The sequence below is a fragment of the Silurus meridionalis genome, chromosome 1 (genome assembly GCF_014805685.1).
Source record: "Silurus meridionalis isolate SWU-2019-XX chromosome 1, ASM1480568v1, whole genome shotgun sequence".
Taxonomy (NCBI): Eukaryota; Metazoa; Chordata; class Actinopteri; order Siluriformes; family Siluridae; genus Silurus; species Silurus meridionalis.
In genome coordinates this window covers 8,073,018-8,204,355 of record NC_060884.1, presented here as the reverse complement: position 1 = coordinate 8,204,355, position 131,338 = coordinate 8,073,018, and the positions used below count along the sequence as shown (strand labels likewise).

The 131,338-nt window shown below is 37.1% G+C and overlaps 5 protein-coding genes across 13 annotated transcripts in view; 3 read left to right on the top strand and 2 right to left on the bottom strand.

The window, feature by feature from the left end:
- slc32a1 (solute carrier family 32 member 1) overlaps window positions 1–4,330 on the top strand; it is a 5,916-nt gene extending 1,586 nt beyond the window's left edge. Inside the window, exons 2-3 of one of the 2 annotated variants that reach the window (XM_046846658.1) lie at window positions 530–1,313; window positions 1,915–4,330. In XM_046846658.1, the coding sequence (XP_046702614.1) occupies window positions 909–1,313; window positions 1,915–3,102 (1,593 nt within the window). In that variant the 5' untranslated portion in view covers window positions 530–908 and the 3' untranslated portion in view covers window positions 3,103–4,330. Of the gene's footprint in view, window positions 1–396; window positions 1,314–1,914 lie in introns of those variants that run through there. The other variant, XM_046846574.1, reaches the window with a different exon arrangement.
- A 10,933-nt stretch (window positions 4,331–15,263) lies between these two features.
- On the bottom strand, window positions 15,264–24,411 carry fam210b (family with sequence similarity 210 member B). The gene is made up of 3 exons (XM_046856264.1): window positions 23,681–24,411; window positions 19,994–20,166; window positions 15,264–16,985 (listed from the first exon to the last, which is right to left on the bottom strand). Exons 1-3 carry the CDS (start codon window positions 24,095–24,097, stop codon window positions 16,769–16,771), a joined length of 807 nt encoding a protein of 268 aa, XP_046712220.1. The 5' UTR covers window positions 24,098–24,411; the 3' UTR covers window positions 15,264–16,768.
- A 6,998-nt stretch (window positions 24,412–31,409) lies between these two features.
- On the top strand, window positions 31,410–43,238 carry LOC124388930 (F-box/LRR-repeat protein 3-like). The gene is made up of 5 exons (XM_046854067.1): window positions 31,410–31,680; window positions 35,001–35,394; window positions 35,505–35,627; window positions 37,357–37,528; window positions 38,079–43,238. The coding sequence occupies exons 2-5, from the start codon at window positions 35,002–35,004 to the stop codon at window positions 38,720–38,722; spliced, it is 1,332 nt and encodes a 443-aa protein (XP_046710023.1). The 5' UTR covers window positions 31,410–31,680; window position 35,001; the 3' UTR covers window positions 38,723–43,238.
- Window positions 43,239–63,082: 19,844 nt separating this feature from the next.
- On the top strand, window positions 63,083–119,827 carry caskb (calcium/calmodulin-dependent serine protein kinase b). Of its 8 annotated transcripts, none has more exons than XM_046836140.1 (28): window positions 63,083–63,951; window positions 77,735–77,847; window positions 81,605–81,710; window positions 81,824–81,901; window positions 82,013–82,085; window positions 89,124–89,226; window positions 89,382–89,557; window positions 90,671–90,793; window positions 91,151–91,234; window positions 91,793–91,892; window positions 93,375–93,392; window positions 93,890–94,011; window positions 97,019–97,177; window positions 100,377–100,565; window positions 105,011–105,089; window positions 105,248–105,333; window positions 105,484–105,552; window positions 105,752–105,820; window positions 106,787–106,822; window positions 107,161–107,199; window positions 107,608–107,804; window positions 110,707–110,822; window positions 115,600–115,665; window positions 115,743–115,823; window positions 116,165–116,367; window positions 116,450–116,533; window positions 116,854–116,880; window positions 118,247–119,827. In XM_046836140.1, exons 1-28 carry the CDS (start codon window positions 63,893–63,895, stop codon window positions 118,421–118,423), a joined length of 2,832 nt encoding a protein of 943 aa, XP_046692096.1. In that variant the 5' UTR covers window positions 63,083–63,892; the 3' UTR covers window positions 118,424–119,827. The 8 variants fall into 8 exon arrangements, with proteins under 8 accessions (XP_046692096.1, XP_046692040.1, XP_046692114.1 ...); XM_046836084.1 differs by having other exon boundaries at window positions 115,585–115,665; XM_046836158.1 differs by lacking the exon at window positions 93,375–93,392 and having other exon boundaries at window positions 115,585–115,665.
- Window positions 83,581–87,760, bottom strand: LOC124377222 (probable G-protein coupled receptor 34). Its single transcript, XM_046836643.1, is given in 3 exon segments — window positions 83,581–84,928; window positions 84,931–85,836; window positions 87,533–87,760. Coding segments are annotated over 2 exon segments (1,113 nt in total). The 5' UTR covers window positions 85,790–85,836; window positions 87,533–87,760; the 3' UTR covers window positions 83,581–84,674.
- Window positions 119,828–131,338: the final 11,511 nt, after the last annotated feature.

Here is a 131,338-nt window from a genome sequence, read left to right as displayed (position 1 = left end):
TTGTACATGCACAATGTAGAAAATGCATCAGATGCAGGAATTGCGATGTACATCTATTTTCCAGAACCTGCGCAAATCTCGTTCAGGATAGCTAAATTAAGACCTTATTTTACATTCAAATGAAAGTAATTCAAATCTTCGGAGCGTTTATAGAGAAATATTTCAGTATTTGTAAGAAAATATTTATTCAATCTGTTTTTAATTCGGCCTAATAAGCATGCATCCGTGTAAAATAGTCCGACGTGTAGATCTGATACATTCCGAATCTGTTCATATACATAAAGTTATGCAAGACTCAAAAGAGGTGATTGGATATTAGAATAAGGTATATTCTGTATTATAAGAAGAGGGTGGAGAGTTGGGATCCTGTAAGCGCCTCCTCCAGAAATGCACCAAATCTCTTTTTTTTCTGTTGCGGAGCGGCTGCGCGCGCTCGAGTCCGGAGACGTGCGCGACAATTTTTTTCGCATTGGCAAACTGGCGGTGACACGTGCCTCCTCCTCCTCCTCCTCCTCCTCTTCACCCTCAGGTTCTCCCGTGCTGCAGTGACATCATTAGCGGTCACGAAAGAACAGTGCCAGCCACCGACAACAGAAAATCCATCGAATTCGCCTTTTTACGCACGGTCCGAGCGGAAATTTGTACCTGCACGCGCGACGGTTCTTTTGCAAAAGAGGGAAGAGTGATACCACGATGCAGACATCAAACATCGACCTCTAAAGGTGACATGATCCACCGGATTATCAAACGCACCTCGCACTTTTTCATCGAAAACGGAAGCTAACGCCTCACCAGAAGAATACGAATATTTCACTGTTCCCTGGATGCGCAAAACAAATCTTTATCTATAACAAAAATATTGCATAAAAATATAGTGTCTGGAAAACTGACCTAAACTTTGCGAAAATATGGCTACAATGATTCGAAGCAAGATTTCCAACAAGCTGTCCAATGCAGCTTCTACTGTTACTAATAAATCGCAGGCGAAGGTAAGTGGTCTCTTCGCCAGGATGGGCTTCCAGGCTGCCACTGATGATGAAGCACTGGGATTCGCAGCCTGTGACGATCTGGACTATGACCACAGGCAAGGACTGCAAATGGACATTCTGAAAAATGAGGAAATAGGGCAAGAGGTCGGTGTCGACAACGGGGGAGATGGAAATATAGAAGGGGACAGCCACTATCAGAGAGATGGCACAGGTCCGCCACCCTCTGGGTCAAAAGATGGCGGTTTGTGTAGCGAAATTGGGTCTCCAGATAAACCGAGAATCACTGCTTGGGAGGCAGGATGGAACGTCACCAACGCCATCCAGGTATGGTTTAAAGATCTTACAATTTTGGCTTTTTTTTCCCGACTTTTGTTTACAATCTGTGACCTTTGGGGCTAAATGGGAAATAGTTGGTCAGTAATGATTTTATTAAATGCATGCATTGGAAACATTTATACAACATCGAGTCAAAACGTAATTGGGTTGTAATTCGGAGAGTGGAGCAGATCTGTTTTTCTTTAGCATATTTTCTTGTAAATGCGCATGAACAGTATTGCGTCGTGCGTCTGGTTATGCATGGAACATTGTATAAGTGATTATAAACATCACTTTTTTTAAACTATAGTGAGCGTAATTATTCGTTTTACGCGCTTTTCAGACTATTTGCATATTTAATTCCGTCTAAACCAAACGTCTTCTGCGTCATTCAATGTCTCTGTGGTCTCTCTTGTTGTCGATGGAATTGGCAAAGCGCAAATGCGCGCACAGCTATAGGCTGGCAGAGCAGACAGGCGCGTTCACGAGAATTCCTTCGAGCAAAAGCAAAAACGACCTCACCCAAAATTTGCGCAACATTCGACAAACCAAATATCATCTTGCTCAGTATTTTCAATGCAATGAACGCTAACCATTTGTCTTTTCACAGGGAATGTTCGTACTTGGGTTACCATACGCCATTCTCCACGGCGGATATCTCGGACTTTTTCTTATCATTTTCGCCGCAGTTGTGTGCTGTTACACAGGGAAAATCCTGATCGCTTGTCTCTATGAAGAAAATGAAGACGGACAACTCGTGAGAGTGAGAGACTCGTACGTTGACATTGCCAATGCCTGCTGCGCGCCCAGATTCCCAGCTCTGGGAGGTCACGTTGTGAATGTAGCCCAGATCATTGAGCTTGTCATGACTTGCATTTTATACGTCGTAGTGAGTGGTAACCTGATGTATAACAGCTTTCCAAACTTCCCAGTCTCCCAGAGGTCATGGGCCATTATCGCCACCGCTGCGCTTCTGCCTTGCGCCTTTCTGAAAAACTTAAAAGCCGTCTCCAAGTTCAGCCTGCTCTGCACCCTCGCCCACTTCGTGATCAACGTACTTGTGATAGCCTACTGCTTGTCGAGAGCACGAGACTGGGCCTGGGATAAGGTGAAGTTCTACATCGACGTGAAGAAATTCCCTATATCTATCGGCATTATCGTCTTCAGCTATACCTCGCAGATCTTCTTGCCGTCGTTGGAGGGGAATATGCAGAAACCCAGCGAGTTCCATTGCATGATGAACTGGACTCACATTGCCGCATGCATTCTTAAAGGCCTGTTTGCTCTGGTGGCGTATTTAACGTGGGCAGATGAAACCAAAGAAGTTATCACAGACAACCTGCCGTCCGGAATCAGGGCCGTTGTCAACCTTTTCCTGGTGTCTAAGGCCCTACTGTCATACCCGCTACCTTTTTTTGCTGCTGTCGAGGTACTGGAGAAGACATTTTTTAATGATGGACCGCGTACATTTTTCCCAGACTGCTATGGTGGCGACGGACGACTAAAATCCTGGGGTCTGTCTTTGCGATGTGGCCTTGTGGTGTTCACCATGTTAATGGCCATTTACGTGCCGCACTTTGCGCTACTCATGGGTTTAACTGGCAGCCTGACGGGCGCTGGCTTGTGTTTTCTCCTCCCTAGTCTCTTTCACCTGAAGCTGCTTTGGAGGAAGTTGCTATGGCACCAAGTCTTTTTCGATGTTGCAATATTTGTTATTGGAGGTATATGCAGTATTTCTGGGTTCATTCATTCAATGGAAGGTCTAATTGAAGCGTTCAAATACAACATACATGATTAGCTGCGAGAAACACCACGTGACGGACGTGTGGTGACGTGTTAGTGGCACCTAACATCTAAACAACTAATGGTTCTTAAATGTAATGTTCTCAGTTTTCACTATGTTCAAGCGACAACATCAAACAAAGAAACAAACAACAACAAAAGAAAAAAACAATAAACTTATTAACAGAAATATAGCCCCAAAATATATATAAAATATACACACTGACATTATACTAATATATATATATATATATATGTGTGTGTGTGTGTGTGTGTGTGTGTGTGTGTGTGTGTGTGTGTGTGTGCGTGCGTGTGCGCGTCTGTAACATATCATAATGAAGAATGCATTTACATATATTTTTTTTGTAAGTATACCATAATTGTACAGAATCTATCGAAGAAAAAATTTTATAATTTCACAACGCCCAGCATTTCGAGCAAGAAATAAAAATTATATGTTTACATAAATTGATCCATAATTTGCTCGACGTTCATTTAAATAATAATAACAATAATAAAAATACTACTACTAATAATAAAGTATTAATAATATCAATAATATACACTAATAAATAATAATATCAACATATATGAATTTTATGGTGAAGATTCTTTCTGAACATATGAATAATTATAATTTATTGAATTAGGGAACGATAAATAGGGCCGCGTGCATACAGGAGTACTACAGCTATGCATTCTGAACGTATGATGCGTAATGCAGCATTAAATACAGTTGGAGGAGTCGTAAAAGCAGCAATGTTTCTTCCAGAAAACGTACACGCTCGTTTGTGATTGATCTATGACGCACAACATGCACACTACAGAAATGCTAACATATAAAGAGAAAAAAAGAAAAGAAAGAATATTTCAATTGGCATAAAATTGCTGGTGACCGGTTGGAAAGGCGCACAATAACACAATATCTAACATCGGATAGCCTATAATTTCATTATTGCTTTCCCTGTCGATCGGGCCGTGAGGTTTTTAGGCTAATACTGACCTTTTCAATGATCTTGAATGATACTGAAAATAATTACGTGTACGAATCTATATTATAAAAAATAGACTTACGTGAGACATTTTTCATTTTGTCAGATCTGATGGTTGCTGTGAAAATGTAATAAACCCGTATGTGTACTGTTATTGTGGTTCACCTTACGAAGATGGAATGTACTTCACAAAGTCGTTATAATATATCGTGATCAATAAAAATAAAAAAATAAACACGATAACTTATTGTACAAACTGTCCCTGTCCTTCTGTAAAAGCGAGAAACACGATATACATACAATTATACACCAATCCACTGTTTACATTGTTTGTTATAAACAGGAGTGAAAGGTTTCTTTATCATGCGGATTTTTTTATTGCATTTGTACGCATCAGTTTATACTGTGTACTGCGTATTCTGCGTTCCGCAGTGTGCGCATGCTCAGTAAACTCGGAGCCGGAGCTGTAATCGAAAGGGTCAGAGGAAATCTCTGGGTGCCAGTAATATTTCTGTCTCTCTATTTTGAGATTACAATGATGCACACAGATCACAAATATTTTGATTATTATAGCTTATTTAATATATTATTATATACGTATTTATTCTATTAGTAATTATGTCAATGAAGTCTAAAAATTGACGTGTTCATTTTTTAAATAATTCCCAAATATATTATATTATAATATATGGCACTGAGCAATTTAAGTTACTGAGTTCTTTCTAAAAGACGATCAGGATGTATTTGGATTGTAATTAAAAGATACAGTCTACTACAATTGTTAGGACTACAATTTACATGAACAGTTCTGCATTTACAGCACACTGCACCTCAACAATGATGGAACTGTAATGAATGGACATTTGGTGCCACCCAGATATATATATATATATATAGTATATATAGTGCCGTGTACCCCAAATAAAACTGACAAAATGCTTCAAAACAATTTATACAAGTAATACATTTCAAACAGTTTTGGAGGTAGCAGAGCTGAAGATGTTGAGGTTTTCGTTGGGAGTGACGACGATGGACGGGATTTGAAATGAGTTTATTAGAGGGACAGCGCAGGACGTTTTAAAGACAAGGTGAGGGAGGCGAGATTGAGATGGTTTGGACATGTGCAGAGGAGGGACATGTGGTATATTGGTAGAAGAATGTTGAGGATGGAGCCATCAGGAACGAGGAAAAGAGGAAGGCCAGGTAGGAGGTTTATGGATGTGGTGAGGTACATGCAGGTAGTTGGTTTCAAAGAGGCATGCAGATGTGGAGGACAGGGGGTTATGAAGACGGATGATCCACTGTGGCGACCCCTAATGGGAGAAGCCGAAAGAAAAAGAAGAAGAAGAAGAAGAAGAAGAAGAAGATGAAGATGAAGAAGAAGAAATAAAATGACGTTTAGAGGTGTGAGTTATTCATATATACATTTAAATACCCTTGGCTTTCAATAATCGGTGTTCTGAAGAATGCTCTCCAAAAACCGTCAGAAATAGATTGCAAAAGAAAGAATTAAATATTAGCATCATTAAAAGCAAAGAAAACGAAAGAAAGAAAACAAAGAAACAAGCGTAAAAGAACAAAACCTAAGTAATGAAGGCTAAAGCGACATCTAGTGGTCATTGTGGAATCACATCTTGAAACCATATTGGAATTTATGACATAATTTCTGGTTTCAAATTAATTAATAGGAGTTTCTTGCCTGTGCTGGCATTTAAAATATACTGTTTATCTTTTTTAAAAAGAACAATTTGTTTGCAAGTGTTTCCTTTTGTTTAATTTTCCAATTTTCCCATATACTTAATTATCATTTCCTTAAAAATTTTTCATATTTAAAAAACAGAGTCCATCTTTATTATAACCTGCCTTGAGTAATTTCCCAAAGCTTTGACCAAGCTGCTATTAACTTTCAGTTTGTTTTGTGAGTTGAGTGTTTATGTTTTCATTCTTTCTCATCAATATAGTAGGTTTATTTATTTATTTAGTGCACATTAAATAGTTCTCTGACAGAGGAGATTGCAGCATTACAAATACACATCCAGAGGCTAGAGCATTGGCACATTAAAGTACGGCGAATTAGCGATGATTTGGCAGAATAATAACTAAACCAATTCTAACACTAAGGCTCCTGCATTTATGTCATACCCTCCACTGTGAAACGCCTGGTGAAAAGCCTAAAAAAGTTCAAATTATAGAAAATTCACTTACATCATTAAAAATGAGTTAGGCTTCTAGAGGCACTAGCAGAATTAAACTGGGAACCAGGCCACCTGACATAACTAGTAATAGTTTGGTTCCATCCCAATGAGACATGGTCATGTAGCAGTTTAAGGTCTTTGAAATGATGTCCAGGATGGATGTCAATGACAGGATGTCCAGGGTCTCTAAAAAATAGCTTTTATAATTGCAGTTACTTTGAGAGCAGGGCTGGCATGTTGAGGTGAGACATCATCCATCCCACTCAGGAGGGTACTTAGATAGTTTTACAAAGATATAATTTAAATTCTTTTGTCTGAGAAATATTGCTCAGAAAATAAATATACTGCTACTAAATGAAGCAGAATAACTAACTCATGTTTTTGTTACCTCTAGGTTGGATAGTTCTAGTAGCTTGTTTTATACAAGCTCAGAGTAGTCTAGAATCATTACTAGAAGCAAAATATAATATAATATATATATATATATATATATATATATATATATATATATATATATATATATATATATATATATATATATATATATAAAATAAAAAATCTCTTACCAAAACAGAATTGTTACGAGGTCCGAATTCTATGCTTTTAGTTATCCAGTAGCTAACCTTGCAATAGTCCCCTGATCGCTTTCTCTCTTTCAAACTGCATATGTTAGTACCAGTGTTCCTGACTCATTTGTGGAGCTGTCTTATCCATCCTGTTGGATTCACTTTTCATTGAAGCCTCTCACACCTATAAATTACTCATTGTTGTTGAACATGGACCTGCATGGGCAGCCTACATAAGTCACATACCAGTTAACAAATTACAGATTATAAATTAAGAAATCTAGGCAAGTTTGCATAGATTCACAGAGAACATTTACAGGAGACTGAGCAGAGGTGACCATGACATGACCTACATGACATAAATATCAATATAGAAAAGCTATAATATATTATTATTATACTATACTATCTTCTTCTACTTCTTTCGGCTTCTCTCATTAGGGGTTGCCACATCTGATCATCCGTCTTCATAGGGGGTGTCCTACAATGAAGGTATAGTCTCAACAAAGGAAATCATCGAGTCCAGATTTTGTAAAATAGGTTAACAGAGTCTGTAGAGGAGTGTTTCATTTTTTCAAAATGTAGAAAAGACAGTAGGTCCTTTAACCAAGAGAAATTAGCAGGAGGGCATGGGGATTTCCAATGAACCAGTATTCGTCTTCTGGCTACCAGTGAGTCAAAAGCAATAATATCGGCATGCCGCATATCATATAAACCATCAAAGGGAGATACTCCAAAAATTGCAATTATTGGGCAGGGTTTCACAGCGACATTAAGAGCTTTTGACAATGTGTCAAAGAAAGAAGACCAGAAAGAGTTCAGTTTAGGACAGGTGTAAAATGTATGAGTATGATCTGCCGGGGACAACGAACCTCTATTACATCGGTCATCTGTTAAAGAAAGTTAATAAACTCGTTTTTAATCCATCCGCGTTTTTAATGTCCATCTGCATCACTCCTAATGAAAATCTCAACACCGTCAGCTCTGCTAACTCCAGCTCTACCTCCTGTCTTTTAGTCAATGCCACTGTCTCTAAACCCTAAACCATACAACATCGCAGGTCTCACCACAGTCCTGTTTCTACTAGAGTAAAATACAAAAGTTTTTGCATTAAAATGTATAAAATGTAAGTATCAATAGTAAATGTGCTGATCTATTAGAACTACAATTAATTCGCGCAATTTATCAGTGCGCATATCAGTTCCTTTTAAAGGAAGAATCATCTATTGTTACAGGAATACAAATAAATTATACCCTCAAAAATGTGTTGGGAGAATCTAAATATTTTCTGAATATTATCTGAATATTCAAGTCAAGTCAAGTCAAGTCAAGTGGCTTTTATTGTCATTTTTACTATACACAGTGGTACACAGTACACAGTAAAAACGAAACAACGTTCCTCCGAACCCTGGTGCTACACTAAACAACAAAACAACATAAAGTGCATCGAGTGCAGCCTGGTGCAAACAGTGCAAACAAAAGAACAGTACAGACAGACAGAGTGCAGACAGACAACACAAGACAAGACAAAAGACAAAGACCAAGTATAGCACCGACTAGTAAACCTACTGTATACTTAAATATACAGTACTGTGTGAGGAGAAATGTAAAAACTATACCCAGGAGAAAGTACAAACAGAACAGAGCAATGTAGTGCAAAAAAACAGCAGCAAGGAGGTGCAAAGACCGCATGTAAACATTATACTGCAGTATAAAAGGTGCAAAAACAGCATGTAAACATTATACTGAATACAAGGTGCGAGTATAAATAATAATAAATATATAAATGGTGGTGGAGTGGATCGAGATGAGTGATGATTGTGTTTAGTCCAGGTTGTACAGTTCAGTAACAGTAACACACAGTGTGTGTGTGTGTGTGTGTGTGTGTGTGTGTGTGTGTGTAAGTGAGTGTGTGTGAGTTCTGTTCAGTTCTTTGTGTTGAGAAGCCTGATGGCTTGTGGAAAGAGTTAAAACGGTCAGTTAAAATGCAGGTATAAATGTACTTTAATACAGCAATAAAGAAAAATACTTTGCTGCTGGCTGCTACTGCAGAATGAAACATGAAAGTAGAACTTTGATGGAGAAAAATAAATATTAAAACAATGTTGATTTTTTCCCCATACCTAAGAAATGAGTATCTTCTCAACCATTTGATTTGATCATTTGACCACAGATGATTGACTGTCTGATGGTCTCTTTTTAGCTGCTGAAAATTGTCAGTTTATTTTTCTATTCAATACATTTGGGTAAGAAAATGTACCAAAACTATACATTCAGAAAATAGCTGACTTTTGAACACTCTTGTAAATGTGTTCACTACAAAAAAGCATGAGATGGGCATCTATGTGTGTTATCATTGTTATTATTGGTCCCTTAAAATTTGCTTAACTTGTTTGACCAATCATAGTATGACATTCCTGATCACCAACCCAGATACTAAGAGGATAAATGACTGGTATGACCTTAAAAGATCATTGCTAAGGTCATTATGGTTGCTAATCTGTAAAAGCATGCAAGCATGGTGGTTGTCTATGTGTGTGCAAATATTAAAAATGTGGATTAATATTTGTTAGGGTTCTGGAACTTATACTTTGTTATTGGGAGGATCTTTTATTTGTTGTTGTTCTTAATAACTTCAAAATTCAGATTTTGGCAGGTGCCATTATCCAGTGCACTTTAAAGCCTTGCTCAGGGGACCAGCAATGTCATCCTGGTGGTGCTGGAAATTGACCCCATGATCTTTGTTTAGCATCACCATATTAACAACAGAGGTAACCACTTCTTTAAGTTTAAAGTGTGGCCATGCATAGAGGGTGGTGCTAAGACATGTTCAGCTAACTTTTTCTCAGGACCTGTAAGTCTGATTAAGCTAAACTCAGTAGGGTGCACAATACTAGTTTGTAAATGGACATTTGTTTATTGTAAATTTGAAAGATATAGCACCAACTTAAAAGAAAATTCCAATGCATTTTAAACAATAAAACAGATGAAAACAATAGCTATGTCTATATCTGAATGAGAAATGATAATCTGAAAGAGGGTAAATCTATCTATTATATCACTTATTTGGAGAAGAAATGGACACTGGGAAAAAGGCAGACAAGCAAATGCAGTGTTGCTGGGGCAATGTTCAGCTTGAAATCTTGTTCTTAATGTAGATGTACCACCTAATCACTCAAAAATCAGACCACAAAACTGCAAACTACCATCGCTCATCTACCCTCCACTTTTGTGTCAATATATATAATTGGTGGTAGGTGAGCTATACATCCAGTCTGCTATAAAAATATATATCCCATTATTTGTTTTAACTTTCTGGCACCTGGCACTAGCTAAAATCTGTATATCCTTAGAGAACTCAGTTACACTGGGTGCTGCTTCGCTTATGCTTTTCTTCTACACTCTGTGAGAAACTGCCAGCGGTATTGGTACGGATTTGCTGTTGTTTCGGAGATGGTACTTTACTCCTCTTCCGGTCCTATTTCTGCGTATCATTCTTTGAATTCCATGCATCACTGTCATCTAGGAGAAAATGGTTAGGATCTTGGATCTTAAAAAAAATCTGTTCTGGGTTACATTTGTACAACAAAAGTTTGAGTGATCCAAAAAGGTGGGAACTATCCTTTCTCTTTTGAATGTTGGTACTTGACCAGATGTCATAAAGACACTGATTGAAGTGGTGATTAAGTGGAGGATGTCCTGTGAGATGTTCAGGATGATTGTTGGAAGGGAATGGATTAAATAATCAGGATTTTGATCTGGAGTACAAGATAATTTGCAAGATCTTTTCTGCTGCTAGATAGGAAAAAATTTGTCAATGAAAGCAAATGGAAATCCTAAGTGTATAACATAGATGTTGATGCAGGGATGAAAGTCTGGCAGATGTTTTCAATCTTCTCATCATAAATAGTGGCACAATTTTTAGAAATCTCCAGGTTTGGGAAATTTGTAGAAATCGGTTTTAGCAGTTTAGCAGTTTGCATAAAGATTTGTACTAGAGACAATAATAAGAGACCATTTTTACACACTGTATCAACTGGTTTACTGTTACTGCCTCCATATATATCAAACACTTTACTTGCCTACAATGTTGAAATGCAGAAATAACCGATATCAAAGCAACTCAAGCAACTTAACACACCCCAACCACATCATGTTTCCTCTGATCCCCTAACACTGCTTGACTGGCCTTAACATTTAGGTGGTCGAATGAACTTCCTAATAGCAGCCACGTTTTTACTTTTCCAGAAACATTTAAATATATTCCTTCCAACAAAATATTTAGACTGTTAGCATTTGTATCCTGTGACCTAATTAAGCAGTATCAAGATATATTTATTTATAGAGACTGCAAAGCACTTCTATAAGTCAGACTGGATGAGGGCGGCTGCAAAATATCACAATGTATATTGCACAAGTCACACAATTGAATAAACCATTATTTTTTACAGAAAAACTAATGTGTATTCAGAGAAAGTAACAGATTTATTTATTAATTATATTTATTCATTTTTATTATGCATTATACATAAGACAAATTTACAATATGCAAAAAAAATAGAATTGATCTGTATACCTCTGTGAACCTACAGAGACAATGGACAGCATCATGGACATATGATGCAAGAGGGTTAAATAAAGCATCTGAATAGTAAAAGCATTGCTCTGATGATAAAGAAAAAAAATTCCTTTAATTCACCTGAGACCTTTTTGAAGTGTGTCAAGACCAGAAAACAAATGGAAGAGATGCCTTCTATTTCATGGCAGGATGTACCCCCAGCTGGGTAGCTGACCCTAGGTTTAGCTTATATTGTCTCTCTGACCAGCATTCTCAAACACTTTAACCTTAAACAAATTACTGCCACAGATTTCTTCTAAATGACCGACTAAATTTAAGCCATGCATTACCAATGCACCAAAGTATCACTATGGGGTAAAGTTTGGAATTCTTTAAAAGGTTTGCCAGTAAAGGACTAATTAATCTTAAAGCAAATCTGCAAAACAGGATATGAGGCAGGATATGAGCAATGACTTTGCACACTGTGACTTATTAGGCATCTTTAGGACCATGAACTGATGTGATGCAACAATTTCATGAAAACAGTACCGACATTTATAACCATACGTTTTTACATGCAGTGAAATTTTTGTTACGACTGTTTCATAAATAAAAAGAATAAAAAGGATAAAAAATTGAATAATGAAATTACATTGCTGTGTCTAAACAAGACAAAATAAAGCAGCTCCACATTCATAACACTGATATATTGACACTGATATACTGACTGACAATACTGTAAGTTCTCATTACATTTTGCAAAGGAGTTGTTCTTACTTTTACTATCAAACATAAAACTTTTCATGTTTGTTTGTTGTATGCAGCCTTGTGGTTCCTATTGTTAATTAGTTCTTGTGTGTGGACTTTGGATATAACAGGGTGTCATGCATAGGCCTGAACACCTCTCTCTGGAACTGGATCCTGGACTTCCTAACTGGGAGACAGTCGAGAACTGGATTAGCATCTCCAGCACCACCATACTAAGCACTGGGGCCCTTCAGGGCTGTGTGCTCAGCCCACTGCTGTTCAGTTTGCTGACTCACGACTATGTAGCAACGCACACTTCCAACCACATAAAGTTTGCAGATGACACAACCGTGGTTGGTATCATTAGCAAGAACAACAAGTCAGAATATACAGAGTGGAGGTGTAACGAGTAACAGCCTGGTAAAGAGCCTACAACTGGTCTCTGAACGATGACAAAACCAAAGAGATGATTGTTGACTTTAGGAGAGAACAGAGCGACCATTTTCCACTAAACATCGATGGATCCTCCATGGAGATTGTCAAGAGCACCCAATTCCTTGTTGTTTATGCGGCAGAGATATTCACCTGGTCACTCAACACCAGATCCATCAGCATGAAAACCCAGCAGTATTTCTACTTCCTGTCCATGTTCTACAGGGACCATTGAGAGCATCCTGAGCAGCTGCATCACTGCCTGGTTTAAGAACTGCACCGTCTCAGATTGCAAGACCCTGCAGAGGGATAGTGAGAACAGCCGAAAAGATCATTGGAGTCTCTCTCCCCCTCCATCATGGACATTTACACCTCACATTGAAGCCACAAATCCAACAGCATTGTGGACGACCCCACACACCCCTCACACATTCTTCATCCCATTAGCCATCAGGCTCCTCAACACAGAACTGAACTGAAACTCACACACACTAACTCAACTGTGTGTTACTAAACTGTTACAACCTAAACTCAAACACACTTAATACTCATTTCAATTCATACACATCTATGTCTTCAGGACCACCCATATTATATTATAATCATAACTGTTTACATATTGTTTTGCAGGCCTCTCGGTTGCTTCTCTTGCTGTTTTGTACATTTGTTTATAGATTTTTTTGCGCATTGTATTGTATAACATTATACACTCGGTTTAATGGTCAGCACTATTATGTGTTTTTGTCTTTTGTCTTGCACTGTTTGCACCAGGTTGCACATGATGCACTTTATGTGGCTAGGACAACTTATTTTAGTCCTTAGGTCTGTGTTTTCTATGTTGTGTAATGTAGCTCTATGTTGTTTTATGTAGCAGCAGGGTTCTGGAGAAACATTGTCTTATTTCACTGTGTATTGTTTCAGCTTGGTTGATGGTTAAAATTACAATAAAAGCTTCTTGACTTGACTCTACTATGATTGTTATTGTTTATGCTAATCACCAGTATGCTAAGGAAATAATTTTTTTTTTCCTTTGTTTTGTTTCATATATTTGCAAGATAATAAATGAACATGACAGGTGGCACAATGCCATTTACTATTTACTATTTGAAGTACTGATACTTTCACCCATTTCCTGTAGAGGTTGTTGGTTATCACTAAATGTGGTTTTGGGGGTTTTCTTCACAGAACTCACAAAGTTTGTCATCACATGCTGATGATTTCTTTGGCAATTCTGTTTCATTTTATATATAATATTTTATATGTAATATTTAAGGCTGTACCTGATGTTTAAGTAATATCTTTATTTTCACCTCTTTTACCACCAAAACTGTGTATTTAGTTGGAACCAAGGTGTTCTGTTTTAGGCTGTAGGCTTTAAGCAAGACAATATTCATGCGCAATTCTTTTCATAAAATTACTGTAAACTTGTGTATATTTTTAGAGTCCATATTTAATTAAAACATACTGACTGTTGTTTCCTATAGATGAGACTATCACTATCACACTATCACATTACACCCACAATTATATTTATTTAAATTCTTATTTTTATTCACTTCTTTATGTCACTGTATGATACATGATAGATGTTACTTAACAATTTCATACATATCAAACCTGTTTCCTATAATCACAAGGGAGAAATCTGGAATAATAATTTCCTTTGTGTTCATAAACCCAGCTAAACAAAGTTTAACCATTTAATTTTGTATAAAAAACAGTCTGTCTATTTATTTGGATACCCATTGTGGTACAGTGCTCTATCCTTGAAGAATGAAAATGTGCAAAAGGTCCTACTTGCTTAAGCATGTTTAACTAGAAGTCACATATCAATGGTGCGGGAGGGTTTTTTTTCTTTTGTTTTTTAAATCTCAGAAACATATCCTGAGAAAAAACATGTCTTGCTGATTCACAAAGAAAAGATAATAATTAAATGGAAGCAATAGGCATAGGGTTCTTCACCTGAACATAGCCAAAAGAGTGGGTCTCACCCCTCTCCTATACAGGAGAGATGATCTGAGGTACTTGTAAGGTATTTATGTACATCTGGAAAAATTTAATTTGTGCAGTAAAGAAGAGCTATTTTGACAGATCTAGCCTGACAGCAGCAGCTATTAATAAGTTTTGTTCCCCACTGGGGTCCATATCATGAAAATTAGTCATATATACTTTTCACTGAGGAGGAAAAAAAATTCTGAACCATTTTATTTATGGTACAAAAATTATAACATAATAATAGATTATATAATTTATATATTCATTTCATAACAAAATATTTAATTTGAAACACTGGTTCTTGTTTGACATCCACACAAACATAAAAGCATACAAGCATTACAAATGTAAATAAAACAACAAAAAAAATTACTTTTAAATATACAAAAAAATTCAACATTTGTAATCAGGGCTATCCTGAAATGATTCAACATAAGTAAAATCATCATCAAAACTGTACTTGTTAATTCCTGAAAAACTGCATAGTATCACAAACCTGCGGTGGATTAATTAATAATAATAGTATTAATAATAATAAAGTTTAATTAATTATTTAATTTTTTGCAAATAGTCTATACAAATGGTTATTATATAGCTAAACCTTAAAAACACAATGTTTTTCAATGGTAACCATGTAACATCAATTTTAGACAAATTATAAATTTTAGTAAAATCACTTCATGTGCAGTATAGTTCTTATGCCATTCACATTTTTATTCATTCAAGTGATAGAAAAAAAAAAAAATGTGTGGTAAGAAATAACTTATACCATTACACCACTTCCACAAACCTGGACTGACACATTGGATGGATTTCAGAGTAACATTTTTTTTTCAATCTTCTGTTGTCTACTAGTGGTAACACTGTGCTCAATATAGCCTAAGCTTACTGGTCTTTTCTGACCCAAACAGATTCTGTTCTAGGCTATACACTAAAAATTATGGCATTAGTGCCTTCTAAAAAGCGTTTCTGCTCATCAAAATTGTACAGGGTGTTTATCCAAGTTACTCTAGCCTTTTCAGCATGAAGCAGCAGTCTGGAGATCAATTGCCCGTTCTAATCAAAAATGTATTTACCAAATGCATTCCTCTATTTTGTATCTATTTCCACACCAAGGAGCATATTGCAATGCTTTGTGTGCTGCTTTTACCACTTTGATTAATTAATTTCCACTAAGTGCTTCATTTTGTTTATTTGGTGGTTAAATTGAGGCTTAGTAAATATTTTAGAAACTACAACCAACTTAGCAGTGGTCAAATATTTAAACAGAGCAGGACTGGTAAGACTTGTTTTGTGTTGTGTGAATTTCTTAATTTTCTTACTGTCCTGTACTTTGTGACCCTATACAAAAAGGAATTCCCTGAACAGGTTGTACTTGGCATCAGATAACATCGATAATTTCCTCTGGTGTTGGAGGTTAAGAAACTCTGTTGTAACCATAGGATTGTTGTGTGTGGGTGTGAGCATCTGCTTCTCTTTATCTGAAATAATTTTTTGCTAAATATTAAAGTTTAACTCATGCGTGAAAGCTGTGTATGATGTCTCACAGCAAAACAAAGTGCGTTTAAAAATCAAACACCAGCTATTATTAACTTTTATTTTAATTTTGAAATGTATGAAGTTGAGGTGGGATATGGCTAGTCCTGTGTTGCCAAGCCGTATGAGGTGGTATCAGAAAGTTTTGAGATTAGTTTTGTAACACAACTGCATATGGCAGCACAAGGCTGAAGGCACAGCCACAGGCAGCACAGATCTTCCTAAGTCATTGTGCCAAAAATACATCATCCTGTGTAGAACGGAAGCTGTGCAATTGGAAGACTTCCAGGACACATTCCAGAAGCAGCAGGAATGCGGGGAGCACTGTATGTGATAGTGTAAAAACATAGATATATAAAGTACTTCCTTGTTAACAGAAAGTCTCAAAACTTTCTGATACCAGCTCTTATGTGCTGTACTATGCATACAACAGAGAGGAGCTATTTTAATCAGCTATTCATAAAATGATAACACCCATCAATTTTACACTTACAAGTGACTGTTCGGTCATTCCTCTATGTACCTCTCTGGAGCCATTTTAGACCTGATTCCACTGTTTATATCAAAAAATAAACATACCATCCAAACAAACTAAAATACCAAAAATATAGTTCTGTAACATGTAACATTCTGTCCGCCACAAAAAAAAACTCAGCTTTGTTCACATTCGAGGTGGTGAGGATTTGAAGAGTCCTGTTTTCCGAAGATATCGTACTATAAGTGGTACAGACACGAGAGTGATGCTGATCCGAAATGGAGCGAAGAGTTTGTGAATAGCGTAAGCTAGCACAAATGTGCTAGTGCCAGCAGCCATCTTCGACTGAACAAAAGATTCACTGAAGCCCAGCTTGCAAAGGACATCGGTCATATTAATCCCACTGAGGAGCACAAGCATTAAAGCATGTTAAAGCATTGTTTCAAAGCAATGTAAGAGAATATAATCACTTTCACACATACTAGAATCTTTTTTTTGTTTATTTGAAAAGGAGCTTATATCATGTTTGGTATTCTTATAGCATGTTTACTACTGAGTGATATGAAACTACATACAGCTAATTATAGCAGCTAATGACAATTAAAATATCAAATAAGATATTGTTTTAATCTTGATTAAACACTGTCTTCCATTAGCGGAGAAATTTGTTTACAGTTTTTTACAGACCAACCAGCCCATCCTCATTTTTACACACAGCATTTATGACCATCAGACCAGGCCACCATCTTCTATTCCGCATGTGGTTATTAAGGGGACTGTGTGTTCCGACACCTTGCAATCGTAGGCAGAATGAACCTTTTCAGCAATTTGTGCTACAACTCTTCAGAAGGATCAAACCATACAGGTAGGTCTGTAGCTATAAATTATTTTAGTCATCGAGTATTCTACCGATTACTCCAACGATTAATCGAGTAATAGGATAAGAAGTACTTTTTCTTAATTGAAGAGCAATACTAAATATACCAGAGAATATAAGATGGGTCTCTTAAAATTTTATTGCTAAAATTCCATACAAGAATATCTGTGAAAACTAAACCCATTTAGTGCAGTTAATTCCCATATTACATACAAAAATGTATAAAAAAAAAAAATTATATATATATATATATATATATATATATATATATATATATATATATATATATATATATATATATATATATAAAAATAGTTTGATACCATGCAATTTCCAATGTGTAAAGCTTTCTGGCACTACAGAGTGGGTGAGCCTGCCCAATTAGCAAAACAAAAAACAAAAAAAAAACAAAAAATCGGAATTGCGAGAATGTGGCGGAAACAGGCTTCCATATGAATCTTCTCCTGGCCCCTCACCGTTTTCTCCCCGCTCCTCCATTTTTCCATTCTGCAGCGTTTTCTGTGTTCTGTCCATAGCGCTCCAGAGTTTAGCGTTTGGTGCGTCAGTACTAATGGTCCACGGGGAAACACTGCACTCCATGTGTTGTTAAATGGACTAAACGAAGCATCAAGGCAAATAATTTGCCTTGATTTTTTGTTTTTTTAAAGTACTCAAGTTACTCAAGGACACGTTTCAGTTCTACATACAGGCTAGCCTTCACTTTCTATGTGTAAAAATAAGCCTTGGACATCCATGAACCTGATGCTGGTTCACTGGTTGTCCTTCCTTGTGCCACTCTTGGTTGGAACAAACCACTGCAAATGGGGACACCCCAAAGACCTGCCATTTTTTGTAGATGCTCTGACCTGGTCATCCAGTCATCACAATTTGGTCCTTGTCAGTGTCAAAGTCGTATTCTTGTCCATTTTTCAAGCTTCCAACACATCAACTTCAAAAACTGACTGTACATTTGCTGCTTAACATGCACTCACCGGCCACTTTATTAGGTACACCTGTCCAACTGCTCGTTAACGCAAATTTCTAATCAGCCAATCACATGGCAGCAACTCATAGCATTTAGGCATGTAGACATGGTCAAGACGATCTGCTGCAGTTCAAACCGAGCGTCAGAATGGGGAAGGAAGGTGATTTAAGTGACTTTGAACGTGGCATGGTTGTTGATGCCAGACGGGCTGCTCTGAGTATTTCAGAAACTGCTGATCTACTGGGATTTTCACGCACAACCATCTCTAGGGTTTACAGAAAACGGTCCGAAAAAGAAAAAAATATCCAGTGAGCGGCAGTTCTGTGGGCACAAATGCCTTGTTAATGCCAGAGGTCAGAGGAGAATGGCCAGACTGGTTCGAGCTAATAGAAAGGCAACAGTAACCCAAATTACCACTTGTTACAACCGAGGAAGGCAGAAGAGCATCTCTGAACGCACAACACGTCAAACCTTGAGGCGGATGGGCTACAGCAGCAGAAAATCAAACCGGGTGTCACTCCTGACAGCTAAGAACAGGAAACTGAGGCTACAATTCGCACAGGCTCACCAAAATTGGACAATAAAAGATTGGAAAAACGTTGCCTGGTCTAATGAGTCTCGATTTCTGCTGTGACATTCGGATGGTAGGGTCAGAATTTGGGGTCAACAACATGAAAGCATGGATCCATCCTGCCTTGTATCAACGGTTCAGGCTGGTGGTGGTGGTGTAATGGTGTGGGGAATATTTTCTTGGCACACTTTGGGCCCATTAGTACCAATTGAGCATCGTGTCAATGCCACAGCCTACCTGAGCATTGTTGCTGACCATGTCCATCCCTTCATGACCACAGTGTACCCATCTTCTGATGGCTACTTCCAGCAGAATAACGTGCCATTTTATAAAGCGCAAATGATCTCAGACTGGTTCTTTGAACATGACAATGAGTTCACTGTACTCAAATGGCCTCCACAGTCACCAGATCTCAACCCAATAGAGCACCTTTGGGATGTGGTGGAACGGGAGATTCGCATCCTGGATGTGCAGCCGACAAATCTGCAGCAACTGCGTGATGCTATCATGTCAATATGGACCAAACTTTTTGAGGAATGTTTCCAGTACCTTGTTGAATCTATGCCACAAAGGATTAAGGCAGTTCTGAAGGCAAAAGAGGGTCCAACCCGGTACTAGTAAGGTGTACCTAATAAAGTGGCCGGTGAGTGTATTTTCCTTCCCTTGCCAGATGCTACTATAACAACAACAAAATAAATCATACTCTGACAACACCTGATACATATTCATGCTGAACTCCCCCAAAACATTTTTTTTTTTATGTAGTTTTGGGTTCTTTATAAGTATACTGGAGGAGAAAATGTATAAATAAATAGAATATAGAACTAAAGACATAAACAAATGAATAAACTTGCAAATAATTGAAAGTATATTAAAATACATTTTCTTTTATTTCTGCTGATCATGTATTGTGCTGATCATGTATTATACTTGATATACTTGTATTATAACAAAAACACAGATGCAGTGTTAACTTACCTAGACACAACAATGTAGAAAATCCCAAGAGAAATCAGAGATATCCCAATGTGAAACAAAACGCCAACAGCACCATATTCCTTAAAAACTTTCTTCAGCTTATCTGTTTTATTTTGGTTTTTCTCAGGCTCAGGCTTTTCACATCCTCCTTGAGGTCTATTAGATAGCATTACCTAATAAGAGACAGAAAATAACAATTGAATGAAGCAAACTAGTGCAGATGTTTCCATGTGAATTTCATCAGACAGGAATAAGCCTATGCTCAAACTTACTCAGTTTTAGTTAAAAAATAAATGAATAAAATAAAATAAATTAAAATAAAACACCCAGTAAAATAGTTGTTTACAACTGATCGGCAGATGGCAGCAAAGTTCAAGTAATTGGGTCATAATCAAAATGTCCTACTTTACAACATAATGAATAAACTTATACAAATATAACATATACAACTATGTGCTACTGCTGTCAACCAAGAATTATAGGATATCATGAGTATTGATTCAACAAAATAGAAAAACAGAAGAATGGAAAACTACCCAGGGATTTTTTGTCTACTTTTCAATTAATTTTTTTTTTTCCAAAGGTTTTATTGGTACAGAGCTTTGAACAATGGATATTATCTCAAAAAAGCTGCTTTGTGGAAGGTTATTAAGTTTACATGTATATGTTTAGTGCATATATCCCTTATTAGTTTATTCCTAATAATTAAGCCCTGGGATGGTATGAAATACCTGGCCATTTACCTCTGACCTTTCATCTGTATGTTATCACCCACAGAACTGTCTCTTGTTACACGTTGTTGCATTCAAAACCATTCTGAGTCAATTTCCAAAACTTGTGTGTGAAATTCTCAGGATACTTTAACCATCCCCTCTGGTACAAACATGCATGCACCAATGTGACAAAACACATTTTCCTTATTTTGATGTTTGATGTGAGCATAAACAGAAACTCTTGACCTGTAGCTGCATGATTTCTTTTTTTTTTTTGCACTGCTACCACGTGATTGGCTGATAAGATAATGGCAGGAATGTGCAGTTGTGCACGTGTTCCTAAGCAAGTACACAGTAAGTGTATTTCTAACACCAGATCCCTGTATTCATTCATCCCTGTATACCCAGTATTTTAATTTATGTATTACAGGGGGACAAAAAAAAAAAACTATTCTAATTGCAAGTTACATTGTAGATGCAAGACAACAGGAGAATAAATATGAAGATATACAGTACAAAAAGAAGTATACAAGTATGTGTGTCTGTGTGTGTGTGGGGGAAACACAGATATGCCGAGTACAGATACAGTGAGGGTGTGATGTGATTGTGCAGTATAGTATGTGTTCACATTGCTGACTCACCAGCAGAATAAAAATAATAAAACTGACAGTGCATTGCAAACATTATCAAAGTGAACACTGTAACCAGTGTAACAGATGCTTTAAGTTGTTATCCGTTCCGTCTAGTGAGCATTTATAAAGTGTGATTCCTGGCTGACTTACACGCTTGTTGACAGGTTACTTTTTTGCACTTTGTGCTGTATAACATATACATTAGGTAGACTGGTCAGTCTTGTATTGCCTGGCACACTTCTGTCTTGCACTGTTTGCACTAGGGTGCACACGATGCACTTTGTATGGTTAGCACAACTTATTTTAGTCCTTAGCTTTGTGTTATGTTATGTAGCCCTATGTTGTGTGATGTAGCACTAAGTTGTTTTATGTAACACCAAAGTTCTAAAGAAACGTTGACTCATTTCAACATGTGCTGAGTCAGCTATATACAAAGTTAAAATGACAATAAAAGCTTCTCGACTCTTGACTTGACAAACACTTTGGCCTGTACAAAAATAATAATAATTAATAATTGTATACCATTTATAAATAATAAAAATGAATAAACATTTTCCTTTTGAAAAAAAAAATTAAACATATGTTTGCTATCTGGGGAAGCAAGTGTTCCCAATCTTTGGTAAATCTATATCAGCACAAATACAAAGTGGGTGTTGTCCTTATCTCCCACACCAACAAAGCATCCGGTAACAGTTCAACCAAACATAATTAATAAAGCTGGAAAAGAAACCAAATATAACTATCTGTGTGACTTAATGACCAGTAGCCAACTAATAATTTTCTACTTAGCGAGTCATTTTTTTTTATTGTTTAACATCTGTGACTTGTTTCTTCAGAAATTTATCAACCGTTTGTTTTTATTGTTGCATTCAGCATTGTTGGCTGAACGAATAAAACTTTTTTTGTACTAAATGTAGACAGAACAGTAATACTGATAAATGTAAGTAAAACAAAAAAGAGAGAAAAAAAGACTTGTAGCAGGCTTGGAATTCTGGACCTACAGACAATTGTCTGAGTAATTTTTGACGGACTAAACCATTATTAAAACTGCATTCTATCAAATAAAGTCTATAACAGTAAGACTCTGTATCTGATTACAAGATGGCAAGAAACTAGTCCATGTTCTTTTTGTTTCTTCTTATATAACATAAACAATCTACAAATAGATCGTACAGCCACAATGCAGGAGCAAGGAGATTAACACGTTAGACAGGTTTTAGCTTCATGCCAATGGCGTTTTTACCTTCCTGTAGAACTTTCGGATGCTGCCATTAGGGGGTCGCCAAAACAGATCATCAGTCTCCATACTTCTGTCCTCTACATCTGCCTCTTTTAAACCAACTACCTCCATGTCTTCCTTCACCACATCCACATCACACACACATGTACTCTGTCTTACTCCTACTGACTTTCATTCCTCTTCTCTCCAGCACGTACCTCCACCTCTACAGGCTCTTCTCAACCTGCTCCCTACTCTCACCACAAATCACAATATCATCCGCAAACATCATAATCCATGGAAACTCCTGTCTGACCTCGTCCGTCAACCTGTCCATCACCACTGCAAACAGGAAAGGGCTCAGAGCCGATCCCTGATGCATTTTATTTGTAGTTATAAGGTACTTAAAACTACAAATAAAATGCATCAGGGATCGGCTCTGAGCCCTTTCCTGTTTGCAGTGGTGATGGACAGGTGTGGAATATGTGGAATATGGAACAGAGATTAGTGAAACCATCATTAATTTTTCTGAAAATATATATACTTTACATAATTGTGAGGCTGATCTTGCATTGCTTTTAAAAAACTAACTAATAATTATCATTTGGGTAACTTTTACTCATCTTAATTTTGAAGATTTTCTAATATGTATTTTTTTTCCTGCGACAATTAATTATATAATTTGTATAAATTATCATTGTCTGCCTTGTCATATACTGTTTCTTTTTTTGTTTAACATTGTAAAATGCTTTGAGCTGTTGATAATGATCTTTAGTAGTAATAATACTTATAATAAAAATTATAATGTATAACATTTAGAAATGAGAAAACTGATATGGAAAAAATAATGTGTAATAAAGATAATAAACCAATTCAATATATGTTTGGGGAGAAGAAGAAGTCGTTCCCAGTATTTTGATCTCTATATCAGCATGAACACAGACTGGGTGTAGTCCTTATCTCCCATTCCAACAAAGCTTGGATTCGGTTTCACCAGCTGAAAAATGCATGCCAACGTACTAACAAAATGTATAAAGCAGGCAAAAATATCAAATGTGTCCATCTGTGTTACTTAATGCCAGGTGGGCAACAAATCATTTACACTTGGTGACAAACAACGTACCTTCTGATCATCTGTGGCTCGGTCTCTCTTCGTCCCGTCGGCTTGTTCCAGTTCCTTGGCGCTAAATAAAGCACTTAGAAGTTTGATCGTGGAGGATTGAAGGATACAGGTTTCAGTACCAATACAAAAGGGGCTTTTCGGTGAACTGAGTCTTGAAAGCGAATTGCAGGCCGGAAAAGCATGAGACACATATTCACATGTGTTGCTTATAGGAGATTGTCGCGGTCCACTGATCAAATGTAAAACCCTGACACTGTTTGTGCCTCTGGCAGGTACTTTAGAGCAGGAAATCATTCTTGACTTATGCAAGGCGCGGATGGCGTCCTGTGTCATGTATGTTGCAACCTGCACCGAACCAGCGAACTTATTATAACTAAATAATGAAGCAACCACAAACCTCGATCGGCATAGAAACATTGTGCCTTCCTGACGCCTTATGGCGACTGACCAGATCTTTGTAAGACGACTATTCCAGGCGGAGATTAAAAACTACCGACCATGTTAAAAAAAAAAAACATAAATACATAAACAGCGTATCTTCAAGCTCATTCCACGGGGTGGGGACGCGAGCGCGGCTATCAAAATAAATAGTAGAGATAATAATTTATAAGAAAACAAACCTAACCAAGAAGAGAGCAACACGACAGAAAGGACACAGCGTGACACCCGAGCAATGCTGCCGCTGCGCGCGCCCCCTGACCTGCGCGTTCTCTCAACAGTAGGAGGGTCTTAGCTGTTTGTTCGGCGGCGGTGGAGGAGGAGGGGGGGCGGGGTTCAAAGAATGGGTGATACCAATTTTACAATCCAGATTACAAACAACAATAATAAGACTCTCCTGAGTCCTCTGTGTTTAAAATAATGGCAGAATTGCGGGAGCGCAATGAAACGATTCAGGTAAAAATAAAGGGTCTACATCTATGTGACGTTTAATCGAATTAACATCTGGAAGAGGGGTTAATGGACCTGTCCGCTGTATGAATATTAGAAATATCCGAATAAATTTCGCGACGTATATATATATATATATATATATATATATATATATATATATATATATATATATATATATATATATATATATATATAATGCATAATGCATATATAATAATGCATATATAATAATGCATATATATATATATATATATATATATATATATATATATATATATATATATATATATATATATATACACACACACACACACACACACACACACACACACACACACACACACAGAAGTATTCAGAAGAATAAACATTGTATACACAGAGATCGGATTTACATTATTAATGCATGAACGTATATATATATATATATATATATATATATATATATATATATATATATATATATATATATATAATATTTGGTACAGTAGCCTTTGTTTGCAATTACAGAGGTCAAACGTTTCCTGTAGTTTTTCACCAGGTTTGCACACACTGCAGGAGGGATTTTGGCCCACTCCTCCACACAGATCTTCTCTAGATCAGTCAGGTTTCTGGCCTGTCACTGAGAAACATGGAGTTTGAGCTCCCTCCAAAGATTCTCTATTGGGTTTAGGTCTGGAGACTGGCTAGGCCATGCCAGAACCTTGATATGCTTCTTACAGAGCCACTCCTTGGTTATCCTGGCTGTGTGCTTTGGGTCATTGTCATGTTGGAAGACCCATCCTCGACCCATCTTCAATGCTCCAACTGAGGGAAGGAGGTTGTTTCCCAAAATCTCGCAATACATGGCCCCGGTCATCCTCTCCTTAATACAGTGCAGTCGCCCTGTCCCATGTGCAGAAAAACACCCCCAAAGCATGATGCTACCACCCCAATGCTTCACAGTAGGGATGGTGTTCTTGGGATGTACTCATCATTCTTCTTCCTCCAAACACTTTTAGTGGAATTATGACCCAAAAGTTCTATTTTGGTCTCATCTGACCACATGACTTTCTCCCATGACTCCTCTGAATCATCCAAATGGTCATTGGCAAACTTAAGACGTGCCTGGACATGTGCTGGTTTAAGCAGGGGAACCTTCCGTGCCATGCATGATTTCAAACCATGACGTCTTAGTGTATTACCAACAGTAACCTTGGAAACGGTGGTCCCAGCTCTTTTCAGGTCATTGACCAGCTCCTCCCGTGTAGTTCTGGGCTGATTTCTCACCTTCCTTAGGATCATTGAGACCCCACGAGGAAGATTGACAGTCATGTTTAGCTTCTTCCATTTTCTAATGATTGCTCCAACAGTGGACCTTTTTTCACCAAGCTGCTTGGCTATTTCCCCGTAGCCCTTTCCAGCCTTGTGGAGGTGTACAATTTTGTCTCTAGTGTCTTTGGACAGCTCTTTAGTCTTGGCCATGTTAGTAGTTGGATTCTTACTGATTGTATGGAGTGGACAGGTGTCTTTATGCAGCTAACGACCTCAAACAGGTGCATCTAATTTAGGATAATAAATGTAGTGGAGGTGGACATTTTAAAAGCAGACTAACAGGTCTTTGAGGGTCAGAATTCTAACTGATAACCAGGTGTTCAAATACTTATTTGCAGCTGTATCATACAAATAAATAGTTTAAAAATCATACATTGTGATTTCTGGATTTTTTTTTTAGATGATGTCTCTTACAGTGGACATGCACCTACGATGACAATTTCAGACCCCTCCATGATTTCTAAGTGGGAGAACTTGCAAAATAGCAGGGGGTTCAAATACTTATTTTCCTCACTGTATATATATATATATATATATATATATATATATATATATATATATATATATATATATATATATATATATATATGTGTGTGTGTGTGTGTGTGTGTGTGTGTGTGTGTGTGTGTGTGTGTGTGATGAAACCAATTATTTTTTTCCATAAAGCTATTTTTGTGTTAAGAACCAAGTACTTACAGTAGTCTCTCTCTCTCTCTCTCTCTCTCTCTCTCTCTCTCTCTCTCTCTCTCTCTCTCTCTCTCTCTGAAAATAGCATGACTGTTTACATACAATACCACCAATGCATCTTATGCTGTAAGACCAACAGCATGTTAGGAATAAAACTCTTGAGGGTGTGCTTTTAACAGTAATTAATCAACAATAGGGGTGTGCATTATGGCTTGGTACGAAATGGAGTTACTTACCACCCTGGAGCAGATATCATCCAAATAAGGATGGGTTCCCCTTTTAAATCTTGTTTCTCACACAGTTTCTTCCTCATAACATCTAAGGGAGATTTTCCTTGCCACAGTTGCCCCAGGCTGCTCATCAGGGATAAATTTTCTTTCATTCTCATTCTTTTATTCCTTTATTCCAAGTTCCAATGTAATTTGTTGTTCATGACATGACATGACATGGTTACTATGGTTGTGGAGTAGATGCATTGGATATTCCAGGAAAATATTGTGAAAGAACTCATTGTGAGATAGAGTCGGGTGTTTGTGGTTTTCTGTTCAGCTTCACTGTTTCCCGCTCTCTCTCTTTAAAATTCAGATACGTACAGAATTGCAGAAGCATTAGCTATGAAATAAACATGATACAAAAATTATTAAAAATAAATAAATCAACAACAAAGTCTTACAAATTATGACAAAAATGACAACGTTAAGATGGTGTAAAACATTTGTATGCCCACTCAAACACTTCAGCTTTCTCTCTCTCTTCAGCTCCAGATAAGTTCTATTTTCTTTTGTAATTTTGTGATATATTTCCAATAGGCAATTCAATTATCTATTTGTTGTTTTATAATTGAATTTGGTCAGATTGTGAGTGAAGTCCTGGTCTGGTTTGAATTTCAACACTACAGTGAGGGAAAACAATTATTTGATCCCCTGGTGATTTTGTACATTTAGCCACTGACAAATGATCAGTCTATAATTTTATTGGTAGTTTTATTTGAACACTGAGAGACAGAATAACAACAAATACATGTAGAAAAAAACATAAAAAGTTAATAGTAAAATAAGTATTTGATCCCCTATTTCAATCAGCAAGATTTCTGGATCCCAGGTGTGTTTCATACAGGCAAGAGACAGAGCTGAGATTAGGAGCTCCCTCTGTATATGAGACACCTGTTCACCGAATTTGCAGCTGTATTCTATCATCATTAAATGCATTTCTTTTTCTCATTAATCTACATTCAGTACCCCATTATGACAAAGTGGAAACATAATTCTAGAAATTTGTGTAAATTATTTTTAATAAAAACTGAAATATTGCATGTTTCTATGTATTCAGACCCTTTGCAACAACACTTAAAAATGAGCTCAGATGCCTTCCAATTCTCTTGCTAAGGTGTTTCTATAATAAAAGGCCTCACAGCTAAAAATACATATAAGAGCAAAAAATCAAGCCATAAGGTCAAATAAACTGCCTGCAGGGTTTGAGACAGGATTGTTGCAAGGCACAGATCTGGGGAAGGCTACAAATAAAAATATCTGCTGCACTGAAGATTCCCAAGAGCACAGTGGCCTCCATAATTCTCAAATGAAAGAAGTATAGCACAACCAGGACTCTTTTAAAAGCTAGTCGCATGGCCAAACTGAGTAATCGGGGTGAAGGGCCTTAGTAAGAAAGGTAACCAAGAATTCGGTGGTCACTCTGACTAAGATCTAGAGATTCTGTGTGGAGATGGAACAAAGTTCCAGAAGGACAACTGCTACTGCAGCCCTCGACTGATCCGGGCTTTATATCACAGTGGCTCGATAGAAGCCTCTCCTTGGTGCAGAACCCATGCAAGCTCGCATAGAGTTTGTCACCAGTCAACTAAAGGACTGTCAGGCTGTGGAACAAGATTCTCGGGTATGATGAAACCAAAATTAAACAGTGTGACCTCCATTTTAACCGTTATGTCTAGATGAAATCAGGCAGAGCTAATCAGCTGCCCAAAACCATCTCAACAGTGAATTTTGATGGTGGCAGCATTGTGTTGTGGTGGTGTTTTTTCACAGCAGGAACTGGGCAACTGGTCAGGGTTGAGGAAAAGCTGCACAAATTAAAATATAGAGATATCCTCATTAAAAAACCTGATCCACAACGCAACACAGCCAAGACAAAATAGTTGCTAGGGACAAATCTGTGAATGTCCTAGAGTGGCCCAGGAAGAGCCTTGACTTGAACTCTATTGAACATCTTTGGAGAAAACTGAAAGTGGCTTTATACCAATGGTCATCGTCCAACCATGAAAAACAGAAGAAGTTTCCTCAATCCAGGTGTGTAAAGCTTTTGTCATATCCCAAAAGCCTTAAGGTTGTAATTTCTGCCAAATATGCTTCAAGTACTAACTTACATGTGATGTTTAACTTTTTTTTATTATTATTTACAGCAAATAGGTATAATATATGTACATTTTGGGGAGGTTTAATCAGTAATCAGAATTATGTTAAAATCCCTTCTAGCCACAATGAATGCTGTTTTATATTTTACTACAAGAACTTTACTCAACCCTTGTTGTCAGGGAGGTGGTACAGTAGCTCAATTGCTGGGTTGCTGATCAGAAGGTCAGGTTCACTGTTAAGCAATTCTGTTAACTACGCTCTAAATCCAGTTTCGTAATTTGATGTGAAGAAATAATTCACTGTGCTGTGATGCATATGTGACATTTAAAGGCCCGTACTCTTATTCACCAATTAAAAAAATAAAGGTCTTCTACATTTGTCTTTTTTATTTTCAAGGTGTCAAAAAAACACAAAATGTGTTGTTCTATGAATAAAAATAACATATTACATCTCAAGAACTACATTATATACATTATATACTTTAAACAAAATAAATTAAAAAGGACACACAGATTTACTGAATTAAGAGCTTGAGAGTTTTCTGAAGATGAAATTGCTTGGATATATTGCTCAATATCTTTTTTTTCTCAAATATAACAAAGTTTTTGAAATGTCAAAAAAGATCCTAGGTTATCTTCTATATATGTGTATATACACTTTATATAACTTTTGTACAGTTGTACATACTCTGTACATATCTCATATAGTACATTTACATATCTTATTTCTCCACATATATTGTGCCTTACAAATCTTTCTTTAAATTAAATTTTCTCTCAATTTTCTTTTTCATCTATATATCATAGAAGGTAAATGAACAGAAGAGAAATCCAAATCAATACCCTTGCACATAGTTTTTAAATGAATTCAGCAGGAATGTTGGTCCAAATGTCTTGAAGAACTAACCACTGATCATCTGTGAATGTAGGCTGCGTCAAATCCTTGATCCCAGACAGACTCGATGACGTTGAGATCAGGGTGCTGTAGGGTCCAAAACAATTTCTTCAAAGACTCTTTGTTCTTCTCTACGCTAAATATAGTTCTTAATGACATTGGCTATATGTTTGGAGTTCTTGTTCTGCTGCAGAATAGATTTGTGGCCAATCATACACCTCCCTGAAAGTATTGCATGATAGATAAGTATCTGCCTGTATTTCTCAGAATTAAGGACACGATTTATTAAGGATAATACTGGCAAAATCTTTAACATCATTTGCAGTAATGCAGCCCCGAATATGGAGACAAATCTTACATGTGGACCGCTTCTTCCAGACTACTCTCTCTCTCTCTCTCTCTCTCTCTCTCTCTCTCTCTCTCTCTATCTATCTAGCGACCCCTTGAACTATTTGCACCATTACATTACTATTACTATTTGCGCAGAATTATTCCATTTCCTGACTTTAATAAGAATACGAACTAACTAGAAACTTGTAGTTTACAGAGCTGGACAATGTAGTGATAAACAAAAAAAAAACATGAGCGAGTCCACTAGGGAAAGGATTTATATTAATTGCAAAAATTATGATTTAGTCTCTTAAAAGCAGATAAATCTGTCATTTCCCTCACTCCTACAACGTTATCCACTACCAGCTTAAAATCTTCTCCAGAGCTTTAACAAAAACACATGAACTAAACCTGTGCCCTGGTCAAATACTCTATAAAGTATATTCCTGCTTTTTTTTTTTTTTTTGCAAATGGTGCAATCTTTGGATCTTCTTCTTCGTCTTCTTCTTTATATAATCTGTATCCCTATTTAATACTCAAACTGTCTATATTGTCTCACATTGTCTGTTTTGTCTTGTAGAGTCCAAGGTGAATGTATAGTTTTTATTTATGTCTGTACTTTGAGTGTAACTAACAGCTGGAACCAAATTCCTTGTGTGTGTCAACACACTTGGCCAATAAACCTGATTCTGATTCTGATTCTTCTTTTCCTTTCGGCTTCTCCCATTAGGGTTCGCCACAGCAGATCATCCGTCTTCATACCCCCCTGTCCTCTACATCTGCCTCTTTCAACACAACTACCTGCACCCTCACCACATCCATAAACCTCCTCCTTGGTCTTCCTCTTTTCCTTCTACCTGGCGGCTCCATCTTTAGGATTCTCCTACTGATATACCCCATGTCCCTCTTCTGCACATGTCCAAACCATCTGAATCGTGCCTCTCTCACCTTGTCTCCAAAACGTCCTACATGCGCGGTAATGTCCCAATTTCATTTTCATTCTGGTGCACATTTTGAACTAAATGATTGTCTGCAATGGGTATTTTGGTGGTTTGAAACTTGCTGAGAATAATATTTGTACAGAACAAATTCAGTAAAATTGGGACTCATTCACTAGAGTCACTAGACCATCTTGCCCGCCTGCAGAAATGCATCAAGAAAGAAAAGCGTTGGAAGCGGAGCGTCTGTCCCCTAGTGGATAAACCACTGAAGTGCATGCGCGTATTTACCCATGGTGCATTGCTTTCGCAAAGCACAACACGACGCCATTTTCAGCGTTTTGGGATCTCTGCCGAGTGGATCAACAGAGAAACTAGGTCACAAGGTAGTCGAGAGGAAAATAAAGGGACAGTCTCCAGCAAAACGAAGGATTTAATTTGCCGACTTCAGCGCTCCCGACGCACTGACTGAGAGCAAATGGTTGTGATCAGCTGGCCCAAACGAATAAAGTATTGCAGGGCAGGCCCGGGCTGATGTGAACCCTGATCACCTGTATAATCCGAGCTAAACATTAATCAGGTAGGAGGAGAGCACATTTATGGAGTCACTAGGGTTTGCTCTCAACATTAGATTTATTAGTATGATTGTTGTCATTACTGAGTGCATTACTTCTGGTTATTTGTCTTGTTCCTTTAGAAATGATTGATACGCACCGTGTATTAATTACTGTAGGTTTTGGCAAGTTTTCTATATTTTTGGACTATGACAAACAACAAAACATCTACTACTGTTCAGGGATTGGTACTCTAAAAATGTCTGTAAATTGATGGGGAAATACCGCAGATGAGTTTATTAAGTACAATCTGTACTCAGATTGGAGACAGACCTACGCAGGAAGTAGTTTGTTTACTCCACTGCATACACAAAATGCAACAAATCTTTATTTGTATGTATTTTTAATAAAAATACCACGTTAATAAACCAGATAATAAATAGATAATGGATAATTGTGCCAATGTGAAGTTAGTTTGATTAATAAGGCGTTGATAAAGAAAGGGGGCGTGGTCGCGTGTTAGATGGCCATAATAGAAGTTGCTGATACACTATATTTCCAAAAGTATTGAGTCACCTGAGCTTTCCTGCTATATGTGGTTCTTTTCCAAACTGTTACCACAAAACTGGAGGCACTCAATTGTATAGAACGTCTTAAGATGTGCTTTAATAACATTTTGCATTCACTTGAACTTGGAAACCCAAAACTGTTCCAGCATGGCAATGCCCCTGTGCACAAAGTGAGCTCCTTAATGATCTGGTTTACATGCTTTGAAGAGGAAGATCTTGAGTGGTCTGCTATAGAGCTCTGATCTCATACCTCAACACCTTTGAGATTAATTGGAACGCTGACTGCACCCCAGGTCTCCTCACCTACATCAGCACCTGCCTTTCGTAACACCCTTGTGGCTGATGAACACAAATATCCATAAACACACTCCAAAATCTAAACATCTTTCCAGAAGAGTTTTGGGAATTATAAGAGCAAATTGGGACTAACTGTCGAATGCAATGCTTAAAAATCAAATACCGTACTTATGACCAGGTGACCCAATACTTTTGGCAATATAGTGTATTTGCTTGCTGCGATCATTTTACTGCAACTGAGATTTTGTATCACTTTTAATATTTATTAGTTTTCTCAGTGGCATTCGGAATGGACTTTTGGATATTTTGAGATCTTAGTCTGGTTTAGTTGAACTGTTCTGGGTTTTGTTTTAACTGCTTACTGTGTATTACTACAAAATCACAAAAAAGCAACTCATCCGTCTGAGTGTTTGTGAAGTGTATAGTTAGCTGGTAATACTGCTGCTATGCTCTATAAGAGAGACAGAGAGACAGAGAGAGAGAGATAGATAGATAGATAGATAGATAGATAGATAGATAGATAGATAGATAGATAGATAGATAGATAGATAGATGACGACATTATTTTTTCCAAAGTGAAATTGTATTGTTACTGTAGCCAATTAACAGGCATACATCAAGGTACAAGCAACAAGGTGTCGAAGAATATTGATGTTACATTAAAATATCACAATAAAATTTTTTTAATTATGATGTTTATTATTTATATGATACACTTCACAAAAGTGCAGTCGGGTGAGAATCTGAGAACTGCACATTAAGGTACATTAACAAGGTAAAAATGTTACAAACTAATAATATACTCTTTCTATGTATATGATAATTGTATATACAGGTGGGAGGTGGGTAACAGTGCATGTGGTGCATCAGCAAGTTGTAATATTAAACTTGAACCCAAAGTGGTGGAATTTTTTAGATAGATTTTTTTATTTGTTAAAAACAGAAGCCTAACAAGGAGTTAAACAAGTGTTCTGGGTCATTAAGTTTTTTATTGTTATTTACTTTACAATGAACAATAATCCTGTTTTATTAGGTAGAAAAAAGCCCAAATGTCAATTGATTCCATGTGTTGAATTTGCATTTGGTAGCTGTTTGGAAACTCAATAATTGTCAATATGTGATTCAAAGAGGTGACCATGCCAGTGAAGGCTAGCATCATCATGTTGGATAAACAAAACAGACTTGTCAGGGAGACCGCAAAAATTGTAGAAGTGACCATATGAACAATTTGGTGCATTTATAGAAAGAAGGAATGTACTGGCAAGTTCAGTAACCCCAAAAGGCCTGGAGGACCCAGAAAACAATTGCTTGATAGCAGAATTCTTGCCTTGGTGGAGAAAATCCCTTTCATAAGATCAAATCAGGTCAAGAACACCTTCGAGGAGGAAATCATATCATTGTCAAAATCTACAATCAAAAGTTGGCTTCATGTTTGTGAATGCAGAGGTTTTATCTCTAGATTAACACTACAGGTAGCACACGAACAATAAAAGCCAGATTGGACTTGGCTGGACAACATCTCAGTAAAACCCTGCTTGGTTCTGGAACAAGATTCTTTGGGCAGATTACACAAAGAAATAAGGGGTCAAGATTCAAATCATACCACATAATCTGTCAAACATTGAGACACTGTTATGTCATGGGCATGGAACTGGGCCTCTGAATTTTACTGATAATGTGACTAGATAACAGCAGGAAGCTGTGTATTAAAGTGTATTAAGCTATACTTTCTGCTTATATTCAGTCATTTACTACAAAGATGTAGGACTGCTATATGTACTGCAAAACATATAAGAACAGCTGAACAATGACCCAAAACATACTGTAAAGGCAACCAGAGTGATTTTAAATTCAAATCATTCTTTTTAAAATAGGAAAAAACAAAACAATTTGAGCATTTTTTCCTTTCTAAAGACAGTACTGAGGGCAGACTTACAAACAATCAGCAACTGATGGTGATTGCAGTGAAGGCCTATCAAAGCATTTCATGGTGTAGAATTTGGGGTTCGGTGACATCAGTGTGTTCTAGACATCACGCAGTCATTAAAATACGATTTCTAAAGTTATTCTTTTATCATTTTTAGTTTGTCCTTTTACGTTTGAGCCTGTGAAAATGGAGGGATCTTGAAAATGTCTGTAATGCAATATTTTTGTTAAACCCCATTTGGTCCCAGAACCTTTGTAGCTAATGTCTTTGCAGATTTCAAATAACTTAAATACACTTTTATACAATGGAACTTTGAGCAAGAAATAATATAGAACAGCTGAAATTTCAGACAAAATATAATCCAATAATTTTTTTCTTATTCTTTTTCTGTCAACAAAATATTTTCCAATAAAACAATACACTGACATGATACAAACAGTTTAATGTACCAGTGTTATGCAGAATGTCAAATAATATGTTTAAATATAATGTTTGGAAATATTTTTGCCTAATACTATCGGCTTTGTTTAAAATCTACTTGCCTTTTTCCTAGAATGAAAAGAGGACAGAAGAGAGGAGAGCAGTCAGAGGATGGAGGAGACCCAAGCTCTGTTTTCCCTGAAACCTGCAAAAAGCTTTGTAGAGTGGTTTTAGAGGAGCCTTTGCAGAAGCAGGGGACCTACAACCCAGAGAGCACAGTAGACTGGGGCTGCCTGCCTCAGGAGATCCTGCTGCAAATTTTCCAGTATCTGCCCTTGATCGATCGAGCGTTTGCATCACAGGTGTGCAGGGGCTGGAACCAAGCTTTCCACATGCCTGAGCTCTGGAGGTGCTTCGAGTTTGAGCTTAACCAACCTGCCAGCTCTTACTTGAAGGCCACACACCCAGACCTCATCAAGCAAATCATAAAGAGACACTCCAACCACCTTCAGTATGTCAGCTTTAAGGTACGGGCATGTGTTAAGTAGTTCCCTTCATATTAGATATTTGTGTAGGATGTAGTTACTTTCAAGGAAATGCTCACACTTTTAGATTTTTATGTTTTCAAATCTCTTAGGTGGACAGTAGCACTGAATCTGCAGAAGCAGCCTGTGATATCCTATCTCAACTGGTGAACTGCTCGCTCAAAACCTTGGGGCTTATATCCACAGCTCGACCCAGCTTCATGGAGTTGCCTAAGGTAAACACAACCGCCTGCGCATCTCTCAAGATGATGATAAAAACCTTCAGTTGTTGATAAAACTAGAGTGAGTATAAACACTGCAGAGGTGCCAACATTCCAATTTAGCTGTATGATTACTGACCACTATGCTATGGCAATACAGGGGACATCTGCATTCTTTTAAATGTTTTGCCAACAGAACAAATTTCACTCAACAATAAAAGACAGTTCAATGAAGAAAAAAGTATAGGACATATAGGATAAGGTGTTATTTTTTTTACACCAACTCTGTTATTACCTTGAACTTTGACCTGTGAATTCACTGACCTGTGTCTCATGAGTCAATATAACACACGATAGTGGGTGTATTGTGTCTTTAAACGTTCAAAAAAGGAGGGGCTGCTAATAATAAGTAAATAATAAACATAGTAAGTAGTAGTCACTTGTCTTATTTATTTACTAACTGTTGCTTGGTGTTCACTAAACTCACACATCATCATGACTTTGTCATCTAGTTTTGAATCACATACTTATATTAGGCACCTTTATGTTTTAAATACAGGTATTTTTGTTAGATGTGTTTGCACAATACGTTACATTCTGCACCACGTTTCACACAAAAAAAACGTGATTAAGGCTGTTGAGTTTTTCCCAATGTACAGCAACAGCAACTGTCATACCGTTTCCTTATATAGCTACAAACATGCATACTAATGCATATTAAAAAGCATAAAAAATTCATAAACTCATCAAAAATTTTATTTTGACTTTTTTTGGTTTATTACCGTGTGCTGCTCTTTATAGTTTATTTTTATGTAGAAATTAAACTTGATATCGAATGTGGATTTCATTCGAAGTGTGTGTTTTATCTATACTTTTGCTTCTTCTTTCGGCTGCTCCCATTAGGGGTCGTCACAGCGGATCATCCGTCTCCATACTACTCTGTCCTCTACATCTGCCTCCTTCAAACCAACTACCTGCATGTTTTCCCTCACCACATCCATAAACCTCCCCCTTGGTCTTCCTCTTTTCCTCCTTCCTGGTGGCTCCATCCTCAGCATTCTCCTACTGATATACTCCATGTCCCTCCTCTGCACATGTCCAAACCATCTCAATCAGGCTTCTCTCACCATGTCTCCAAAACGTCCTACATGCGCTGTCTCTCTAATAAACTAATTTGTAATCTTGTCCATCCTCGTCACTCCCAATGAAAATCTCAGCATCTTCAGCTTTGCTTCCTCCAGCTCCTTTTTTTTTTCTCAATACCACTGTCTCTAAACCATACAACATCGCAGGTCTCACCACAGTCCTATAATCTTTCCCTTTCACTCTTGCAGATACCCTTCTATCACAAATCACTCCTGCCACTCTTCTCCACCCACTCCACCCTGCCTGCACTCTTTTTTTCACTTCTCTAACACACTCTCCATTACATTGCACTGTTGACCCCAATAACCTAAACTCATTCACCTTCACCACCTCTTCTCCCTGCAACCGCATCACTCCACTGCCCTCCCTCTCATTTACCCACATGTACTCTGTCTTACTCCTTCATTCCCTTCTCTCCAGCGTGTACCTTCACCTGTTTTACTTTACACTAGAGGAAAAACCTGGTACTGGAATCTGCAGCACACTTAGATTTTCCCGAGAGTTGTCACTAGCTGTTTCTCGTTGCTGTACTAGCAGTGTTCACTGAAAGTTAAACTACAATTCAGAAGTCATACTCTCTGTCTCTCTTTGTGGTTAGTCGCATTTCATCTCAGCCCTGACTGTGGTATTCGTAAACTCCAAGTCCCTGTCTTCACTGAAGATCGATGACACTCCAGTAGATGACCCGTCACTCAAAGTTCTTGTAGCCAATAATAGCGATACACTCAAGCTACTCAAGATGAGCAGCTGCCCTCATGTCTCGCCTGCAGGTGAGAGTAAGGTAGACACACAGCATGAGCTGAGAGTCTGTATTCATTTATTTTTGCTTCACGCTTAGAATTTGCATGCACTTAATGTTGGCTAAATAATCTATACATCTTATATACATACATGAGTTATGTCCTTTTTGTGTCTTATAATGAATGATAAAATTATTATTTTGAGAGATCAGAGCCAGTTTGGCACACTATACCTGGCAACAGATGACTGCAGCAAACGTGAGATCTACAGTAGATAGGTTAAATGCTATTTAACATTCTGAGATTAGTCCATACAAATAAGGCTTTAATCATTAAGATTTCATGAGAAGACTTCAAAACATTAGTGGTTTAAGTTTCTAACTTTCAAATGCATAACACCTGACTATGATTTAGGCTATTTTAGGGGAACGGTGGTAGATGACTAGAAGATTGTGTGTTTAAATCAAAAACCTTTGTGGTGTCTAAGGGTTTTAACCCTCTTGGAAATACTACTGTTGTTATCTTTGAGTACATAACATTATTTGGAGTATGTCTAAAGTGTGTGGGTATCTTTTTGTAGGCATTCTGTGTGTTGCTGACCAGTGCCATGGCCTACGTGAGCTAGCACTTAACTACCATCTATTGAGTGATGAGCTGCTGTTGGCATTGTCATCTGAGCGTCACGTGCACCTTGAGCATCTCCGGATTGATGTGGTGAGTGAGAACCCTGGGCAGATGCAGTTCCATACCATCAAGCGCAGCAGCTGGGAGGCCATGGTTCGTCACTCGCCCAAGTTCAGCCTTGTCATGTACTTCTTCCTATATGAGGATGAGTTTGGGCCGTTCTTCTGTGATGAGGTGCCTGTAACACATCTCTACTTTGGCCGCTCTGTGAGCAGGGAGGTGCTCGGCCGTGTGGGGATGACATGCCCTCGCTTGATTGAGCTAGTAGTGTGTGCCAACGGCCTACACCCTCTCGACGAGGAGCTGATCCGCATCGCTGAGCGCTGTCAGCATCTGTCAGCTATCGGTCTAGGGGAGTGTGAGGTCTCCTGCAGTGCATTTGTGGAGTTTGTGAAGATGTGCGGCCGGCGCCTCTCTCAGCTCTCCATCATGGAGGAGGTGCTGGTGCCTGATGACAAGTATGGCCTTGACGACATCCACTGGGAGGTCTCGAAGCATCTGGGCCGTGTCTGGTTTCCCGATATGATGCCCACCTGGTAGAGTACAGGTATATTACTGTGCATGAGTTTTACACACTTCTGCACACTGAGCAGTGTCCAACCCAACTTACATCACAGGAGTGAATATTCACATTTCACTGAATTTTCAGTATTACTAGAAGGATAAAAAAATGAAACGCCACAGCTTTATTCATCTTTCACTACAAGTAACATTCTTCTAATTGATACAGAACTCAAATACCTTTTAGCCATGTGTTAAATATTTTCATTTAAATGTCTAAAAGCTGTTTTAGTTTGTGTAATTTATCGACCCTCTGCCATTCTAAATATTTAATAGTAGTATCATTGATTACATGACACTTTTTTTTCCCCCCAATCATGAATACATTTTGCCATTAAATCCCCACCATTTAAACACTATAGTTCATATATATTTAGTGCAAAAAAAAAAAAAAGGATGGTAGGGGTGGTATTTATTATATAGCTAATGGGCAGGTAAAAAGACATCACCCCTTCTCATCAGAGATGGTTCATTTAGTCTGACATTCTTGATCCCTATTTTTTTGTTCCAGAAATTGTAAATCCTCAAAGAGTGTCCTGTAGGTCTTTGTGTTTTGGCATGGAGAGTTCAGTTTTCTGGGCTTAATCAAGAGTTTGGGCTACTGGGTTTTGAGATTTACCTGGTTTCCTCATGTTCATATGTGTTCTCTCCAGGTTCTCTGGGTTTCTCCCACTTTCTATAAACATGCAGCTAGGTGGATTGACTATGCAAAATTGCCCCATAGGCCTAAATAATGTATGAATTTGTGTTAGAACAGTGCCTTGGTATGAACCTGTGTTCCGTATCTCAATACATTCCAGCTTTCCTGATGGTTATCCAATTGAACAAAATGTAAATGTTTGTTAGGAAATAGACTTTCTGCAAAGTGAAGATTGAAATGTCTTAAGTGTTTCCTTTGTCTATTTTATAAATATAAAACACTTTATTTTTGATGCTTTTTAGCTTTCCCTGAATGTTTAACGAGATAAAAGCTGTCTTTGCAAAACGTGAAAGAAGAATTACATAAGAAAACAGAAAATAGTTTATCAAAAGTATTTCTCTATACAGGAAAGCAAGCACATGCCAGTGAAGATTTATTTGAATTTTATAGTTAGCTAAATTGAAACTTGTTAGGTTTATTTACTGTCCTGACAGTTTTGTAAGCATTTCTGCCCTTGTTAACAATTAATAAAAAAAACACAACTGACTGAACATTAATAATAATTGCAGCTACAGTCAGTAACAATCAACTTCTAGTATTTTCTTTGTTATAGTTATAGTGTCAGGATGATGGCATATTACACACAATCTCACAAGGGTACGTTGAGGCCATATTTACTTGGATGGGCTGCGAATCCAACATGACCACAATCAGGATAAAGGGTTTACTGTAAGCGAGCGAGATTGCACATGAACTTGTACTTATGAAATGGATTTGTGTGTTTCTAGTATCAGTTTGTATTACATAGAATCTTTATCTTGTAGCTATTTTTGACTAAAGCCCAATTTGTACATGCTTTAAGGTTTAAAGAAATTTGCACTATTCCACACTACCCTGAAGTAGCACATTTACCTTTTTGTTGTCATTTTTTGCAGTCATGTAAGTCAAATATCAAATACTGACTAATGTAAGTTGGTAACTGAAAACCTTTATTCTTGAAAGTACCATTCTCCTTTCTACATACTAACGAGCCCTGGGTCCTGTGCATATTCTTTTTGTTAAAGGAGGTGACTGTATTTTTGTCAGAGGCATAAAAGTGATTAAGTAGTGGGGATTTTTCCAATTGATTCCACTATTGTGAAACATTCAGTACAACCTGTATGACTGAAACCTTTACAGTCCTTCCGGATAATATTGTGTTTATTTATACACTTGTAAAATGTATTCTGTTCACTTTGTGTGTACAATTGTTTTTTTTTTCCTCTTCTTTTCTTTTCTTTTTTTTTTTTTTTTTTTTTAAGATGGAACTGTAAATGATGGAACTGCTAAATATAAATTATGCTTTACATGAAAAGGAGTTTTCAGCAAGTAAAAGTGTCAAACTGCTTTCTGATTAGCTGTATGCATTGCCATTTAATTATTATTTTCTGGCTTTTTATTTGATAAATCTCTGTAAAAAATTATAATAATAATAATAAAAATTATATACAATTATATACAAATATACAATTATTGCCATAACATTACCATAACTTTCATTAATTAAGGGGACTGGTATTTAACCAAAAATACTGTTTTGAAGGATAGCAAGCTTTTCAGTTGGATCCTGTCAAGGTCTGCCACATCAGTAACGGCATTTACTATGATGACTTGATAAGCACAATTTTTTGATCAATTGGCTGCTTAATAATTGTATGTAGAACAGTTGTGGCATTCCTTTACTTTATGTAAGTTCAATTAATGACATTAAATGAAGACTAAGTGTGAGACTGGGCATTTAAAAATAAATTGTCTTAATGACAACATTAGATATGTAAGCTTTGATGCGTCAATTAGTGCCATTGTGAATTATGAAAGCATATAGCAATATGAGCTCAAATATGATTTATGACCAAATGCAAACAGTAGGTACAAAAATAAGGTTCAGCTGGAAGCTGGATCTAAATCCTGTAAAGTTCAGTGACAATTTCTTATTTACAACTACATTTCCAATATTCCAATGTCAGTGTAAGTAAAGGAGTCCAGCAGTGGATTCATGGTAGATTCCTGCCTCATACCCAGTGTTCCTTGAATAGGCTCAAGATTCACTGCATTCCTGACCAGGGTAAAACAGTTACTTAGGATTAATAAAATATAAATAAATGAGAGAACTAAATGATCTCAATGAACAGCATTACCAGCTCATCTCTGAAAAGTGATTGCATGTGCATGCATAACTGCCAGTGGAACTTGTCACAGGGTGTGACTCCAGGATGACTTGAAATAATCCAATCAAATAGCTCAGAATAGAAGGCACATCAGCTGGACAATTTGGAATAACAGTTGTCGGAATAGATGAATGAATGAATAAATGGAATGTGTCTGAATAGGTCAATCACACAATGTGATTTATTTTGTTTCTAAAAAAAGGAGAAAAAGCTTTTGACCCGATCGTGAAACCTTCACTACATGGCGGCGCATCACCAGTAATTATATGCAACTGGTGGTATCTGGGGATCATGGATTTATGCCAGTCACCAACTGAAAGGATTCTGTTAATTAAGTCTTTAAAATGAATTAATTATAAAAATTAATGTATGCTCTTGTATGTTCAGTATCAGTATAGTTCACACTATAGATTAGCATGTATGGGAATGCCCTCTGTCATTCTGCTTTTAAAGGAGCTCTCCAGGATAAAACTAAAAACGAATTTATTTTGTTGCTTGGAATATTGCTTACTATCAGAATTCCTGGCTTTCCTGCATTGTACTGAATCAGACACCTTTTTAGCAGAAGACCACTGAAGGCAGGATAGCATGTTAGCGTGTTTTTTGGCGAATTGGATTATTTTGTTTTTTCAAGCGCTAGTTAAAATTCCTAATCCTGGTGTTATTTGTCACTCTAGTAATCTATTAGCTCCATTGAAATAATCTGTGAATAAATGATATGGTAACCTTTGTGATAACACCCTTTATTTCACTCTTCTTTCTTCATTACAAATGCTGTAGTTTGTTTTGCATCCACCTCCCCAGAAATTAAACTCCCAATCTTACTTTGGAGCCGCTGTGTAAATACTGTATGTAACATATTAATAGGCTTTTTTTCTTTCTTTTTTTTCTGGCTGAAGGATTCCTAAACAATGATAATTCTAGACTTTCAAATGCACAGGATTACATAGTCAGAACAAGAAAAGAAAAGTTCAGTCTAGAATAATTTTCAACACAGAATGACAATGTTTTGCAGCTGTACTGTATTATCTGGCTCAGCAATTATGTGGCAGGAACAACTAGACATGATCACAATGTAGTCCACAATGACCAGATGACAAGAGCCATCAATTCAGTCCACAATAAATATTACCCATGTTTTATTTCCTCTTGTGTGAAGTCTTTGCTCAAAGTTTATAAAAAGAGACTCGGGTCTGGTGTGTGAAACTAAACAACTATTCACTTCTAAGCTTTGAACACTGATTTTCTGTCTCATTTTACAAACAGCTTTAGCGTTTTTAGCGTAAACACCAACAGATTCATACCAAATATAGTTTTACTATAGTTCTTAAAAGTTCCTTATATCATTTGGAAAAAGGACTGTATTTTTTGTATAGAAACATGGTCATGTGTTTTACTCTATGTAAGAAAAGCAAACACTTATTTTTATACCATGCAGAAATATTTTGCAGTTTTTAGGAGGGATATTCCTTTTTGAGTAATTTTTTATATACAAAATAACCAGATTTTACTTTTGCTTCTGCATTTTCTTGTCTAGTAATCAGATGCACATTACGTAAATTATATGGATTGCATTTGTATTAAGTGGTGATTTGTTCACAATGTTGCTGCTTGTATTTGTGAAAATATATAATCTTTTGACATTGATTTCTCCTCTCTCTTTCTCTTGTTTTTTCTATTTATTTAATGAAATAATGCACTTTCATAGGCAGCCTGATCATCATAAAAGTGCATCCACTTTCGGTGCATTTGCGTGTCTTCTCACAAATGTTTCTCGCAACCTTTACTTTCATTGGTTTGTGCAATTAAAGACCTATAAACACTTAATGCACACGTCTCCAATTTTGTTTAGCGTGATTGTAAGTATAATTAGATATCTGTCTCTTTTCAAGTCATTCTGCCCTTAACTTTAGCTGGAGTTTTATAACTTACATGCACTTAATAATGGGCTGGCTTTAATTCCAAGGCCAGGGAGCGGACAAACAGGCTAAACTGACTGTCTGCTCGATCTCTTCTCTCAAAAGCACTGATTATAAATAAGATTATAGGAGTACTTGAACCTGTTCTAAAAATAATAAACACTTTCATTAGCACTGATTATGTACCTAAATCGTTCAAACTGGCAGTTATCAACCCCCTAATTAAGAAACCTGTCCTTGACCCTTGTCAGCTGTCCAACTATAGGCCAATATCAAACCTCTCCTTTATCTCCAAGATTTTAGAGAAGGTTGTAGCACAGCAGTTATGCTCACAACTACTTGGAAATAATATTTTCGAAATGTATCAGTCAGGATTTAGGCCTAATAGTAGCACAGAGACAGCACTGGCTAAAGTGGTAAATGACTTTTTATTGGCCTCTGATCAGGGTTTTGTCTGTTTACTTGTTTTGCTCGACCTTAGAGCAGCTTTTGAGCCCATTGATCATAGTATTTCCTCCTTTCTAGACTAGAAAATGTTGTTGGAATAAAGGGAACAGCTCTGTCCTGGCGTTTGTTGATGTAAATGGTGAGTTCGCCACACACTCTGAGGTAAAGTTTGGTGTTCTGCAATGATCCGTCTTAGGCCCACCACTTTTCTCTTTATATTTGCTGGCTCTGGGTAAAATTATATGTAAACATGGTATTTGCTTCCATTGCTATGCTGATGAAACACAGTTGTATATTTCAGCAAAGCCAGATTAGAGAGATCAGCTTAACAATGTTGAGCAATGTGTAAAGGACATTAGACAGTAGATGCTTGATAACTTCCTTCTCAACTCAGATAAGATGTAAGTACTTTTACTATTACCACATGCAGGTAAAAGTTAACTTTCTAATTACGTAGCATCTCTGGATGATCTTTCCATCTCAGTGTGTACAGCAGTCAAACACCTTGGTGTAATTATTGACTTTAGTTTTTCATTTGAAGCTCATGTGAATAACATTACCAGGATCGCCTTCTTTCACCTTAGAAATATTGCTAAAATTAGAAATATGTCGTCATTACAGGATGCAGAAAAAACTAGTTCATGATTTTGTTGCATCTAGATTAGACTACTGTAACGCTTTGAGTACGTGCATAAATAAACTTCAGTTCATCCAGAATGCAGCGGCAAGAGTCAAGTCAAGTCAAGAGGCTTTTATTATCATTTCTACTATACACAGTGGTAAACACAGTACAGCTAAAACACAACACAAGCTACATAAAGTGTATCGAGTGCAACCTAGTGAAAACAGTGCAGACGAAAAACAGTGCAGACAGACAACACAAGATAAGACACAAAACCCAAGATAGCTCTGACCAGTAAACCTACTGTATACTTTGATTATACAGTACTGTGCGAGGAGAACTGTAAAAACTATAACTGGGAGTAAATATAAACAGACACAATGCAGTGCAAAAAACAGCAGCAGTCCAGAGGTGCAAAAGACAGCATTTTGGACTCTTACAAATACCTGGGTGTTCACCTAAACTACAAACTGGACTGGACAAACAACACTGAGGCAATCTACAAGAAAGGGCAGAGCAGACTCTTTCTGCTGAGGAGAGTAAGGTCTTTTGGAGTACAGGGAGAGCTACTAAAGACCTTTTTTGACTCTGTGGTGGCCTCAGCCATATTCTATGGAGTGGTCTGCTGGGGCAGCAGCATATCTACTGCAGACAGGAAGAGACTAGACAAGCTGATCAGGAAGGCCAGCTCAGTCCTGGGGATTCCCCTGGACACTGTACAGGAGGTGGGAGAAAGGAGGATGGTAGCAAAACTATCATCATTGCTGCAGAATGCCTCCCACCCCCTGTATGAAACCGTTACATCGCTGAGCAGCTCTTTTAGTGACAGACTGATACATCCTAAGTGTCTGAAGAAGCGATACAGAAGGTCTTTTCTCCCTGCTGCTATTAGACTGTACAACCAAAGCTGTTCCCAGTAAAACCAGTCACCACCATACAACACTGCTATTACTTTTTAAGCTGTGCAATAACATTATCTGTGTGAAATATTATTACACGAATCAGGTACAATATTATGTGCAATATTACCCGCAATTTACGTGCAATACTACCTTAAAATATGACTTGAAAAGCGTACTTTAGTTTTTCCTATTTGTATTATTACATTGTACTGTATATATACTGGTATTGTAGTATATGTATATTATCTTTCAGATATTTGCATTTATTTTTATTTCTTTGTTGTTATTATTATTATTATTATTTATTTTTATTTCTGTTTTTATTTTTGTAGTATATTCTTTTTTTTTTTTTTTTTATATATATATATATTTGCATCTATTTTTATTTCTTTGTCTTGCTGCTGTAACATAGAAATTTCCCCACTGTGGGACGAATAAAGGTTTATCTTATCTTATCTTATCTCTCTTATGTAAACAGTATAGTATAATACAGTCAAAGGTGAAAAAAAACAGCAGGTAAACAGTGTAATGCGGTCAAGTATAAATAATAACAAATAAATGATGGTGGAATGGGTTAAGATTGAGATGAGTAATGAGTGTGTGTGTTAAGTTCAGGTTGTACAGTTCAGTAACACACATTTGAGTGAGTGTAAATGAGTGAGAGTGAGTGAGTGCGTTCGTTCGTTCGTTTGTTCATTCGTTCGTTCCATTTCAGTTCTGTGTGTTAAGAAGCCTGATGGCTTGCGGGAAAAAACTGTTGCACAGTCTGGATCTGATGGCCCGAATGCTTCGGAACCGTTTTCCTGATGGCAGGTAAGTAAAAAGTGTGTGTGACGGGTGTGTGGGGTCGTCCACAATGCTGTTGGCTTTGCGGATGCAGCGTGTTATGTAAATATGCATAATAGAGGGGAGAGAGACCCCGATGATCTTCTCAGCTGTCCTCACTATCCTCTGTAGGGTCTTGCGATCCGAGATGGTGCAGTTCCCAAACCAGGCAGTGATGCAGCTGCACAGGATGCTCTCAATGGTCCTTCTGTAGAACATGGTCAGGATTGGGGGAGGGAGATGGGCTTTCCTCAGGCTTCTCAGGAAGTAGAGATGCTGCTGGGCTTTCTTGGATGATGGAGCTGGTGTTGAGTGACCAGGTGAAGTTGTCCACCAGATGAACACCAAGGAATTGGTGCTCTTGATAATCAGTGGGGAATGGTCGCTCTTTGCTCTCCTGAAGTCCACAACCATCTCTTTGGTTTTGTCAATGTTTTTTGCTTCACACCAGGCTGTTAACTGTTTCACCTCCCCTCCGTATGCTGATTCGTCGTTCTTGCTGATTAGACCCACCACGCTCATGTCATTGGCAAACTTAACGATGTGGTTTGAGCTGTGCATTGCTACACAGTCGTGAGTCAGCAGAGTGAACAGTAGTGGGCTGAGCACACAGCCCTGAGGGGCCCCAGTGCTCTGTGTGGTGGTGCTGGAGATGCTGTTCCCGAACCGGACTGACTGAGGTCTCCGAGTCAGGAAGTCCAGGATCCAGGTACAGAGGAAGGCGTTCAGGCCCAGTAGGCTCAACTTCTCAATCAGGTGGTGAGGGATGATGTGTTGAATGCTAAGCTGAAGTCAATGAACAGCATTCCTACATATGAGTCCTTGTTGTAGAGGTGGGTGAGGGCCAAATGGAGGGTTGTGGAGATGGCATCGTCAGTGGAACGGTATGGATGATACGCAAACTGCATGGGGTCCAGGGAGAGTGGAAGCTGGGTCTTAATGTGCCTCATGTTCGTGATCACCTGGATGCCCTGCCACATGCGCCGGGTGTCTCCATTGTCCTGGAAGTTGTTGTGGATTTTCTTTGCGTGTGCGCGCTTCGCCTCTCTGATGGCATGGGGCAGTTTGACCCTTGCTGTTGTTAAGGCCGTCTTGTCCCCTGTTCTGAAGGCAGAGTCACTTTGTTTCAGCAGCACACGCACATTTGCAGTCATCCACAGCTTCTGGTTGGGGACGGGGCTCCGCACGATACACGCCGGGGATGTTTGTGTAAACAAGATCCAGCGCATTCGCTCCTCTCGTTGCAAAGTCCACATGCTGAGGGAGTTTAGAGAACACAGTTCTGAGATTCACGTGGTTGAAATCTCCAGCGATAATAAACAATCCATCAGGGTGAGCATTCTGCAGGTCGTTAATAGCACCGTAGAGTTCACACAGTGCCTCCTTAGCATTAGCGCTGGGGGAATGTCTATTTAGAGTCCTTAATAGATTTAGAAAATATAATCAAACTACACTGGCTCCCAATTAAATCTCGTATTGACATATAAAGCAACTGTCTCGCGCCGCAGTATCCGAGTGAACTTCTATACTAGTATGATTCCCCCATGCCTCAAATAATGAGGACTACATCAGGGTGCAGATCTTTCTCCTACAAAACCCCACAGTTATGGAAAAGCCTTCCAATTAGTGTCCGGGACTCAGACAAAGTCTCAGTGTTCAAGTCGAGGCTGAAAACATATTTATTTAGTCAAGCCATTTATCAGTAGATTTTTCTTAGGTTCTTAGGTAAAAGAGCAGATCTGGAGGGATCATGGATATAGAGTGTTTGGTAAACTGGGATATTTTTATGTTGTCATCCCCTCACTCTCATGCGTTCACTCAGGTTTGCTGACTGTGTCTATGGCAGCATACCTAAAAGTGAGAGCCAGAGGGTAACACAGATATAAGGGATCTCTGGGATAAGAGATGGAATACTATGCCACAGTCAGCAAATCTGAGTGAACGCGAGAGTTCTGCACAGTGTCTTTAACTTTTATACAACAATAAGGATACTTAATAATCCATATCTTTCCGTCACCCAACTTCTCTCTCTCTCTCAGTTGAGTTAAACATTCTCCTGAGGTATCAGTGACCACTGTTCCTGCCCCTCTCCTCTCCTCAGATCTGCTTGCTTCATCTTGGCCTGCCTCTGGATGGTGTTCTTTTTGATTGGAGGCCATTTTTTGCAGCTAGGGATGGTTTCAAATTAACAGCGTGAGGATCCATGAAATTACGGAACACAGGAAATTTGAGGATGAATTTGGACTGTACTTAATGTCAAAAGGCTTGCATTTATTCACCATTACTGAACACCTCAACATCATTTAGCTGTAATAAATGGACATTCGGGGCCACCAGATGAGGATGGGTTCCCTCTTGAGTCGGTACCTCTCAAGGTTTCTTCCTTATGCCATTTCAGGGAATTTTTCTTTACCACAGTTGCCACCTGCTCGCTCATTAATGTCAAACTTACACTTATAATGAACAATCTTGTTAATTCTTTCTAACCACATTATCTGTGTAAAACTGCACTGAGACAAAGACCATTGTTAAATGCGCTTTACAAATAAAAATGAATTGAATTAGTTCATATAATGTAAAATATTAATCTTTTATGCTTACAGATGAACTTTTTTAAACAAAATATTAAGATTATTTATTTAAACACATTTATTTAATCTCATATTGATATTTCTTTATATATTTATGTTTCTATAAACCTTAATGTAAGTTTTAGCCAATATCTATGTATATTTATTTATTTATTTTTAATTTGTTATTATTTGCCTTTTCCATTAATTAGAAATGATGGGTGTTTTAGGCAACTTAAGCAAGTGAAGAAGACCACACTCAAGCAGCTAGACCAATTAATGAAACATAACAAGAACTGCCAAGTGATACAGAGAAGTAACACAATTTCAACCAGGCTACTGTAAATAGGATGGCTATCTACCCAAGATCTGATAAACACTGATGGCTGTAAAAAGCTTAGCATAATATATTAACCCCCCTACAAGCCCTCAAGCCTGTCACCCCTAGAACTCTGGAACCTCACATAATGAGCATAATTTGTTCCAGAATCTTACTCGTAATGCGAAACACTAGTTCCGTAAATCATTTTCATATTTTCTTCTATCGTGGAACAAACCAACCTGGAATGCGATTTCGATTTGCAGAAAACAAAAAAAAATTATAATTACTTTATTATTTATGAATTTATGACTGATTACCAAATTATTTTTTACTAGAAAGCTGCCTGGAGACATTTGTTTTTGCCGACGCTTCAAAATTTGGTGAAAATGTGACAGCATTATCAGTGAATAAATTATTATTATTATTATTATTATTATTATTATTATTATTATTATTATTATTATTAGGTGCTGCTTCTCTATGTACGATGCTTTTTGTCTTTTGTCTTTTGTTTTGTCTTTTGTCTTGTCTTGTCTGTCTGCACTCTGTCTGTCTGTACTGTTCTTTTGTTTGCACTGTTTGCACCAGGCTGCACTCGATGCACTTTATGTTGTTTTGTTGTTTTTGTGTAGCACCAGGGTTCCGGAGGAACGTTGTTTCGTTTTTTACTGTGTACTGTGTACCACTGTGTATAGTAAAAATGACAATAAAAGCCACTTGAACAGTTTCCCATGCTTTCAGCATTTCTCTTCTTGTGGCTTTTTCTTTGGGGACATTTTTGCAAGGGTTATTATACTTTGCACAAAAAAAAAATCACAAATAATGTCTGAACATAAGTTTGGAATAATGTGTGATCACAAGCGACACTAACATGTTAGCGGAAAGAGTGCTAAACACAGACTGATGTAGGACTGTCGCGAAATTCCCGTCACACAATCGAAATCTCGCTCGTTAAGGAAACCATTTTTTCACAATTTATTTTGCTCATTATGCAAATTACTCGTTAAGCAAGGTTCCACTGTATATGATTTTTAATTATAATTACATTATTTCAGGAACGTTATGTGTTTAGAGGCTATAGTCACTGTACTTCATGGTACTACACTGACCTACTCACTCAAAAACACTTGTTGTGGCAAGGTATTCAGCACATAACCAACTACAAGACTAGATATTACATGACGAAAGGGCACATTTCATTAGCAGTAACTTAATTGTTTCTATGCACGCCATGAGGTAATAGCAGCAGAGACTGTTATGACATCTTCATCAGTTTTCAGCAACCACATTCTAATAGTGCAGGAGCATGAAGTGGGGCATGTGCTCAAAGCAGTAAAGCTAGTCTCCCGCCATCTTTTGACCCTCATCAGTTCACCTACAGAGCAAACAGATTTATTTTATTATTTATTTGTTTATTTATTTTTAAACACAATCTATATAAAAACCTGTGCAATACCTTCATATTTAAACGGATGACTAATGTTAAAATATTTTATTATTATTATTTTATTTTATTTATTATTTGTAATTAATTTTTTTTATTTCATTTCATTGTACCCTGTACCCTGTGACGATAAAGTATTCTATTCTATTCTATTCTATTCTATTCTATTCTATTCTATTCTATTCTATTAAACTGATCATTTCCTTATGCTCTGGTGGTAGTGACACAGGGACAGCTTCTGAACATTTATTGTGAATCTTTCTTAAAAAAAAGTGTATGTGGTTTTCACAAAATGTGATGGAAACAGATGCAAATGTAAATGCAATTAATTTAACTTTATTGAACAAGAGGCAGAAAAAGCCAAAAATAGTCAGGCAGGATCAAGGAAGAAAAAGAACTAACAAGGGTCAGGCAATAATCGACAAACAAGACGGTGTAGCAATATCAGATTTTGAACAGGCAGTGCTGGGTTCAATATATACATAACACCATTTTTGTTTAAGATTTTTCAAAGACTGGGGCTAAGGTTCTTAAAGGCTTGGGGATAACACAAAATTTCTGGTCGTCAACCAGACTCTGCCCCTGTGTTGGCAGTAAGGGTTTTCTTCTTGTTGTTAGTTTTAATCAGTTTGCCACACTTGTTATAGGTGCTGATGGGTACATTTCAACACCTATTTACTTCTTTGAAACAGATGTTCACCAACAGGGAATCCTTCAGGTAAATCTTTTAGGGGAGTGGTGGGGCGTACACACTGGAAGCAAGTGAGTTGAGTGTTTGGGTATACTAGACAATGTCAAGTGTGCCCAATCCTCCTGGCACAGAAAGTTTGTTAACAGCGGCCAATTTTCTGGTTGACCACTGGTTTTAGACTTTGTCTGTTTGTCTAAAGGTGCTATCCAGAGTCACTCCCAGTCACACCCAAACTATTCAAAAAAACTAGTCCAAACTCAAGAGGTGACTTAAATGCCTCTGTCACTGAATTCCAAAATACCTGAGCATACCACTGTGGTTTCAATATCAACATTATTTAACAAATTTAGGCAGGTAAAATTGATCCTGAATGCCATCACAAGCCAGTCTAGTTCATTGCAGAAAAGGTCAGTAATTGGTTTCTGTATTTAATCAGCCAACATGCTCAGTAAATTACTCTTTTCCTGAGGTTTTTTTACATAAACTTGATTTAATTGTGTAACTGTTATCCTGCTTTTGCTTATACCTCTAAATATAGGCTGTAATAGATTATTACTAATATACTGTCAGTCATATTTTAAACATTGGAAGATTTGTATAGCCAGCATCATCATGCTCATCATAAACTTCATAATTATCATCAGATTCTATGTAACTCTCTGTTCATTTGCATGTACTGTAAGTATCATTATTTATTTAAATATTTATTGCATCAAACATTTTCATTTATGTGAGTTTATTTAACGAATAAGGCATTCAATAAACAGTTGCATTCACCTAGTATGACATGTAAGTATCTTGCATATAGACCTTTGTAAGCAGTTTTGCAAAACCTTTTCTCTGTCTATTACAAACAAACAAACAAACAAATGCATAAACCATTAATGAAAATTGATGCTTGTTTACGTCTTTTTATTTATTTTTTATTCTCGGCATGAAAAATGCAGCTAACGCTTCATTAGTTGTTTAAACAACACCAACAATGAAAGGAACAGAAGATGGTTCAAACTAAAACAACTGTACGGTAACACATCCAAAATCTGAAATTATGAAACTTTGGTCCTGTCATCAGGTTACACAGTTTATCAATTTAGTTAATTTTCCAGTACCTGGACCTTTATTTCAGAGCTTGTTTGCATCTAGGAAAAAAATTTATGAAAGACAAAAGTATCTCATCTTATGCCTAAGCCAACTTTATTAAGTTTATAAGCTTATAGCACATGCACATTGTTCAGGTTTTAAGCGTTTGACTGACTTAAGAATTGAAAGACTTAAGAGGTCTGAACAAGAGGGTGAGTAAATATTGATGAAATATGTAAATATTGATATAACATTGATGGGACATCACCCAAAATACAGTAGATTGCATATAACATATAACATGCACATACCTTTTTTTTTGGTCATCAACTTAAAAGCCCCCAGATATTTTCAACTCCTCTAAGAAGAAATCATTTGCTTTAAAAAATCGACCCGTACTGATGGCCATTCTTACCTGTGATTTTTTGCCCATTTTGTCCAGCAGGTCATCTTGACAAAATAGATTTTTATCAAAACTCAAGTATTGGATTGTATTGAATAGTTCTGATTCCTTGAACCGAAGAACATAGTCTTCAGGGTTTACAACTGTAGAAATCTTTTCTCTAATATTCTTTATGTTTAAATGCCGAACAGCGAACCCATTTATAAGTAAATGGAGAACCACTTCCTAACTAGAAATCTTACTAAACTAATGTGATTTGACATTTTTATAAGTTTTAAGTATAACATATTACAAAGAGTGGAATAAACAATGTGAAAACTACAATGTGTCCAACAATAATAAAATGAATTATGTTACCAGTGTGTCCAGACAATGGTAAAACTTGTACCTATTGTTGCTGTTGTGAGATTTGATTCACAAAAAAGACATTGTCTAAGGAGAGATAAAACCTGTACTTTTAATTTTGACATGTGTAAATGTGTAACGCGCAATATCTGACGCAACATAACTGTATTTTATTCATTTACCTAAATTGAGCTCTGCAAACATCTTGTCTTCTTCTAATCAGAATAATTTTCCTCCCACTCTAGCTCACAAAATGGGCTATTATCCTTAATTAATAAAAGCTAGCAAATAAAAAAAAAATAATTTCACTTGCTAATTTTATAAATACATTATTTCAAAAATGTTTTAAACTATACTTTCTAAATTAAAAAATAAAAATTTCAAATAAAATACAAATTTTACTGATCAAAAGCATAAATATGCTGCTTAATGTATGTTTTTTGACTTATTACCCTGCCTGCTAGACTTGTTAGACACTGTAAGACTCCTCATGTCTCGCACTGTCTCACAGTGTCTACACTTTGCCTATACTGTCAGGAAAGACTTCTCAGCATCCAGCTGTGCAAATGTCTTCACAGACTTCTGGTGTTTCTCCTAATGTGAAAGTGCAACAATTAAACCATATTTGCTTTACTTACTTTTGCATGCAGTAGCTGTTCTGAATTGTGATATTTTCAATACCAGACAAGGTTCTGCGAAGTTCCAATTTTTCTTAATGCTAGTGTAGCAAAGACACAAACAGATGATCATTAACATCATTGGTGCTCTGCCTGCCTTGCTTGCCTTTCCTCTCTGATGGCATTGATCAAGTAGGCTAAATCCAGATCCTGCTCCATTGCACACATGATGACCACTGCTGCCAATAATACATAAACGCTATTCAAAATAAAATTCCGCCTCAGCACATTACTAAACCATCTCTATCATGCCTCTCTCACCTTGTCTCCAAAATGTTGCCCCTGTGTGGTCCCTCTAATAAATTTAGATTAGAATATAATTTCTAATCTTGTCCATCACATACAGGCCTAAAACATCCATGGGGCAAAATAGCTAGCTTATTGATCATCTCCATTTGTCTTTTGTGCAAATCTGTATTGCAAACAGATCCTAATTACTACACTGTCCATATCACACTTAAGATTAAAGAATGACCCAGAAGTGGATGGTCCCCTTGCTGTAGCTATTGTCAAGGTAAACCCAGCACCCAGTGGTTGCAGATCACAAAATATCTGAAGAACATAGACCTAAAGTGTGATATTTATGGTTCAGTCACACCCCTGAAAAGCACTATCAGTGCTTCCCTTTGCTGAGACTCAGTGAGCTTGAGCCTTTTGCATTTGCCCAACAGCTCTGAGATGCCTGCCAAAGGTGGCTGCTGGAAGTGTAGTGCCAAATATGTAGTAACCTTGTGCTGCTGGAGAAGTTCATTACCTACCATAGTTCAGTCAGCAAAGGAACACTTAGGTGTATCCAGGGGACAGATAAGCTCTCTATTCTTCCTCTCTTTCTCTTTCACGCTCTTATTCTCAGTCTATTTTTTTTCTTAATCCTTCCACTGTTCCTGAATTAAATGCCTGGTCTGTTGACTCAGTTCTGTGTAAGGAATAAACAGATGGTGGGAAGGGCTCCTTCAGGGAACTCCCCATTGGAATTTCTCTTTCTGATAGACATATTATAAGAGAAAATGTAAATGTAACCAACACCCCAATCTTCTTCCTAGGATACAGGGTATGAGGTAAACTACCAGCTCAAGTTGAAGTTAAATTGCTTTGTCATTGCCAGTACCACTGATAACACTTAATAACTTGACAATTGACGGACGGAAAGCATATTAAGGTCCAGGCACAGGAGGGGATCCTAGAGTACTTGGTAAAGTTGGAAAGCTTGGCTGCCTTGGCATCCTTGATTCTAACTTTGCACTTTGTTTCACAGAGCACAACATTAGTACTCAGGTGCATGTCCTTAAGGGAACCACTGAAGAAGTGTTTCTGGATTGACTGGAGTGTATGATCTGGAGCCATTTGGGGTAAAGGAGGCTCTTACAGATCCTCTGTTGGAGACTCCAGACTCTCACTATTATTCTTACAAAACACTATTTTTGCTGCCAATTTATACTTTGTTGCTGATTGTTTTGTTTAAATTCTTTTATATATGTCTGCCCTTCTTGTTTTTACATTGCCTGAAATTACTTGTCTAATTACTGATTAAATACAATTCTGTCTTACGTTATACATCTTTGTTTTGGCTTATCAATGCATTTTGCATTTGCCTGTCCATGTGTTACCTGGCAATTTGCAATAAATTCATTAAGTTTGCAACTCATTAACATTCAGACAATTTCTTGGTATCTTATTTTGTGTTGATTTTTATAATTTCATTCCAACCACTTTAAGTTCTTTTTTATTTTTAGCCTTCAGTATCCTCTTCAAGAGCTGAACTTCTGTGTCTTATCTCTATACTTCCTATCAAATTTTAAACTAGTTGTCAGATTCATATCTCTAGATTTATTCTTCCATGCTTTTAATTTGAATCTTTATTCTGGTGTGAAAGACAGCATTTACTGAATAAACTACTCATCTGTTCATCTTAATTCGAGAAAGAAGCACAGTGAGGGCATATGAGGATGAAGTCATCTCCCTAATTTTGGTGCATGGTAAATGCCAACAAATTTAAAAAGAATAAAAAAATAATGCCCTTAATATTTATCTTACTTTAAACGAAATTACTCAACAAACAAGGAAGGAATGTATTGTGCTCAGAATGTTATGTCAGAATGTTACAGTCTGGAGCCCCGCAGGGAACGGTTCTTGCCCCGTTTCTCTTCACCATCTACACTGCAGACTTCATGTTCAGCTCAGCAACCTGTCACCTACAGAAGTTCTCTGATGACTCTGCCATCGTCGGTCTGATCACGAATGATGATGACAGAGAGTACAGAGGACTTATAAAGAACTTTGTGGACTGGTGCCAACGGAGCTGCCTCCAGATAAATGCGGGGAAAACGAAAGAACTGGTGGTGGATTTCCGTGGGCACAAACAAATTCTATCACCAGTGAACATTCAGGGTAGGGACATTGTGAGAGTGGACTCTTACAAATACCTGGGTGTTCACCTAAACTACAAACTGGACTGGACAAACAACACTGAGGCAATCTACAAGAAAGGGCAGAGCAGACTCTTTCTGCTGAGGAGACTAAGGTCTTTTGGAGTACAGGGAGAGCTACTGAAGACCTTTTTTGACTCTGTGGTGGCCTCAGCCATATTCTATGGAGTGGTCTGCTGGGGCAGCAGCATATCTACTGCAGACAGGAAGAGACTAGACAAGCTGATCAGGAAGGCCAGCTCAGTCCTGGGGATTCCCCTGGACACTGTACAGGAGGTGGGAGAAAGGAGGATGGTAGCAAAACTATCATCATTGCTGCAGAACGACTCCCACCCCCTGTATGAAACCGTTACGTCGCTGAGCAGCTCTTTTAGTGACAGACTGATACATCCTAAGTGTCTGAAGAAGCGATACAGAAGGTCTTTTCTCCCTGCTGCTATTAGACTGTACAACCAAAGCTGTTCCCAGTAAAACCAGTCACCACCATACAACACTGCTATTACTTTTTAAGATGTGCAATAACTTTATCTGTGTGAAATATTATTAAACAAATCAGGTACAATATTATGTGCAATATTACCCGCAATTTACGTGCAATACTACCTTAAAATATGACTTGAAAAGCGTACTTTAGTTTTTTCCTATTTGTATTGTTACAATGTACTGTATATATACTGGCATTGTAGTATATGTATATTATTTTTCAGATATTTGCATTTATTTTTATTTCTTTGTTATTATTATTATTATTATTATTATTATTATTATTATTATTATTATTATTATTATTATTTATTTTTATTTCTGTTTTTATTTTTTTAGTATATTCTTCTTTTTTTATATATATATTTGCATTTTTATTTCTTTGTCTTGCTGCTGTAACATAGAAATTTCCCCACTGTGGGACGAATAAAGGTTTATCTTATCTTATCTTATCTTATCTTATCTTATCTTATCTTATCTTATCTTATCTTATCTTATCTTATCTTATCTTATCCTATAGTGAGGCTTTGTCTGTAAACTGTTATACAATAATTCCCACTATGAGACTGCTGAGTACAGTGTAGAGCCCAGGTGTAGAAGACCAGGGAGCTGGCATTTTAACTGAGGTCTGGGCTTGTGTTAAATTCAGTTTACACTATTCAGTGCACTTTCAATACTCAATAAATCATTACACTAAAAATAAACAGGTTTGTCCCAGACTCTCAGCTATTGCTCAGTCATGTTCAACTTCATGCTGTGTGTGTGCATGATCTGCCAGCTTAGCCAGTTTCTTTTTGGCTATGGCAGTGGCTGAAAGCAAAAGAGAAAGACATAGGCAAAGTGGCAATGATAAGACAGATAAAAAACATCATGCGTTACCTGCTGGTTTATCCTCCACAGCTGATGCGCCACCATGCCACAGACAGCTTCCAAAATCTTCCACGGGGAAGAGAGCTAGAATGAAAACAGGCAGCTGCAGTTTATATACAAGCAGGCAAGACTCCATGATGTCTGCAGAGATTGGTCTGCCATGTCGACAATATTGATCACTTTATCTTACCTGTTAGAAGGTAATGTTGCATACGATTGTCTTCTCATAATTAAACTTGTTATAAACTTATAAAGTGTGTAAGGTCATGTGGTTCTTCAATACTAGTAAGATTCCAAAGGTTAGCAAGATGCATGCTGACACATTTTAACATGACTTTTTGCACAAAAACAATGACCTAGGAAATCCATGTTTAATGATTCCTTGTTACACATATTTGCACATCTGTTTAACACACCGGGACTGCAAAATTCTTAATTCTTAGAACTCATAATACCATTGCACTCAGTATTATTGCACCTTACCTGCACACTATGTATCTTTGTGTATTTTGCACACCAAAAATATACATTCTACTTATCTTTTGTGTATCATATTTTTTATAAAAGTACCTCATGCTACTGTCATATATATAAATATTCATATAATTAATTAAATATACTGTTTATACAGACTCTTCTGCACTCACTTTATTTTAAATTTCTATTTACTTTCAATTATAACTTTGATATGCCTCGATATTACTTTTCTCTTTTTTTTTCTTATTTCAGTTTTTAGGTTTTAATATTAAATATTGCTGTAGTTTGCCTGTAGCCTCACTTAAGAATGTCATTGAACACACTGTGACTGACATCTATACATATGACAAATAAAACTTGAAACTTGATTGTTAGGTACTATTCAAACTCAGTTGTTCAGTTATTCTACTAGGACCAGCTCACCTAATTAGTTTGTGTGACTTCTTTGAATTAACTTTCCTTGCATGCTGCAACTGTCATATCTTTATATAATATGATATCCCTCAATTGGACGCATCTCTATGCAACTGAGAATGGTTTCCCATCAATGGCCTGGGGATCCATGAAATTGCGGAGCAACATAGGAGCTTTGAGAATGGATTTACTACTGATGTACTTAATGTCAACAGTCTGCTACAATGGTTTAGGACTACATGTTTGCATTTGATCTCTATCACTGCACACCTCAACAACGTTTAACTATAATAAATTAACATACGGTGCCACCTAGAAAAGGATGGGTTCCCTCTTGAGTCAAGGGTTCTTCCTTATGCCATCTCAGGGAGTTTTTCCTTTCCACAGTCACCCCCGGCTTGCTCATTTGGGTCAAACGTACAATTATAAAGAACAATCTTATTTATTATTTGTTATCTCCTTATCTGTGTAAAGCTGCTTTGAGACAAGGTCCATTTTTAAAAGTGCTATACAAATAAAAAATTTATTACAATAAATTTATGATAAATACTTACATATTTACCAAAAAAAGTTTTTGTGCATCACATTTTGATGTGTAAATCCATGGTCTCATAGTTGTCATGGAGGTCTATATGCACACTCTCTGTAAATAAACTTTGGATATCTTGCACATCTTGGTGTCTGGTAGTGATATTCCGAGCCTGCAGTGGAGAGACTGATCAAGAACGAGTGAGCTGACACTGTAAACTGTTGCTAGCTCAGAAAACAACCTAACACTTTTGTAGTAGAGGAAGAAACATTTGATGTAGTATGCAGTGACTGGCCTTCAGGGCCAGCAAGGCCTTCTCTGCTGGCATTAAATGTCATTATCATGGACTTACATTTTAATATATTTTTTGTTATTGAATATGTATTCAATTATTCCCAATAGTCTATTCTCTTCATTGCAGAGAGCAGTGCATCTAAGTGTAATTTTAATTTAGAGTTTTTATCCAATCAGTTTTCAGCCATCACATCATGTGTTGCTGAGGTCAAAAGGTACTGCCATACATGCTTTGCTATGAAGACTGCAAACTTTAAAGCCGTGTTGTTGAACGGCTGTTGCTTCAAATAAACATACTGCCCTCTAGAAAGCATTCAATACTATCAAAATTGTACATCCTTTGATTGGATGGTCAGAGAGTGCATTAGTCAGAGCTTGCAACCCACATCTGTATCAAACGCCACAAGCTCAAATATATTCGGGTGAATTTAATAGCTGTTTTTTTTATTCCACAATGGGTGACAGAGGTGAAGGATTTAATTTGGTTACAGATACACTTACAAGGACATTTACATGACAGACTTTTCGAGAAAAGAGGAACATCTGGGTCACTCAAAACAGTTCAGCTGTTAAGCTTTTTCATGAACCATTTCAACTCAAGTAGTCAAAACAACTAGGCTTTTATTGTCATTCAAACCATATGTAGTGCAGTATACAGGGAGTGCAGAATTATTAGGCAAATGAGTATTTTGACCACATCATCCTCGTTATGCATGTTGTCTTACTCCAAGCTGTATAGGCTGGAAAGCCTACTACCAATTAAGCATATTAGGTGATGTGCATCTCTGTAATGAGAAGGGGTGTGGTCTAATGACATCAACACCCTATATCAGGTGTGCATAATTATTAGGCAACTTCCTTTCCTTTGGCAAAATGGGTCAAAAGAAGGACTTGACAGGCTCAGAAAAGTCAAAAATAGTGAGATATATTGCAGAGGGATGCAGCAGTCTTAAAATAGCCAAGCTTCTGAAGCGTGATCATCGAACAATCAAGCGTTTCATTCAAAATAGTCAACAGGGTCGCAAGAAGCGTGTGGAAAACCAAGGCGCAAAATAACTGCCCGTGAACTGAGAAAAGTCAAGCGTGCAGCTGCCAAGATGCCACTTGCCACCAGTTTGGCCATATTTCAGAGCTGCAACATCACTGAGTGCCCAAAAGCACAAGGTGTGCAATACTCAGAGACATGGCCAAGGTAAGAAAGGCAGAAAGTCGACCACCACTGAACAAGACACACAAGCTGAAACGTCAAGACTGGGCCAAGAAATATCTCAAGACTGATTTTTCTAAGGTTTTATGGACTGATGAAATGAGAGTGAGTCTTGATGGGCCAGATGGATGGGCCCGTGGCTGGATTGGTAAAGGGCAGAGAGCTCCAGTCCGACTCAGACGCCAGCAAGGTGGAGGTGGAGTACTGGTTTGGGCTGGTATCATCAAAGATGAGCTTGTGGGGCCTTTTCGGGTTGAGGATGGAGTCAAGCTGAACTCCCAGTCCTACTGCCAGTTTCTGGAAGACACCTTCTTCAAGCAGTGGTACAGGAAGAAGTCTGCATCCTTCAAGAAAAACATGATTTTCATGCAGGACAATGCTCCATCACACACGCCCAAGTACTCCACAGCGTGGCTGGCAAGAAAGGGTATAAAAGAAGAAAATCTAATGATATGGCCTCCTTGTTCACCTGATCTGAACCCCATTGAGAACCTGTGGTCCATCATCAAATGTGCGATTTACAAGGAGGAAAACAGTACACCTCTCTGAACAGTGTCTGGGAGGCTGTGGTTGCTGCTGCACGCAATGTTGATGGTGAACAGATCAAAACACTGACAGAATCCATGGATGGCAGGCTTTTGAGTGTCCTTGCAAAGAAAGGTGGCTATATTGGTCACTGATTTGTTTTTGTTTGGTTTTTGAATGTCAGAAATGTATATTTGTGAATGTTGAGATGTTATATTGGTTTCACTGGTAAAAATAAATAATTGAAATGGGTATAAATTTGTTTTTTGTTAAGTTGCCTAATAATTATGCACAGTAATAGTCACCTGCACACACAGATATCCCCCTAAAATAGCTAAAACTAAAAACTACTTCCAAAAATATTCAGCTTTGATATTAATGAGTTTTTTGTGTTCATTGAGAACATGGTTGTTGTTCAAATTAAATCCTCAAATAAAATTAATCCTCAAAAATACAACTTGCCTAATAATTCTGCACTCCCTGTATTGTGAAACGAAACATTGCCCAAGGACCAAGGTACTAAATCAGAGAACATAAATTAACACGTGCAACATTTAGTGAACGTTTAAGCTAAATTTTTGCTGTTTGTGTGTGTGTGTGTGTGTGTGTGTTGTCAATTAATTGCTGTTTTCTACATTATCAGTTGTTTATGTCATGTTGATCAAAATATATTATACTGGTTTCACCTGAATATTCTTAACCTACAAAACATCTCGCCATCAATTCATTGCATTAATCAGTGAATTGGAAATGTGACTTGAATTGATGAATTGTGCAGATAAATCTTGAATGTCACTAATGAAATATAAAAAATAGGTGAATCTTCTGAACTTTCAGTTGGCAACAAAGCAAAACACAGAATTTCTGAAAATAGATGAACAACCAAGAAACAAACGAACATTATTACAGTAAAAATGTGAATCCTGTCTGATCTCTTGCAATCATTAATAAATAAAATATTCAATCAAATAAATACATTTTTGAAGTCGAAATTCATAGATGCCATTCAAAAGATATTCAAGTTTGTGCATTTTCAATCGCTGTAATCCAAACCATAGTTTATATCAAGAAATACTGAAACTGTACACCGTCATACTGACAACATGACTAAACATCTTGACAATCTTGTTTGTGAACAATGACAAAAGGACTTGTCATTCTGGTGGCAATGAGATGTTCATTGACACAAATACTTACTTTTGGGAAATGAACTAAGGATTTTGAGAAAATTACAGGCTTTTGCAAGAAATCCAAGGTGTTGTGCTGTTTGTACAAATTGTTTTGAGGATGCACTTACTGTTTGTTAATTGGGTGGCTTGCTTTAGCAATGGCTTTCATTCTCACCACATGAGATACCTGTCTGTGATGAAGTGCTCTGTTATACTGCGTTACTCTATAATATTGATAGTTTTTATAGTCGTGGCATCATAATGATTTTGAGAAGTGGATTGATTTTGGTAGGACAACCCTGAATGCCTAGGTGCGAAACATACAGCCCGCCACTGGTTATATGTACTATATGAATAATTTTCTCAACAGTTTTGTTAAATGTTAGAAATGTATAAGCATTCTGATCAAGGATTGCTGTATTAATATGTAAATAAAAGAGCTTTATAAAGAGGAATGCACAAAAAAAAGGAAATAAATGATATGTGCATTTTGTAGTTTGGTTTGTCCCCTAAAGGCTTTTTGTATAATGTTATTTAAAAAATTGGGCACATTATTAATGCGAGAGGAAAAAAACCTCCCAGACACTGACGTAAAGTGATAGTCAACTAGCATACGGAGGTCTCGGGATAACGTTACTAAGGATTGGCTGGTTTGTGATGATGGATTTTCACCCGGGGGAGCAGGGGAGGCTAGGAAACTGCTGCGCGTTCAGCGAAAAGGCGCGCCCATCTCCGGACATCTTGGCTCAAGCGTTGTACGTAGCGACTTGGATTCATCCGGGTATTCGAATGCGTAAATGCAGCCATGTTGGCTCTTTGTTTTCTGGTTTCGTACCGTTCAGAGGGAGGAGCCTTTGGATTTTTGGACAGGAGAAGCAGCAGCAGCAGCATCGGAGGAGCGAAGTGGCACTCAGGGAACGAAGGCCGGTGGAAAAACCGTAGATTTGGGGAATTTTTCTTTTCTTTAGTGGAATACGCATATGCATCCATTGGAGCCAGGGCGTGTAGTGTAAATTCAGAGAGCAACCATGGGGGTCTTGGAGGGGTAAATGTAAGCGACTGTGATTCGTGCAGCTAACGGTGTATATCCAGAAACGTTTATACGTAAGGCTCTATCCTGTGCAGTCTAATTTACCCGGCTAGCTAGCTCCAGATTGTCGACCATCTTCAGTATACCGGGGAACCTCAGCTAGCTTCCCTGGGTGCTGTACGGATGTTGCTGCCAAATCGACGGAACGCTGGTTCCTTTCTCGACATCGTCCTCGGATCAGCGTTTTGATCGACATTTTCCCGGCGCAGTGATCATCGCGGATCAGCGGATTACAGAGCCGGGCTGCTAGACGAAGGAGAAGGTGGGGCGGAGGAGTGTCAAGCCCCATAACGTCCATCGCAAAGCAACCGAGCTGGCTAACTAGTTAGCCGGTTCTGTCATTGGGATTTTTTTTTTTGGGGGGGGGGAATAATCATTTTTACGGGAAATATCTGCTTTTAAATCCTGAACATCATTTTTTGCGATTTCGAGTTTGCACCTGGACGCAGAACGAAACAAAGCTGCAGCCGTCCATTTTATCCACAAATACATCTCCACCAACACCACGTTTTATCCCCCCTTTCCCCGGAGATAACGCTAGCAAGCTAGAACCCCCGGTTCCTGTTGGACCATGGCTGACGACGACGTGCTGTTTGAAGATGTGTACGAGCTGTGTGAGGTGATCGGGAAGTAAGTATCTCAGTACAATGACCAACTGTTCGCATTGTGTCTTTTCTCGGGTGTCAGTGGGCGATAACTTGGACATGGATGGTGGAGAAGATCCCGGTGTGCAACGCCTTGTCTGAAGTCAAATTAGCTTGAGATACACACGATTCACTCGATTAACTGTGTGTGAGGATTCATTTTTCCCCTCCCAGCATCACTCCGTTTTTCAGCACTGGTACTGACTTTTTTATTCGGATTCAATTCAGTTTTATTTGCATAGTACGTTTTTAACAATGTCCCAAAACAGCTTTAGGTTATCCCTAATGAGTGGTGACAGTGGCAAAGGACATGGAATGAGAGAGAAACCTGGAGAGGAACCAGACTCAGAAGGGAACCCATCCTCCTCTAGGTTGCACTAAATGTTCATTCATTATAGTGTCATCATTGGTGAGGTTTACTGTTCAGTGATTAAATGCAGAACTGTTCATGCAGACTACAGTCCTAGGCCATTATAGCAAACTGTTGATATTATTTATCCAAATCCTTCCTCATAGTTCTTGAGTTTCTCATTGACATCATTAGGCTGTTCAGGTGGAACCAGCTTCAGGTGAACAGAGTGGTCTCCAATCGAATCCAGAGGTAGAGCGTCTGGTTGAATCAGGCAAATCCGAAAAGAAGAAAGGGACACTGATTCCTCAGGAGCATGTTTGACACGACTGAGAGAGTGAGAGATGGAGAGTAGAGAATATTAAATATTTACACTATGAAGCAGATGAATTGATGTATTGTACAGCTGGGTGAAGAGAGACTAAATTCAGCCCCATTCGAGCAAAAGAATAATTAATATCAGTTCATGGTATTCTGTAATTGCAGACTTGTAGGTTACTAAACTGTTTCCTTGGATAGATTTATTAAGAAGATAAATGTGAATTGTTTTAAAGCAGAATTTGAGATTACACATTGTGGTGATCAAAAAGCCATTAAGATCATCCTCAGTATTACTGATATACATACCTACAGGCCAGTTCACTAAGACTAATATCACAATCTGTAGAACTCAATTCACAGCAGTTATAACCTGCATGCAGAACCTGTAACTGATTTCTGTAGCTACATAACAGCCTTCCTCCAGGTGAACTATTAATGCGGCAAAATTATTTACAACGTTGCAAAAGTGAATCTGTTTAATCACGCAGACTGTTTTGGATCTTGGTTAACATGACATTATGACATTTGTATCAAGATTTTTTGCGATAAGTGCATGCTGTGTGTTATTATTTTTAGCTAGAGCGGTTAAGCTCTTCTTTTTTTATTCAGTCTTTAGCAGAATTATAGGAAACATAAAACTAGAAATTAATGTCTTTGGGGTTTTTTTGTATGTATGTATGTATGTATTATTATTGTTATTATTATATATAATATGGTATTCTCCTGCTTAATGAGCATTTTAACAGAGTTACAGATCAGTTGCACACACCAGTTTAGCAAAACTACTATATCCAACATGCATTGTGCACATACAGACTGCATCTGTCAGTAATCCCTACTGTGATCAATAGGTAATCCCTACTGGGATCAATCTGCACATGTGGTTGCCAAAAGGGCCATTGTTGCTGCAAAAACAGGAAATGCAACAAACTGGCAAGCCAATCACAGCAGTTCAATAAAAACCGCAATATGTGGAACACGTTCACCAGTTTAAGAACACATAGGCTTGCAGTTAGAAACAGTGCTAGAATTTGTGGGCAAAAAAACTCACCCAAAAGTAAAAATTAAACAAAGTTAAAAGTTAAACCCACACCAGAAAAGATTTACAACAAAATGGACTTGTTTCTGTGGGATATATGGTGGAAACACCTCATACGCTCTCTGAGGGTATTATTGGAGTAGAACAACTATGCACCTGTGAAATTTGTAGCTGTAAAAAGTAGATACCCACGAGAATCATTAAATATGAAACTGCAGCCTTAGGAGTCGCAGAAAAAAGGAAAACAATTCTATTCTTGCTCTTAGACTCAAGAAAATAATCACACTTTTTCAATTTTCCGATGCATGTGTGCAAATTCTATTCTACAAATCACAAATTAATTTAATATGCTCACATTCTTGCCATTGTTGCAGCAGTGAATTATTGGCATATTCGAATATATGCAAATCAGTATATTTATGCAATGAGAGTTGCACAATATTTTCTCATATATTTATCTCTGGTCAATGTGAAGCAAAATTGGTTTGGGGTATGCACTGTTTGAACCTTTGGCCAACCATTTGCACTTGTTTGGGCTTCTGTCCCTTCGGAGCTTGAACAAGGTAAAAAAAAAACCCGTCAAGCAGCTGTTTCTTCTTAAACTGGCACCTGATAATATACATAGGTTTTTTATTTTTATTTTTGAAATTTTTTTTTGTCATCCACTACGCTACTTTACAAACTGTAGTGCGACAGTTTTAAAACCTAGAAACCTACAAATTTATTAAATGACATTTTCTGCTACAATTTCACTGTCACAAGTGCTTAATTGTTTTGCTCCAGTAATACCATTATTCTAAGTTATTACATTACATAAATTACTCACCTGACCAGGGCTTCATTAGTAGCATTAGTAACATTAGTAGCTGTTAGTAGCATTATTTAATCATGTAATAAAAACTCGCATGAAACATGAAGCTCATGATACTTGTATCTAATAAGGTAAAAACTGTTAAAACTTCCTTTTCAAATTGTTTACCCAGGCATTTCTATTACATGTAACTTAAAAACATTTGAAATACGTTGTAAACAATTTTAGCTTTTTTTTCTGTGTTTTTTTGGCTTGTCTCAATTTACTTTGTTTTCTCAATTTACAGAGCATTATTTCATGAAGCCTGCATGTTGTCAAATTGGTGAATGTTTTTATTAACGTGTAAAACAATTTGAAGCTGATTCTAAACACTATAAAATTTTTTGCATTTGGCCACATTAGCCGCTATATGAACGAGTGATGCACATTTCCTTCTGTCGCAAGGTTGCCAGAATTTTCTAAAATGTCATTTTGTTCTGATAGGTTTCAGAATCAGAATCATGTTCACATATTATTGTTCCCACGTATTATTGACAACAGTTGAAGGAAAGGTAACCCTGTTAGTGTCAGGTTGCTAGGCAAAACAGGCCTTTTTGAAAACAAACACCAATGTTCTCTTTACACCAGTAAAGTGTGTAGCCAGCACATCAATCTGGAGGAAAATGAAAGACACCTGAATGCTGAATTTCTTGAGAGTTTCTGTGTTTCCCACAGTAGTGGACAGTAACGGAGTAGCTTTTTCGTGTATCTGTACTTTACTGAAGTATTTTTATTTAGGGAGACTTTTACTTTACTTTAACATCTCAAAGTCAAATATCTTTTTAATTAACTACACTTTGTGAAATAAGTCGTTCCTTATTATTTGTAAGTGGACAGAAATGTAATTATTACTATAAATTTTTTTGGATTTTATTAATAGTGAGTGAAGTTTTAAGTCATCGAGGATGTACTGCAGCTTTAAATAAGAGTCAGGGGCGACAGGAGTGTGATAAGAAAGAGAGAATGAGAATGGTATAATAGGACATTATAGCCATAATATAGCATAGTACTTTGAATACGCAAGTACATTTAAAGGCAAACACTTTTATACTTTTACTCAAGTGAAGGTTTAAAGGAAGTAATTTATTGGAGTATTGTAGTAGTGTATCTCTACTTTAATTCGAGTACATGCTTTGTGTAGTTTGTCCACCACTGGTTTCCCATCTGATTTTGTGAGACTGTGGAGGGTGAACCTCTAACCCTTTTGTGACATGACTCAAAATTTGAACATTTTGTACAATTTAAAGTTAAACATATCAATGTAGTGCAATTTAGAAGTAAAATAAAGAGGCAAGGTTTATAAGGAACTTGAAATGTGAAAGCAATTTTGTGTTTAAGTAGTTTGTTAATCATAAATATATTGGTTTTGTAGATATGAATGGTGAGGACACGACAGAAACGATTCTTTGAAAAATATTTTTATTGACTAATATTTATGTATGTATGTATGTATGTATGTATGATTTCTTTTTTTTTAGTATAAGGAAAGAACTTTGGTTGCCAATTCATGTGTAAAAATGACTCCTCGTATTTCCTGACCCATGCTTTCAACAACTTAAACCTGATAAATCTTGGCATTATCATCCTAAAATATGCCTATGCCATCAGGCAAGGAAAAGAAAAGTCCACGGTCAGCATGATCATTCTATACATTTAGGTACTCAGCTGAGCTAATTTTATTGCCACATAATGTTGCTGAGTCGACAACTGATCAACTAAAGCAACACCAGATCATAAAACTGCCTCAAGAGGTTTGTACAGTAGGCAGTATTTATGAATGATTCGTCACTTCATGAACCTCTCTTACCCTAATGCACCTATTATTATGGAAATGGTTAATCTGGACTCATTAGACTACATGACCTTTTTCATTGCTTCACAGACCAATCTTTATGCTGTTTAGCAAATTTAATTTTAATTTTTTTCCCCAATTAGCCTCAATAACATTTGGCTTTCTTGTGGCTACACAGCTTTTGGGATTTTTCTCAATCCTCTAAATTGCATTGTGCATAGGGCAGTCCTGTTACAGATGCTATTGCAACATGGTGGTAACTGGTAAAAACTAAATGTGAATAAGGTTAAATTTCAATTTTAAATATTGCATTAATTGTCATGATGCACAATATTTTGGACAACTTGACATTTTTATTAGACAACCAATGGGTTTGGAAAAGATTCGTAACACTTCACTTTATACATAATTTATTATGGTAAAAACAAAATCTAGAAAAATAAGGTAGAGTGCATCAGTGTTTTAAAATTACTTCAGGCTTATTATAGGCAGTCTTCCAATTTGGTATTGATACGCCATAAAATATATGGTAGTATTAGAGGTGCTATGTACGCTGCTTTTGTTTAGTTTAATTTAAAATTTTAGGTATTCAGCATCGCTGTGTTCTTGGAAAAGTTTCTTCACCATGATTGACTGATGAGCTTATATGTTTTGGATCATGAGCAGATTAGGGCTGCCATGAACACTTGTATTTAGTATAATCAAGTACTCTATAATTAATAATCCTTGCTAAAAATTTCACAAAATTACATATTCAGGAAATCTTAATCCACAAGGAGGTGATAATGCAAAGCATAATTGACAAATGACAAATTGTGTTTAAGACTGATCGGTTTCATTGTGGAAATAAAATTGCAAGAGGCTGGATCGCAGCAGGAAAAGGTGCAGAAAACGACTTAAGAATATTATACTTTACTCTGCACATATAATTCTAGTTTGCTGTATAAATACACCCACATGCAGGCATGCAGAGGATTTAAGATACTGAGAGTGAATAAAACAGTTTTTTTTTTTTGCATTGTTTTTGTTTAGCATTGTTAAGCATTGTTTTTGATAAAATTATAATTGAAATGCAATGTTTGATTTTCAATTTGTAATTATGTTCAGCCAGCCAGTATAAAGCTGCTTTTAAGTGGCTAAAGATCGAACGTGGCGTCATGCTTTGTGATGCTACAGTACCTGCTTTAGGAAAATCCTAGCAAGTTGAAGCTTTCACTCGGAATCTTGATATAATTTATCTGAATGTATGAGTCTTACACTAATTATTCACATACGTGTACCGAGTAACACCCAACACTTTTGAGAATCTAACCACCTCAGACAGTTAAAAAAAAATAAATAATTATTGTTATGGAAAATAAAAATGCTTTTGTAGTAGCATCAATATATAACGGTGAAGGCTTCATTCAGTTTTCTGTAATCCATTTTAAGTTTAATTTAACTTGTACCTAGAACAAATTGGTGAAAATATCTAATAAAGGATTCGTATTTTTAACTGAGGTTAGAAATGTATATTATTTCTCGTTAAATAATTTTTCCTCACAGTGGGAAACAATGCTACAGATACTATAGTATTAACATTCAGGAAAGAAAAAAATTGCAGTTCCTCTTAGTTCCTTTTGTCTATGCACTAAACTAGGTAGAAGGTAAAAACACACAAGGATTGGACAGTGAATGATTGAAAGAAGGTTCTGTGAACTGATGAGTCCAAAATTGAAATTTATGGCTTAACTAAGATGGAGAACAGAAAAGAATATGCTACTTTACATGCTGTTGATAGGAATGTGTGGCACAGCATTTTTGCCATGTTAGAGGAACAACTACAGCACTCTTTGATTTAATAGATGATTCTTTTTAAATTCTAAATTAAATTGCTTTAGGCGGACATGAAGATGAGGAGACTCTTTACTGCTTCATGATGGTTACATAGAAGGGTCTGTAAATCTCAATGTGTGGAGCCTAATGGATCTTTTTTTTGTTTTTATGTCTGCAACACGTCTACAAGTTGGAGGATTGAATTTATGTTCATTGACAGCAGGTCAATTACATGATTGGTTATTAAAAAATAAGAATTTTAGAGTGGCAGGGTTTTTCAGAGGTAAAGATGGGCAGAGGTTCACCAATCTATGAAAAACTGTATACTGTGTGTCTGGACCAAAGTTCATTTAAAATTGTCTGAGGAAAAGTGGAGAACTCCACATTCTATTACCATTGTTTGAGTTCCTTATGTAGCAGCCTGTGAATTATATATTGTAGTGCCCTGACAACATTTTATCTATGCTTGCATTATAGTAGCTCTTTGTTGGGTTCAGACCAGATGAGCTAGCATTTGTTCCTCTGTGCATCAGTAAGCTTTGGGCACACATGATCCTGCTAATTGTTTACTGGTTGTCCTTTGTTGGACCACATTTGACATGGATTTATTAGACCTGTAGTTTTGGAGATGTTCTGACAAGTAGTCTAGCCATCACATTTATATTTGCCAGACCCCCTTATTGAGAGTTAATTTCAAATGTGCTTTAAAGTCTCAATTAATAAATCCATTCTGCAGTGGGTTCATTAGGATATTTTTGGAGATCAATTATTAAAGAGGAAAAATAGGTTAAATAAAAGCTTTCAATTTAAGAAATGCTGGACAATTTTTAGACGTTGTGTGATTTTTAGACGTTGTGTGAAGCCAGCTAGAGACTCGGTTGAACATCAACTAGCACTTTGCTTTAATACATAGGTTCGAAAAAGGTCTTGCAGCATGTCTTCTTTGTATTCTGAGAGAGGGTGGGACCAGTCGAACAGTGGGTAGAATCTGGGGAAGCATAATGCTTTGAGGGTGAGACAAGTGCTCAGAAGTTGAGGGGTGTCTGGTATGTTTTTGGCTTTGCTGGTGAGCATCTCATGAGGCCACCTACAGGAAGCCAGTAGAGGGAAGGGAGAGAACCTAGAAACTGCCAGCATTGAGTTGCAGTAGCTCAGTCTTAAGATGACAAGAGATTGAGTATAATTGTAGGACAGGAGAGGAGTAAGCTTGAAACCATTGCAAAGCTGGACCATAAATTCTAAAATACTTAATGATGGACGAGAGTTTTGTGGTTGACCGTGTTGAATGCTGTGGAAAGGTCAAGGAAGACGGATATCTGGTTTTAGTCAAAGTTGCTCAGACCCTTATGCTTTTTATTATTTATATTTTGACATATACAGTGGGGGAAATAATTATTTGATCCTCTGCTGATTTTGTAAATTTACCAATTACAAAGAAATTTCTAGAATTGTTATGGTCGGTTTATTTTAACAGAAAGAGAAATAATATTAAAATAAAAATCCAGAGAAAATAAATTATTATATATAAACTATTTTGTATCTGATCAAGTGAAATAAGTATTTGATCCCATACCAACAGCAAGAATTTGACTTCCACACACCCAAAGTCCTGTACCTTTAAGAAAGAACTACCAATACCAACTGGTGTAAATAAAGACACCAGTCACAGAATCAACCTTTTCCATTCAAACCTCTCCACCACCATTTAAGGGCCATTTTAGGGACAAGATTGACGACTTGCACAAGGCTGGAATGGGCTACAAGACCAACAGCAAGAATCTTGGTAAGCAATAATTTGGGAAAGGAAATAAAGGATAAGCCCATCGCCCTCGCTCTGGCGCTCCATGCGAAATCTCATCTCATGGGGTAAGGAAGATTCTGAGAACGGTGAGGGATCAGCCCAGAATTAGACGTGAGGAGCTTGTTCATGATCTCAAGTGAGCTGGGACAACAGTCACCAAGAAAACCATTGGTAACACACCAAGGTCCCTCTGCTCAAGAATGCACACGAACTGGTCCATCTAAAGTTTGACAATGAACACCTGAATGATTCAGAGAAGGCTTGGGAGAATGTAATGTGGTCAGATAAGACCAAAATTAAGCTCTTTGGCATCAAATCGGCTTGTGTTTGGAGGCAGAGAAATGCAGAATATGACCCCAAGAACACCATCCCCACTGTCAAACATGAAGGAGGAAACATTCTGCTTTAGGGCTGTTTCTCTGCTAAGGGTACAGGAAGACTTCACCACATGAACAGGGCCATGCACTGTAGAATCTTGGATAAAAACCTCCAGGCCTCAGCTAGAACACTGAAGTGTCATGGATGGGTCTTCCAGCATGACAGTGACCAAAAACATCCAGCCAAGGCGAAAATCTGATGGTCTTATAGCCCATTCCAGCCTTTTGCAGGTCTACAATCTTTTCCCTTACGTCATTTGAAAGCTCTTGTGTTTTCCCATGGTAGTGAAGAGGTTTAAATGGAAAAGGTTGATTCTGTGACTGGTGTCTTTTATTCACATAACGAGTTATTAGGAGTACTTTCCTAAAGGGACAGGGCTAATTTGGGTCTGTGGGAGTCGGAATTCTTGCTAATTTGGTACAGAATTAAATACTTATTTCACTCGATCAAATACTAATTAATTTATATATATATATATATATATATATATATATATATATATATATATATATAAAAATATATAATTTTTAAAACTCACAAAATCAGCAGGGGATCAACTTTCCCCCACTGTACACTGTCTCCTTACTTGTTGCCTGATATGTCCCACACATGTCAATGTAAACACTGTTATTCACTTAATCTGTAAGAGGTGTTAGTTGTGATTGATCTGTGTATATGAAAATAAGTGTAAGACTTCTATGTGGTAGTACAGTGGGATGTGAATTTTGCTGATAGAAGTAGCAGAGTGCTACTCCAGTGCTTCATAGCAAGTACTCAAATATGCAGGTTCTCAGCTGCAAAAACGAAGGTCTGTCTGACAAGGATCCAGAAGCTCTTAGATGTGGATCCCACTTGTCCTCCTTCTTTTAGAAGGAAAGTTTAAGAGGAATATAAATAATGTTATATGCCCTTTAGAAATTCAGAATCACAGTGATTCTCGGTTTGCTGGTGGTGTAATCCAGATAGAAGTGGGCCTTTACATTATGACTGCATCATCCACATCTACCTGTGGCTTGTAGGCAAACCGCCAGGTTTCTAGAAAAGTGCTCACTTGTGATCCGATATAAATCATTCTTAATGTCTGCAGGATCTTCCTGCAATGGAATGTGAGGGCTAATGTTTTATAACAGTGCACAATGTTTCCTACAGCTCTGCTCTTTTCCTGTGGAAGGGTCAGGTAGTGCTGAAGGATCTAAAAAGCTTTACCAAGTTTTAGTATCTCAAGCTGTCTCCTCACCTAATTGGTAGTGAAAGATAGGATGGGTTGTGAGTCTTCTGAAGAAGGTATAAGGTAGTGGATGAATGCATGATGAGCCGGGGAGAATTGGTGTTAACAACAGGGTGGGAGAAGATATTTAATTTTGAAGGGAGTGGAAGAGATAGTGGTGAGGGTGTGGAGGAGATTGGGGGGTGGTGGGCTGTGCTGAACCCAATGAAGGACAAATTCAGCTTGTTTGTTCCCTCGAGAATGACCTCCCTGTAGAGACACAGACAAATTTTGCTTTGATGCAAATCTACCATCATCTACTTCATGCCAGCCCACCCCTCATTTGTGTTGTTTTGCTGATGCCTGCTCTCAAGCTTCATTCTGTAGGTTTCTTTTTCAGTCTCACCTTTAACTCTTTCTGCATCTTTCTCATCTGTTGTGCCTGAATGCCTGCTTCTTTTTATTCTGCAGTCCCTTCAAGTCCTTGGTGATCCATGGTTTATTATCCAAACAATGCACCCTTCTGACTGAAATTATAGTGTTCATGCAGAAAATGATGCATTCTGTAGCCTGCCATGTTGGTAATGTCTTCCCCTGATGTTCCACATTACACTTCCCAGTTGGTGGCCTTTAAGCAAATCAGCAGAGCTTCCTTGGCTTCTTGTGACCATCGTCTTACGGTCTTCAGTGTCACAGACTCTGTATGTAGTTGAAAATAGAACCAAGCTGTGGTCAAATCTTCGAAGTGGAGGCAAAGCAGATTGTTTATGGTTCCTTTGAGTACCCTTTGGAATATTCCTGTGAAGCCATGTCTCAGAGTAACAAATTACATTGCACTCCTGATACTCTTTTTAGGTCCTGATCAGATGAGTTAACAGTGTCTCCTCTTTACCTTTGTCTTAACCTTTGTTTTTGGATCCACCTCCCTTTAGATTCTCCCTATGCTAGGCTTGTAAGACCATGTCTATCATCCTATCACCAATTTGCAATAGCTTTACTGGTGGCATTGGTGGTGTGAAACCAATGTGTGTGAGCACAGGGTATTGCTGCAGCAATGCAAGGGGGGTAATTTTTATTAATTACTTAATACCAAGGCCAGAAATGCTTGCTAATCTAAAGGTGAGACCATAAGTAAACCTGATGTTATTAGCTTTAACTAAGTTTATGATAAAACAGCTGTAATGATATTGAATTCTTGTAATGTGAAGTATACCGGATCAAATTCCCTTCATTTAAATGTTCTTTCATGTTTTGCAAGCAAAGTCTTTGATGGTTTCATATATTCAGCATGGAAGTAAAAGAAAGCTGAATTGCATCAAAAAAAAAACTGCCCTCTGATCTCCCAATGTCAGACAGCAGGCTAATAAGGTTATTCTGTGCCTGAGGTTCCCAAAACCTGTAACCCAATCAATTTTGGCAGGTTCACTCACACCTGCTGTTTTGAAGACATCTGTTAATTGAATCAGGGGTCGGGTTCGATTCCTGTCATTCAGATGCTGCCTTATTCCAATTTTACACTTCAATTGTCAGAACCCATGCTTGTTCAGTGAGTCCTGGGTTCCTTCTGGTGCATGACATTGCCCAACCTCATGGCCAGTCTATGTAGGCAGTTACTGGATGTTGAAGGCATTGATTCTGTTGACTTTCCCTTGCATCCCCAGACCTGAATCTAATTGTGAAACTCTGGGAAGTTATGTATAGAAGCATCTGAAGTTGTCTAATAACACCACAAACTGTCCAAAAACTAAATAACACCCTGATAAAAGTCTGAGAGGTGACCCCACGCACCAACTAGAATTTGGACCAGCCTGTAATAATAAAAAAAAATATTTGTTTTGATTTTCAATGTGAATTTTAATAAAGGGATTCAAGGGTGACATTTTCATGATATGCATGTTTTGAACTGGTGGAATTCTCTGTGGGATACAAGATGAAACAAGGTGGAAATGTGACAATTTGAAGAAAATAAATTTAAAGGCACTTATCGTGCTATCGAAACTTTGTCCAGTAGATGGCGCACTCATGAAATTTGTTGCTGAGCCTCAGGTTTTCATTTTAACAATGTCTACATACCTGTGTTTTGTGTCAGCGTGGAAAATATTTAATGTCCTGTTTGGATTTTCAAAACTCAAAATGTTGTATGCTGTTCTAATGAATAAGAACTAAAATACTAAAGTAGAAAAAGACAATTGTGTTTTTAGCCATGCGCCAGAAGGCCTAGATACGGGTTTGATGGTAAAAAAAACATAGACAAACATAGAGTAAATAATTTACCATGTCACTACCGTGCAATGTTTTTCCTTTTTCTCAGAAACAGCATGTTTAATCATGCACAGGTGTATGACTTTATTGAGAGTAATGTATAACTTTCATTCATATGCAATTGATATGAAAGATTTCTAACAAGATTACTTTTGGACTGGTTGACAAATTTGTATTGTGAAAAGCAACTCTGGATTTAAACTGTGGTTACCTCTATAAAATTAGTTTGTTTCAAGCTTGTAGAGCAAATTTGTGTGAGTGTGCCTGAAGGTTTCTGTTCTATTCCTTTAATGAGTGTTAATTTGTTATTGTGTTTGTACAATGTTTCGCATGAAAAAGGCCTGGCTTGGGCCTGGAGGTTTATTGTAATAATTTGTGTGATGAAACGTGCTGTACACGATTCACAACAAGGTATCAGAGGATTGGTTGAAATGGTTGAAGCGGTTTCGTCTGATTACCACATGGACAAGTTTAATCCCCTGAAAAATATTCTTTTGAAATCCCCTTGGAATGGTTTTATACTGTGATTGTGTTGCTTCAGAAACAGGAAAAACTAAACAAATATGGCAGTAAAGACCATGATAAGGTACCACTAGGGTGTCAAAGGCTCTTAATGAGAACAATGTGGTACCATTGCATTGCAGAGCATGCTTTTGGGAAGACACTAGCTGTAGCTGAATGACTATTAAGGGGGTGTAGACCACACCACAAAAACACCTTTAACGTCATAGAAAGTTTAGCACTGAATCAGCCAGCTGCAGTCATTTGCACAATAAGATATTTCAGACAAGTTGAGATCTGAGTGGAAACGAGTATCTGTAGAGATAATAGAGATAATTACTTGAGTGTCCCCTGCAAACCAATAGTATGAAAATCTTGGGTCCTGGCACCTTGTTCATTTGGAGCTAGAATAGTACACTGGATGGTTTCATCTAGGGATGCTGGTTGGAAGGTACTGAGCCCACTCTGCTGTTCCTGCTGGGAGCCATGACATGAACTGCTCTATTCCAAAAATTCGTTGTGTCTCACTCCTCAGTCAACTTCTTCCACCAACAGGAATTCCTGACTTACAACACAAACATGAAAGGTGACCCATATTTGGGAGTTTTCAATTTCATTGCAGCACCTCCTTCTTTATGGTCTGGTACTCCAGCTGCACACAGAGGAGCAGCTGTTGTGAGGTGAGCTGGGCTCTGCCTGAAAGCAAGCCATAGGACCCACTCTTCCTCTGACCTTCCCCGTGCAACTGCTACACACTGGAAGAGCACCACAAAGGCCTTGGGATCATCCTTGCAGGAAACCTTTGTGAGCAACATGGCTGAAATGGCTCTGCAGTTGGAAGCATTGAAGCTGGAGGTGTGGCTGGTTGGAGAAACACACGGAGCACCTGATGTTTCCTGCCCCTGAACAGTGTCCTAAAATTGCTACACTTAATGGAGCAGATTCTGTTTAGATTGCTACATTGTTTTGGCATGTGTTTTGCTCCAAGTTCTAACGTAGTGTTCTAGCCTTGTTTCATAGTGTTATAGTTTTGTATTAATAGTTTGTAGATCGCTTGACTCTGATCCCTCTTGACTACACATTGTGGTTAAAACCCTGAATGGTCACTCTTTTGGTAGAACACAGAGTAAGAGTGTGCATCCATGCTACACAGTGACTTTTGTTGGGGGCATGTTTCTGCTTGTCTGTCACATACAATAATTGTGAATTATTAAAAGATTAGAACAGTCAGCTCCTGCTAACAAGAACGATGTTTTTAAATTGTTCTTTAAAATCTTTTGTGCTAGCACACTGTAGCACACACGGTTAACGGACTGGTTAACAATTAAATGTGACGACTTGAGCAGAGACAGTTTACATGTATTTACCAACATGTAGGTTTTTGCAGAGATTCCTGACATACCGGTGCAGTTATGTCCAACAGTCCCTAATTCTTCATGTCCTGTGCTTCCCAGGGGGCCATTTAGTGTGGTGCGCAGATGCATTAACCGGGACACAGGACAGCAGTTTGCTGTGAAGATTGTGGATGTGGCCAGTTTTACCTCCAGCCCTGGACTCAGCACAGAAGGTGAGTTTTTAGATAGGAAAGACACATCCTGGACACTCTGAAGCGTGGTTGGGTTAGGTAAGTTATATAGTCTTTATTTGCATAATGTAATGTAAAATAGCAAAATACATAACAAGCATTTTATATTGTGTTGCCCTTATAAAAACAACAGAATGATTTCTTCTCCAAAAACAAACAAATAGGGCTGATCTAATACAGTAATACCCCGTTTATCGCGGTGGTTACGTTCCAATCCCACCCGCGATAAATGGACGCCACCCCAAAAATGCTATTTTCTGTATACTGTACTGTATTAACATTTTATAAAATTTTATAATAAGTATATTTTTATTAATATATTTCATTATTTCAACATAAAATCGTGTTATTTGCGAGAGACCATGGAAAATCAGCCTAATTACCGGTAGTTATGTGGCAATTGCAATTCCGCGATAAACCAGGGGCATGAGATTTGAACTGCGGTAAAGCGGGGAATTACTGTATTTTCAGATATTACTGGTATTAGTATGTTTAGTATTAGTATGTAGAATATGCGCTTTGCATTGGGCCAGGGTGCCTTAACCCAAGTTTTAACCCAAGCTTTGATTTCCTGGTCTTGTCCCCCAGTTATGTTTTGTATGTATGATTTGTTGTACCAAATTGCTACCTGTTTAATTCCTTGGCTACTTGGCAAGTTTGTGAAGTCTTGTGCCATCTATGTGTAAGTTCCCGAGCCTCATTTTCCAAGTTTTATTTGTTCCAGCTTCTGTGTTTTCCCGTTTACCTTTTCATGGTTACTTGTTGGTTTTGACTTTGACTTGGTATACTGTTTACGGTTATGCAACAAATACATTCAGGTTTTAACAAATACTGGAATCAACACAACTCATGAAGAAGATAAAGAATAAAATACATGTCCACGTCATTGGCTAAAAAGGAAAAAACTCACCGTATTGAAAAAATGTAGATCAGTCATGTAGCTCATGTGTGTAAGTATGTGTGCAATGCTATCCTGGGCATTATCCTGCTGATTTGGCACAGTTCAGGGTTTTGGCCACAGCACATTGCCATCTGTGAGTTTGTGTGCCCAGTGGGAACAGGCCAACACAGAGATGTTAAGAAGGATGAAACTCAGGCTGTGCTAGTCTGAAGAAATTTGTGACAAGCTTTTAATCATGAATTAAAACATTCTAAGCATATCATTTTCTCTGTAAATGATTTGTTTACATATGCTCATGTTGAAAGGTAGTCAACATACCTAGTAGCCATACTGCTGCTGCATGTCGCTTTGCAAAAGAGAAAATATCACCATCTACTTGAAAAGACTCTACTTTGGGCAACAGCACCCTGCACAAATTACTTTCTGAGCACAGCTTAAACATGAAGACATATAAAAGGACACAATTTTGGTATTAATGCAGATGTGTGCTTAACACTATATTGACTTTCTTTCATGGTTTGTTGGAATTGAAAGAAGTCTGGATCATCTGCATTGAACACTTACCTACTGTTTTTCATTTAAATAGAGTTATATATTGAACCCTGGTGTCAAATAAAGGTGTGTAAGTCAAACAGAGATCATTGCCTTGCTCCATTTAGTGCAAAAAAAAATTTAGTTCATTGTACCTACTGTAACCTGTCTAGAATTCACCTAAGACCTGTATGATTATTGCCTAAGATTTGTATATGCCACTGTACAGCACACTTGGGCTCACATCTTGCAGTGCTGAAATGCTGTTTGCTTTACGCTTCGCTCTGTTTGATGCAAGTCAAGCTTAATGAATGAGTGTGACACTATTTGTATAAAAGCTGCATTAAACATCAAACCAGTGAAACTGGGTAAATGTCTTGAAGTTGAATTTAGGTTCAAGTACTGTGTGAAATCTCTTGAGTGTAGACATTTCCTGTCATCTGTGGTTTCCTGTGGACAGAAACATTTTTTTAAATCATTTGCAACATTTCACATGAATACTGAAGACAGCCACACTATGAAAGCACGTATGGAATTATGTATTAAACAAAAAAAAAAGTGTTAAACAACCAAAAATATTTTTTATATTTTAGATTGTCCAAAGCAGCTTTATATAGGGCTGATGACAATTTGGCAAACTCATGGCATTCTCTCATCAGATTCACAAGGTAGTCACCTGAAATGGTATTTAATTCACAGGTGTGCCTTGTCAAAAGTTCATTTGTGACATTTCTTGCCTTCTTGAAGTGTTTACAGTTCAGTTGTCTTGTGCAGAGTTAAGAGTGAGTACAGAGTCAATAGTCCTATTAATGCTACTACAGCTACTGTACAAATCCATATTATGGCAGGAAACACTCAGTTAAATAAATACAGTAAATCAATACATTTAGAAATTAAGCTTAGTCAAACCAAAAAATAAATACATTTTAAATGTATTGCCCAAATGTAGTCACCAAAACCATCAAACTTTATGACAGTATCTCATGAGGACCATCTCAGGAAAGAGTAAGATAGATAGACTAAGAGCTACCTCTGCTGCTGAGGATGAGTTTATTCAAATTCCCAGCCTGAGAAACTGCCTATTTACATTAATGCATCTCTGAGTTCAAATGACACATTTTAACATTCGCTGTTCAGTGGAGACTTAGATTAGTGGAAAACTGTAGTTTGGTCTAAAGAGTCCAAATTTGAGAAAAAAAAGGAGAGTGGTGGTGTGCTGCATTAGTTGACTTGGCATCCAAACTCACCCGATCTAAATCTAGTTGTGATGGTTTGGGATGAGTTTGGACTGAATAGTGAAGGAAAAGCAGCCATCAAGCACTCGACGCCTCTGGGAACTCCTCAAGTTTGTTGAAAAATCATTTTACTGTGGGTGACAACCTCATGAGGCTGACTGAGAGAATACCAAGAGTGTGCAAAAGGATTTTTTTTTTATATAATTCTATTCATGTTGTTTCATAGTTTGGATGTCTTCCATATTACTGTACAATGTTGGCAATAATAAAAATACAGTTCGACCACTGAAAGAGGTCTGTCCAAACAATGCATTACTGAGCTCTCTGTTTTTTTGCATATAAACATGAACGTGCATGTGCCTCAAAAAAAAATCTAAAAATCTAAACTTTTGACTTTTTGACTATATTTAACCTTCGATCGTCTCACCTCCCACCCTCTACCAGGTGGTCCGCCAGAATATTTTTTACAACGAAACTGGTCTGTGGTGTTCAAACGTTTAGAAACCCCTGTCTTGTATAAATGCAAAATTCAGACATTCAAATAAGGCAGGCAGACAAATCTTATACCAATGAAACCATTTGAAATTAAAAAAAAAAAAAACATTCACCCTCTAGGAAGGCAGTTTGACTCCCTCAGCAGAGTGAAATAGGTGTTTTTTTTATGAACAGAGAAAAAGGTATCAAAAGAATAATAAATATTAATGGAGACCTCATAGGAAGCCTTTTCTTAGTTTTCTATTTTACACTATGATTTGCGCCATGACACATCTTTTACAAAACATGCTCCCTCTAGTGTCCCTTTAGGGAAGAAGAAAGTGACGTCAGCCTGTCTGGCTTTAGCACAATGGAGCTGAAGATGTATATCATGCAGGCTGCTCCTGTGTTCACTCTGAGGAATCCCTTTCTCACAACACACACACATGTGCAAAGACCATTTTAATTATAAAATAAGCAATGAGTAAATAAGCAGTTACAATGAAGAGGTGTACAATTTGCAAACCAATAAAATTTATTTAACTGGTATTGTAATGTATGTTCTGTTGTTGTTTTTTTTTTTTGTTGCTATGTATAGATCTGAAGCGAGAGGCTAGTATCTGCCACATGTTGAAGCACCCTCACATTGTAGAACTCCTGGAAACCTACAGCTCAGATGGAATGCTCTACATGGTTTTTGAGTTGTAAGTGCGTGTGTGTGTGTGTGTGCGTGTGTTTGTGCACATTGTGTAAATTTATTTTAGTAATGGTAACGTGTAAATTTCCCCCCCCCAAACTCCTTTTCTTCTTCTTGTAGTATGGATGGTGCAGATCTTTGCTTTGAGATAGTGAAGAGGGCAGATGCAGGGTTTGTCTACAGTGAGGCTGTGGCCAGGTATGCAACCCCCCTGAGTGGGAAATCTGATTTCTCATCGCAAGTCTCTGTACAATTTAAAGCTGTTTTTTGTTTTGTTTTTTTTTACTTTATAATTTTCACCCTCCTCAGTCACTACATGCGCCAGATCTTAGAAGCACTGCGCTACTGCCATGACAACAATGTTATTCATCGAGATGTCAAGGTAAGGTGTTCATTCAGCGCTTTTATATATGTTCGTTACTTTAGTGACCTTTGTATTGCATTATTAGATTCAAATGATTTTTTTTTTGAAGACTAAATTAGCCCATCAAGAAGTGTAACAATTTTCTATCAGTAATTTATTTTTATTACAATTTAATGTTGTGGAATGTGTGTAAAATAAGCTGCTTCTGGTTATCACTTTTGTTTTAAATGCTATGAGCTTTTGTTTCCTCAGCTGCTTTTTTTTCGTACAGTATGCTGACTCTTCTGCTGTGAATGTTATATAAGCATATGCTTACAAAAAGCATCATATCAAAAATTATATGATATTATAATAAAAACCGGTTTATTATTTGGCTTGGATTATATTGAGTGCCCACTCTACATGCTCTTGTGAATGACCTGTTGTAACTAGTTATCTATGGTTAGGTTTTGGACAGTAGTTAATGAGTGCAATAGTATAAACCTGTGATTTACCTTGTAGTCAGCAATCCCGGGTCAACTTTTTCATGAATTGTGAATTAACCTGGTCTGTCAGAATCAAGAATTCTGCAGTACTGTTAATTAGAATAATAATAAAAATGACTTTATAACAGTAGAACCCAAACAAGGACTAGATCCTGTTAGAAAATGGCTATGTGATAGGAAATGTGGTGAAAGAATCTGCTGTAGAGTTGTGTTTAGGCTATTCTTGGTAGAGTGATGTTTGTAAAATCTACTTTGTAATTTATTTTGAATACAATTCAAAATATGCGCCTAGCTTTAACACCCCCAGAGTTGTTAACAATTCCATTTCTGTTCTGCCTGACTTTAGCACTGACCCCGAACTTCAGAAACTAAATATGAAACCGTTTTAAAATGGACCACAGTATAACACCCCTTGTTCATGTAGAGTAGTGGTTATTTCGTTCCTTGAACTGCTGACAGCACATTTTCGAGATATTTCTGTACTTTTGTGCAGCAGTGACCCTGACCACATCCTTTCTGTGTACGTGTTGCGATCTTGATATGTCCTGTGCTGTATGATTGTGCATGTGCAACTTTGCACAGTGAATGCTTGTGATTCATATAACTTACTATGTAACCTATCTTTCTAATCATATAACTATTCGAAGCACAGGTTTTGGGGGTTTTATTTACAACATGAAATAAAACACCCGATTGCTTAAAATGTCCTTTTACGTTTCAACACGTTAACATAGTCTGTAAGTCTGCTAAAGATCACTACTAGAATTTAAGCACTCCTCTTAAAATAATTACTGTTCCTGAAAATAGAAAACTTTACCTGAAAAATGTCAGTGTGTTTTTCTTCCCCCAGTTTTATTTCGTAATATCAGTTGTGGAGCACAGGATGAACGTGATTTTTTTTTTTTTTTTTTTTTTTACCATAGTGTAACACCCTGAGGCCTGAATGCCAAAAAAATAATCTGTATCATATGTTTTTCTGTTGCATTACCCTATATGCTTCACATTTTATGCTAAGCAAAATAATTTGATTGTTTGTGTGTAGGTAGTATCTAAAGTAGTACTGTAAAACAGCCAAATTAATCCCTTTCTAATGTGCCAGACATCTGTGATTAAAGTGGGATTACTGTTAGAGACTCACCCCCGGGTTAGCACAGATGGGCAGTTGCACACCACCACAGATCAGCATTATATACAGAGTTTGTTTAATTTAGTTTAACAAACACTACTCAATAGCCTTTGTGTATATCATGTAATAGTGTAGTTTGTGAAGCCATTTGTCTCAAGGCACTGTTTTTTGTGTGTGCTTCTGTGTAGCTCTGTGTTTTTGTTTACAGCTTTGATTGTTAAACACAATTCATTTTATTATAATTATCATAATGCCTATAATCACCTTAATAAAAATCTGTACAGTCTTGACCTTATCATATTCTCACAGAAAGAAAATTTAACAAGAAAATGTTCAAAAGTAATATCTCTGTAATACATACATTTGAATTTTATTTAAGGGATCTTTTAGCTTTAATATTGACTGAGAATTGATTTTCCTCATCATCCATCTGTTGTTATTGTCAAAATAGTCTTGCCACTTTCATTCATGGTAAGGCTTTCTATATTCTTAGAGGACATAAATTATATGGTCAAAAGTGTATGGACACACCCATATATGATTTTCTTTCCCAAGGTCTGTGTGGAAGAAATAGAACCCTCACCTCAATCCAACTTGAACACCTTGGCAATGAATCAGTCTGATTTCACTGCTTGACCTCTCCAATTATTAATGTATTGAATGGGTACAAATCTTTTACCTCTGTTCCTGGAAAACATTGTAACCTAATATTGAGGTCTGGGCACGACCCAACAAGTAATGGTTACATAGATTTTTATAAAGCAGAGGCTACCCACAACCTTCCACATGCTGAAATGTAAGGGTCAGTTGTTGTTATAGCTGTTGGAAATCTGTCCCAGAAGATTGAATGCTGTTATTTCTGTAAATGGTGGACTAACTCCATATTAATTCCCAGGGATTTGCAATATACAGTCCAAAAAGCACATGTGGGTGTGATGGTCTGTCCTGCACATTCTTTTGTTTGTATAATGTACCTCTGTTTACATAAAGGCAAGTTTATGCATTGTTTTTAGGATGGGTGGTCATTAGGAAATGAATGGGACCCATACTTCCATGGTTAACCATTGCAGGGGTGGAGGCCTGGGATATAGATGTCCGGTGAAACTCCGTTGTAGAGCTGTTGATGATGGGATGGTTGCGCACACAGAACACCCGGGAAATAGCACTTATTGTGGCTTTGCGCACAGAAGCCGATAACACGAAGTACATAATAGGGTCCAGGCAGCTGTTGAGAGCTGAGAGAAGCAGCAAACTTCATTTGCCTGGTCTATCTGACGGCGAATCTCGCAGGGGGTTTCAGTAAGTTGAGACTGCACATATACTCCTCTGAAGGCATGGTAAGGCACGAAGCAGACTGTGAACAGGAAAAGCACCACAAAAGACTTCTTAGCAGCACGGGAGTAGTGCAGTGCATTGGGCAGGTCTGGTTTGTCACGGGATGCTTTCAAAAGGCGCCAGGCAATTTGTCCATATGACACTACCAGAAGTAAGAACACTAACCAGAAACCCCCCACCAAAAAAAGGTTAAAATATGCCTTACTGTAAGCCTGTTTTCGAGTCTTGTACTGGAAGCACTTGCCCTGCTCCTCATTTCCTTCAGATAGTGCAATCATAGGCACCACAGCCAGCAGCGAGGCTATCCACAATACACTGCATGCCACTACACTCCATCTGTTCCCTTTCATCCAGCGGTGACAGCAGGATGCTGCGGAAGGCAAACCTTGTATCTTTACGTAGCGGTCCAGACTAATAAGACCTAGCAGGGTGATGCTTACATACATGTTCATATAGAAGAGGTTGCCCACAGTCTTGCACATTCTGGACCCTAAGGGCCAGTAGTTGCCCAGAATGTGGTAGATGATGCGGAATGGCAGGCAGGCTACAAGCACGAGGTCAGCCAGTGCCACGTTTATGAGGAAGATGCGGACCGAGTTATGGCGTGAGTGGAGAAAGATGAAAACCCAGAGGGCCAGCAGGTTCCCTCCCAAGCCGAACAGGAATATGAGAGAATAGAGGATGGCAAATGGTATGCGCTGGGCTTCCTCCTGAGAACATGAATAGTTAATTTCTGAGAGTGTATTTTGATAGATGAAAGAGATGTTTGACATCATGTCTGTTCAGTGAGCAGTGGTCATTGAGTCAACTTGTATTTTGGGCCCTGTGGAAGAGGAGAAAAACATTCTCAGCAATAGCAAGTGCCGATCTTAATATAGAAAAAGTAGAGGACTTTGACACAGACTTTAATAAAAATGACTAATGAAAAATTACAATGGTAACTATGAATACAAAATTCTTAACTGTTTTTATCAAATGCTATACGTTTATGGATAATCTTTAACCTATTCACAGAATACCAGGTGCAAGACAGGGAGACACCATGTTTAAGTCACTAGTCCATTACAGAGCACAATCCATACACTGGCATTTACAGTGGAACCTCGGAGCTCGCTAGGGGTTAGGGACCAAGACCGGTCGCGAGTTCCGAATTTTCGCGACCTTTTGATACGCCCCTTCCAACCCAGTAAAAACCCAAAGAACACTATACGAAATCGATTTAAATGAGTAAATAACACTATTTCACTCCATAACACTTAATTATTAGACTATTTTAACAAAACTTTATGTAAATTAACAGCAATTACAATGCTTAATTAAAAAAAATAAAGTACAGGTACAGTAAAGTATGCAGTAGAGAAGTACAGTATAATAATACATAAAAATATTTTTAAAGCATTTTTTAGACAATTTTAATGAGATAAACCTTGATTAGAAATGTTAAAACTAGCGTTTTGAGCAGCTCGCGGTTGCTCACGAGCCGATCTGAATGAGAGTCGCCGGTCGGAATGAAAGTCGCGAGGTTCCACTGTACTTTTTCTTATACGTGTATATGCAATTTACTGCCATGTTTTTGAAAACCAAGGCAAACATGGGGAGAACTTGTGACACTATTCACAGAAAGTAACTCAAGTTCTAGGGACTGAAATATCTGATGCATTTCATTTGTGGCTTTTAGATGTCATTGTAAGAAGTCTGGAAAAAAAAAAAACCCATTATACCGGAATATCTACTGACTTTGGTTGCATTGGCACTGAATCAGCCACCAGTGGGGGCATCACATTCTAGATTGTGACAGCAGTGGTTTTAACTACTGTACTGAATAATTATTTTCTAATGTGTGATTCTTTATGCAATTTCTAGAACATCCAGACAGTGAAGCATTACAGTAGTTTGACTTAGACCTAAAATAAAAAAAAGGCGGGATTTCTTTCTGATTTATGTAAAATTTATATTTCGTATATCGCATGCAAGTAAAATAACTTTATTTCAAACTGCTAGTAGCACCAATAGAAGTCTTGTTGGAATAAGGAAGAAAGTGACACGTTTAACATTGTGTTAAATGTACTTTTTTATATTTATTTTTTTATATTCCCCTAAAATAACTGTTCATTTAATGCAGATGCAAGTTTTTTGTATAGGCTATACATTACCACAGACTGTAACAGTTTACAAATTGCACTTTGCATTAGGTTGCAAGCACAGGAACCAAAAGTTTTGATTTAAGTAATCTTTGTATTTTAACTTTAGATCAATATTTTGGTGCGTTTGAACTTTTATGATGTGACCCTACATTCTCTGGCCCTATATGAAAAACTAATTGGCCTTGAGTCTGGTAGAAAACTGGTAGAAAAATACATGCTCGCTTATTTAGATCTTTACTGTCAGTGCAAGTTTTCAAAAAACACAAATGTTCCAGAATGCTGTTCCAATAAAATAATAGAAATTAAAGATCATATACTCTTTCGCATTGTTGTTTCTAAAAAGTTTCAAAAATGCATGCAAAAATATTAACTCACCACAATTCAAAGTGCATTTCACTTTCTCTCCACGAAACGTTGTTCACTTCAAATTTTTTATTTCATCCCCGACTTTTTGCCTATTAATTAGTAATTTATTTTACCTTTTGCTCTGTCTTTCTGTTATGATACTGTTATCTGTGCTATATTTAAAAAGCCTTTTTCTTTTGCCTTTTTGTTGGTCTTCCTTCCTTTTCTCTTTGCAAATGCATCTGTTCTGTTCTCACTAGGCGGAGTTGCAATCATAGGCACAACCACAAAAAAAAAAGTTTCGAATCTGCTCATTAGCTGTAGTAAGAAAATAAGGAATTTCAAAAAAGCTTTATCTAGTCAAATTAAACTTGCATTAATAAAACCGAACAGAAAATGATGTACAAATACAATGAAATATAATGAAACTTAATTTCAAAAATTAATTTTTGAATACATATTTATTAAAATGGTAACTTTAGATACACTTGCATACATAAAAGGTGACAGACAACAATTGTGTTGTGCAGTCTAAATAGTCTAAAGGCGTTAAAATTTAAAAATTGAATAAATTACAGCAATTGGACAATTAAATGTTCAGCTGTTCCATGGTAAATGTGTATTTCACTTACATGTAATGTATTTCAGTTGGCAAGTATAAAAATGCAAGCAGAAAAAACAGACAATTCATTAAGTTTTTAATTTTTGTTTAAATGTGATTTTTTTTTTTTTTTTTTTTTTTTTTTTATAATACCTACATAAAACCCTAATTCAGGGTATTCATGCTCCGTTCTGTAAAAAACCAAAAAAAACACCATTTGAGTATGCAAGATGAAGCGATTTACACAAATCGGTGATTCGCATCGGTGCATAGGTAATAATTTTGCATATAATGCCTATGCGAATCAATGAATCTTACTATCCTTAGTATATGGGCTGTTTCTCGGTTTATGAGAAAGTACCTTATGTATCTACATTTACACACTATCAGCTTCAAAATAGTCTCCTTGCACAGCTGAAAGTCTTCATTTCGAAGAGTTTTAATCGCCTTCTGCTATTCGTGCTGGAACTGTGCAATGGTGTCAAAAACGATGACCTTTGCGCTTCGTCTTCATCAGACATGGTCACGCATGTGTCCAGACTAGTACCAGCTGCACAGCTGCTGATGTACACAGGACAATGTCTTTTGGTACACTGACTTCGGTGCTCCCTGTTAATGTGCGTGCAGCCTTTAGCAATCTTTCGGCGTGTTACAAATCTATACAGCTGCCAAGACATTGTTCTGGTGGTCACTCGAAAATATCTCCTTTTAAAGGTAAAATGAGTGTTCATGCTTCGGGACAAATAACAGAATTAAGCTTTCATTTCTGTGCATCAATGAAATGAAGTGAATGATCATGACAATAATGAGAATGTAACTTGATTAAACTTGCTGATTTATTTCCATGTCTTAGAATTTCTTTCAGATAGCTAAAAGTTCTGAGGGCACACGTTGTAGTGGGCATTTAGGAGTGCATTTATAGTGCATTATTTGCTCCTTTTTAACACTTGTTTGACTGCTTATGTTACGCTTCGTCTTATTTGATAGCTTACCTTTCTAACTGCTGCTTTATCCTTAAAGCCTCACTGTGTGCTCCTGGCATCTAAAGAGAACTCTGCTCCTGTTAAGCTGGGTGGTTTTGGGGTGGCCATTCAGCTGGGCGAGTCTGGCTTGGTGGCTGGAGGTATGTATGTATGTGGGTGCATATGTATGTTACACTCTTATTTGTTGATAGAACATTAAACAGAACATCATTCAGGAGTTACCCATCTCCCATTAATTGTCTTAATAATTATTACTAAATGCAGTTTTCTGTGTTTTCTTTTTCTGTGTATGTAGGACGGGTAGGGACACCTCACTTCATGGCCCCTGAAGTAGTTAAGAGGGAGCCATATGGGAAGCCTGTGGATGTGTGGGGCTGCGGTGTCATCCTCTTCATCCTGCTCAGTGGCTGCCTTCCATTCTATGGTACTAAGGAGCGCCTGTTTGAGGGCATTATTAAAGGCAAATACAAGGTAGGGCTTCTTTTGTTAAATTCCATAAGCATGCAGCCCAAACTAGAGCTAGTTAAACCTTCTGAATTTTTTTATTGTGTCAAAAGTAAAAATTGCTGAACATGTAAGAATTTATTTTAATGATGTATAAATTGGTCTTTTTTTTTTTTCTTTGGCTAAATGTTAGTTATTAAAGAGGGTTTTAAAGAACATTATCAAAGAAAAAAGACCTAGAAGTAAAATTAAGGGTTGTGTTAATGTTTAATAATAACGTAATTTCCGGTTTATAAAGCGCCATATATAAGCCGCACCCGATGAATTTTACAAATATTTTTATTTTTAACATAAATAAGCTGCACCTGTCTATATGCCGCAGTCAACACTAATGTACTTTACACAGGCTTTAATGAAAGACGCGTTACACACGGTGAAATATGTTGCGCTTCCTTTAGGAGCATAGCGGTATTTTGGGAATAGCATGCCAGAAGCGAGCTCTCCCTTTACCCTGACTCAACGCGTTACAACGGCTTGTATCTAAACAGTAGCCTACCAAGAAAGTCATTGTTCACTGTCTTCCTCCTTCATTTCACAACTATTTCTCTCGAGATGCCGTGTAGGTCAGAACACAGGTGAAGTGTGTGTTTTTTCATGCCCGGTTGTTTTCAGAGTGAATTTCATTGGTTCACCTTAAACCCTTTGGCAATTTCATTGGTCTAATGTTATGGGGCTCAGTTTTTTGGCTTGAATCTTGTGAAACCGGGGAAAAACCCAAGAAAAATCCATATATTAGCCGCTGCATTGTTTAAGCCATGGGGATTAAAGCATGGGGAAAAAGTAGCGGCTTATAGTCCGGAAAATACGGTATATATATTATGATCCCTGTTTGGTAATGAGCATGATTAAGACTGGGTCAGGATGACTTACCAGCTCACTTTACTACAGCTTTTGATGATATGTTTATAAAAAAAAAAACAGATTCTTTATTTAGTAATTTAGTAGGATTATACTGCAAGTTCATAATCATCCAGCTCATATAGGCATATATATTACATATGTCAATGCAAGAATATATAGGAACAAAAAGAGACCAAGTTTAACTGAAATTGGTCTGATCTTTGTCTGTGTTTACATCAGATGAACCCTCGGCAGTGGAGCCATATTTCAGAGAGTGCCAAAGACTTGGTGCGGCGCATGCTTATGCTGGACCCTGCTGAGAGGATTACCGTCTATGAAGCCCTCAACCACCCTTGGCTAAAAGTAAAGTATAGATATGTATTGTAGGTATGAAGTGAAAATTTCAAGCTAAGCCTAAATGTCAAGAGATATTTGGTTCTAAGTTTATTATATTAATTAAGAGTTAAAATAAAATAATGGTCATATAACCCTTCAAACATAACGGCTGTGGATTGCAAAACTGCAGATAACTACTCTCAAAACCACAATACAAATGTGATGCCACTAAAGAAGAAAGAAGTGTGACCGTCTTCTGCCAAAGTTGTTGCATGCACACCGGAATAACTTTATATACAACTGACATTCATTGTTGAGTGTGGGTTTTTTTTCCTGCTTTGTATAGATTTTGAACAAATTATTTATTTCTTATTGTTTCTATAGGAGAGGGATCGCTATGCCTACAAGATCCACCTGCCTGAGACTGTGGAACAACTGAGGAAGTTCAATGCCAGGAGAAAGCTAAAGGTTCAATAGTTTGTGATTATTATCTTGCATAGGATATCTGTTTACCATTTATGTACAGCTCATGTTACATATCACTTTATGTTCATTTATGTAATCATATATTAAGTCCTAAAAGATAAATGATAAAAATAAGGAATCATAAAAATGACATTTTAGAGTATCCAAGCATGCAAACAGAATGCTGCCGATTTAGGTTAATGAATATAAAGTTCAGCTTCAAAGAGACAGCAGCTCTTGTTTGCTATCATAGAAGGCAATTGATATGCAGCAAAACAAGTACAGTCAGTCCAATCCTAAAACTTGGTAAACATGCTTTTCCGTTTTGACTTTTTTGTCTGTATAAAGGTGAATAAATGTGGTTTGATGTGACATTGTTTGTCTTTTTTTTTTTTTAGGGGAAATGTCAGACCCTAGGGTCCCCCTCAGCTTCAGTGATTTTTAATTGAAGTGTCATTGATGCAGTATTTTATGCCATTGTGTAATTTGTCAAATGCATCATGTTGCATTAATTGTGTTTTTTAAATCAAGGACTGAAACATTTTTTTGTTTTGTTGTTAGGGAGCAGTGCTGGCTGCTGTATCCAGCCATAAATTCAACTCTTTCTATGGTGACCCCCCAGAGGAACTTCATGATTTTACAGAGGATCCCACCTCCTCAGGTAGGACACTTATTTCAAGTGTATAATTGCAGTTTAATCAGTCACATATGACATTTAGTATATAGTGCTATGGGAAGGTCATAAAAATCCATGTGTATATACACGTGGTGTATATATGTGTATAAATATATATACTGTATATATATTAGTATTTGATCGAGTGTAATTAAGTATTCGATCCCATACCAACCAGCAAGAATTCTGACTCCCACACACCCAAATTAGTCCTTTACCTTTAGGAAAGTATCCTAATATTAACTCCTTAAAAGACACCAGTCACAGAATCAAGAGTACTTTCCCTGTGTGTGTGTGTGTGTGTGTGTGTCTGTGTGTGTGTGTCTGTGTGTGTGTGTGTGTCTGTGTGTGTGTGTGTCTGTGTGTGTGTGTGTCTGTGTGTGTGTGTGTGTGTGTGTGTCTGTGTGTGTGTCTGTGTGTGTCTGTGTGTGTGTGTGTGTCTGTGTGTGTGTGTGTGTTAATTTTGATAGATAGATAGATAGATAGATAGATAGATAGATAGATAGATAGATAGATAGATAGATAGATAGATAGATAGATATCATCTTTTCATTATTTACTCCTTAAGCTTTAGGAAGCAGTAACAACTCATTCTCTTATGGATTTTTTATAGTAACCACTGACAAAAGCCATATATTGAGAAAGAAGCGTGCAACATATTGTGAAATAGTTTCCACTTCCCTGTCTGAGAAGTCAATTTTTAGATGCTGCTGAGAGAACGAGATACACAGGTAGCTGTTAGAGTTTGCTGTTCTATGGACTATTCTATGTTCTACTAGTTCCTGGACTATTCCTAAGCTGATACTAAACTGCCATTTGGTAATAAGGTTCAAACCTGGGTCGATTGTTTGTAACTGCACTGGAAGACTATTTGTGATGTTTCCTGGTTAAACCTGAATAAAATCTTTTTACATTTTTTGCATTTTTGCAATTCACATTTTATTTGGACAGAGTGTTACGAAAAGCTGAGCTAATCTGGATGTATACGTTAATGTTGATAAAATGAATTGTATAAATATATGGGTTTAAACTGTCTAAAAGAAAAAAAGTAAATTGAAATGTTCATCAAAATCTTTTTTTTGTTGTTTTTTTTTGTAACTCCACTAATATATTGTTCTTCAATTGTTTTTGTTAAATAAAAAAAGATTTTGAATTTGTAATTTAAACACATTTATTTTTCTTTCTGTTGAGATATTTTTTTATATATCGTATGTTTAATTAATAATAAGTTATGCAGCTTCATATGGCTCTCAATTATACAATTTTCGAGGCTTTTTGCATTGCTGTTTTTTTTTTTTTTTTTTTTTCATTTACATTTTTTTTTTTTTTTTTTTTGATGTTTTCTCTTTGGTCACTTTTTTTATTTTCCATTTTTTTAAACTGTTGTTTGTTTGTTTGTTTCTGGTCTGTTATTCTCTCTCTTCTCTTATTTCCTAACTCATTTGTTCTAATGCTGCCTCCCTGTAGGATTGCTTGCTGCAGAAAGTAGGTATCCCATGGATTCAGACATCACTGCCCCTGCTCTTATTTGTATTGTCCTGTCAGTTTTTCACCTCAGTGCTTACCCCCTGCTATTATTCCATCCAAGCATCTTCAGGCTGAGACTATACATTTAAATGCATGTGTGATTTATCATTGACTCTGCAAGGTCATTAAGATTGTGTTCTTCCAGTTCTTACTTTGACAGTAGTTTAAAAAACACTTTTATTTTAATATAGTCTTCCAAGTTTGAATACTCTGTTGTACATACTGTATCACGAACCTGCATGTGGGCTCCTTGAAAAAACAAAACAAAAAAACAAATGGCTATTTTTGTGGCTTATGCCTATTGCCTGTGTTTTATTTCCACAGTTATGTGTGTGATTTATTTTTGGTGTGTGTTTAAGCTAGATGTTGCCATTTGTTGTCTATTTTGTTGTTTGTGTTTTTTAAATGTGTATGTGCATTCATATTTCTCTGTTTGTGTGCATTTCAATTTATAGGAGCAGTTTCTCAGGTTCTGGATAGTCTTGAAGAGATCCATGCCCTGACTGATTGTAGTGAGAAAGATTTGGATTTCCTACACAGCGTTTTCCAGGACCAACATTTACACACATTGTTGGATGTAAGAACATTGAACATTATACACATTACATATAACTTTACTCCTTGCAATCTTATTATTGTGTGCACTCTCTTGTGCATCAATTATCTGTCAAACGTGCAGGCAGTGTTGTGGCAAATGCATCTACAGTATGGCTGCCAATGCAACTCACTCACTGGTGTATATATTTATTATTTGCCAGCAGATAGGAGTAGCAGGATGCATTCTGAACTGATGGCGGCACATTCTGCTTAGATTCAGTCAAATACTGCAAAACCAGTGGCATAAAACTTCACAGTAAATATATCTAAAATAAAAAAAATACAGAAAAAAAGCAGTAAAACGCAACCCGGGAGGTTCCTAGGGTGAAGAAATGTATTTTTTGAGTCCTCAAACTTCAGCCCCATGAGCTTTTCACTTATTGAAGTCGGAAATTAAAGTATAAATTACTGTAAACCAGCAGCAAATGAAGGCGGCTGAGTTAAAAGGCTTGGCACCTGTAGAAAGAAAATGTGTTATTTGGTGATTTTCATGGGTTCCAAATTTCATTGAATTGTCATTAAATGCAAACGATTTGCATTCAAGTATTCAAAATAATCTTTATATTTATGGCAAAAACAACCAACAACAAAAAAAAACCTTAATTTGGGAGAACAATGGTAAAAGATATACCTGACAAGGTCCAGATAGAAATAGAAAATAGACAGAGCCTCCGGCCAGGATGCACACCACAATACTGGATCACTCTGTACCTGAATTTTGCTCATGCTGGTCCAAATCAATGCTATCCCCCAAAACCCACCCCAGCCTACTAGGAAACAAATCCAGTGGTCTAAAATGAACAGCATGAAAGAGTTGACGAGGTCTGAGACATAATGATAACATTTTTAAAGTTGTATAACCAGGCAGAATAGAAAATGGACACCCTATCAATCACATTAATTTAGAAAAAGAACCGATTGTATTGGAGCTTTATTTAAGCGAACAGTACACCTCAGCAATGATTGAATGGTCACCCAGATGAGTATAGATTTAAATCTGGTTTAGCTGAAGGTTTCTTTCTTATACGATCTCAGGGAGTTGTTCCTTGCCACAGTCACCAAAAATTAAGTCAGTCAGAAGAAGAAAATGGAAAAGTGTTTGAATTTCAATGGCAGAGGAAGAAGCTTAAGACCATGAACCAGAGAGTTAAAATAGGTAAGGCGTGGTAACAAATCAGTAACATGAACACATCATTAGAACAAGGAGATTCAAAAACATGAAGGGGTGTGACCAGTTAATTCAAAACATGTAATACTTCACCAAATTGCTGTTAGGCAAGGCCAGATCTGGAAAGTAATGAGCTAAGAGTAGGGGGTGGAGGAGTTCATAAAGGTGACCTTTAGTGATCTGTTTATAAGTATGCTCTTAGATCAAACCAAGAACTCTGCTTAACATGTAGACCAACAGAAGGCCTCAATACCCCTCAAATTTATAGGTTATACACCATAAGGTAAACAAAATGTACTGGTACATTTGGTACTGGTATCAAAAAGCTTCGAGACAAGTTTTGTAACATGGCAACAGAAGGCTGCACGCACAGTGGTGCTATTCTTACCATGTGTGTTACCAGGTCTGCTATTTTAAATCACATGCGCACCCTGTCACCAAACTCTCATCACATGCAGAACATGCATTACAACATGCTCTCACTTCGGCACCCACCCTACTCTTCATATTTGACTCCTGCGGACTTCACCCTTTTTACTGAGATGAAGATTCGGCTCAAAGCTCACCGTTTTGACACCATTGTGGTGATCCAGCAAAAATAACATAAAATTAGTTGAGGGATTTTGGCCTTTACAGTGACAGCTTCACAGGGCTGGGATTTAAACTTACAACCTTCTGATCAGAAGTTTGGTCTGTTAACCACTAGGCTGACTTGGCCAACTCCAATGGCTTTACCAGCATGGCCTGCTGCCAAGAATGATGTAAATGCTGCCATTGTACAATTTTGGTGCAGATAGCATCGTGATCTATCCTATAGAATGCTTCTATATATCCTTGAGAAAGATATAAACAAAGCAAAGCTTTCCACATGGTCTTCCTTGTCAAGGGCAAAGACTTTAGATCAAAGTTCATCCAGACCTAGCATATGTAAGTTGGACAGAGGATGTGAGATGAAATTTCCACTTTAGGAAAGAATCTTCTGTTCGCAGAAGTTATACTTTTCACTACAATGAGTTCAGATGTGGTAGACTGAATGGAAGAAAATCTTTTGTTGAATTGACTGTACCATGGAAGGGTGCTGTTAAGAAGCAGTTGGTTTAGAAACAGAGCACATTATAACATCTTGTCAAATGACTGCTGAAAAAAAAAAAGATTGGTTGACCTGGCTGATTCCAGTGGCAGGGATTTCCTGCACAATGTGTGTGGTTTCTGCTTGCTAGTATATGAAAGAGACCCCCCACTTGAAGGTTGGGCACTACCTGATGACATCATCTCCTGCTACATCCAGACTAGATGGATGTATGAAGTGCAACTGATTTGTACTTTCCATGATTGTAAAAAAAAAAAAAAAATGTTTCTCACATAGAGGTTGACTGATATACTGGATTAATCGGCACCAGTAGTTGATAGCTGCTAAATGCTTTGTGCTAAAGCGCAAACATCATTAGCCAGTAATGTTTGTGAATAAAAAATGTTTTGCAGTTAAATGTAACTTAATGAACACAGTGATAGGATAGGTATATTTCATCCAATGTTTGTGCTCTTTACAGTAATATATATATATATATATATATATATATTACACACACACACACAGAGACACACACACACATACGTACACACATTACACTTACACACACAGGTCAAAATAGCAAATAATGAAAATTAAAATAAAAATTTATATAAAAAAGGAAAATTTGTTTTGTTTGAAATCTGTAAGTTTTTGAACTTAATATTTTAATTGGAACTACAAATGTGTATAATAAGTCAACATAAATTAATAGTATTTTGTTCTGAGATGATTTCATGTCTGTTGCAGCTTTATGACAAGATCAACACAAGGTCTTCACCGCAGATCAGAAATCCACCCAGCGATGCTGTTCAGAGAGCCAAAGAGGTGTTGGAGACAATCTCCTGTTACCCAGAAAACATGGAGGCTAAAGAGTTGAGGCGAATTCTCACACAGCCTCATTTTATGGTGAGTTACAGAGACAAAAGTGTACTATAGAAGCAAATTACGTGCGATGGGTGTCTACACTAGGTGTCGCTCAGGGTTTATTCAGGGTTTTTTTCTGATATGTGAAGCGCCCACCTAATGACTCTTGTGTCAAGTTCCCTTGACTATTATATATTAAACATGTTTACAAGGGATCTTTCATAATGATTTACCTCAATGTGTTTAAAGTGTTTTCTCATGTAAAGATGAAATTCCTTATATAGTAATTTAAATGTAATGGATTTGACGCTGACCCCATGTCCATCATGTTTATAGCCCTGATGCTAACATGATGTTATAGCTTAATAAACAAAGAAACATGCGATGGGCAGGCCACATAATCCATTGGATAATATTTATTCATGTGGCTATTCACTGAGCCATTTATAAAGCTTTTATGAGGAGCTCAGTAGTTCTGCAGCAATCTGCTAACCCACCTTAGGGTAATGGTGTTACCATGGCAACACAGAGCATTCAGGCACAGAATGGGATAAGGCACGATGTAGGAGAAGGAACGATATGACAAGGTAGTTTTTAAAGTAATGTGGAACAAAAAGTGACATATCCTTTACTTTAAGTGAAAGTGTCTCAACATTGGGTTGGATTGAGCTTATAGAATCATTACATGTTTGCACAGCAATCAGCCATAACCTTTATTCACCTGCCAAATATTTTGTAACTTTTCCTTGTGTTCCCTTGAGTGAAAAAATCTGTAAGACCTCTGAACATATGCTGTGGCACTCAGCACTAAGGCATTAGCATCAGATTTGTTTTTGCATGTTGGGGCCTCAATGGATTCGACGTGTGTCCAGCACATCCCATGCTTGTTCGGCTTGAGATCTGAGGTCACCTTCCTCCATTAATCCATGTTTCAGTTCTGATGCACACTTGCCCCTTTGTAGGTGCGTTTGGTGTTGAACAGGGAACAGTGTGGGCACTTTGGCATGCACTATATCCAGCAAACGACTTCATTTCAAGCTGGCTGGTTTGAGCTGAAACATTTGATGTTGGTGTTTTTTTTCTTGTTTTTGTTTGTTTGTTTACAGCAAGGAGAGATTAGTGACTAATTGCATGAGGTTTAATTTCATTGTAAATTTAAAATGTAGACTGTAATAAATAGTATACTAGGAAATTAGTTTAATTAGATATTCATCTTGATGTCATTAGTGCGGGCCTGTATTTTTTCCAATAAAATTTAGATTTAACTGAAGGGTAATTTGTATATACAGTAATAGATGCATCTTTTGGAACTGTTGCAGCATTGAATTGAAATTGGAATTTGTAGATAAGGTTCAGGAAGAGTAGTTTTGGTTTTTTTTTTTTTTTTTTTTTTTCTTTTTTGGTCTGACTCCTTTTCCTTTTTCCATGTAGGTTTCACATGGAAAAACATAACTTTTTGTTTTGTATTTGTTGCTTCATTTGTACTTATGAAACAATGTTTGTCACAGTGTGTTCTATATCTAAAGATCATCAGTTTTATGATGCAGTGCTCAGGTAATAACACTGAACATATGTCTAAAGATGTTCCCATTCTTTTACAATTCAACAAAACAAAGGCAATATTCTTAGGTTAAATCTCTATAACTTGAGAATCTCTGAACTGAGGAACAAGTCTGAGATGGTGTTAAGGTGCAACTTAAGGAAATGAGTTGCCTGGTTGTCTTGCCTCTGGTTTAAGCTACAGCAAGCAGATTTCCTTCTCTTTCTTAGTTTCCGGTGTTAAAGCTCCACTTCTGGCTTTTCAGCCAGATTGCCAGTTTGATCTCTGACATAGTCACTAGAAGAACATATATGTATGCCACCAGGCTCCGAAGTAACCTGCACTTGTGCAAATATAAGTGTGCACACATGCAGAGAGAAAATAACTCCAAAAAATAACAAAAATGTCTAACTTCAGTTTAGTATATAGTACCCATATTAACTACCATTGAGCATATTTATTTACTGTGAATGCAAGAAAAAAACAAAAGCCTTTAATGGCCTTTGTTGAATTAAACAGGCTTCTGAGGTATCAGTGATCCTATCTCTTTCTTCTTTATGGACCTGTTTAATTCATCCTAAAGCCCTAACTCTGGATAGAGTTCTTTTTAATTGGAGACCAGTTGTTGCTGCTAAAGATGGTTCCGTATGAACAGTCAAGATCCATGAAGTTGATGAGCAGGATTCAACTTAAGGACCAGGAAGATAGATCTTGGGGCTCTTGAGGCCATGTCCACATGTTTATTTAAAAACACATATTTTGCGCTCCCTTTTGGCCTTCGCCACACTGAGATTACGAACCATTACGCATTTTTAGTCATGTGACCATGTCTGTCCTCACAATTGCCGTGAAGTTTCAAAGAGCTAGGAAAGTAAACGAAACGAAAGTAGGTGGAAACAACGCAGGTCAAAACATTTTAAGTTTTGCCAATGCGCAGTAGAGGGACATAAACACATTCAGACATTTCAGTGTGAATGGAAATTATTGAAAATGAAAGTGCAGAAACACCATTTCCAAATTTATCCGGATTAGTAATGTTGCCTTGGTCTCTATTTCAGGAAGTAAAGTGCATGCTCATATATGCTGTGTAGGTTTGGTGATCACTGTTGTTTTTTGTTTGATCAAGAGCTCTCACAGTGTTTCTGACATCATCTGCAGCTGTTTTTCTTAGCCAGCTTATTACATGTATGTTTTTTAAGATATTCCAAAATGTGGTATTGGCTTTGCTTGTGCTTTCTTTTCTAATTGTCACAGTGGTTGTATCGTCTCTCATAGTCGCCTGTCTGAGCTTCATGCTGGTTTATTCTTTTTAACAACAAATGTAGTCCTCACAGGTAAAAACAAACCCAGAGGCTTAGCCTCAATGTAGACATTGAGTAATTAATTGCTTGCACAATTAATCAAACATGGTGCACCTGCACAGCAAGATACACCTGTCAGTCACATGTTCCAGCATTTCAGATCCACTCAGGAGTGTCTCATGAGTTTCTGCTTTTTTGTTGTATATAAAATCCAACGTTCTGGAGATAAAATAAAGGGTCACTTCATTTAAACATACATGACTGTAAGGCAAGCATTACTTGTCTTTGTCAATGAGACTTTAAACTGCTTGATGTATAATATTCCTGTTAGAGAAGGTACACAAAAATACATAGATCTTGTATGCCACTGCTGTTAGGAATTATTATTTCTTTGTGACAGGCATTGTTGCAAACACATGATGTTGTGGCTCATGAAGTGTACAGTGATGAGGCACTGAGGGTCACCCCCCCTCCAACTTCACCATACCTGAATGGAGATTCGCCTGAGAGTGTCAATGGAGACATGGATCTTGAGAATGTCACCCGCGTTCGGCTGGTGCAATTCCAGAAGAACACCGATGAACCTATGGTATTTACCCACACAGACATGCACAATACACACAATTTGAATGAAATGGCCTTTAGAACAGATCAGATAGCCCTGATCTGGGTTTACGCTTTACAAAATATAAAACCAAAATGATACACCTGTATGGGACTGTTGAAACCACCACATTTTGCATCATGGAATAAAAAAAAGTTATAATACTTGAACATTACCTGAAGAATATTATTAAGCAATATTAAGCAATTAGCATTAGTTACCCACATACCAGATCATAGTTTTCTTGCCTGTTTTGAGTTACTGTCGTGATTTGTAAATCTGCTACACTTTATGCAAGAAATAACAGTCTCTGAACCCTGCTGTTACATGAAATGTTTGTTTCCTGGAGTTGTTAAGGTTTAGGGATTGATGTTGCTTAATGCCCAATTGTAATGGCTGTAGTGCATTATTTTTGTTTAAGCATGATTTAGAGTGTGTTTTCCTTAGCCAACAGTTACAATTGATGCATAGATTTATTGATGTATGAAACATCACATATGTTAGTGGTTTGTAGTTAGATTTAATGTTGTTGACTAGTGAGGAGAGTGTGTTGAGAAGTCGGAGGGAGTATTTTGAGCAGCTGATGAATGAGGAAAATGAGAGCGAAAGGAGGAAGTGAGAGCAGCGATTAAGAGGATGAAGAGTGGAAAGTTGGTTGAACCAGATGACATACCAGTAGAAGCTTGGAGATGTTTAGGAGAGATAGTAGTGGAGTTTCCAGGTTGTTCAACTAAATTTTAGAAGGTGAGAGGATGCCTGAGGAGTAGAGAAGGAGTGTGCTGGTACCGATTTTTAATAATGGAGATGTGCAGATCTGCAGTAACTACAGGGGAATAAAGTTGATCAGTCACACCATGAAGTTATGGGAAAGAGTAGTGGAAGACAGGCTGAGGGAAGAGGTGATCATCTGTGAGCAACAGTATGGTTTCATGCCGAGAACGCAAAATTTGCTTTGAGAATGTTGATGGAGAAGTATAGAGAAGGACAGAAGCAGTTGCATTGCGTGTGAATTTAGAGAAAGTGTACGACAGGGTCCAGAGAGAGGATTTGTGGTATTGTATGAGGAAGTCTGGTGTGTCAGAGAAGTGAGGGTGGTGCAGGACATGTATGAGGACAATGTGACAGCAGTAAAGTGTGCTGTAGAAACGACAAGACTGTTTCAAGGTGGAGGTTGGACTGCATCAAGGATCGGCCCTGAGCCCTTTCCTGTTTGCAGTGGTGATGGACAGGTTGACGGAGGAGGTCAGACAGGAGTCTCCGTGGACAATGATGTTTGCACATGATATTGTGATTTGTTGTAAGAGTAGGGAGCAGGTTAAAAGTGCCTGGAGAGGTGAAAGTACATGCTAAAGAGAAGGGGATAAAAGTCAGTAGGAGTAAGACAGTACATGTGTGTGAATGAGAGGGAGGGCAGTGGAAGGGTGCGGTTGCAGGGAGAAGAGGTGGAGAAGGTGGAGGAGTTCAGGTACCTGGGGTCAACAGTGCAAAGTAATGGAGAGTGTGTTAGAGAAGTGAAGAAAAGTGTGCAGGCAGGGTGGAGTGGGTGGAGAAAAGTGTTAGGAGTTATTTGTTATAGAAGGGTATCTGCAAGAGTAAAAGGGAAAGTTTATGGGACTGTGGTGAGACCTGTGATGATGTATAGTTTAGAGACAGGGGCGTTGACTAAAAGCTGGAGGTAGCAGAGCTAAAGCTGTTGAGGTTTTTGTTGGGAGTGATGAGGATGGACAGGATTAGACATATGTTTATTAGTGGGACTGCATATGTAGGACATTTTGCAGTCAAAGTAAGAGAGGCTCGATTGAGAGGGTTTGGACATGTGCAGAGGAGGGACATGGGGTATATCTGTAGGAGAATGCTGAGAATGGAGCCGCCAGAAAGGAGGAAAAGAGGAAGGCTAAGGAGGAGGTTTATGGATGTGGTGAGGGAAGACATGCAGGTAGTTGGTTTGAAAGAGGAAGATGTGGAGGACAGGGTAGTATAAAGACGGATGATCCACTGTGACAACCCCTAATGGGAGCAGCCGAAAGAAGAAAAGTTGGATTTAATGTTGTGAAGTCAGGTTAGTTTCTGTTCTCACTTATACTCACTGAGCAGATTTTTTTTTGCTATATTTATACTGGGTATGGCATCGCTTTGATTTAAAATGGCCTTAATCCTTCATGGCATGGATTCCACAAGGCATTTCTGTAAGGCTCTGGTTCATGCTGACATGATTGCTTAAAGCATTAACTCAACTCAAGCTGCAAATCTCCTGTTCTGCCACATCCCAAAGGTGTTTTATTGGATTCTGATCTGGTGACAGAGAAGGCCACTGAAGAACACATTGGTATTGAATTCACGGTCATTTTCATGAAAACCCTCTTTGTGACATAGTGTAAACTGACTTAAAAGTGCCAAGAAAACCATAGTCTCACTCTGACACCTGACAATAAGCTTTGTATATCCTTTTTAAAGAGCGTGATTACACATTTAGTACCTATTTGTTCTTACATCAACCGTCACTCTTCTGGGAACATGTTTTACCAAATTTTGGAGTGATTTGAGGTCATTCAGCCATAAGGAAGTCATTAAAATCAGGTACTGATGTAGGGTGAGGAGGCTTAGGATGCTGCCAGTGTTCTAGTCCATCCCAAAAGTGTTTAACAGCCACTCAAAAAAAAAAATAATAATAATAATACAGTAATCCCCCCACGATAAACGGACGCCATACCCATAATGCAATTTTATGTATATAGTACTGTACTGTTAACATTTTACTTCATTTTATAATTAATAATTATATTTTTTATTAATACATTTCATTATTTTAACATAAACACAATAACACAAAGTTATGTGGCAAATACAATTCCGCAATAAACCGGGGGTGCGAGCTTTGGGGGATTACTGTAATAATTATCACATTCAAAGACATTGTATACAATTGTGTGCCTCTAACTTTGTGGTAAAAGTTTGTGAAAGAACTATACGTGTGTGTGTCTGTGTCTGTGTGTGTATGCATATATGTGTGTGTGTGTGTGTGTGTGTGTGTGTGTGTGTGTGTGTGTGTGTGTATATATATATATATATATATATATATATATATATATATATATATATATATATATATATATATATATATATATATATATATTACACACACACACACATATATTCTAAAATTTGTCTATTTCATTTCTATAGTATTGCTCTTTGAGAAGATATACTAAATCCTTATTTTATTGCATTACTTAGCTATACGTTATATAGTCAACCCTGATAATTCGTGGTTTAAAACTTACCGGTTCTCATTTGGAACCTAACTAACAGCAAGTTGAGGATTATCTAAAATTTGCGGGGAAACTGTTTTCAGTAACAAATTTCATCATTTTTGAAACACAATATGGTATCAAATTGAGTTCCCTGGTGGTCTAGTGGTTAGAATGTGGCGCTCTCACCGCTGTGGCCCGGGTTCGATTAGGGTTGCACAATCCTTAGTGCCCGTCCCAAGCCCAGATAAATGGGGAGGGTTGCACTGCGGGGGTGCGTTTAGAATTCGCAGATTATCAGAAGTTCCGGGGGACCCACTATACTTTAATTTTACTTGTATACTTTTTATAATTAATATTTTAATTTTAAAAAATTAACTTTATACTGTTTCAATTTACACGTTGGACAGTTGTAAAAAGCATTTCACTATGTGTCGTACTCTGTATGAATGTGTATGTGACAAATACTATTTAAACAAGAACATATCAAACATCGAACATTTATGGAAAACATATATAGGTGTCTCAGGCTATAAGCACGCACAATCTCCGCTATTTCTTTTTTGTCTGTAAAATCGACAGAATTTCATTTGTGCGCGTATGAGGTAAATGCGACTTGATGAGTGGACAAGATTTTAGAGGGTTAAGCAGAAATGAAACCACCTCGTATACTTTCTGTGGTTTAATTTTGTCTGGCGGTTGCATATGAATTAATCACAAACTTTGTCGCATAGCTTCACCCAGCCAACAGGTTTGTGGCTTTTGATGAGCAAAATCTAAGCAAGGTATCATTTCTATATGAAATATGATGAGGCCTTTATAGTTACATTTAAAATCAGATTATATTCAACTTTACTGTCATGCAGTATTGCAGTTAGCAAGATAGCATTAAGTGATGAGAATCGAACTTATCTTTAGTTACTTTGTTACTTATCTAATCTAATGATCAGCAATTGCAATGCACAACATGTGTGTCAATAAATTAAACATTGTTATAATTGGCAAGCCACTGAGTTTTAAGCTTGTTATCACACAACAAACCTATAAAGTTGTGGGACTTTATTTGTCTCCTAATTGTTGCTTTTTACTTCAGCATTAACTATAATGATTGATTGTGTGACAGACTTTTGCTAAGTGCTGCTAGATTCTAGTTTCTTTCCTCTCTCTTTTTTTTTTTTACAGGGCATCACTCTAAAGATGAACGATCTGAATCATTGCATTGTAGCCCGTATTATGCATGGAGGAATGATCCACAGGCAAGGTATTGCTGTGTTCCACATAACAGCTATTACTATTTGAGGGCTTGTTGCTTGTTAATAACCACACTTTCGGGTTTTATGATAATTAATGTTTCGGTTTACACACACACACTTGGAAACAGTGGCAGATTTATGATCAATGCATATGTGTAAATTACAGGAACACTGCATGTGGGTGATGAAATTCGTGAGATTAATGGCATCAGTGTAGCCAATCAGACAGTGGAGCAGCTTCAGAAAATGCTGGTATGTGTAAAATGGATTGCTTTGGGTAGACATTTTTTTAATGCATTTTTTTTCTTTGGGTAAGAATTAATATGAAGATGACTCACATGTTACTCTTGTTTATTACAACAAGTGTAAAGGACCTGAAACTTTTTTTTCCCTAATATGCAGAGGGAGATGCGTGGGAGTATCACATTTAAGATTGTACCAAGTTATCGCAGCCAGTCCATATCTTGTGATGTAAGTGTCTCTGTACTACTACTACTAATAATAATAATAATAATAATAATTGGGTAACATTTTCATACAAAAAACATACAACTTGAGGTAAATTGTAGTCACATCCTCCTAGTTCTTCAAGCAAAATACAGTAAAAAATTATAGTTAAATGTAAATCTATCCTCCTGTCTATTCTAATAAAAAATGTAACCTCCTACAGAAGGACTCACCTGACCTGACCAGACATTCTCCTGCCAACGGTCATGCCAGTGTCACCAGCTCCATTTTGGCAAGTGATTCCTTTGGACTTTTGTTTCGATTTGATTTTTATGGTGTATACAGTTGGTGTGGATTCAGTATTCAGACCCCTTCATATTTTTGCTCACTTTTTGTTTTAGGATTCATTTAAAATGGATAAAAAATAAATTCTGTATTGACATGCACAAAATTTGTAACAAAGTAAATAAAAAAAATCCAAATCTTAAACTAAAATCTTTAAATTAGATATTTAGAACCTTTTTATTGAGTGCTTTTGGTTATTTAGGCAGTTTCTCTTATTGGCAGATAAGATAAGAAGGGAGTGTCTGCCAATTGTAGTTTTCAGGTCTTTCTGCAGATGTTCTGGGGGTTGAATGGGCCTCCCAAGGGCATTAAAATCCATTGTAGGGATAGCTTTAGACAAAATAAATATACATGTGATTTATTTCCTTTTCCAGATTTACAGTACTGTGTACAAAATTATACAGATGTAAAGAAATGTTGCAAAGTTTATGAATGAAACATTGTTAACACTGTCCAAAAGTCCTACATTAGTAAAAAAAAAAAAAAAATGCACATCTACAGTAAATTGTGTAAAGGAATAACATAATACTTACATAATAACTGTACATTTATACACTTATATCGTGGTGAATCAAGCAATTAAGTTTCTTGTCTTTTTTCCCCCATCTTTCATGTTTTTTTTCCTCAATATGGCATTCACTGTGATACCTTATACACAACAAGAAATGTTAGGGAAAACATTGTTTTTTCTGTATTATAAATTAGATACAGGGACAAAAATATATATCAATTTAAAATTACATTTATTACAAAATGTATGCAAAAACTAGGGGGCTGTAAATACTTTACAATTCCTATGTAGATTTTGTATCCAAGTAGCTTATTTATCATTGGCGTTAGTGAATCAGACATTGCTAACAGAAATATACTACTAGTGTTATACTAGTGTACTAATGGCTGGAAATGTTTTTAGGACTTGCCAGCAACCATCCAACCCAAAGGACGGCAGGTGAGCATTTTTATAATGGCCCTTTGTTGTCTTTATTGATTGCACTGCTCGTAACACTTTTACCTGATCATGTGAGTGTGTGTGGGTTAATGGGTTCTATGTGTTCAGACAAGCTTATGAGTGTGACAATGCTATGAATGTATGTTTAGCTTTAAGTAGTGAGGTTGACTAGTAAAGCTCAGCTACCAGCCAAATAATCACTGATCTGTCTCTTCTTTTACCTGGTGTACATATCTACCTTGAGTCCAGTCAGTGTGAGCTTTCTTATACTGTGTGACGTGTGTGTGTGTGTGCGCGTGTGCGTGTTTGTGTGCATGCATGATCCTTTGACCCCTTAGATCTCCAGACCTGCAATCAAGGATAAAATGTCCATGAAGGTATGTATCTTCAGAAGAGATCTGATTACCGTAGTCTTTCCCACTCGACGTTATTACAGTGAACACTATCTCACCCTGCTGGCTTTAACCATTTTTTTGCTTTTGTTGCACCCAGTTGCAACAGGTCTTTTTCATAAGGCTTTGCTTCTGTAGGTGTAGCTTATTGTATTTTATAGTCCCCATAAAAAGAAATGGGTTTTGCCCATCTTTATGCCTCAGTGGTATTGCCGTTCTCAGAGTCTGTTTGAAACAGGCATGCACCTTTGTGCTAGGGTTATTAAGGGTCTGTGTGTGTGTGTGTGTGTGTGTGTGTGTGTGTGTGTGTGCGTGTGTGACAATATGGCGTCATGACTGTTGTTTTATTGGCTATGATTGATAGCCTTTTAAATTGTTAACCTTTGTCCCCAGATATTCGTACGTGCACAGTTTGAGTATGACCCCGCCAAAGATGACCTCATCCCATGTAAAGAAGCGGGCATTCGCTTCCGGGTTGGTGACATAATCCAGATCATCAGTAAGGATGACCACAACTGGTGGCAGGGCAAGCTGGAGAACATGAAAAATGGTACAGCTGGACTCATTCCCTCCCCTGAGCTGCAGGAGTGGTGAGCGTCATATACTACATGTGATGTGATGTGTTGCGTATGTATCTGCACACAGCTTCCATGTAAACAGCATTTACACATTTACCTGGTATAAAATCTCCTAGGGAAGGATGCTAAAATCCAAAACATGCCTTACATTTCCGTCACTGTAAAAGTGCATTTAAAAAATTCAATTATTACAAACAGCCTATATATATTTGCAACTGTTTTAAAGATTAAGGATTTAATTTTTACGTGTTCGTGAGGTGAAATGGCCTCTTTTTTTTGTTAATTTCTTATAAATATGGATGTAGGATTTAATTTGACTTTTGACATTTTTACAACTTTTTATTTGAAAACCACATCGTTGAACATGATTGATCGGATCAGGCACTTTCTTCCATTGGTCCAAGGTCTAGTTCTAATGCTTACTCTGCACATTGCAGGTGGTTTTGGTGGTGGACAGGGGTCAAGAAGCTTATTGGTCTGAAGCTGTGAGGCACTGTGTGTTTTGACACCTCAATATCATATCCTGCATTAATTTTTTCAGCTATTTGTGCTTCATTAGCTTTTCTGTGGGAACGAACCAGCTAACCTCTGCTCCCTTGGAGCTGGTTGTCCTTCCTTAGACCACTTTTGATAGTTAATAACCAATATTTAGACTTGTCATATTATAGATGCTCTGACCCAGTTGGTGAGCCATCACAAATTGGCCTTGCTCAGTTCCTTGTGCATGCTAACTTTTCTCTGCTTTTAACACATCAACTTTGAGAACTGAATTTTCATTGCTGCCTAATAAATCCCAATTCTTGACAGGTGCCACGATAATGAGGTAGTCAGTGTTATTCACCTCACCTCTCAGTGGGTTTAATGTTATGGGTTTAATGTTATGGCTTATCTGTTTTCTGTTTTCTCATAATACAGCACACAATTAACAAGTTTGAGCTAGCTTGAAAATCATATTTCACAAGAAAAGATGCCTGGCAGACTATAGAGCATATAATCTGTTGCGTAGTCGTTGTGGAGATAAATATGCCAATTTTTTTAGAATTTGACAGACCCAAAAGATTACTAGACAACCATCACAGGTATTATTTGTTCTTGTGTACAAAAATCTGAAACATTTTTTGGGGAAAAGTATAGAATTGTATATAGAAAAAAGTTAAAATAGCCTGGTACACACCCTTTTAGAATTTGGAGTGTGACTGTGTTCAGAGTGAATCGATCACATTCAATCCTATGTTTAAGAGTAATTATAAGATAGCATTATTTTGATTAATCCTGAATAAAGAAGCTTGTTTTGTTAGATTTTTTTTTTCCTTGCATTTTCTTGGTTGCATTTGACTGCTAAAGCCATTGTTTTCAATTAACTTACTAAGAATGCATGGTATTTTACTTACTGAAAGGCCATGATTAGAAGAAAGGTATAAAAGAGTTTCCAGATCATAAGGTGTACAATGGAACACTAAAAAAGGCAATGATAGAAAGAATGGAGCAGCACCATGGCATCTCCAAGAAAAGGGTGCCCTTTCAAATCTTATAAATGTACAAGAAAAAGCTTACCGGGGAGGCTGCCAAAAGACCTACAGCAACAATGAGTATCTGACCAGTACTAATTATTCTCTGCATGTGACGACAACCTCTCGTCTCATATATGGGTGAAGGAAACCCTCTTTCAAAAAAAATTTTAATAAATCATCACCACCCAAAACCAGGTTGCAAATGTGTTATGGTCTTCTCCTTCTTTTAACTTCTCTTATTAGTGGTCACCACAGCAGATCATCCGTCTCTATAACCCTCTGTCCTCTACATCTGCCTCTTTCAACCCAACTACCTGCATGTCTTCTCTCACCACATCCATAAACCCTGACTCCTTCCTGGTGGCTTCATCCTCAGCATTCTTCTACTGATGTACCCCCTGTCCCTCCTCTGCACATGTCCAAACCATCCCAATCTCGCCTCCCTCACCTTGTCTCCAAAACGTCCTACATGCACTGTCCCTCTAATAAATTTGTTTTTAATCTTGTCCATCGTCGTCACTCCCAACAAAAACCTCAACATCTTCAGCTCTGCTACCTGCAGCTTCACCTCCTGTCTTTTACTTAATGCCACTGTCTCTAAACCATGCAATATCGCAGGTCTCATCACAGTTCACTCCTGTCACTCTTCTCCACTCACTCCACCCTGCCTGCACTCTTTTCTTTACTCTAACACACTCTCCATTACTTTGCACTGTTGACCCCAGGTACCTAAACTCCTTCACCTTCTCCACCTCTTCTCCCTGCAACCGCACCCTTCCACTGCCCTCCCTCTCATTCACACACATGTACATGTCTTACTTCTACTGACTTTCATTCCTCTTCTCTCCAGTCCTCCACCTCTCCAAGCTCTTCTCAACCTGCTCACCACAAATCACAATATTCTCTGCAAACATCATAGTCCATGGACAGGGTGGTGTATTAAAATAAAACTGTTTTTCAACAAAGTGTTAGTTTAGAGTTGTGCATGCTTATTTTACAAGGTTATTGCAGGTTTTTTTTTCTTTGAAATATTTTCAAAACAGATTATTTTTCCCCTTAGATTTCATTTGTCTTAACATTGAAGGTGGAAAAAGTTCTGACATGATTTATCTTTTTCTTTTTTTACAGGGGTGTGTAGACATTTGATATATTTTGTACCATTTATTGTTAGCTAATGATGCTTGTGCTTATATTATTTTATATTAGTTTATTTTGAGTCCCCCCCCATTGTTAAGGAATTATTTATCTTTAATTTATTGAAAGAATTTTAATGTTGCACTAATATTTTGCTAGTGTATTGTGATTTTATAACGCACAACATATGAAAAATATAAATATTGTCTCTTCTTGCATGAAGTTACCCAAGGTGTATAAGGTAACTGCGGTTGTATTATGTGTCTTAGGCGTGTGGCCTGCTTAGCGATGGAGAAAACCAAGCAGGAGCAGCAGGCCAGTTGTACCTGGTTTGGCAAGAAGAAGAAACAGTACAAAGACAAATACCTAGCTAAGCATAATGCAGGTAGGTCAAGATGAACTTAATTGGGCTAATGGGTTCAAAATAAATGGTTATTTTAGCAGCTGGAACATTCATGTACTATTCTTACACATGGGAATACTGAAAATAATCCAAATCATGATTTTTATATAAAGTAGGTTTTTATCCATCTTTTACACTTTTAAACTGAACATCAGTGTGATTTCATCTGCTACGGTTGCTATTGAAATAAAGATGCAAAAGTGTGGCTGCAAAAATAAAAATCGTTTAGAATCTTTACAATTTTTACCCAAACAATCATTTATTAGCCATTAGAAACATTTGGTAACTATAGCAGGGCTTCAAGGCCCATCACCATACTGCCATTATCATTATCCTTAATTCTGTTTTTTTACAGGGGCAATGCATGACCCCTGCTTACAAGCTAAAATATGCATAGAACAGAATTATACTAATGTTTGACAGAAATATTTTCTTTCTTAGAATATTCTAATATGCTGTTTGGTATGTAACTATAGAGAAACTCTGGTAGATATGAAAACTGGTAAACTTGCTGGGTAACTTATTCAAGAAATATACTTTTTTTAATGCAGCAGGTTTAAAAAGTATTCAGACCCCTTTAGTTTTGCACACTTTATTTTGATTTAGATTTCACGAAAAAAAAAAAGGGACTGACTTTTCATTTTTTTAAATTTTGCTAACAATCTATAATGGGTAAACACAGAATAGCAATATGATGATAAAAACAATTACTAAAATCTTTTAGTATTCCACCTAAGTGTTCCACCTAAGTGTTCAGACTCTTTGCTAACACACATCAATTGAGCTTAGGTGCATTCTGTTTGCTTTTTCCGTGATGTTTCTGGAGTTTGATTGGAGTCCAGCTATGGCAAATTAAATTAACTTATTGGACAAGATTGAGAAAAATACAAAGGTGTGTGTAAAAATTCCCTTAATTAAATGCAAGATCAAAGAAAAAGTCATGAAACATTCATTTGACATTGTTTCATGTTGAAACAAATTCTGCATATATATATATATATATAATATATATATATATATAATGTTAGCTGCACATTCATGCTGTGAAACTTCTGTATGGCTCAATAAATCCCCAATTGGATTCAGGTTTGCTGACTCATGAAACCACTGAACCTACACTGAACTCATTATGTTGATGAAACCAGATTGAGATAACTTCTCCTTTGTGACAAAAAGCATATATTACTCTGCTCTCAACAATACTCTCAAAAGGCATTTGTGAAGTGTTAGCTAAGTTTTAACTCCTAATTCCTGTTCGTGCCTGAAAAAAGCATGGAACCTAACTTCTTTTGCAGGAGGGAAAAATATTTTGGGGTTCGGGGTTACATGGGTCACCTCATAAAATACCCTTATAAAAAAATAAAAATATAACCGTTTTGAACATGTAAATAATATTTACCTAGTTAATTTTGTAATGTTTGTTTAAATTAGCATTAATGACTACAAAACACACCGAGAACAATATAGTTTGAATAAATTGTTCTAACATCTTGATGACTTTTGCTTGTAGAGCAACGTTATACTTTCTTGCCACACGTTGCTGTCAGTAGCCAGACACACAGCACAGGCCTAATCCAACCTCACTCTCCACTGATTAACCATAACATTAAAACCACCTTTTTAATATTGTGTGGATTCCTGTTTTTGTTACCAAAGCAGCTCTGACCCTTTGAGGCTGGTACATGAGCAGCATATCCTGTATGTCCTGTAAAGTTATAAGATAAGGCCTCCATGCATCTGACCTTAGAGTACATCCCGCAGATGCGTTTATTATGAAAAAGCATGTAAACATCCTGAATTATTTGTAATGTTCCTCAAACAATTCCTGAACAATACTAAAAAAAACCTCTTAAATTCATGTCAATATTCAAATGTTTCACTCAAGTTGTCAAAAATTTAATTTGTCAATTGTTGTAGTAGATAAAAAAAGAATGTAAAATATATAAGAAAATTTCACTAGTTGAGGCTTTTGTATCCCACTGTGTAAAAATACTCTGATCAGCTATAACATTAAAACCACCTGTTGGCTCAGAATAGATGCTCTAACCTCACACATCAATGAGCCTTGGGTTTCCATGAGCCTTTTGCTAGTTCACTGGTTGTCCGTGGGACACTTTATGTAGGCTTTGACCACAAAATACCGAGGGCACCTAACAAAATCTGCTACCTTGCCAATTTCTGATGCAATTGTCTAGCCATCACATTATGGCCAATTTCCAAGTTGGTCAGATCCATATTCACATCAACTTTGATAGTTGATTATTCACTTGCTGCCCTATACTGTAAATCCCACTCCTTGACATGTTCTACTGTAATAAGATGATGAATTTTTTTTATTTCACCCTTCAGTGGTTTAAATGGTGTGTGTGTGTGTGTGTGTGGGCACATACTCTGTGTGTATGGTTTTCATCGAGTATGAATCAAAAGATAAATATAATACAATAGCTAGAATTTTATTTTCTGATATTTACATCTTAATGTGTTAAACAATTAAAAACATGGCACATTTAGTTTTTACCCATTCATTTTTCAATTGATCAGAAATATTAGAAATCTCTCCAACAGTCTTCATGGGCAGGAAAAATTATATACAAAATTTAAAGAAGACTTTAAGAAATATAGAGGCTATGCCACAATAGCCTCTATTAACAACTATTAACAGTAGAGGTCAGCACCGATAGTCGATTGCTGGAATTATGGGCTTTCTGCAAAAATCCATACCGATAGTTTTTCCGGCTTCCAGTTTGCTGTCATTATGAGAGTGGCCTCTAGAGGCAAATGACTGATGCCACGTGCTGTTTATATTTATTATTGATCATTTATTCATTTAATAATTATACTTATTTATTGATATATTTATTTATTTTAACACATTATGATTCAGTACTGTTTTTTATATTTAAAATTTTTGTAATAAAGTTCAGTACTATTTTACATGGGGTGTTTTTTATCCAGTATCCATTTAAAAACAACTATTGGTTGATCAATCTGTTATAGGCAAGTATGATCCAACCCAACTATCAGTATCAGTCAAATCGGTCAACCTCTAATCAGCAGTAAGAATCTGAAGGTCAGATTAGAGATCACACAGAAATACCGAGAGTAAAAGTTAATCCTTGTTTTTGATAGCTTATACCCAAGTTATAGTGAGGTGAAAGTGTGTTGAAATTGGTAGTGGTAGCAGTAGAAATAATTGAAAAGTCTACAGAAGCATTATCTACTAATATTTGAAGAAAAAAACAACCAAAGTTTGAGCGCTATTTACTTTGTGTAGTTTTTGTTCAGTGCTTTCGCTCACATAAAAATTGGGTGATCTGCCACCAATGGTGCTATGTTCTTAAGTTATTTAGCACGTGTAGATGCAGACAGAAAATTAATTCTGGATTTCTGATTTATCAATTCATATTCATCTTTTGTTCTGAAACCCAATTGGGGGTTGTCAGTGTATAGCAAAGACAAAAGAACAGACCTTGTTTTCTTGTTAATTGTTTGATTCGACTGAATGTGCATGGCTTTGTGCTGTCCTATCCAGCAGTGTGCTATTGTCTGTTTTCTTTGCGCCTGCAAATACAGCAGCAGGCAATGTTGCTATGGCAGCTCAGTTATGGTGTCTGTTTAACCAATTTTGATGCCCCACTCCTTTTACCTTGTCCATTTTTCATGCTTTCTCTCCCTAATGGCCCTCTTGCATGTAAGTACAACAGACTAATGCCTCCATTTTTGTTTTAATTTTTATTTGTAATTTTAACATAATTGTTCAGTAATTTTAAAGGGAAAACAGGTGTGGACACATCATAACTATTATCTAGACCAAAAAAGCTGCAGTGTTCCGTCTAGTGATAATAGTATTATGGTTGCACCACTCTGGAGTGCATTAAATGTAATTGTTAGACCTACTCATCCCCTAAATATAAAGCTAATTTCCCTGAGAGTGATTTGTCCACCCCTGTGGACCCATGTCACAGGTAAGACAACAATGCAGTGTGTTTATTATTCCCCACCCTTTTTATTCCTCTGTAGTCTGTGTTGTAATGTTTTATTTTATCATAGCAATCAAAAGGATGCTGAAAGCAGTAACCACATTTTCTTACAGGAATGCATGTTTTTTCTCCTCATTCAGCATCTATTATATACAGAAAATACATACATATTACTTTGTTTAGCTCTCATGTATAAATACTCATGTAGAATGCATGTTTATGATGACATTTTAAGATACCCATCTCCAGACCTCATATATTTTCTTTTTTTTTTTTTTTTTAAAGGTATAGATGTGCTCTAGAAGTAATAAGTCTCGAAATAAAAAGCTCTAGGGTTAGGCTCTTTTGGACAGATCCTATATTTTCTGAAATAATGCATATTCACTGCCTACCACATCACGTTTCCGTTATTTGATACGGTTAATGAATTGAATTTAGCAGGATAATTGAATATTGAAAATGTAACATTTTGTAAATCAATTCAGATTATATAACATTCTCGGCCTAAAATACATTATTGGAGTGTTGCGGAAAATAGAGCACAATCTATCAATCATACTATTACAGTCTATTTTGCAATCTAATACAAACCCCAATACTTGTATGGGGGTATGGGGGGTGGGTTGTTCTCTTTTGAGCCAGATGCTTTGAATCCACACAGAAAAGGATTTTTTTTATTTATTTGACATCCAGGCTTATTGCCTAACTGCTTCAACATTGTTTCACACAGTCCTACGTCTTCTCACCTCTCCGTTCTCCTCTAGTGTTCGACCAACTAGATCTTGTCACGTATGAAGAAGTTGTCAAGTTGCCTGCTTTCAAGAGAAAAACACTGGTCTTATTAGGTATGTGGCTGTATAGCATTTTCTGTAGGTATTGCTGGATTCTTTGTCCTCCTTCTATAACCTGTTTCTTTCTGCAGGAGCCCATGGTGTTGGCAGACGACATATAAAGAATACACTTATCGCAAAGCACCCAAACAGATTTGCTTATCCCATCCCACGTAAGTCACATACTATAGATAATACCTACCAAATATTTGCTGGATGACTTCGCTATCAGTAGCAAGCAAAGAAATATAGTGCTTTTTGTAAAGTTAAGGATTGTATAGTGATGCACAGCTAAATTTTTCAGCTTTCATGCTCATAAGGACAGATTACAAAATGAAAGGTATTTAACTGAGTTAAAAAAAAAAGATAGATCATATTATGTATCCTGAATTAATAGTAAACAATAGCTAATATACAGTATAGCACAGTAGAGTGTAAAGATTTGTGGCTGCAGCCATATAAATCATTAGGTGTTTGATGTACTCTTAAGTGCTGTTCCTCTACACTTTCTTAGACACAACCAGACCCCCTAAAAAGGATGAGGAAAATGGTAAGAATTACTACTTTGTGTCACATGACCAGATGATGCAGGACATCTCAAACAACGAGTACCTGGAGTATGGGAGCCATGAGGATGCGATGTATGGTACACGTCTGGAAACCATTCGAAAGATTCACGAGCAGGGCATGATCTCCATTCTGGATGTAGAGCCACAGGTCCCAGACAAATCCGTATCTGATTGTACTGTTCATTATGTTGCTTTGGCTGTGTTACTGATGATTCTGTTCTTTTTGACAGGCACTGAAAGTGTTGCGGACAGCTGAATTTGCTCCCTATGTTGTTTTTATCGCTGCTCCAACTGTCACCCCTGGTATGAATGAGGTGAGCATGATTTTCCTCTAATAACTCACATAAATAATACATATCTTATTTTTTTTTTTTTTTTTTACATTTGACAGTTAGCTCACATTTCTCGTTTGAGCTTGTTTACCTTCTTTTCTTTAATTTCAGTTATGTTTCATGTCTGCTTTTAGCTGCATTAAGTCTTTCAATATTTTTTTTATTATTTCTATTATAATTTATTTTTTTCTAATCTCAAAGTTCTGTACTTCTTTGTGGCTCATTGCATGCTGCATGTCTGTCATTTTGCATGTTGTTTCTATATGACTCTTTTCCTTGCCATTTCTCGTCACTGCACTCAGCTTCCAAGGTGGTGCAGGAAACTGCCTGTAAGTACATGACCTGTAGGGTTTATGCCAGTAATTACAACTAAGTCTCTCTAAATCAAATGTCTTCATGCTTATGCACAAAGATCCATAGTGGCACCAGGCTTTTATTTCAGTCAGAGGGGAGGCACTGATGACTAAGATAAACTGATTAAATGAGCAGAAACAAGTATGGCTTCGACTTGTTTGGAATGAAAGCCTGCAACCACACCAGCCTTTTGAGGATAAGAATGATGACCCCTGATTTCCCACCAATATGCATAGGTCATGGCTCGTGTTTGTACTATTTACAATTGAGTTCAAAAGTTTGCCTGCTTCAATTTGCCCTATGGATGTTGAATTATTTCCTTTTGTGCAAAGAAAGAGCATTAAATCCCAACAATGCATCAAATACCAGAGTCAGCTGTATCTGGGAGTTCAGGAGAGCAACATTGGCCATGTTCTTTGAGGAGCAGGGATGTCCTAATCTTAATCACAGCAAAACTAGACAATCATTGGTGTTTGGGAGCTCACACTAAGAAGGCGGCAAGTCCTTTGAGTGGGTTCTTCTGTCCTGTAATGCAAAATGAACAGCAATTCAAAAATGTGTGGTTGGCTGGCTTCAATGGTCTTGGATGGAGAAATTGCTTCACCCTCCCTGGTTGGCAGCTGTTGCATGATAGGAAACTCTGACTGGTTTATGGGGAAATTAGGGATTTTATTTTGTTGTTGTAAAATAAAAGTGCATATTCTTTATTCTATTCAAAAACTATTGGCAAACTTTTGTCCACAATTGTAATGTAATGTAATTGTAATGTTTTATCTGTGCCCCTGCAATCAATGGAAAAAAAAAGTTAAATCTGTGCAAAAGTAACGTCCAGGATTTCCAGGAAATGTTTTTCAGAATAAGGTTAATCCAGAGCTAACAAAATGAACTATAATCAGGTGTTTTTATTATTTTATTTTATCACTAAGCATTACAGAATAATATTTAGAACATAGAATTTCATACAGAGTTTGTCACTGGCGATATTTGCATTATGCTTTCGTCCAAGCACTAACACAAGTTATGGCAATTCAAACCTTGGCTCATCATCATTAATGATGATTAGATTTTAATAAATGTTTGAAATCTGAATTATAGCAATAAAACATTGAATTTTATTTAACTTGTTCAAAATTACATTATTTCACTGTTACTAAAGTACTTTGCTTGTAGCAATGGACAGTTTGGCTCATTATGATTAATGATTATATCATATCCATATCCTGTCTTATGTAACACAGGCCAAGGTCAAACTCCATCACAAAACACAAGCAAGCTTTCTGCATGTAACTCTGTATACGCTTGGCTCATTCTGGTTCTTCTTCCCCTCCTTTCCTGAATCAGGACGAGTCTCTGCAAAGGCTGCAGAAAGAATCCGAGGCCCTGCAGAAATCCTATGCGCACTACTTCGACATGACCATCATCAACAACGAGATCGATGAAACCATCCGGCTACTGGAGGAGGCCATTGATGTAGTGTCTACCACCGCTCAGTGGGTGCCTGTATCTTGGGTCTACTAGCATCTCCTATAGGCCACAGTTTTACACCAGTGTGGCCAGGCTATTCCTCTTCCTCAAAAGAAAAAGAAAAGAAAAAAGAACCACACACATTAATTTCGAACAGACTCACAAACCACTAGTCCATGTGTTGATATCATCGAGACCCTCCTGTGGGACTGCAAAAGCATAGTGCTGTACATATCGAAACATATAAATATATAAATATTAATATAAAAAGAATAAATATGGTCCTGTACTTATAGCTAGGGGTTGGACATTTTGTACTTTGTTTTTCGGAATGAAAGAGACGGCATCTCAGAGCAATGACGAGCACAGTAATCAGTCAGTGATTGGGTGTGGGTTGTTGAATGACAGGAGGGTTTGAGAGGATGAGTCCATACACAGATTAAATACTGTAATTGGGCACAGCCTGATCGGGCAGAAGAGAAACCTTGTTCCTTGTCTCACCCCACCGGTCTAACTCAGTTTAATGTCACATTTCCTGGACATGTTCACAGTGGCTTGTCCATGGGCAGTTGATAAGCACAGTTGGCTTGAGTGCGCCAAAATTCTATATAATTTATTTTTAAAGGGTACTTGACTGAACATGTTGGAAGTTTGGTAACTTTAGCCTGTGCTGGTCTCTTACCCTTTCCTGTTACTTCCTCTGTTTGTTTAGCACTCTTAATTTGCACAATGGACAATAGAGGGGATGGGTGCTCTCTCTCTCTCTCTCTCTCTCTCTCTCTCTCTCGCGCTCTCTCTCTCTCTCTCTCTCTCTCTCTCTCTCTCTCTCTCTCTCTCTCTCTCTCTCTCTCTCTTTTCAATTTCTTCTTGTTTTTATTTCTCCGAGTGAAAAATTCCGAATGGTTCAAGAGTGCAGTGTGTTTGGTGTTACCAGTATCATACTTCTCTCATCTCCTAAAAAAGAAAAACAACAAAAAAGTAAGTAAAAAAAAAAATGATGGGGGAAACAGACACCTATGCACATCCTTGTAACTCTGGAACACTGGTAAACCCTCTGAGTGGACAACCTTTTTCATGGCCTGTCAAGTGATGTGTTTGTAAATTTTGTCTGAATTTTATTTGTCTTGTGGGTTGGGTGGGTGGGGGGTGATAAGAATTTCCTGGATCTGCCATTCCAGAAATGTGGTGTCTTAAGAGTATTATTGTTTTATGTTTCTCCCAGAAAGATTGAGACCGAGGGGATTTTATTGTGTCTACCTGTTTCACTGGTACATGCGTTCTTCTTAAATGGAAGAATTGTTGTGTGCATAGACATAAATGAATTCAGTGTGACAGACTTTTCATTTCATATCTCCCTTGTGTAAATTTCTCTGAAAATAAGTTACTCCTCAGTATGGCTTTTGTAAATAGATTTCATGTGTTGGGGAAAAAGTAAACTGCCTTTGAATTCATGCAAAATTTGTTATTTATTGTCTCTTCTTACAATATTAAAACAAGTCATTTTATCTTGCAAGAGCAATGTCGGTATAGCATCAGTATCAGTCTGGAATCAATGCCACGGTACATACCCTATAAATGCCCTAGTAACCAGGTTGGTATTCTATTGAAATATTGATTAATCAACTCAGTCAGAATATCTGTATGTTTTGAAATTTCAGTTTATGAAAACAAATGGTGACATATTTCCATAAAGTTTTGGTGATCTATATTAAATTATTGTATAAATAAAAAAACTTCCATGTAAAAAGAAATGTGAAAGAGAGAGTCTTGTCAAATTAACCTCTTTGAGGTACACAAACATTTTGGTTCAGATGCTAAATGTAAGAGAGCATGAAAATTTTTTTCCCCCGTAGTCAATATTTTCAGTAATCAACTTGATTTTGATACCTCAGTATTTAAGATGTTGGACTATGGATTGTAACATCAAACTCCTGTGCTGTTGTGCAAGGCCCTACCCCTGAACTGTTCAGTTGTATAAATTAGACAATTGTAAGTCACTCTTTATAAGCGTGTCTGCTAAGTGCCATTAATGTAAGTTAACAATATCAATCTTGCAGCGTTCTCCTATAGGAAGCCTGTCTGTAGATAATGTACTACTGCTATCTTTCACAAAATTCTTTTTAATTACTAAACACAAGTATTATTTTGGTTTGCTTATTTATACTAAGAATAATAAATACTTCAGTAAAATTAAAAGAAAATAAACATACTTTTTACACTTCACATTGTATCTATAAAGTACAAGCAACAATTTTCAAGACTTTTTCTTTTATCCTGCCAATACCTGTCTATATACCAGTTAATTGGGCACAGCTCATCATCCAGTCAGGTTCAGCAATGTAGAAAAAAACAAACTAAACTGCTGGTAAAGTTGAGTATGAACATGCCTCCATGTACCTCAGTATAAATCTGCTATAGCAAGTGACGACCTATAAAAAATAATTTTTATTTTAGCCCAAAATAGGATGAAGTCCGCATGTTGTAGTAGTTTTTGTCAATTTGCAAATCCTATGCTATATTTTTCCAAAGTTTGCCTCTGTTTAATGCCAGGATCAACTAGCATCAATGTTATGTGGAAATAAGAGTACACCACCTTTGAAATTTGTAGTTTTAAATATCAGGAAAGAATAATTTTGTAGGTCTTAAAATGAAATACAATCTCAGAGAAACAACACCTGACATAATGTCAGGTGTTGTTCCTCTGAGGTTGTATTTTATTTTAATTTCATTTTATTTAATTTCATTTCGAGACCATGTGTCTTTTTTATATTTTTTTTGCTTGAAGTAATTGTGTTTTGTATGATTTTAACAGTCTCTCACATTGTTATGGAGGAATTCTGGAGGAATTTCTAATGTTGCTTCAGTAAAGTGTGGTTTGTGGGCATTTATGTTCACACAGCTCTCTTATGGTTCTACAACAGCATTTCAGTCAGATTGAGGTCCTGAGTTTGACTGGGCCATTGCAACATCTTAATTCTGGTCCTTTTCAGCCATTCTGTTGTAGATATGCTGGTGTTCATTGGATTGTTGTCCTGTTGCATGGCCTCACATTTAACTCTGTTTGGTTCTTATGTTACTTATGTTTTGTACTTTGTCCACCCCTAGTGAATGCATACATATTTTTGAACATAACATATATTAGTAAAGTGTAATAGGGCACTCCGCGGCAAAAGAAAATGATCTAATGGCTCATGTTCTAAAAGATCAAAATATCATTGTGTAGAAAATCAAAAGTCATTCTAACACTTTTTGAGTGGATTGTGTGGTCCATATATAGTCACAGTCCAGCTCAGTCTCTGCTTCGTGACATACTGTAGTCACGAAATATACTGTGTCACCGAGGACGACTGAGGATGTAATGCATTTCAATACGAAGTATTTTTTGGTGCCTCTGCCAAAATTTCTCTTTCTGTCAATGGATACCACAGATGCTGTATTTTTATTTTTATATATATATTTTTGTTTGTTATAGATTTTTTTTTATCTTCAAACACTATTACTCAAGATTTAAACAGGAGATTTCATCCTTGTTTTTACTGCTTCATATTCGGTAAGCTACTCGCCATTATAAACCATCGTCAGTGGTTCCTTCCAGTCAAAATACATTAAATATATTCTCCTGGTTAATTAAGGAGTTAATTAGTGACACACATTTATTACACTATATCTCTTACCCTTACCATATATTCTTTGCCTTATTCTCTAAAAAAAAAAAAAAAAAGCTGAAAAAAGATTAACCTTTGCATTTCTGTCAACACTACCCATGATCCTCTGTCTCCGTTGCTATGGAGACGGAGCCTGACTGAGGCAGTTGTGCTGAGTGACATGAAAAATTTCCACTTGAACTAAGAGACCTAAACCTGTTCCAGCATGTCAATGCCTCCGTGCAAGTGAGCTCCATTAGCATACAGGTGCATCTCAATGAATTAGAATATCATTAAAAAGTTTATTTATTTTAGTAATTCAATACAAAAAGTGAAACTCGTATATTATATAGATTCATCACACACAGACTCATATATTTCAAGTGTTTATTTCTTTTAATTTTGATGATTTGGACTCACATTTAACAAAAACCCTCCAATTCATTATCTAAAACAAATTTGAATACTTCATAAGACCAATAAAAAAACAACATTTTTAGTGAATTGTTGACCTTCTGGAAAGTATGTTCATTTACTGTATATGTACTCAATACTTGGTAGAGGCTCCTTTTGCTTTAATTACTGCCTGAATTCAGCATGGCATGGAGGTGATCAGTCTGTGGCACTGCTGAGGTGGTATGGAAGCCCAGGTTTCTTTGACAGTGGCCTTCAGCTCATCTGCATATTTTGGTCTCTGTTTCTCATTTTCCTCTTGACAATAACCCATAGATTCTCTATGGGGTTCAGGCCAGTCAATCACACCAGCACCATGGTCATTTAACCAACTTTTGGTGCTTTTGGCAGTGTGGGCAGGTGCCAAATCCTGCTGGAAAATTAAATCAGCATCTCCATAAAACTAGTCAGCAGAGAGAAGCATGAAGTGTTCTAAAACTTTCTGGTAGATGGCTGTGCTGACCTTGGACTTGATAAAACACAGTGGAGCAACACCAGCAGATCACATGACTCCCCAAACCACCACTGACTGTGCAAACTTTACACTGGACCTGAAACCACTTGGATTCTGTGCCTCTCCTCTCTTCTTCCAGACTCTGCGACCAAAATTTTCTTTCCTTTTATCTGAAAAGACGACTTTGTCCCACTGAGCAACAGTCCAGTCCTTTTTGTCTTTTGCCCAGATAAGACACCTCCGATGTTGTATCTGGTTCAGGAATGGCTTGACACAAGTAATGCGTCAGTTGTTTTCCCTGAGCATTAAATGGTCTGAAAGAAAATTTGCTAAGAAACCCACTGGCTGGTGTCCTTTCTTTCTGCCATTCTGTAGACATCTTTGTGCTCTGGAACACTAAACTGCTGGAGGTCCTCTGCTGATAAAGGTAGCCACACTTCTTGATAAATGTATCTTGTGTATTTCATTTGTAACATCTAGCTGTGTAATCATTATGAAAATCAATTTAAAAAAACTATCCACATATTGAAATATGCATTTTTCCCCCATCTTAGGTTATTAACAGAACATTATGAGCACTACAAGCACTGATAAAATCAGAATTTAGGAACATTTGACTTTTACCACAATAGCATAGTTATCTAGAAGACAATGAAATTTATGGTCAAAATTATTGACCCCAAAAGGAGTGGATCTTTCAATATACTTTCGATATACTATATTTCAAGGATCTTCTCTGCTCTGGCCGAGGTATTGGAATGAACTTCCCCTAGATGTTCGTGCAGCAGAGTCCCTGGTTATCTTCAAGCAACAATTGAAGATCTACCTCTTCCTGAAACAATTAAATTAGCACTTTCCAAGTTTGCTTTGTAGAATTCAAGTTATATTTATATTATGTTCGTAATCTGGTGTACCAGTGTAGATTTATTCATTGCTAGAGACTCAAAGCATTTTTGTACGTTGCTCTGGATAAGGGTGTCTGCTCAATGCCCCAAATGTAAATGTAAATCTTTCATTCCCTGTTTGCAACACTACCATTACAGTAAGCATGCCCCCAAGGCATATGAACTTATGGACCATAAACCAATGGTTTTTTAATTAATGGTCCTGTTGACAGGTTCGGTGGTTATGTGATGTGGATGAAGGTGTGTAATGCAAACAACCACCACAGAGTAAATGTAATCTCTCTCCCTCTTTCTCTCACATATATATATATATATATATATATATATATATATATATATATAGAGAGAGAGAGAGAGAGAGAGAGAGAGAGAGAGAGAGAGAGAGAGAGAGAGTGAGTGTAACATGGTTGCAGGCTGACCCAGGTATGGAAAATAGCTGTGTCAGGGAAATGTCAAATTAGGCTCTAGAATCCTACAGAGCTGGCTAACATACAGAGCTTGCCATCTTTCAATAAAGCATCCTGATGCAATCACCTCCCCAGGTAAACAAATCACATGCACCCAGCTATATATCCAAAGTCCTGACAGGTGCCATTGTACTGTATTACAAAGTGAACATGTATAGACTGACCCTTTATATTAAAGCCCATGCCTATGTACAAGGCTGTGGTGGTGGTGTGACAAATTCATCATGACCCTAGTACCAGTGCTGGTCATGCTATTTTATTTGAAAGAATTAACATAATGAATAGTTTATTATCATTATGACACTTACTAAATAGTTTAATAAACATTGAAATAAAAGCAACTAAATGAGAAGGAAAATTAAAATGTATATTTTGTATACTTGATAACTTGTTAAGTAGGCAATTGGCCAGTCATGTGGCAGCAGCAGCACAGTGAAATCATGTAGGTAAAGATTAGAGCTTCAGTTAATAAAGCAGCATGGGGTAAAAGGTGTGAACTTTGTGAATATACCTGAGGCATGGTTGTTCATACCAGATAGACTGGTTTGAAAAAATTACACTGTCTTTTGTTGATGAGTGAAGTCTGAGAAGAATAACCAGGCAGGTTTGATGAGCGAAGTCTGAGAAGAATGACCAGGCTGGTTTGATTTGACAGGAAGTCAGCTCAAAAAAAGTAGTAGTACACTATACTAACTCAAACAAGCACGCTAGCTTACAATATCCAACACCAATCGCTTTCCCACTATAATACTAAAAGGTTACCTTCCAGACAGTCTGCAGAAGAAACAGATATTGTACAAGACATTTTCTATAAACAAATTTTGGTAAGAAGTATACACAAAGTGGTTAGGTTTAGGGAAAGACTAAAACCATGTTGGAAGACGTTTGTGATTGCCTTCCATTAGAAGAAAAATTTTACTATGTAAAGACATTTTCAAGTTATACAAAAATAGCATTTCTGACCACTCATGCATTGCAGAAGATAAAATATTTTACAAAAAAATTAATAGCTGCAGTGACAGAAACGACTTGCAAATCACCACCTTTCCACTGATAAAAGTAAAAAAATTAAAAATAAAAATAAATAAATAAATAAAAAAGGGAAATAAACTGCTATTTAAAGGCAGAATAAGATATGTGACGGTGACTATTCCAAGTCACTGCTCAGGATGAAAGGCAGGCCAAGGTGAAGTGAAATCCAAAAGTGAGTAAGCACCAAACGTAAAACCTGGCAGCTGGAGAGAAACGATATCGTTAACTAATGTAGGAGCATGCTATGTCCAAAATCAACCACATGATGGCAGCAGAGTCATCAATAGTATAGAAGATTATTTCTCTTCAAGTTATACAGATTAAACCAAGCAACAAATCGTAATGAAGCGAGGGAAAATAAAAGTTTGACGATATAACAGAAAACAGGGATTGTATGACAAAGTTAAGGCACAAACAGCACAGTAGTGCCTGACCCTGGGAGATATCAAAGTCATATGAATGTATGTAGCAAGAAAAGGAATGCCTCAAATAAAGTTTTCATGTAAGCCAGTCTGTCAACTGTTATTCATATAAATCAATGTCGAACCTTCTATTCTGCACAGGAATGTATTTTGGGACATAAGGAAATAATACCCCCACTGAAAGAGACCATCAGGATTGGAAAACAGCAGAACATGCAGACATCCTGGATTTTTAAAGCAAATGGAAACGAGAGACTATTAATCCATGCAAACACAGCAACAGCCAGGAAACAAGAGCACTGTTTATATTGTCCATAATAAAGACTCTACATCAAAATGTGAATGTAAAGTTTTTGACTTGTGGGCCTGGACAAGAAACTAAAGAAAATGAAAAGAGGTCATCCACTATCCTGTCAACAGATCACAGACAAACAATAAGAGAAATATAAGGACTCTGGAACTGTTAATGATTCCATTTATCCCTACACCATTTCTAATACAATAAATACCAAAAAAGGACTTGACCTCCTATTATAAACCTTCTTCATCTGAAATGCACAAGTGAACCGGGAGATTCTGAACCGGTACTTTTAAAGCATCTTTTACTGGGAATCCTTTTTAAGAGCAATTTCCAATCTTCTAGTTGCACTTACATATCAGAGGCTATACGTGCATGTGACATGTCTCTTCAAAGCAATACACACTTGTGCATACTGGGTAACAGGATGTTATCTAGTTCATGATGCTGTGACCTCACATGGCCCTCTGACTAAATCTAAAATCATCCTTTTTTCGAAAGACCTTAAAACCCCTTCACTCTATTCAACTGTTCATTGTCCAATTAAGGAATAGAACATGCGATCAATCACAAGATGGCAATAGGCACGAGAAGTGCTTATTCATAGTTTTAAATAGTAAAATCGAGGACATGAAGAATCTAGGGTAATGAGAGGCAGTTAGATGCTCACGGAAAAAAAGAAAAAAGTTTTTAGTTGTTTCCTGAAGATTACTGTTTGGGAGTTAGCTGTCCGGATAGAGTACAAATGTATACTGATGCTCATAAATAACATTTATTTGGCCCATAACCTTGTTAAGGGCCAAATAATGTGTTTCCTTAGTTTCTTTCAAATACTGCTTTTATTAAACATCATTTCTCTTTATGAAAATAAAGTAAACAAAAAAATCATAAGGTCAGTGGACCAAATATTCAGAGGGTTTTTTTGTAGGTATTACAGGTATAAGAGTTACAGCTATGGAAATATTGCTGTAACTAATGTCACACATTGTACTGGATGTTATTAAATAATAGTATTTTTATTATTTTCTGGGAAAACAACTTCAAGAAATGTTGGCCTTAAACCAGTCAGCCTTAGCTGACATCTATTCCAGGTCAACCATGTACAGATAGCCGACTAATAACAACTTCTCTTCAGAATCATTCACATGAAAATAGAAAGAGGGACATAAAAGTGAGTTGTATGAGCAAAGAACATGCCCAATATCAGAAATAAATGTTAATCGCAAAGGAAAACTTTGGCAAACTACTGAATATTTCTCTATGCTTCATTTTTCAAGAGTTAAAAAAGTGTTTATGGTTTTTAAATAATCTCCTAAGATGATTTTCCTTTGTTTAACATTCTTTTTTTTTTTTTTATCACAAAATGAGAGTATTCAGTTTAAATTTCTTTTTTTCTTTTCAAATGGGGGAATGCAAAGACAGCAAATGGTGACTGAGTCTCTTAAGTTCTAACTGAATATAAAAAGGGCAGGATTGGGGACAAGTAGAAGTGGAAAAGTGAGCCGGAGTGTTTCCCACAAGCCCCTGCATGTCACTAATCACTTGCACCTGATTCCAATTCAAGCTGATAGGACTTGTAGACGCAACAAAGTGTTCACAACACTCATCGTCCCCTGTTTCGCTCTAATGGTGGTTGATGTTGTTTTTGCTCATGCTTAGGGTTCTGTCTCATATTATTTGGCATCTTGTTACTTTGTTTTGAAAAATTTGGAATTCAATTAAAATGATCTGCATTGTGTCAATTCCTTATGTGGCAAAAAATCATAGATTTTGCACTATATAGGTGTCAGGCGAAAGAATGTGCCGGAAATCGAAGTGAAATCCACAAGGCCTTTTAATGAGAAATAACAGGGCAAAGCACGAAACGGGAAACCGTAATGAAACCCCAGGTTTGCTAAACCAGATGAGAGCTGTGATCAGACAGATGCAAAACAAAACCACATAGAGTCACGTAGCCAACGACAAACAATACTGTGTAGCTTGGGTAGTCCAACAGTATTCTGTTGTCTAAGCTGTAGAACGTACAATGAGATGGTGGAGGAAGGGGGGGTTATTTAGCATGGGAACTGATGAGGGCCAGGTGTAGCTGATTAGTAAGTGGGAGAGTGGCTTGGAGTGATAGGTGAAGGTGTGGCTGGTGGATCCCTGACAATAGGAGTGTGTATAAATTATATTATATTTTAAACATGACTCACTCTCTACCCTCCTCCTTCTTCTGTAAACAGAGGATGGGATCTGCCTGTCTCTTGATTCACTTTATATACACAAAATACTTAACTAAAGACACACAAGTCAAATCCACAGATTTCACCATGGTTTCCGAAGATAAAGATGATACTGACATTGCAGTGAAATGTATTTATTGTTTTCTTATACAAGTGCCTTTACTGAAAGACGAGTGCTGCTGGACTGAAGCTGAGATCTGTCAAAATGTGATATTTATTTGATTTATTTATTTTAAGTAGTAGAAAGAGAGAGACATGTACTTGTCTCATTTACATTAAAGGACTTTTATCCCATATTCCAGCTTGTTTGGAATCTAGGGTCACCAATGTTACAATGCCCCCTGGAGAAAAGAGGGCTAAGGGTCTTGCTCATGGGCCTAACAGTGGGAGTCCTTTTCTTATTATTGGGGGAGATGGATGTTTTTATGGTGCTTATGGCCCTGATTTATACCATTCATATCATGTGAAAATAACAGTTCTTTAAACCAGTGTTTTGGATTCCTTTCTTGCAGGGGCATGTCTAAAATTGTATATATCAGATGGCTGGGGGTGAGATGGAAGAGTAGAATGAGGGGTGTCAAGTATAAACTACATAGGTTAAGTGAAGATTAAGTTATACAGAATGTTTCATTTCTTTGGGACGGCTTCAAACACTATATCAACAATCATTTAAAGGTATAAAATCTGTGTTGCTGAGTTGCTGACAAATGCAGAACAGCCAAAACCTGTCAAACAGCAAGGGACTTCACAAAGTACATACCTGCAGCATTTTAGTCAGTATAAATCTTACCAGCACAGGATTCTATACTACAGCTTATATGATTGCTATGGAAAAAAAGATGCTTCAATTACATTACATTTAAATGTATGCCATTTGGTAGACATCCTTATCTAAACCGACTTACAAAGTGGTTTAATGCATTTATCAATAAATAAATCCTTATACTATCATTAGGTCAAGTAAGATCTTTATAAAGTTGATGGCTGCAACATGTCTCAAAAAAGGTCAGAACAAGGTCATGTTTATCTCTGTGTAGCATCCCTTCACTTCTTTAAACAAAAGAAGTCCGTATACATTTGGGAACTGAGGAGACCAGGTGCTGGAGTTTTGGAAGAGGAATGTTGGCATGCTCTTGAGGTAGTTCCAGTGTTTCTGCCCTTCTCCTCTCCTTGGATTTGTCCACTTTGTCCCGGACTGCCTCTGGATAATGCTCTCTTCGATTGGAGGCCACTCTGTGCAGCTGGGGATGTTTTTCATCAAAAGCCTGAGGATCCATGAAATTACGGAGTAACACAGGAGCTTTGAGGATAGATTTGGACTGTACTTAATGTCAACAGTCTGAGTCAGGACTACAGTTTGCATTTGATCACCATCACTGCACACCTCAACATCATTTATCTGTAATAAATGGACATTCTGGTTCCTTTCAATGTTTCTTCCATATGCCATCTCTGAGAGTTTTTCCTTGCCACTGTCACCAGCGGCTCGCTCTTGAGGGACCCACTTACACTTAAAAAACAATCTTATTCATTCTTTATTACCACATAATCTGCGCAAAGCAGTTTTGAGACAATGCCTGTTAAAAGCTCTATACAAATTAAAATTAATTGAATTGCATAATTCTAGAGGTATTTTTGCACAAAGCCAATACATAGCATCATCTATGGAAACCATCCTCACAGTGATGCATGGTGGGGGTAGCATTATGATTTGGGGCTGCTTCTCTTCAGCTAGGCCATGGGCATCTTCAAGATAGATGGGGAAATGAATAGCTCCAAATACCAAGATATTTTGGCACAAAAACCTTCTATACTCTGTCAAAAAGCAAAAGCTAAAGAGGAATTTCAACATGACAATTACTCAAAGCACATAAAAATCAACAAAGACATGACTTTATATAATTATAACCAAAGTCCTGGAATGGCCCAGCTCAATGGCCCTATTGAAACCCTATAGAACAATCTAAAAACATGTACACAGAAGATTTTATCATTTGAAGGAACTTCAACTTTTTTGCATAAAAGAGTGGGATACAATTTCAAAGTAAAGAACAATTTGGTGTTTATATTGACTTATTTACAAAGACTTGATGTCATAATAAAGGCAAAAGGTGCTTTCACAAAGTATTAGTTGGGTGGAGTGTGTAGACTTATGCAATCAAGCTGTGGTGGATTTCTTTTATTCAAAATGTTTCCAATTATTATTATTTTTATTTTTTTTTATTCTCTGGATTTTTGTTTGTTGGAAGATCATATTAAAGATGTAACAAGTCTAACATTTATATTGTTATTTCTGTCTTTATTTTAAAAACCTGCAATTTGGAGAGGAATTATGTGTAGATTTTTTGTATCCATTGTAGGCCTAATCATAGGCCTAATGGGTAGTAATAGGCCTACTTAGCAAACTGGAAGTGTAAGAGTGAGGATTAAGATGAATAAGGGTGTTCAGAATAGATTCATTCTGGCTCCTTTTAGGTACATTTACACAGCTTTCTCTGAAAACTATGTAGGTCTAACGATCTTAAAAGCCAATCATGAAAGTCAACACTGCAAGTACATGCGATATACACCGATCAGGCATAACCTTATGGCCACTGATCAGGCATACAATTATGGCCACCTGCCTAATATTGTGTTGGTACCCTTTTGCTGCTAAAACAGTCTTGACCTGTCGAGCATTAAGAGCATTAACTTCTTCAGCATTTTGAGCTATATTAGCTCGTCTGTTTAATCAGACCACACGGACAAAATATTCACTTGCTGCCTAATATTTCCCACCCCACAAAAAATGCCATGATGAAGAGATAATCAGTGTTATTTACTTTAACAGTTATATTAATGTTATATAATGTTATATTATCATTATGTTATGTCTGGTCAGTGTACTCCTGGTTTGCTTGTGTGCAGAATTAAAATTTATGTGCAAAAACTTTTTGTAGGGATTTGAGTGGATAATAAATAAAAACCCTCTTTATTTACTTTATTTGAAATTATTTTTTAGAAAGTAAGACAGTCTTTCAATAACAGCCGATGAGAATGTTTACTAAAAGTGACCAAAACTGATAACAG

Bases quoted from the DNA above. Each gene is read 5' to 3' on its own strand.
- caskb (XM_046836084.1), top strand. From the start codon at position 63,893: ATGGCTGACGACGACGTGCTGTTTGAAGATGTGTACGAGCTGTGTGAG. The intron at 81,902-82,012 runs GTATGCAACCCC...CACCCTCCTCAG, and splicing joins TACAGTGAGGCTGTGGCCAG to TCACTACATGCGCCAGATCT. The intron at 100,566-105,010 runs GTATTTACCCAC...TTTTTTTTACAG, and splicing joins AGAACACCGATGAACCTATG to GGCATCACTCTAAAGATGAA.
- LOC124388930 (XM_046854067.1), top strand. From the start codon at position 35,002: ATGAAAAGAGGACAGAAGAGAGGAGAGCAGTCAGAGGATGGAGGAGAC. The intron at 35,628-37,356 runs GTAAACACAACC...CTTTGTGGTTAG, and splicing joins GCTTCATGGAGTTGCCTAAG to TCGCATTTCATCTCAGCCCT. The intron at 37,529-38,078 runs GTGAGAGTAAGG...ATCTTTTTGTAG, and splicing joins CCCTCATGTCTCGCCTGCAG to GCATTCTGTGTGTTGCTGAC.
- fam210b (XM_046856264.1), bottom strand. From the start codon at position 24,097: ATGTTTCTATGCCGATCGAGGTTTGTGGTTGCTTCATTATTTAGTTAT. The intron at 20,167-23,680 runs GTACGTTGTTTG...GTCTCTTATTAG, and splicing joins GAGCCACAGATGATCAGAAG to GTAATGCTATCTAATAGACC. The intron at 16,986-19,993 runs GTAAGTTAACAC...TGTGCTCCTCAG, and splicing joins TTCTACATTGTTGTGTCTAG to TGGGATTAATATGACCGATG.